A 121,163-nucleotide genomic window follows, 5' to 3' on the forward strand; every position below is an offset into this window, starting at 1 on the left:
GTTCACATCCGAACAGAATGGCGTAGAGCTCCTTTTCAATTTGAGCGTAGTTGATTTCACAGTCTGTGAGAGATTTGGAAGCGTAGCCGATGGGCTTTCCTTCTTGCAGTAGCACTGCACCTAGTCCATACTTCGACACGTCTACTTGGAGTCTGAGCTCTTTGTCGGGGTCGTGGTAGGCAAGGAATGGTCCTGGTTCTCTCGTGATCAAGAGTTTCACATTCTGGAAAGCAATGTCGTGTTGCTTGTCCCAGAGAAACTCACTGGACTGCTTTAGCAGTTGACGCAGGGGTGCATTAGCATTTTAGAGGCTGGTTGCGAACTTGGCTAAGTAGTTGACCATGCCAAGCACTGTTTCCAGCTCTGCACGGTTCTTTGGTGGCTCCATTTCTTTTATGGCTAAGTACTTCTGTGGATCTGGCTTGATTCCAGTCGCTGTAAGAAGATGTCCGAAGTAGCTGACCTCTGTAGCGCCGACTGTGCTCTTCTCGGGGTTGAGCCGGACTCCTCTCTCGCGGGACGTTTGCAGCATCGCGCGGAGGTTTCGGTCGTGCTCCTCTTTGGTTCGACCATAGACAAGGATGTCGTCCACAATTGCCACAACTCCGTCGAGGCCTTCGTACACTTCGTTGATCTTTCGCTGAAACTCGTTTTGGGCTGAGATAATCCCAAAAGGCAGGCGACGGAACCTGTAGCGTCCAAACGGTGTGTTGAACGTTGTGAGCTTAGATGACTCTTCTGTGAGCTTGATAGCCCAGTAGCCTGATCTAGCGTCCATGACACTGAAGTAGTGTGCTCCCGCTAGCTTGTGTGTGATGGCATCTAGTGTCGGTAAAGGATAATGGTGGTGTTTGATAGCCTTGTTCAAGTCTCTTGGGTCGAGATATACTCTGAGCTTGCCTGTGCGTGGTTTCTCCACCACCACTAAGGCGTTTACCCAGTCAGTCGGTTCTGTAACCTTGGTGACTATGTCAGATTGCTCCATGCTCTCAAACTCTTTCTTCAGACGGGCACGGAGAGCAAGGGGAATCTTTCTCTGTGGGTAGACCACAGGGATTGCGTCTGAGTCGAGGTGAATGGTACATTCTCCTGGGAATAATCCTATTCCTGTAAAAACATCAGCAAACTCCTCCAGTACATTGTCTGTCTCTACTAGTGCTGTCACTGATAAAACTAGCTTGAGGTCCATGTCTAAACATGCTTTAACTTCTCATGAGTCACCATCCCGGATCCGGGAGCACCCTCATCAGTAAAAAAGCTGACTAGCATAGCCTAGCGCCACAAGTAAATACTAGCATCTAAATATCATTAAATCACAAGTCCAAGACACCAGATGAAAGATACACATCTTGTGAATCCAGCCATCATTTCTGATTTTTTAAATGTTTTACAGGGAAGACACAATATGTATTTATATTAGCTAACCACGATAGCAAAAGACACAACCTTTTTTTCTCCACCATTTTTTTCCTGCATAGGTAGCTATCACAAATTCGACCAAATAAAGATATAAATAGTCACTAACCAAGAAACAACTTCATCAGATGACAGTCTGATAACATATTTATTGTATAGCATATGTTTTGTTAGAAAAATTTGCATATTTCAGGTATAAATCATAGTTTTACATTGCAGTCACCATCACAACTCTCACCAAAGCAACTAGAATAACTACAGAGACCAACGTGAATTACCTAAATACTCATCATAAAACATTTATGAAAAATACACAGCGTACAGCAAATGAAAGACAAAGATCTTGTGAATCCAGCCAATATTTCAGATTTTTTAAGTGTTTTACAGCGAAATCACAATATAGCATTATATTAGCTTACTACAATAGCCAACCACACAACAGCATTGATTCAAGCCAACAATAGCGATAACGAATAAACCAGCAAAAGATATTAATTTTTTCACTAACCTTCTCAAACTTCTTCAGATGACAGTCCTATAACATTATATTCTACAATACATATAGAGTTTGTTCGAAAATGTGCATATTTAGCGGCACAAATCGTGGTTATACAATGAGAATAGTAGCCAAGCTGCCAACAAAAAGTCGGGAGAAATCTTGGGAGAGGCACCTAATCTAATCAATAACTAATCATAAACTTGACTAAAAAATACAGGTTGGACAGCAAATGAAAGATACATTAGTTCTTAATGCAACCGCTGTGTTAGATTTTTAAAATTAACGTTACTACGACATACAGCGTGCGTTAAAGCGAGACCGCACCGAAATTAATGGCGGAATAGTAGTTTGACATTTTTCAACAGAACAACGAATTAACATCATAAATAGTTCTTACTTTTTGATGAGCTTCCATCAGAATCTTGGGCAAGTTGTCCTTTGTCCAGAAGAATCGTTGCTCGGTTGTAGATTGTCGCCTTCAACTTTGGAATTAGCAGTAAACATTAGCCATGTGGCGAAGACGTGCCCAACTCACTAAAACGCAGCACTAAGAAAATTCAGAAAATCGCAATATACTGATATAAAATGATATAACTCGGTTTAAAATAACTACATTATGACGTTAACACCTATATCGAATAAAATCAGAGCCGGATATATCTAAGGCCTATAACGAGAGCTTTCCAGAACGCCATCCTGAGGTCTGTCTTGCGTCATGGCGAATGTTGAAAAGAGTGTACCCCATGTACCAAGACCCTTTATATGGCCTCAGATCTGCCTAGCAACTCCATTCCAATTCTCACTGCTTGCTGACATCTAGGGGAAGGCGTATGCAGTGCATGTCGACCAATAGAATACATGCAAATTAATAAACTGACCCTAGAACAGAGTGCCTGATTTCAGATTTCTCCCTTCCTGACAGGAAGTTTGCTCCAACTTGAGTTCTGTTTTACTCAGATATAGTTCCAACGGTTTTAGAAACTATAGTGTTTTCTATCCAATAGTAATAATAATATGCATATTGTACGAGCAAGAATTGAGTACGAGGCAGTTAAATTTGGGAACAAATTTTTACAAAGTGAAAACAGCACCCCCTATTGAGAAAAGGTGCAGGTGCATAGCACTGCAGGTGCTCTAGTGTCAACTACATAAAAGTCCAACATGTCACTTTCCTTGTATTTGCATTTAAAAGGGCATGTGCCTTTTACTGGGAGCTGTTCACCACCATAACCAGTCAGTCTGCGCGTGGTGGGCTGTAGCTCGCACTCAGATGTCAAGCTGGGGTACTTATTCAGAGGAATAATGTTTACTTGTGCACCAGTGTCTAGTTTGAACTTTAGCTTTGTGCCTTGTGTTCCTATCTCAATGTCAGCAAAGGCTTGCTCTGTCTCTGATATTTGACTTTTGTGTCACTGAATCAATAAACAGTTCATCAGCGTTTGACTCTTTGATTGACATTTCATCTTCACTCACTGTGTGTACTGTTTTTCCACAGTAAGCTCTGCACACTTTTGCAAAGTGATTCCATTTTCCACATTTATTACATTGTTTGCCGTTAGCTGGGCAATTTCCTTGTTCGCCATGCACTTTGTATCCACATGTTTTGAGTCTGTGTCGCTCTGTTTTGGAGTTATGTCTCTCCGTTCTAAAACGTGCTCTCTGTGCACCGGAGGTGTGCTTTGATGTCTGCGTGCACTGCTTGTTCACGTGATGCGCTCGTGCTAACGCGCGAAATGGTTTTCATCTGAGCCTGTGCTAGCTCGTGAGATCTGGCTATGTCAATAGCTTTGTTCAGCATTACCTCAGACCCAACATTCAAAAGTTTCTCTCACTCGCGGTGAGTGTATTCCAAATACAATACGGTCCCTGACCATCTCATCCTTGTTTGCATAATCAGTCTTTCACAAGCAGACGCAGTTCTGTTACAAACTGTTCAAAAGACTTGCTAGCACCCTGTACTTTCTCATGGAATTTGTACCTAGCAAATATCGTATTGGTCTTCGGCACAACATATGCTTCAAAACGATCGTAGTATGTGTTCAGTACCTTTGATTCAGCCTCGGTAGGTGTCCATGTGTTTTAAATATCTCTCCCTTTTTCACCGATCCAGAGGAGTAGGTAACTGCATTTTCCCTATTCTCCTTTGTCCTTCAGAGGACCCGTGAACATCAGCTCCACATGCTGTTTGAACTTACGCCATGCATCAGGTAAGTATGTAGACTCACAGTCCATTCGAGGTGAAGGAACGCCAGAAAAATCCATCTTTTAAGACCTTTTACTCTGACACCCTGTCTAGTTTTGCCCATTTTGTACAAAATAATAAAATGCAGTACTACAGGATATTTCTTAACGTAGCTCTTTATTAGCTATCTATAACTGGCATGTTCACGTATCGCCAACCAGGATCAAACTGACCATTTGGGTGGTCTTAACCAATCATTGCACAGTATGATATGGCGGGAAAATGTATCCAATTAAGTATGTTTACACATGAATATTACACACGTTAAATGTGCAACCAGAGGGAGGGGAAAAACTCTAGACCACCATTACTCCACACAGAGACACGTACAAAGCTCTCCCTCCATTTGGCAAATCTGACCATAATGCTATCCTAGCAGGAAGCACCAGTGACTCAGTCAATAATAAAAGTGGTCAGATGAAGCAGATGCTAAGCTACAAGAATGTTTTCCTAGCACAGACTGGAATATGTTCCGTGATTCTTCTGATGACATTGAGGAGTATACCACATCAGTCACTGGCTTCATCAATAAGTGCATCGATGACATTGTCCACACAGTGACTGTATCTACATACCCCAACCAGAAGCCATGGGTTACAGGCAACATCCACAAAGCTAAATGATACAGGACTAAGATCGAATCGTACTACATCGGCTTAGACGCTCGTCGGTAGTGGCAGGGCTTGCAAACTATCACAGACTACAAAGTGAAGCACAGCCGAGAACTGTGCAGTGACACAGGCATACCAGATGAGCTAAATTACTTCTACGCTCGCGTCGAGGCAAGTAACACTGAAACATGCATGAGAGCATCAGCTGTTCCATACGACTGTGTGATCACGCTCTACGCTGCCGATGTGAGTAAGACCTTTAAATAGGTCAACATTCACAAGGCAGCAGGGCCAGCGATTACCAGGACGTGTACTCCGAGCATGCGCTGACCAACTGGCAATTGTCTTCACTGACATATAACCTCTCCCTGTCTAGTCTAATACCAACATGTTTTTTTTAAGCAGACCACCATAGTCCCTGTGCCCAAGAACACTTAAGGTAACCTGCCTAAATGACTACCGACCCGTAGCGCTCACATCTGTAGCCATGAAGTGCTTTGAAAGGCTGATCATGGCTCACAACATCATTATCCCAGAAACCCTTAGACCCACTCCAATTTGCATACCGCCCCAACAGATCCACAGCTGATGCAATCTCTGTTGCACTCCACACTGTCCTTTCACACCTGAACAAAAGGAACACCTATGTGAGAACGCTATTCATTGACTACAACTAAACATTCAACACCATAGTGCTCTCAAAGCTCATCACTAAGCTAAGGACCCTGGGGCTAAACACCTCCCTCTGCAACTGGATCCTGGACTTCCTGATGGGCTGCCCCCGGGTGGAAAAGGTAAGGAACACATCCGCCACACTGATCCTCAACACAGGGGCCCCTCGGGTGTGTGCTCAGTCCCCTCCTGTACTTTCTGTTCACTCATGACTGCACGGCCAAGAACGACTCCAACACCATTAAGTTTGCCAATGACAACAGTGGTAGACCTGATCACCGACAAGACAGCCTATAGGGAGGTCAGAGACCAGACCGTGTGGTGCGAGGACAACATCCTCTCCCTCAACGTGATCAAGACAAAGGAGATGATTGTGGACTACAGGAAAAGGAGGACCAAGCACACCCCCATTCTCATCGACGGGGCTGTAGTGGACCAGGTTGAGAACTTAAATTTCCTTGGCGTCCACATCACCAACAAACTAACATGGTCCAAGCACACCAAGACAGTCGTGAAGAGGGCACGACAAAGCCTATTCCCCCTCAGGAGACTGAAAAGATTTGGCATGGGTCCTCAAAAGGTTCTACAGCTGTACCATCGAGAGCATCCTGACAGGTTGCATCACTGCCTGGTGTGGCAACTGCTGGGCCTCTGACCGCAAGGCACTACAGAGGGTAGTACATCACTGGGGCCAAGCTTCCTGCCATCCAGGACCTCTATACCAGGTGGTGTCAGAGGAAGGCCCTAAAAATTGTCAAAGACTTCAGCCACCCTAATCATAGACGGTTCTCTATGCTGCCGCACTGCAAGCGGTACCTTGCACGCCAAGTCTAGGTCCAAGAGGCTTCTAAACAGCTTCTACCCCCAAGCCATAAGACTCCTGAACGTTATATAATATATATATATATATATATAGTACCGGTAGAGAGTCAATGTGCGGGGGCACCGCTTAGTTGAGGTAATATGTACATGTAGGTAGTGACTATGCATAGATAACAGTAGCAGCAGTGTAAAATAGGCGGGGGGGGGGGCAATGCAAATAGTCTGGGCAGCCATTTGATTAGACGTTCATATATATATAGCCTCGCTAGTTATTTTACTGCTACTCTTTAATTTAGTTACTTTAAATTTTACTTTTTTTGTAGGTATGTCGCTGTAAGGTGTTGTATTCTGCACATGTGAAAAATAACATTTGATTTGAAAACAATGACTCCAGATTGTTGTAGAAATATATATTTCCATCAAAGTAAGAAAAACAGATGAGTGACAAGATGATTACACAAAATAGAAAACGAATTGGAGTTGCTTAAGAAAGTGTAATCGAACCTTTCCATTCACTGAATAAACTGAATCAAAGCAACAAGCTTAACAAGATCAGCAACTATGTTGGACAATTACAGTATCTAACTATTGTTAAATAATTTTTCACCATTCTGCTTCAAGAGTAAGTGTGACTGTTTAAACTTGTGAAATCATCCAGCGTGATTTGTTGTTACTACAGCTCTGTGTAAGACAAACAGCACTTCATTGCAGTAATACATATTACAAGATTGTTCTATCGGTCTACAATCCTCACCTCCCCTCATCCCTAAGCACCTGGTGCTGGAGCTACTCCGGATAGTCTCCATCCCCATTGTAACGCGGTAGAAAGTAGATGTGCGTATAGCTGAGCTGCGTCCAGTGCACAACGGAATTATAGCTCATCATGAGGGATTTGCAGAGCATGGTCGCAAAGGTCTGCAGAGAAAAAAAGACAATGAGTTGTGTCATTTTGGTATTGATTTTACACTTTTCACATATTGTATTACAACTCGTTACAGCAAATACAATTTGGTAAGAGCTGCATCCCCAGTAGTAGGTTGTGTAGTCCGAAGGCTCAATCCCAATGCGCCCCCTTAGCCCTCCCCCTCAGTTTTAGGTGACCCAGTGAGCCATATGGAGTGGGAGTGGTGTCCCAATTCAACTTTGAGCAAGGCATGGTGCCTTTTCAGTCCTCTAGTTTGCACCCCAAACAAAGCAAATAGAGTTGCTAACTTCCTACCAAGTGGTACTCAGAACCCCATGGTCATTGTCTAGGAAACAAAACGTTTTTTTTCTTCTGCTGGGAGTATGTTGGAGAACTGCTTCGTAGCTGTGGAGTCCTTGAAAAAGCAAATGGAATGATTCTGAGCACCTATTTTTTTTTGCATTTTATATGGATTCTGTGAATAATAAAATTGTGTGTATAATCGATTACTAGAGATTTGATAAAGTAATACTGGGAATATAATTAGACACAATTTAAACTACCGATATGTAGACGTACATAGGTTGAGTTGGTATCTTTAATGGATAATTTGCTAAAGATTTAGTTAAAGTATAACAGACTTGTGATAAGTTTGTCTCATTTGATAGTAAAGAAATTAACCACAACACTATAGAGCCACTGGCAGAAGCTTTTAGATCTCCATCCATCTATGGTGTTCGTATAGGTGGGTGTGAACATCTAGTCTCACTATATGCGGATGACATTTTGCTTTACCTCAAACCAGAAATCTTGTACCTTTTTCAAACCTTGCCCAAAGTTTTCAAACAATAGGAAGGTTGTCACTTGTGGAAAAGGTCTCAAACCCTTTCATTAAAAATACTTTCAAATATGGTTTGAAGTCTAAACAAACACCTTTCTATAATAACCCCATGTTACCCGATGCCCAGAGAGATGCTATTACATCTCTTGGTTCAGCAAAAGGAATTAAAACATTTGGTAATCTGTGTAGAGAAGGTGAACTACCATCCTTCCAACAACTGGCATCTAATTTTCAGTTACCTCAAACTCATTTCTTCAAGTACCTACAAGTTAGGCACTATATTTCCACTCAGCAGGGAGGTAGGATTCAGCCCATGAGTAAACCTATAACTGAAACTGTGGCTGGAGAAGGGGTCAAAGGTTTAATTTCTTACATGTACTCTAAACTCTGTTGGGGAACAATGACGCTCTGAAGACTTGAATGAAGTGGCATGATGACTTGTCTCATTTGAGGATGAGAAATGGGGAAATACCTTTTTAGATGCTCAGTGTCTTTCATTTAACACAAGGCACAAGTTGATGCAATTCAATATTTTACATAGGGTCTACTTTACACCAGAGAGACTGAATAAGATCAATTATATACACTGCTCAAAAAAATAAAGGGAACACTTAAACAACACAATGTAACTCCAAGTCAATCACACTTCTGTGAAATCAAACTGTCCACTTAGGAAGCAACACTGATTGACAATAAATTTCACATGCTGTTGTGCAAATGGAATAGACAAAAGGTGGAAATTATAGGCAATTAGCAAGACACCCCCAATAAAGGAATGGTTCTGCAGGTGGTGACCACAGAGCACTTCTCAGTTCCTATGCTTCCTGGCTGATGTTTTGGTCACTTTTGAATGCTGGCGGTGCTTTCACTCGTGGTAGCATGAGACGGAGTCTACAACCCACACAAGTGGCTCAGGTAGTGCAGTTCATCCAGGATGGCACATCAATGCGAGCTGTGGCAAAAAGGTTTGCTGTGTCTGTCAGCGTAGTGTCCAGAGCATGGAGGCGCTACCAGGAGACAGGCCAGTACATCAGGAGACGTGGAGGAGGCCGTAGGAGGGCAACAACCCAGCAGCAGGACCGCTCCCTCCGCCTTTGTGCAAGGAGGTGCACTGCCAGAGCCCTGCAAAATGACCTCCAGCAGGCCACAAATGGGCATGTGTCTGCTCAAACGGTCAGAAACAGACTCCATGAGGGTGGTATGAGGGCCCGACGTCCACAGGTGGGGGTTGTGCTTACAGCCCAACACCGTGCAGGACGTTTGGCATTTGCCAGAGAACACCAAGATTGGCAAATTCGCCACTGGCGCCCTGTGCTCTTCACAGATGAAAGCAGGTTCACACTGAGCACATGTGACAGACGTGACAGAGTCTGGAGACGCCGTGGCGAACGTTCTGCTGCCTGCAACATCCTCCAGCATGACCGGTTTGGCGGTGGGTCAGTCATGGTGTGGGGTGGCATTTCTTTGTGGGGCCGCATAGCCCTCCATGTGCTCGCCAGAGGTAGCCTGACTGCCATTAGGTACCGAGATGAGATCCTCAGACCCCTTGTGAGACCATATGCTGACATGCACATTTGTGGCCTGCTGGAGGTCATTTTGCAGGGCTCTGGGAGTGCACCTCCTTGCACAAAGGCGGAGGTAGCGGTCCTGCTGCTGGGTTGTTGCCCTCCTACGGCCTCCTCCACGTCTCCTGATGTACTGGCCTGTCTCCTGGTAGCGCCTCCATGCTCTGGACACTACGCTGACAGACACAGCAAACCTTTTTGCCACAGCTCGCATTGATGTGCCATCCTGGATGAACTGCACTACCTGAGCCACTTGTGTGGGTTGTAGACTCCGTCTCATGCTACCACTAGAGTGAAAGCACCGCCAGCATTCAAAAGTGACCAAAACATCAGCCAGGAAGCATAGGAACTGAGAAGTGCTCTGTGGTCACCACCTGCAGAACCATTCCTTTATTGGGGGTGTCTTGCTAATTGCCTATAATTTCCACCTTTTGTCTATTCCATTTGCGCAACAGCATGTGAAATGTATTGTCAATCAGTGTTGCTTCCTAAGTGGACAGTTTGATTTCACAGAAGTGTGATTGACTTGGAGTTACATTGTGTTGTTTAAGTGTTCCCTTTATTTTTTTGAGCAGTGTATATTCACCATTTTGCCCAAGGTGTAAAACAGGGGTGGACACCCTTATGCATGTGTTTTTGTCCTGCCCTGAACTAAGCAATTATTGGAAAGACATTCAGATCTTATCACAGGTCACTAATATGATGGTACCACTAGAGCCATCCCTTGTATTTCTTGGAGATGACTCTGTTCTAACAGTTAATATTGGTAGCAAAACCAAATTCATTAAATTGGCAGTCATTGCAGCCAATAAATGCACAGCTTTTATATGGAAGAGTGACACTTCGCCAAACAAGCAGATGTGGCTAAGAACTAACTTCCTATATTCCATCTGAAAAAAGTATGTACAATTTACATAATAAAGCCTTTGAATTTACTGATGCCTGGAGTGACTTTCAGCAGTTTCTTGAGTCGTCACCTTAGCTGCCTCATTTTCTTTATTAATGTATCATTTGTTTTTGCGTTGAATAATTTATTTTCAACCATTGAATGTGAAGGTTATTCTGTTTATTTTTTTTGTTAATCATTGAAGCTACTACCGGTAGAGGGGAGGAAGGGGGGTGTTCATGTGATGGAGAGGGAAGGGTTTTGCACGATGTGCACCCATGTAGCATGGTGTTTTGTGTAGGTGGAAGAAATAACTGCGCATCTGTCATATTTTGCTGATTGTTAAATTGTTTTAAAAAAGCCAATATATTGTAAAAAAAAAAGTGAATGCTTATTTGCTAAGTGAGGCTTACTTGATCAAATATGTTTAGGTTGTTACCAAAGTACAACAGCCATATACCACACCTCCTCAGGCCTTAATGCTCAAGTATATTATAATTTTGATTCGATTTTAGTAATTTCAATGTCAATTGAGCTCCACATTGAACCACAGCCAGAGGATGGGTACATTACAGCCACATTGTTTTGCGGTTCTCATTTGTTACTCATATGGTATGTACATATTTGTTGCATTAGAAATAAGGACAGCTATTACTGCCGCCAGTACAGGCAATTTGAAAAACAAGGCTCTTCACCAATGAATTGCGGTGTAGGCTATCCGTTGGCGAATTCTGATGCGAGTGACATAGAAATGTTCCAATCCCTAGGGCTATTCAACTCTCCTTACCACTAGTTGCTCCGTTTGAGTGCCACTCCCCAACCGAGGGGGAGGGCTAAGGGGGGGTATTGGGATTGTGCCATAATCTCTGGTGGTCAATATGATGTACTGGATCAAGTAATAATGTGGCATACCTGTTCTCTTGCTGCAGAGTTTGTCTTTGACGTTGTCCGTTTCATGTGCAAAAAATTCGATGACCTCATCTTCATGTTGTTCAACGATGGTCTCACACTGGGGGTAAGGTGGATAAGATAATGGTTAAATAAGATGTAGTGGGACATATTTCCCTGAGTTGCAGGAGCTTGGAGCCATTGGCTTGCAATCCACAATACAAACATTTAGAAATCTTCCCCTTTACTGCATTGGTATGTTTGGGTGAAAGTTGCAATCAACTGCAGTCATTGTTGCGATTATCATTCACTATATTTATCAGACGTTCTAGAATGTCACACTGATGCGCTATAGCTTGTCATCATCCCTAGTCCCTACCCCCAACACGTGAAAATTAAAACGCTACCCACAGCATATTTCAGGCTGGATGTGACTCTGGAATCCAGTTTAGCCTCTGAAAGGTCCATGGATTTTCCGTTCCGAGACGTGACCCTTTCGTAGGTCTTCCTGCTGGTGGTGGGGTCCACACGTTCCCCATAATCCTTCATCCGCTCACACACCTCCTCCATTAGCTCTAGGAGGCTACCTTCCGAGCGGGCGAAGGGCACCTGGGGGGGACACAATGTTGGTGAGCTTAAAAAGAGAGAACGATTACAACCCGATAATATTAAACACTAATCAACTGTAGAATCCTACAAATAAATACCATTGAATGGTGTAAAATATGGCCAATGTAGGACCCAGTAGCCATCAGGTACCCTTACCTCTCGAATAGACTGGCTACCATCTGGGTTGATTCTAAAAGACCCTGTCTGGATCATTTTCTTAGGATCCACCTGGGATATCGCCCACTCCATCTCATCCACCATGGCCCTACATGCTGACGGAGATTAAGTAAATGTTAGGGTACTCAATGAAGGTATGTGGACCAAAAGTGGATGCACAACGTAGAAAATAAGGGTGTTGGGATAAAATTATGAGAATAAATGGGATCTAGTGTAGTAAATGGGTATTAAGTCCAAATACTTACCTCCACATTTGAGATCCTGTCCCTGCCTGGCTCCTTGGCAGTGGCTTACAAGGAGAACAAGTAGCACACATCGAGCAAGTGATTGCAAGGGATAAAACATCTTCATCTAAGCAAAATTGGAGGGGAAGAAAAACACAGGAAATATAAATTACACTGAAAAATAACATGTAAACATGCAAGTCCTTCTTAATGAGTTGTCATAACATTCAGTTTACAGCTATTTTTCCCCATGTTCAGGGACTATAACCAAAGACAGTGCAGTATGAAGACCCTCTGAAACTGCTTCTATTAATAGAACGATCGACGTTGACGATGTATGCTCATGCGTAGAAAAACACCGGGCGACAAACTGCGCATGTGCACGGAGTAAAATCAAAGGCACTACTTCGATATTATTTGTTTTTTGACAAATGTATATTATGCGTTTAAGACAAATGTAAAAACTTTGTTAATCACTTTCACGAGATAGCAGTAATTACATGTTCAACCACTTAAGACTGTCACGAATCTAGGTTGTACCTTTAGATTTCGAGAAAAGGTACAACTACGGGAACTATTACACTTCTCCCATTGTCTTGGTCGTTCACGGAAGTCTCGCGATGTTGCGCCTCTGGGTTTAGAAACTCTGTGCTAGATAAGTAACGTAATCAAAAATAAATGATTGGTAAAACACACTGAACATGCATGCATGCTACTGCGCTGAACAGTTTCTAACGTGTAACAAAGATGCAATTCAACTTTCAATGATTAGTAATGACCTGTTGTTTGTGAATTTCAGCCACCGCTAGAAAGATTTGAAGATTTTCATTCCACGCTGTTCCATCGCATTCGGTAGAAACTGGTGACGTAGGCAACGGGATGCTACCGGTAGTTGTCTGAATTTATGCCAGAGACAATTAGGACCCAAACCAAATGTTATCAGACAGCGAAGAACTTTCGATTTCTTGATTTCATGGCAAATATCCACGGTCTTCAATGTAAAAAGTCATATGCATCACATTTAGTGAAACAGGGGTTTTATTTAGACTATTAAGTGGATTACATTCAAATCGCTGATGAGCAATGATCTATGGCTGTCTTTCGTTTTGCCTGTTTGCATTTGGTCTGTCAAACCAAAGATAATGTATATGACGAGATGGTCTTGTCTCTGCCCTATCAATGGGGCCATTGTCTCAAAGGCTGAAACTGCCAGTTGCCTAGTTGCTTATTGGCTATCTTATTGATCTGCTTATTGGTCTGCTTCGCCTCTTCCTCTCTGTCCAAAATCAAATCTGAGTAGACACTGCTGAAGGTGCATTTGGGTGAGTGCTCACTGCTATGTCATCAACAGTATGATGTTGAACTGCTTAGGGTTCAACAACATAGTGCCCGCCAAGCTCATCACTAAGCTCAGGACCCTGGGACTGAACACCTCTCTCTCTGCAACTGGGATGGTGGCAGTGGTGGGCCGTCAGGGCCAGCAAGGCCTTCTCTGCTGGCCTAAACATCATCAGAATATAATATTTTTTTTAAATATATTTTCCCACAAATATGTATTAAATTATTCCCCAGAGTAAGAGTTATACTCTTCATTTCATAGCTTTCCTCTTGGTTGCACTGCTTCCAGCCCCAGGTTGAGATTTGGAGGGCTGGTCTTTATGTTAGATCTTTTATCCAATCATATTCAGCCATCATGTGTTGCCAGGGGTCTAAAATCTGCCCTCAGGCTTTCAGAATCAACAGTGCGGGAGCTTGTAGCTTATAGTGAATGGAAATGAAAATTTAGTGTCAACCAATCAGCTTTAGAGTTGGCTATTGTACGCCTGCTGGCTGGCTCCAGTGTTACACAGGAGCCAGCTAGCAGACGTAGTGCGTGCACGTCTTTTGATTGGATTACCAATATTGAGAGGCAGGTCCTATGGGCAGGTCTATGCAGATCTAGGAAACTGAATTTGATAAACGAATTAATTTGCGTACTACTAAGCTGTTTTTTCGACCCACAATGGCGGAAGGAGGAGAAGATATCGATTTGGTCGAGGATATAATTATAACGCCATTCTCAAGACAAACTTTTCAAGAAAAGTTAGACATTGTAAGGAGAGGTCGCCGGACGCCGACGCTACAAAGCCTGTCACAGGCGGGAAAGGGGTTCCAACTACGAGCGCTATCAATGGCTCACAGGCTCCGAGAAGCACTGCAAACTGTACTGCTGGGAATGCCTATTATTTGCAAGTGATCGATTTGGTGTTTGGAGCCACACTGGCTTTGCAAACTTGAGTTGTCTAACCAAGGCAGCAACGAGACACCAAAGTACGGCTGGGCACTTACAAGCAATGGTGCTTTTGAAAACCTTTGGGGACACCGGAGTGGATCTACAGCTCAACGAACAAGCGCGCAGGGCAACGGAGCTGCACAATGAAAAGGTGAAGGGAAATATTGAAAAGACTAATTGATTGTGTCATGTTTTTGGGTAAACACTGTTTACCCAAAAATGTCAATTTCAAGGTGACGCAACGCCTGGTTATACTGCGTTCCTGTCTAAATGTATAGTGTCTAGAGCCATGGCATCATAATGATGGTAATAAGAGGTGGATTAATTCGGGTGGGACTGTGTAGTACCTCACTGAAGGCCCAGGCCCACGGCACACCACTGGATGGTGGGAAGGGTAGGCAACCTCTTGTACTCCCTGTTCTCCCACGACTGCATTTCCGTGCATGACTCCAACACTATCGTTAAGTTTGCTGATGACACAACGGTGGTAGGCCTGATCACCGACAACGATGAGACCGCCTATAGAGAGGAAGTCAGTGACTGCCAGGACAACAAACTTCAATGTCAGCAATACAAAGGAGCTGATCTTGGACTACAGGAAACGGAAGGCCATCGACGGGGCTGTAGCGGAGCGGGTCAGGAGCATCAAGTTCCTTGTTGTCCACATCACTAAGGAATTAACATGGTCCACACACACCAACACAGTTGTGAAGAAGGTACAACAACACCTCTTCCCACTACGGAGGCTGAAAAGATTTGTCATGGGCCCTCAGATCCTAGAAAAATTATACAGCTACACCATTGAGAGCATCTTGACTGGCTGCATCACCGCCTGGTATGGCAACTGCTTCATCACCGCCTGGTTTGGCAACTGCTTGGCATCCGACCGCAAGACCTGGACAATCTGCATTGAACCTCTTTGCACTAATTCCAATGCTTCCCACAGTTGTGTCAAGTTTGCTGGATGTCCTTTGGGTGGTGTACCATTCTTCATACACACGGGAAACTGTTGAGCACGAAAAACCCAGCAGCGTTATAGTTCTTGACACACTCAAACCGGTACACTTGGCACCTACTACCATTCCCCGTTCAAAGGCACTTAAATCTTTTGTCTTGCTCATTCACCCTCTTAATGGCACACATACCTTCCTTAACCTGTCTCCTCCCTTTCATATACAGTGGTTTAACAAGTGACATCAATAAGGGATCATAGCTTTCACCTGGATCTACCTGGTCAGTCTATGTCATGGAAAGAGCAATGTTTTGTATGCTCAGTGTATGCTATTATGTTGCTTCCCAGTTGACAACAAACGCTCCCACAACTTTAGAAAACATTCCCTTAAGAGTCTCATTAGGGAAAGGGGGGGATACCTAGTCAGTTTTACAACTGAATGCTTTCAACTGAAATGTGTCTTCCGCATTTAACCCAAACCCTCTGAAACAGAGAGGTGCAGGGGACTGACTTAATCGACATCCACGTCTTCTGGGCCCGGGGAACAGACAGATTTTTACCTTGTCAGCTCGGGGATTCAATCCTTTCGGTTACTGGTCCAACGCTGTAACCACTAGGCTACCTGCCGCCCAATTAACTAACATTTTCATAAGAATGTTCCTGTGATGTGCAAGGAATGTTTCCAAGAGATCATTCCCTTGATGTCAAATACAATTTACCCAGATTAGGAATACCAGAATTTAATATATGAATGTTCCTAGACACGTTTCATGGGAACATTGTAAGAACATTCATGCGTCCAGTTTTCTGTGGGTTAGGAGAATATTCCATCAATGTCCCACAGAACATACACAGAACATGGTTGCCATGTTCTCAAAACATAAGATATTAATGTTGTAGACACGTTTCAGGGGAACGTGGCAAAAACATTGTGTCCAGTTTTTCTGTGGGATAGGAGAATATTCCATCAATGTCCCACCAGATATACACAGAAGATGTTTACTATGTTCTCAGAACATAAGATATTAATGTTGTAGACACGTTTCATGGAAACATTGCAAGAATATTTGTGTCCAAAGAAAAATGAATTACACATCACGTCTTGTTACTGTTGCCAAGACAATCATTGGTGAACAACTGATCCATTCATAGATCTTTGTCTGCTGGCATTGATACTCACACACAGTGCTTTCAACCTACAGTTGAAGTCGGAAGTTTACATACACTTAGGTTGGAGTCATTAAAACTTGTTTTTCAACCACTCCACAAATTTCTTGTTACCAAACTATAGTTTTGGCAAGTCACTTAGGACATCTACTATGTGCATGACACAAGTAATTTCCAACAATTGTTTACAGACAGATTATTTCACTTATAATTCACTATCACAATTCCAGTGGGTCAGAAGTTTACATACACTGAGTTGACTGTGCTTTTAAACAGCTTGGAAAATTCCAGAAAATTATGTCATGGCTTTAGAAGCTTCTGATAGGCTAATTGACATAATTTGAGTCAATAGGAGGTGTACTTGTGGATGTATTTCAAGGCCTACTTTCAAACTCAGTGCCTCTTTGCTTGACATCATGGGAAAATCAAAAGAAATCAGCAAAGACCTCAGAAAAAAAATATGTAGACCTCCACAAGTCGGGTTCATCCTTGGGAGCTAATTCCAAATGGCCGAAGGTGCCACGTTCATCTGTGCAAACAATAGTATGCAAGAATAAACATCATGGAACCACGCAACCGTCATACCGCTCAGGAAGGAGACGCGTTCTGTGCAAATCAACCCTAGAACAACAGCGAAGGACCTTGTGAAGATGCTGGAGGAAACAGGTACTAAAGTATCTATATCCACAGTAAACTATTCCTATATCGACATCACCTGAAAGGCCGCTCAGCAAGGAAGAAGCCACTGCTCCAAAACCGCCATATAAAAGCCAGACTACGGTTTGCAACTGTGCATGGGGACAAAGATAGTTATTTTTGGAGAAGTGTCCTCTGGTCTGATGAAACAAACAATAGAACTGTTTGGCCATAATGACCATTGTTATGTTTGGAGGAAAAAGGGGATGGCTTGCAAGCCGACGAACACAATCCCAAACGTGAAGCACGGGGTGGCAGCATCATGTTGTGGGGATGCTTTGCTGCAGGAGGCACTGGTGCACTTCACAAAAGAGATGGCATCATGAGGCAGGAAAAGTATGTGGATATATTGAAGCAACATCTCAAGACATCAGTCAGGAAGTTAAAGCTTGGTCGCAAATGGGTCTTCCAGATGGACAATGACCCCAAACATACTTCCAAAGTTGTGGCAAAATGGCTTATGGACAACAAAGTCAAGGTATTGGAGTGGCCATCACAAAGCCCTGACCTCAATCCTATAGAAAACTTGTGGTCAGAACTGAAAAAGCGTGTGCGAGCAAGGAGTCCTACGAACCTGTCTCAGTTACACCAGCTCTGTCAGGAGGAATGGGCCAATATTCACCCAATTTATTGTGGGAAGCTTGTGGAAGGCTACCCAAAACGCTTGACCCAAGTTAAACAATTTAAAGATTATGCTACTAAATACTAATTGCGTATGTGTAACCTTCTGACCCACTGGGAATGTGATGAAAGAATTAAAAGCTGAAATAAATCATTCTCTCGACTATTATTCTGACATTTCACATTCTTAAAATTAAGTGGTGATCCTAACTGACCTAAAACAGGCAATTTCTACTAGGATTAAATGTCGGGAATTGTGAAACTGAGTTTAAATGTATTTGGCTAAGGTGTATGTAAACTTCCGACTTCAACTGTGCATATTTAACATATATGATTACGTTGTGAATGTTCATTTGTACAGTAATTATTATGCAACATGTCCTTACTTGGGATTTTAACTCACAACCTCTTGGTTTGCGGTACTCTTCCTGCTACACCACCATGTCTGTGTCAGGTATCAGTAATTTGACTATTCTCGTCATTGACTCGTTTTACTTATTTCAGCAATTGAAGGGCTTTCTGTGTAGTTGTCTAATGTTGATGGGGCCTATTAAGCTGTTTTAATGATACTCCTGAATCACTTTGATAAATAAAATATTTTCTTGAGTGTGCTTTTAAGAGAGCTGAGATTTACGTCAAAGTGCATTCACCCTATTGCTTACACCTATCAAGTTGTTTTATATCTACACAAGTGCCAAGAGAAGATAGTTTATGCTTTCTTCTGAACAGGGCCTACCTGTATTAGCCCAATAAGCAAATACCCTAGAGTTATCCCTTATTGGGACTGTGGTTGGGGCATTTGATATTTGGGCTAGTGGCCTGCGTTTTTGACCTTCTAGGGGAGTCAGTCACCCTACTCTCACATTCTTAGCAATACACACTGACGTCATGACTTTACTTTCATTAATCTGATGACTGTTATTTATTTAATCAACTATGTTTGTTACCTTATTAATCATGTAGCGTTAACTCATTAGGAATTTGGGGCACCATGGAAGAGGTTGTTTATACCATTTTTAATTTAAATGTTATTGATTTAACCTTTATTTAACTAGGCAAGTCAGTTAAGAACAAATTCTTATTTACAATGGCGGCCTACCAAAAGGCAAAAGGCCTCCTGCGGGGATGGGGGCTGGGCTTAAAAATAAAGAGATTAAAAATATATACAGCGGGGCAAAAAAGTATTTAGTCAGCCACCAATTGTGCAAGTTCTCCCACTTAAAAAGATGAGAGAGGCCTGTAATTTTCATCATAGGTACACTTCAACTATGACAGACGAAATGAGGAAAAAAAATCCAGAAAATCACATTGTAGGATTTTTAATGAGTTTATTTGCAAATGATGGTGGAAAATAATTATTATCGTTTATCGTTAATTATTCCTTGTATTATTATTTTTCTCTATGCATTGTTTGGAAGTTGTACAACTGAAATGTGTCTTCTGCATTTAACCCAACCCCTCTGAATTAGAGAGGTGTGGGAGGCAGTCTTACATCCACGTCATTGGCGCCCAGGGAACGGTTGGTTAACGGCCTTGCTCAGGGGTAGAACAACAGATTTTTTACCTCAGGGTTTCATTCCAGCAACCTTTCGGTTTCTGGCCCAACGCTCCTACCCACCATGCTATCTGGAAGGGCCCATAAGTAAGCATTTCACTGTTAGTCTACACCTGTTGTTTATGAAGCATGTGACAAATAACATTTGATTTGATTTAAGCAAACTATACCACCAGATAACTTCAAACTATTTATTACCATCTCAAATGCACTTAGGAAACAAGAACAAATTCTTAAAGATCTTTGCAATAATCAGGTTCTGCAATTTGGGTCATGCTAAATACTAGATGACTAAACTCCAAGGAAGTTTAACTTCCTTCACCATGGAGTGGAGTTTAGTCAGCTATCTAAATACAAAAATGCAAACTTTACTCAACATGAGACATTTCAGAGCATACTTTCCCTTCACACTACATGCCTTTTCACATTTCCCTCATGCAAAATCCTCAAGGTCAAAAGGATGGAAGTATGATGTTTGGTGTTTTGTTGTTGGATGTAAATGTTTGGGAGGGTAGCTCTCAGTCATCCTCTTGTCCATCAGACTTTTGAGGGGGCATAGGAGCCAGACAGTCCTGGAGAAAGTTTGCTAGGGTGCACCGGAAGTGCTGAACACTGTGGCTCCGTCTCAAAACGTGGCCCTCGTCAGGGTAAATCTGCAGAGAGTAGTTGGCCTTTGCTGACACCAGACGGTCTATGAGCTCGGCAGTGTGCTGGAAGTGGACATGTGCTACAAGATGGAAGTGTTACTTCACAAATATGTGCAAGTAGATCCATTCAATATCTCATATGGGGCATGTCTTTATTTTTGTGGCCCTTCTGAAAGTGTTCCCCTAAATATTAGTTGAATAGATCATAAAGGTTCTCACCATCTGCGGTTCCATGTAAAAGGAGGAAGTTCTTGTCCCTCAGATTGGCCACATCATCCAGCAAAGAGGCAGCCTGAGGAGAAATGTTGAACTAAGACCCAGGTTTTTGGAATGCTGACTAGGTGGAATACAGCTACGACCAGAAGTGACTTTTTCGTAGCATGTTAGGAGACTTTACACAGCAGGTTAGGATAATTAACATAGCAGGTTAGGAGAATTAGGTTAAAGTTAGGAAAGGGTTAGCTAAAATTCTCTCCTAACCTGCTACGAAAAGTCACTTCTGGTCTTAGCTGTACTCCATCTAGTCACAATCTATTTTTCGTTCAAAGGAAGACTAAAGAAACAAGTTGAGTGCATGTGAGAGAGACGATGTTACACCATCTTATACTTTACAATCAATTTGAAGAACAAGATCTTGACTTACATTGTAGAAGCTCTCCTGAGTGGCTGGAAGACCCAGGTATCTCTCAGAAAAAGCAGCATCTATTATGACAGTCATTATTGTTTATAAATCGATAACAAACTCTAAAAGATAAACCAAGTAACAACCGGGGTAGGTATAGGATTGAATAATAGTGTAACAAACTGTCAGACACAGTATGTCTAATCACAAGAACAAAGATGGAAAAGCAACACAGATTACTCCTAAATGTTGGTGGACGTACTGTAGATTTTGAAGTCTGTGATTGGAGCCATCACTGCAGCACATTTAAATATGTTGGCTGCTGCCATCATCTTCATTGTCAGAAGTCCACCAAATGCCTGTTGAAAAGATAAAGGGTGGGGTACTCACATTCAGAGGTGACTACATGCAGAATACTGTTTGATCTAACATGGATGTTTTAAGCTCTTTCCCCACTTTGGCTGGGTCTGCTAGAATCAATGCAGCAATATAGTTGGAAATAGACCCTATACCTTTCCATACAGCGCAATTCTTCTGTTGTCAATGTACGGCAACTCCAACAACCACCTGTAGCAAAGAATGCATTGGGGTCTTTCCACCTCAAAAAGCACAAGAAAGACGATTTCGACACCCACAATCTCAGATTATATATTTTTTTAAGTATAATAATTTCAGGATAGTAAAATGTCTTCAGTGTAAACTTAAACCAGATATAAAGTATGTAGAAAAGATAATGAGCTATATAATTTTTCATAAGATCGTCTTTGAAAATGAACAATCACCAAAATAAAAACTAGACAGTTAGGGAGAATCTAAAGTTAAAAAAATGTCATGCCCCCATTGATTTTGTTATAATGTTTGAATCACTCAGTTAGCATAATAACACGGCATTAGCCATGGAAAAATGTGTAGAATTGCAGGAAATTAGCTGTTAAACTGCACATTTTCACTCAATTCCATTCCAAAATGTGTAGAAAACCTGAAATTTGTTTTAAAACTGCAATTTTTTCTCTCAGCCCCAATGATAAAATGTGTAGAATTGCAGAAAAGTTGCTTTGAAACAGTTTTGGATGACATGGAATGACTCATTGCTTAAATACAGTATGACTAAGAAATTATTTAGATGCTGCTGAAATCTACGCTGTACTCATCATTGATTACTCACTCTACTACGCTCAGCAGGTCTTTGACTCTCTGGGAGCTGAGTTTCCTGGGGTCAAGGTTAGGTGACCTCAGGCCGTGTGCCGCCCCACTTTTACCGTCCACCCAGGCCAGAGCTACACCGTGGATACTGAAGAGGACCTGGGGCCAGCCCAGAGAGAAACGGTCTGTGACTGCCTGAGTGTCAGGGGCTCCATCCCTGAGACACACAGACAGAGATGAGAAGAAAGGAAATGGGATCAGGAAGTCAACAAAGTTAGGTGGAGGAGAAGTGAATACACTGAGTGGCGCAGCGGTCTAAGTCACTGCATCTCAGTGCTAGAGGCGTCACTACAGGCCCTGGTTCGATTCCAGGCTGTATCACAACCGGTGATTGGGAGTCCCATAGGGCGGCGCACAATCGGCCCAGCGTCATCCGGGTTTGGCCGGTGTAGGCCGCCATTGTAAATAACAATTTGTTCTTAACTGACTTGCCTAGTTAAATAAAGGTTAAATAAAAAATGTAGGAGGTTATGGAGCTTTTGTGTTAATAATTATTCATATTTGGAGGACACCCGTGTCAAAAATATTGATCTTATCGTTATGAAATGTTAGCTTGCAAGGTCTTTGTTTCGATGCCCATTTTTTATCTCAGTGCAAAACCGTTAAAGTTTGCATTTGTGTTTCACATTTTCATGCTTTCTTCTTTTTGCAGGTCTTACACGATGATGAGGAGAGGATGCAGGCCTTCTTCATACCCCTGTGGTAGACCCAGCTTTAGATGGATATCTGCAACATGGATACCACAGTTGCTCTCAATTCATGTTAAGTCATAATAAGTTCTCTAAGAAAAAGAGTGGTTTCCTCAGTGTTTACTGTACCGTAGTGGTCAGCTGTAATGGTGCTGTAGTGTGTGATGGGGAGCCGTTTTCCCTCCAGGGCCTCAGACAGAGGCTTGTTGTCTTCCAGGACCTTGTACCCTAAGAAAACACTCAGTTTACATCCCAAATGGCACCCTATTCCCCTTACAGTGGACTACTTTTGACCAGGGCCCATAGGACTTTGGTCAAAAGGAGTGCAATGCACTATGTAGGGAATAGTGTGCTGTTTGGGGCGCATCCTCACCAGTGACTAAATACTGAACAGAAAACATCTGGCTGAACTAACAATCATTCAAGTGTTTTAGGGCTACAGCTGCCGACATTGTAAGACATCGACACATATTCGATTGTGCTCAATATCAACCTCTGCTCAGACAATATATTGTCAAATAGCTAATTCAAGTTGTGAGTTAAGGACAGGACGACGGCTATAGTCAAACAGTGTTTAATGTAATCAGCTTGAAAACGGCCACAAACACAAATACTCCCCTTAGCCTTTCCCATCCCATTTGTTTAGAGAAAATGAGTAAAGATGGAATGTGGAGCCATACATACAGGAAGCATGTATACTGTATATACTGTAGCTCAATTATGAAACTTAGTAGACATATTAAAACATGAAAAACAACTTATGTAGAACTCACTGAAATGTTCTCTGGTGCTGTGGACAGTCACTCTGGGGATGCCAGGGCCTACAACAAAGAGACATCAAGATGAAGAACAGAAAAAAGGAAAGAAAGAGAGAAAGAGATAGATGAATGGAGAGTGAGAGATTCACCCAAGCAGTGGAGGATAACGCGAGTGAGGCTGGGGTTGAACTGTGGCTTGTAGAAGCGGCAGGTCTCTGAGAGTGTGCAGGTAAGACAGTGTCTCTGAGAAAAAACCCAGAGGTTCACACTGAGAAAGAGGAACAGTGAATAGAAAACATTCAGACTGAACGATGTAAACATTTCTTATGGACCTGAGTTACTCCCGACCAAGGGACTTTACCAGGATAAAGTCTGGGCTAGTGCTTAGAGTTTTTGCTGGTCAGGTCACGTGGTCAGGAAAAACATATTGATCTATTTATGGATTATGGTATAATTATAGGGCCTTGTGCATATTTACCTGTAAAGGTGTCTGCTGTGTTTGGATGCCTCTGTGCTGATGAAGTATCTGCAAACAGACAGAAACCATATCAGGCTGATGTGCTGTGGTTACATTAATGCCAGCTGCAGTCACACCAGCAAATGCTAGGGATAAGCAAATCTCTTTACTCCTCATACAGTTTCTCTGCATCTTCATCCAGGCCACAGAGCGACATCACGTCCCAGTGCCCTGATGTCAGGAATCGTGGAGACATGGGGGTAGTCAAAGGCTGCAGGGAGAGAGAAGCTGAGTTAGAGAGAGAGACAAGCCAAAGACACAGAGATAGAGACCGTGTAAGAGGGAGGGAGCGAGGGAGTTAAAGGTAGATGAAGGGGTCATTGGATAGTGAGGAGAAAACCCTAGCCATTCAAAATAGACTAACTTGGGCCAAATAAGATAAAGCAAGGTAGATAAGGCTGAAACGCAACTCTGACCTGAGTAGGGAGGACAGCTATGTGTCGATAATCTCCGTGACCCCCTTGTGCGACAGGCAGAGTGACATAGAACACGGAGCCGTCTCTAGAGAAGAGGGGTGCCTCCTGTTGGCCAGAAAAGTAATTTCCACAGTTGTTAGTCATCATACAGTGTCTAGGGCAGAGATGGACAACTCCAGTCCTCGGGGATCAGAGTGGTGTCACACTTTTCCCCCATCCTGAGCAAACACAGCGGATTCAACTAATTGCATTCGAAACTGAAGATCATGATTAGTTGATTATTGGAGTCAGGTGTGTTAGCTGGGGCTCGGGCAAAAGTGTGACACTAATCAGGCCCCCGAGGACGGGAGTTGCCCATCCTTGATCTAGGGCCTAGAGGTTTTCCTGTCAATGTGACCTGACCAGACCCAAAGGCCACGTGGTCAGAAGAGAAACCGTGGGCCCAAATCATCTCGACTCATTCCCATTACTTAATAACACTACTCATTTTAGTATTCCATTTCTCTCCCTCCAAGTCCCACTGAAATCCATTTATCTTGTATTCATGTCTTCCTCTTGTCTTAATTTATCTTGTCTTCATGCAACCACGTTAATTTAATTGAATCGAATCACTTAATGATTAGAATAGGCAATTCCTCCCCTCGGGGCTCTAAATGCTTTAATACAGACTAAAGTTCGCTACATATAATGACGGTCTTAAAAACTGTAATGAAACACAGCAAGTTTTCCCATTTCTTATACATTTTCTGTGAATAGATTCAGCCTTTTGGTTGATCTTGGTTAAAGTGATTAGTAGGCAGAATTTACCTGTGGTTGCCCTAGCCAGACATCCATGGTCATTTTGCGTTTCTGTGAGGGTTGCAACAGAAAAAAGGCATTACACTCATACTCATACATATCATTGACAACCAATAAGCATCCACATGAATCACACGGATCACATCCAGCTGCTAGAAATGATGTATCTACTCCCTTTACAACTGACAACTGATCAGTGTATCACCTGTGAGCAGACTCCAGTAGTGGCCTCGCACACAGAGAGAACAGACTGGTTCTGGACCCGGTTCAACCAACGCACAGCCAGCCTGGTCCCACTGGTCCATTTCACCATGGAGATGTAATGGCCTCTGGACACAGGCAGGCAGACAGAAAGACAAGGGAGAAACACCGAGGTTTAGGTCTAAAAAAAACTATTTACATATGGAGAGAATAAATACACTGATTTAAATGAGTACCTACAGTACCTGTTTTTGAGTGAGACTGGAGCAGTCATCCTCAGAGTGTGAGCAGGGCTGAAGACGTTCACCACGTAAAGAGTAACTGCCGGGATATTATCTCCTGCCTGGAAGGGAAGGATGCACATCAACACATTCTGCATAGATAACATTGTTCAAAGACATTCTGTATTGACCTCAATTCATCTTATTGTAGGCTCTGCCAAGAGGGTTTATGGCAGAGGAGATGACCTTGGAATTTATCTAAGTTAAGGTGTATAAAATTAGTCTTTATTGACATTATTATTATTATTGTTATTATACATTTCACCTTAGGGTATGGATAGTAGACTCCTGTGGGGTATGGCCCTCCAGTGAAACGAGGGATCTCCACATAGGGTGTGTGTGTGTTGTTGATGGACAGGTACGCCAGTCGTACCCCATCTCCAGACCACCAGTAGGCAGGGTACGTCTGGAGGATCTCTTCTGGAAACACATGACATGACAGTCAACATGCAGTAGCAGGTGTAAATGGGCCCATCTACTGTATATAGTATACAGACTCAAGCTCACAAATTCTTAATATAGATTGATAAGAATGTTTCTACATGGGAACTTCATTTGTGATGTCAGGCACATTCAAGTACATTACATTCATATACATTACATATTATAGATCTATTATCATTTATGAGGTAAAGTATAGTATATGACAAAATATATATGTGATGTCGATGGTGTTGTTCTGTCAGGTGGACACTAACAGAAAAGCACAAACGAGGCATGCTAAAAACTACATGGCGACGATCAGTGGCGGCTGAGCTGGATGAGCTGGGTCTCTCATGGGACAGGGCGCAAGCTGTGGCCAAAGACAGACTCCAGTGGCAGAAGATTGTTGCAGCCTTATGTCCTACCCGGGAAGAAGAGGACTAAGTAAGTAAGTATGATTTTACACTACAAAGGCAGCGTCTTTCTCACCCTCATATGTCCAGTCTGACAGCCCGTTGATAACAGACCCACTGCCTGTAGTGCTGAGACGTGCAGGATCACTGTACACACCGGGCTGGTAGTAGAGGTTATTCTGAAAGATGTAGATCTGCCAAAATAACAGAGTGCCTATGTAACTCAATGTAAATATAACACACACAAATTAACATACAGTGTGTGAACATGATGGGCCAAAAAAGAGCATCTCTCGGGACGTATTTGGGCTGTGGGCTGCATGTTGTGCACTTCTGCCTTAGGGCCTCACCAAATGATTTCCATGGGGACCCCATGCGGCATATTGAAGCGCAGATGGCTTCACTCTGTGTGGGTTTAGCTCAAGAAAATCCCTGCGAGAAACAAACACAGAAATGCATGAGAATATACACACAAACACATGGATACACAACAAGTTTTTTTTTAATTCATGGTATTGGCTGAAGTAAACTGTTCAATTACCAGATGACCTGTTATGCATCATATTTCATTTGGATGTGTTGGTTTGGATTGATTCCACAATATAGGAATACATTATCATGCTATCAATAATACTTACCCTGTCCCCACACTGTAAATGACATAGGAAGCTGAAAATGATTTTGAGAACACCTATCAAGGGCAGAGGAGAGGAATATAATCAAATCAACAGTAAAGAACTTGCCTAAAATGACGACACAGTCCAAATATTTTCCAATAATAGTTACCATGGATATAATGATAACTCAGTTACACAGCTGCTGGTGCTGCAACATATTTTATATGCTTTGCATTGAGGCATTTCCAAGTCTTTAAGAACAATAAATGCCCATCCCAAAAGAGAAACTGTGCCAGATTCTGAATTGGATAAAACAAGCCCTTTGGGAGCATAACAGTGTTCTGATTTGTTTGTTTTCTCTCGATAATCTTAGCTTAGTTCCATCTTAATTAAAATATCCTGTTAAAAGATGAAAGATGTTGCTTAGAGCAGAATTAAATCAGTCTATTTAAACGGGGGTGGAGTTACGGATACAAATCAGCAGTAAGTTGCCAGTTTTATCTTGAAATATTCCTCAATAGATACACTGACTGTTAAACATTACCTACCAGATGCAAGTTGTAGGCCAGCAGAATATACTTCTGGTCTGGTGACACTTGAAACTTTGTGTCATTCAGATTCTTGTAAAACAGAAACAAATATATCAAAATGCAAATAAAAACTGCAGTGGGAGGAGTGATTATTTCTCAAATACAAGTTGACACCTGTGGGAGACTGGGGGTATGGATATGTATGCTGAAGCTCCATCAGTCTGTCAATCAACCACCTTGGAGCAGAGTTTTGTTTGTTCCGTCTGTACTCACTAGGATGCTGCCGCCCAGCAGAGAGATGGTGAGGTTCTCACTCAGGCTGTGTTTTAGGATGTGCCCTTCCCTGGTGCGAAAGGCCACCTCATCATCTACAGAGGGGAGTTAGAGTAGAAGCCATGCAGTGGTGAGACTGGCAAATAGACAGAAGACAGAGTTGTTGTTGAAACATGAAGGACTGGTTTCCCAGACCCAGATTAAGCCTAGTCGTGGACAAAAAAAAAACACTTTGGATTGAGACTTTCCAGTGAGAATTATGTTTAATCCGGAAACCGTCCTGATTCTCCTAAAGTAAAGAGAGTGTCTGCTAAACGAATAAACTGCAAAGTGTAATGTAGTATAAAGGCCATTGGATTTATGTAAAATATACATGTATTGTACATGTACTGTATGTGACATACATATGTGTATTTTGTTAATAGATTTCTTAATTCAATGAGCAACCTTTCATCAATGCCTCGGATGGTTATGTTAGGGATTGGAAACTGTTCTAATAATTCCAATTTAGGAAATTACACCTTTCTTACGTACGCCTTTCCTACGCACTTCTCAGTAGTTGGTATTCAAACTTACCTTATGAAGGTGTGTAACAGCCTTTGCAGGAGGGGGAACCGCTGAAAACCCTCCCACTTGCAGGCCGACAGATTTTCTCGTGGAGTTTTCATTCAATAGGGTTTTCAGTATATTTATCTTAATATAGCCAACCCTATAAATACAGTGTACGTTTCAGTTCGAATTCTGTCGACAGACTCAGAAGACTATATCGAGAGAACTGCTTCAGAATACAAGGGATAAATGAAAGAAAGCCATCTAAATATCTGCATATCTGTCTTTGTTTTAGCAGCAATTGGTAGATTTTAAAATACTCTGATCTTGTAGATTATTTAGGGCTAGGAAAGTATTTATGAATAAAAAAAACAGTTTTGGAGAGCCTTTACGCCTTTACGCATGAAAGAAAATGGTGGTTTGATTCATTCTGATTGCCACATTCTTCCATTGTAATGTTGGAAGATTAGTGTACATAGGATTATAATAGGGAGAATAGTGTACAATAGTAGGCTATATCCTTGTCTACTGCCTGCACTAACCATTAAACTGTGTGATGACACAGCCAAGTATTGTGCCATGCATCTGGTGAAACTGTTATGGCTTGATCTGCGCTCCGCTCCATAATGGATGCCCTCAATCTCACACAAATTATTAAGGAACCCACCAGGTACAACCCTAAATCCGTAAACATGGGCACCCTCATAGATATCATCCTAACTAACTCGCCCTCCAAATACACCTCTGCTGTTTTCAATCAGGATCTCAGCGATCACTGCCTCATTGCTTGCATCCGCTATGGATCAGCGGTCAAACGATCACCCCTCATCACTGCCAAACGTTCCCTAAAACACTTCTGCGAGCAAGCCTTTCTAATCGACCTGGCCCGGGTATCCTGGAAGGATATAGACCTCATCCCGTCAGTAGAGGATGCCTGGTCATTCTTTAAAAGTGCTTTCCTCACCATCTTAAATAAGCATGCCCCTTTCAAAAAAATTTGAACTAAGAACAGATATAGCCCATGGTCAACTCCAGACCTGACTGCCCTTGACCAGCACTAAAACATCCTGTGGCGGACTGCACTAGCATCAAATAGTCCCCGCGATATGCAACTCTTCAGGGAAGTCAGGAACCAATACACGCAGTCAGGTAGGAAAGCAAAGGCTAGCTTTTTCAAACAGAAATTTGCATCCTGTAGCTCTAACTCCAAAAAGTTTTGGGACACTGTAAAGTCCATGGAGAATAAGAGCACCTCCTCCCAGCTGCCCACTGCACTGAGGCTATGAAACACTGTCACCACCGATAAATTTCAATAAGCATTTCTCTACGGTTGGCTATGCTTTCCTCCTGGCTACCCCAACCCCGGCCAACAGCTCCGCACCTCCCGCAGCTACTTCCAGACTCATATTAAACATCTCCAATCCAAAATTATATCTAGAATCGGCTTCCTATTTCGCAACAAAGCCTCCTTCACTCACGCTGCCAAACATACCCTCGTAAAACTGACTATTCTACCGATCCTCGACTTCGGCGATGTCATTTACAAAATAGACTCCAACACTCTACTCAGCAAACTGGATGCAGTCTATCACAGTACCATCCATTTTGTCACCAAAGCCCCATATAGCACCCACCACTGTGCCCTGTATGCTCTCATCGGCTGGCCCTCGCTACATATTCGTCGCCAGACCAACTGGCTCCAGGTCATCTATAAGTCTTTGCTAGGTAAAGCCCCGCCTTATCTCAGCTCACTGGTCACCATAGCAACACCCACCCGTAGCACGCGCTCCAGAAGGTATATTTCGCTGGTCATCCCCAAAGCCAACACCTCCTTTGGCTGCCTTTCCTTCCAGTTCTCTGCTGCCAATGACTGGAACGAATTACAAAAATCGCTGAAGTTGAAGACTTATATCTCCCTCACTAACTTTAAGCATCAGCTATCTGAGCAGCTTACCGATCGCTGCAGCTGTACACAGCCCACCTGTAAATGGCCCATCCAATCTACCTACCTCATCCACATATTGTTTTTATTTACTTTTTTGCTCTTTTGCACACCAGTATTTCTACTTGCACATCATCTGCACATCTATCACTCCAGTGTTAATTTGCTAAATTGTAATTACTTCACTACTATGGCCTATTTATTGCCTTACCTCCTCACGCCATTTGCACACACTGTATATACACTTTTTTCTATTGTGTTATTGACTGTATGTTTGTTTATCCCATGTGTAACTCTGTGTTGTTGTTTTTGTCGCACTGCTTTGCTTTATCTTGGCCAGGTCGCAGTTGTAAATGAGAACTTGTTCTCAATGGGCCTACCTGGTTAAATAAAGGTGAAATAAATAAAAAAATGATTTAATTAGGCTACATGTCTTTTGTTTATATTGTCAACTGTTACTAATGATCGTCAGCAACAACCACATGGCTTTGACAGTGTTTTCAGAAGAAGCACATGAAGATAAACAAAATGATAGAAATAGGAGACAAAGAAAGTTTATGTCACACCCTGATCTGTTTCACCTGTCTTTGTGCTTGTCTCCACCCCCCTCCAGGTGTCGCCCATCTTCCTCATTATCCCCAGTGTATTTATACCTGTGTTCTCTGTTTGTCTTTTGCCAGTTTGTCTTGTCAGGTCTTACCAGCGTGTTTTCCCATCTCCCTGCTTTCTCAAGTTCTGTTTCCTAGTTTCCCCGGTTCTGACCACTCTGCCTGCCTTGACCCCGAGCCTGTCTGCCGTTCTGTACCTGTCTGACTCTGACCTGTTTACGAACCTCTGCCTGTCCTGACCCTGAGCCTGCCTGCTGTTCGGTACCTTATTGACTCTGCCCTGGATTACACACCTCTGCCTGCCTTTGATCTGTCTCTTGCCTGCCCCCTGTTTGGGTCAAGAAACATATGTGCCTCTAGCTGTCTGCATCTGGGTCTTATCCTGAGTTCTGATAGTTTGGGACATTTGAGAGTGCCCATCCCTGCAAGTTAAAAGGCAGTACAATTTAAATTCTGCATAATGGCACAGCATTTCATAAACATTACTGTGGGAAAGTTGATATGTTGATATGCTTCAGTTTGCTGCCATATGACTGGTTTCACATTTGTCTCACATTTGTTGATTATAAGGTCAAATATATCCAAAACAAGTGTAATTTATATTTACAATTCCCTTATCCAAATTGATTACTCATTTACCTAGCTCTTATCAATCACTCTTATAGAGTTGTAAATTACAGAGAATGGTGTTATTTCAGAAAAAATAAAGTAGATGCTTTTTCTTTTTGGAACTGGTAGGTTCGCTAGACCTTATTCATGGTATCCTGGCGTGTAAAGGTGGTGAAATTATAAGGGAATTAAGTCAATGTCAGAATACGGGTATCTGTAGACACCTCTGCGACACCTTCATTTATTTGAGCTCTACCCAAAACTAATAACAGGTGAATAGCACACAATTCTCATACTTAAGTTCAAGTTCGGGAATACGCATATAGAGAAAAGTGCATAAAAAGGGAATTATGTTCCATTTGAGGGAGCTTAACTAGGGTCAGGATTGGGCCATTATTGAACAGGTAGTAGGGGGTCCTTGAGGCAGAAATATAGTCAGTCCCTTCGGGGGCGGGGGGGGGGGGGGGGCTGTATTTGATTCCCTAGAGTGCAGCTACGATGCAGAACAGTCAACATCAACATGTATTAATTACAAGAGTACATTCCATAAAACATATACTGAGCTTCTCTCACATTGTAACGTTGTCCCCTACAACAAACCTGAGGACAGTTTCATGATTTGTGTTGACTTGATGAGCTGTGCTGTGCTCTGCATGTCAACAGCAGCATGAAGTGTCCCAATTGGTACCCTATGCCCTACATACTGCACTACTTTTGAACAGAGCAATATTGCAGGGCAGCCCCAAAGTGACTCTTTACACTGTTTGCAAGGATTTCCTTTGTGTTGTCTTAGGAATGCTGCATTATCTCTCCAACCCCCGTTTTGTCACACCTCTGGGTAACAGAGGTTCAGTTGTCTTTACATCCTGTATGTCTGATATCTGATTGGGCGTTAACTCAACAGCAATGCTATTAGTCAACAACTCAGATGTTGAATCCATACAACTCTTATAAAAGGGTCTTAGATTCATTGTCTCTTTCTCTTCTTTGTTCCTGACCTGCGCTAGTGAGATAAGGGCTCCCGAGTGGCGCGGTGGTCTAAGGCACTGCATCTCAGTGCAAGAGGATGCATTGAGATGAGAATAATGGCGCCAGAGAGGATGGCTGCCGTTTTATTGGCTCTTAACCAACCATGCTATTTTGTTTGTTTTTTTCGCATTGTTTGTAACTTATTTTGTACATAATGTTGCTGCTACCGTCTCCTATGACCGAAAAGAGCTTCTGGACATCAGAACAGCGATTACACACCTTGAATTGAACAAATAATTTTTCTTTAATGAGTCGGACGAGAGAGATTTACTCCAGACACCCGAACAGGCCCTCATCCCCGTCATTCACAGGAGAAGGAGACAGAGATTTCGTGGAAGGAGATTGGGGTGCCTTGTGATGTTCAAGCGACGAGTGGCTAATCTGCCTTTGCCATCCGTACTATTAGCCAATCGCTGGAAAATAAATGAGACAAACTAAAAGCACGTATATCCTACCAACGGGACATTAAAAACTGTAATATCTTATGTTTCACAGAGTCGTGGCTAAACGACGACAGGAATAACATACAGCTGGCGGGTTATACACTCTATCGGCAGAATAGAACAGCAGCCTCTGGTAAGACAAGGGGTGGCGGTCTTTGTATATTTGTAAACAATAGCTGGTGAACGATATCTAAGGAAGTCTTGAGGTAGAGTATCTCATGATAAGCTGTAGACTACACTATGTACCTAGAGAGTTTTCATCTGTATTTTTCGTACCTGTCTTACATACCACCACAGACCGATGCTGGCATAAACAAACAGGAAAACACTCATCCAGAGGTGGCACTGCTAGTGGCCGGGGAATTTAATGCAGGGAAACTTAAATCCGTTTTACCTCATTTCTATCAGCATGTTAAATGTGCAACCAGAGGGGAAAAAAACTCTAGACCACCATTACTCAACACACAGAGACACGTACAAATCTCTCCCTCGCCCTCCATTTGGCAAATCTGACCATAATTATATCCTCCCAATTCCTGCTTACAAGTAAAAATTAAAGCATGAAGCAGCAGTGACTCGGTCAATAAAAAAGTGGTCAGATGAAGCAGATGCTAAGCTACAGGACTGTTTTGCTAGTACATAATGGAAATGTTCCGGGATTCCTCCGATGGCATTGAGGAGTACACCACATCAGTCACTGGCTTCATCAAAAGCATATCTGTGACGTCGTCCCCACAGTGACTGTACGTACATACCCCAACCAGAAGCCATGGATTACAGGGATCATTCGCACTGAGCTAAAGGGTAGAGCTGCCGCTTTCAAGGTGCGGGACTCTAACCCGGGTGCTTATAAGAAATCTCGCTATGCGCTCCGATGAACCATCAAATAGTCAAAGCGTCAATACAGGACTAAGATCAAATTGTACTACACCGGCTCTGACGCTCGTCGGACGTGGCAGGGCTTGCAAACTGTTACAGACTACAAAGGGAAGCACAGCCGAGAGCTGCCCAGTGACACGAGCCTACCAGACGAGCTAAATTACTTCTATGATCGCTTTGAGGCAAGTAACACTGAAACATGATTGAGAGTATCAGCTGTTCCGGACGACCGTATAATCACACTTACATCGGCTGCAGAGATCAAGACCTTTAAACAGGTCAACATTCACAAGGTCTCAGGGCCAGATGGATTACCAGGACGTGTACTCCGAGCATGCGCTGACCAACTGACAAGTGTCTTCACTGACATTTTCAACCTCTCCCTGTCTGAGTCTGTAATACCAACATGTTTCAAGCACACCACCATAGTCCCTTTGCCCAAGAACACTAAGGTAACCTGCCGAAATGACTACCAACCCTTAGCACTCACGTCTGTAGCCATGAAGTGCTTTGAAAGGCTGGTCATGGCTCACATCAACACCTTTATCCCAGAAACCTGAGACCCACTCCAATTTGCATACCGCCCCAACAGATCCACAGATGATGCAATTTCTATTGCACTTGTCGTGGAAAATCATCTCAGAAATATAACGCTTTATCAGAACTTGTGAAATCAAAACATGCTTTTATTTACAATAGTATAACCATCTCGAATGTCCCACCGAACCCACCCCTCTCAGAAGTCCAGTCCTTTATATTTATACCCACATAGTATTGTCCGTCCCCTATGAAGTCATTCACCACCATCTGCCTTCAATCAGTTTATAATGGTGGCCGGACCCTCTATCTTAGTGTGTCAACATTCTTCATGTGCCTGTGTGTCTGACATGTATGTACATAATGGACTGGTCAGACTATATTTCTAGTGGGTCTAAGTGCCCTAAACACATATTTCTCTGACATGTGTATCTCTTTAAAGAATCAGCAGACTATGTGTCTAGTGTCCAATTTCTTTAAGCGCCTATCTGTCTGACATGTATGTTTTGTTTAGTGTAATGGGTAGACTATAAATCTAGTGTGTCCAAGTTTCCAGGCACTGACATGTCTAGTCAGTCTGTCAGCACAATGGAGAAAATACAAGAGCCAGAACGTCCCTTAGGAAATTTCCATTACCACAGTCTCATAATCAATGTAAACATGTAGTCCATTACTTTAATGTTCAGCTGTCCTATGTCTCCATATGTTATCCATGTGTCTTATTTTATTACTACACTACCACAATCCCCCCTCTGGGGCTATTTAGCCACATAAATGATACAAATAAGACTTTGGGATAGTAAATGAGAATACCTATAATAGTCAAGAAAATACAAAAAATAAAAACAAAGTGAAGCATATAAACCAACTAGACCAAACATCTCCAATGTGAAATAGGAGTAAAAGATCCAATCAGAAACATTAAAGAAAACCCAACTAGACCAAACATCTCCAATTAATAACATAAAATAGGAATGAAAGATCTAGTTAAAATAAAAAATACTAATAATCAACCATTATATTTTGATGAAGCAATGAGCATGTAGTATGAATCCCTGCCTGAGGTTACAAAGAACACAAAGCATTAGGCAAAATAGATATGCTAAAACCCCTTTACATAAGACCACAGTCCTCATCCTTACATATAAGAGAATCTCCTCTTTGACACTTTGACAGAAAAAAGGTTCTAGGTGATGATAATGACCATCCTCATGAATTTTTGTACACCACTTGCAATTGTGACGCAAATTACACTTTTTGTGGACATGTATGAGTAAACATTAATCTGAACTGGGTAATTGAACATATACATGGAAACCATGACACGCATGACCCTCCCTCCCCCACCCCCAATCACTTCATAGAGACAGTTAGAGTTACCAAAGGGGCAGTCAAGAGGTCCTCCAACCGCATTGCAAGGCTTTCCATACTTATTGGTATAATTGCCTGGGCTTCCCACTTTCTTAACGCTAGATCCAACCAAATTCATACATGAGAGTCTAAACATTTTCATTACATTTTCATCAGCATTAGCCTTTACTTCTGCTCATAATCCTTTGAGTTTGGCCATAGCAATATTGTGAATAAAGGTGCAACAGTCATCCCCAAACATGACACAAACTCCACCCTTCTCCACTAAGAGCCAATTAAGTATAGTTAATGAATCCCTGTTGGTTATAGCCAATAAAATTAATCCACTCTAAATTCTAATTTGGTGTTATCCACAAAAATATAGATTCAAATCCTGATTTAACCTCATCTCTGGCCTTGAAATCCCTAGGTAGACCTCTAAGCAGTCCAATTGCATTAAGGTATACCTAAGGATCCTTCTCATAAGCCCTTTTAACTCTAGGTTTTACATAGTCATCATGGGGTGATTTAATAATCGTAACCTATTTAATTGCTCTAAGGCACAAAGACCAATCCATCCATCAGACAATACATTCAACAGTTAGTTTTTTCCACACATCCAGAAACTATCAGCAATACCTCTTTCTTGAATTTTCAACATAGTAAGAGATGGTGCAACCTGAGTTATGTAACTACACAACCCTTTTCTATTCATAATCAACCCTTTATCATTACTTTTACGAACTCCCGCATTCTCTAACACCCAAATAGTATCACATTCTACAGTGGTGTTTCCTACATCAATTCCTTCGGTGTGGTGTCTGTAAATACATTCATATTTTAATTTAACCACGGTACCTCTGTCTAATTGAGGTACATTTAATTCAGTTCTAATATTATAGGCAACACAATCATTGTCTCCCATCATGGTCTCATTCAACATAGTTTTACCCCTAGTGCTTACCCAGAGCAATCCTACATTTTGTCACACAAGGGAATAGAATACTTTCTATTGGTACAATAGTCATTTTTCCAACTTACACAGTTTTTACATGATGCTGGTTCAGAGACTATTAAAAGATCAGACAAAGGTGATTTTCTTCACAAAATACAATTGTCCATTCTGTGTCTGTTTGCCATATACTTAGCCCATTCGTATCACTCCTTCTTCACTACTTCTTCTCGTGTGGTGTCCTTGAGTACTTCTGATTCTGATATATCTAATTCTGTTGCTTTTTCAATGTTCTTATCTTGAGGTAGATCATTAGAGTTTATCAGAAAGTTTCAAATATCAGTAAAAACTCTGACTGATGTCTCAGGTTGCTTTGTTGGCACGGTGGTCTGCTTGGTAAGGGCAGTCGATGTCATCTAGTGGTAGCTACTGTGGTCGTCACAGCAGCCGCCACCCTTGTTGTTGTCACAGGTTCTTCCTGTTCATGTGCAGGGGTAGGATCAATCTTAATGACAGTGGTGCTACTCCCTTCAGTCACTGTTGTTCTTGTTATTTCAACTATTAATTCTTCACCTTCAACTGGTTCAATCTGATTCATGATGAGCACCCTCTCGTCTTTTTCTTTGATTAATGTCAGGTCACATCCTTTCGGGTCCCAAACGACTTCTCCCTTTGTTTGGTGATATGTCCATCCACAGAGTGCCATCTCCGATAAGGGTTTGATCCTTATGATTGAGATAGACTTCAGTTCTCCTGCTTCTGTTATAAATTGAGGTGGAACATAGATTCTAACCTTGTCAGTCTTTTTGGATTGTTCGGCTGATTCCATTCTTCTCTTCCTGCTCCCACCATACATCTTGATTGTGCATTAGTCTGTTGTTTCTATACTAGCATTCACTGTTACTTCTGTTATGTCAATGTCATTATTCTTTTGTTGTTCTAACATCAATTGTCTGTAAAGGAGGCCATTCAAAAGTTTAAAAGTCAATTGTGGGGTAATCCCCATTTTCTTCAGCTTGCGGGACTTTTCCTCCTCTTTCTTCACCTGAGGCTCCCTCCTCAGGCCGGACTTAGCTTCCATCTGGAAGAGTTTCAATTTTAGGGAAGAAACGTTCTTATTCTGTTCCTTGTGAGGCCTCTCCTCCTCTTCTGGGTGCATTAGTCGGTGCACGTGTCATATTTTGGCTTTCACTTGATTTACTGTTTTCTTGGCTCCTCCCTGGCGTCTCAATCGTTTCCGCTGCTCCTGCTCCCTCCAGGCTCCCTCCTGGTGAATCAGCATCCTCTGTGTCCTCATCTCTATGTGGTTGTATCCTTCTCTCTGTTGGGACTCAGCTGCAGTGGTTCAGATGGTACCACGTCTGGCTTCTTTTCACTTGGACGGCCGTTCTTGTTGCTTTGGCCACCTCATAGGGTCCATCTCTCCTCGGTTGATCCCACTTCCTCCGGATCCCTCCAACGTGGACTAGATCTCCTGGTATCACTGGGAGAGGTCCTTCTGGTCCCCTTGGATCATCAGACGCAGAACCTCTCATCCTGGTTCAGGTTTCTGCCTACTTTCTGTGAAGCATTCATACTTAGAGACTTATGGCCTCTGTTCTATGATTGCACCATACATCCTCTTACTTCCATCACTCATCACACAACAAACAGACATTCCAGCTGAAGCTGGCGAACCCCTCTCCTTCTGGTTTCCTAAACATAAGACTTGGAAAACAACAGACAAAACATAACAGCATTGACAATGTTATGTGTTATGCATAAATATATTCATGCAAACTGAAATCTGAGACCATGACAATTCCCACTCTCTCTTTACCTGACTCTATGCCTCCAGGATACTTTTCTGCTGGACTCCACAAAAATAAAAGCCCTAAAAAGCTTCCTCATGCTTCCACCCAGTCTTCCCCTTTCGGCCCCAGGTTCTGAGAGGTGTTCCCAAATCATGTCATTTTTACTTAGTTTCCCATCTACTCCATTTCAACTGATAATCATGTGCATAACCTACAATTAACATTCTCTCTTCTTGAATTAATTCAACACTGTATATGCTTTCATATCAATCCCTTTAACATGTTTGTTTAGAGTATAATATCCTATCATCCATTCTCTTTCACATGATGTATTAAAAATAAAACAAGTAGCCTCCAAACTCAACCCAGTATGTCTATAGTGGAATCTAGTCTCTCTCTCTTTCTCTCTCTGATTCCACATCCTCTGTCATGGTGTTTTCAAGCTCACCCATTATTCAGCTGGACCTTACTTCTCGTGAGACTTATGCACCCACCAAAGAGAGACATGAAGAACTTTACCACTGCAGTGTTGTAAGAAATATACCACCAGCCTGGTGTATCTTGATGTACACTCAGTCTCCAGAATGCAGCCCAAGCCCTTCCATTTCTGGCTGTTTTTTCCTGAGGACATACACACTTACACATGGGTTATCTCCTGACAACATTAGCAAGATCACTAAATCTTAATTTTTAATAACAGCCCTATGTAACCATTCTGCCTCAAATACCTGGCCTCCTGCCACAGAAATATTCAATGATAGTCAAATGATGTTCCCTACATCAACTGCTGTACAATAACATGTAATCAGTCAAATGTCTTCCAGTTGGATTAATATCCAATCCTATCAAAACTAAGTAATAAGTTTCTTAAACTTTTGCTCTAGTGTTCAAAATGCCACCACTTATTCTTTTTACCATATCTTTAGATATGTGAATTGTTCTATTTACTTTAGAATTTTCCCTATATTTTACACAGTCAGCTGTCTTTCCTTTTCTGTGAATTATCTCTATTATTATACATAGTTTCTAGAAATAACACCCCTTCACTACCATTACCTTCATTTATGAGTCCCCCAACCCATAACAGCCATTGTTTGATACATACTTAAAACATCCTTAAGTCAATTTATATATCATTTATATCAATTTCAGTCCCTCCTCAGGAACATATACACAACCTTATGTTCCTCAAAACAAAAATAAATTGACCAAACGAGAAAAAGAGAATTTTTTTTTTTATAATAATTACACATTTGCAATAAATTTACACTATTCGTAATGTAATTAAACCTGGAGAAAACGTCCATCTGTTTCATTCTATGCCCCTGTTATTATTGGTCTCTTTCTTCTTCATTCTTGGGTATCATCGCACAACATACTATCTTTTTATTCAATTAAACATTAGATTTTATCATTCCAATTCCAATGACATTATAAAACAAAAAAAAATAAAAAATAAATAAAAAAACTTTAATCTAATATTCTGTAAGTTTTGTCAACCACCTTGTCTCAGGATTAGTTTCCAGAGCTTCCCTAGGCCTATTAACGTTAAACAGTTCTATATTCAAATAACTAAACAGTTCTTTTTTAAATACTTTTTTCAATCCAATATTCAGGATAACAGTCCTTAGTGTTTACTTTAACTCAAATTTGACCCTATCTATTCAATACAGATCATCCCTTTAATAATTAACATTTATACTAAACACTTTTATTACCAGTACCATCTATTTTCCCAATAGCCCCTTTGTCTCAGTTTCTCTCATGAATGGCCTGATAATAAAAAATCAGTACCCCAATAACTTTAAGTCATTATTCTCCCAACAAATATAATGTCATTTCAGCATGTCTTTTTTTAGATACAGTTCACAGGTCATCAGACACAGTTGTCCCTCACTGTTCAGTCGGTTAGGGTGGGTTTGAGCTCCACACCCACTTGTAGTGATATTCTCTCCCATGCCTTAAAGCATTCTGACGTCACCTTCTTATGATAACTCCCTTATTTCACCAGTGTTCTCTCAGATGAATTACAGATGATGTTTTTATCAACAAAAACCCTCACAAACCCACACTCCAATAAACCCGTTGGAATAACTTTCAACACTTTTTATATGCATAATGAACAAAACACATTTGTGTATTTACCCAAAGACCATAACCCCAAGGAACTGATAGTTTTACCTATGAACCCATGTTATATCAAAAATTAAAATAAAAATAAACCTATTCGAATAACTTATTCAATTTAAGGGTACAACTCTTCATAATTTTCCCAGAGACATAATAGATTTTCAAAGTAATTATACAGTTTGAATAGAGTCTGGTGTCTTAAACATTTTATAAGTAAATCCCACCTGTTCCAACAATTTCTAGTAAAAGGTGATCAGTCTTTCACAGGAAATTCCTAGGATTCAGGGCATTTTGACACCATTAATATGTTTCCACTCCCCCTTTCTTTAGGAGCAACTTCAATACATTTTTCAAAAACATGTTCATCCTTTTGCATACCCAATTTGAAACTGAATTGGAAAAAACCCTTCCAATATATCTACTAATGCATATTCATTCCCAGTACATGGTGTACTCACTAGTGAACCATAAGCTAATAATAGCAAACGAACTGGACTCACTCATCCAGAACTCCATGTTTTAGCCTTATCCAGATATTTTTATTTTTAAAGCGGCTGACTTTGCATTACTGTGGAAAGCAGTTAATTAGTCTCCAATGACATTGTTGACCAGAGAAGATTGAAAACCCCTTTTTTTTTTTTTTTTTTTCCCTTATTCTTTCTGGAAAAGAAAGTGTACATATCGTTAATATTCACAACGTTACCTTTTAGTCAGCAAACCAATAATTTTACTTATCCATAGATTTTATTCTAAAGCGTCTTTAACAGTTCCAGAGAATTGTGGTATAGAATGTCTAACAATTAAAATTCCATCGTTACTCTTACTAGATGTCAAGTCAAACGTGATCTAATACTTCTTCTTGACCACATATAAACTGCAATCTCTATGAAACACTCATTGTTCCCTCAGAGACTACACACCGCCAATTAAAAAATTCCATTCTCACTAACCTCAAACCAATTAGTTGTCTGTTATTTTGACAAGGATATAAACTCTTGTATAGCGGCATTTCCTGCTACCGCACTAAGTTCTAATGTCACATTACACTAATTTTCCCATACCCGATATACCTATATCCAGAACAGAGAGCTATTTTCTTATTGGTTCTTAGATCTTGTCAATAGTTCTGCCAATCACCCGCACGTCTGCGAGGACTAAAGGAACCACACACACAACCCCATCGCAATGTATTTTCTGATGATAGAATGTTGACATCAGAACGCCTGCAAATCGAGCTTCACATTTTGGTCCCATGTGACTGTTTAATTCCCTTGTCCTATTTATCCTGTTCATCAGGTAATAGTGTCCTTCTCTCCCTATTCTATGGAAACAGTCATTTTGTTGTCATGCCACTAATTATTTATTTATTTTTCCTAAATACTCCCATGTATTATACACCTTTTATTTACTATTTTTCCAAGGTAGAGCGAATCCCCTTTCCAATTAAAAATGCATTTGTCACATCACTTAATTTCTCTTCTCAAACCACGCTCTATATAGTACAGACATTATTTCTGAATACTACAGATGACTTAATGTCTTATTCTAGTACAATACTTCAAATATCACTGTGTTTTTCCCTTTACAGATATCATTATTTATTCCTTTTATAATTCTAATCAATTTTATGATTACATTTACATTACATTTAAGTCATTTAGCAAATGCTCTTATCCAGAGCGACTTACAAATTGGAAAGTTCATACATATTCATCCTGGTCCCCCGTGGGAATTTAACCCTCAACCCTGGCGTTGCAAGCACCATGCTCTACCAACTGAGTCACACCAGTCCACTGCCCGCTCCTTTAAGATCTCTATCTAACGTCTTACGTTTACCTTTATTAATTTATTTTGTCTATACTATCTTACCTCTTCTCTATATTCCTAATATTTCATTGTCTTTTATCCCATTTTACTGTTTAATTCCCGATTCACGGTTTTAGTGAAACAAACCTCTCATATTCTGGTCTCTGTCCTTCAGGCTATTTTTAGACCGCAGTCTCTGTGGGTACAGAGTGATAGACGGCCTCTTTTTTCCTCTTCCTTTGTTACACCGTTCGTGAATCCTTAATCTGTCCTGAATTTCACTATTTATCACTATTTATCTTAACTAACCTAGATTCGTTTTTAACTTTATAGTACAATTTCAATTTATCGACGATTCTACTTTCTGTCTTGTTACACACTATTTGGTTTAATCCTCTTTTATTATCTTTATGGTTATTTATTTTAACACCTTTTTAGTATTCTACTATGGTCGCTTATTACTTTATCACATCAGTGTTTTTATCCTTGATTATAACTTATTTTACTTCGATGTTCCTTAATTTCGTTCCTCTTCCCTGTGAGAGTTAAATGCACTCTCCTTCTCAAATTACACTCAGTTAACTGTCAGAGAGGCTTGCGCATGCCTCTTCCTACCAGCAGTTGGTCACAGACACACACACAACCCAACCTGTCCTTTCTTTCTTCCTAATGTTCTATCTCTACACAGATCTACTCATTTCTCACAACATTATCATTCATCCTTTTATGTTTCATCCGTTCATTCAATCCCTTTGTTTTTACCTCAAAACAACTCAGTTCTTTCTTTATTTACTCAATCCCTTTGTTCAACATAAGCCTAGGCTAATAGGATTTCTACGATATGACGCGAGACTACTGTCTAATCGGATCAGCTTGTCTTCATATCCTACCCACCCCCCAATACTGATCTTTTCTTCTTTTATTAGAGTAGTATTGTGGCGTGACCTACTGAATTACAAAACCCTGTTAGCTAGACAGAGCGGTTTTTTTATTCGCAGGATTTCTTTTGCATTTGAACGCCGCACAATCGGGCAAACGTTTCTCCTACAACCTAATATTTATAAGCTACTTTTGCAGTTGAACGCCGCACAATCGGGCAAACGTTTTTCCTACAACCTAATATTTATAAGCTACTTTTGCAGTTGAACGCCGCACAATCGGGCTAACGTTTTTCCTACAACCTAATATTTATAAGCTACTTTTGCAGTTGAACGCCGCACAATCGGGCTAACGTTTTTCCTACAACCTAATATTTATAAGCTACTTTTGCAGTTGAACGCCGCACAATCGGGCTAACGTTTTCCTACAACCTAATATTTATAAGCTACTTTTGCAGTTGAACGCCGCACAATCGGGCTAACGTTTTCCTACAACCTAATATTTATAAGCTACTTTTGCAGTTGAACGCCGCACAATCGGGCTAACGTTTTTCCTGCCTTCTAAATATTCATCCGTTCAGTCCCCCGTTCTGGGGCGGTAGCCATGAAGTATTTATTTACTAAATATCCACCCAATCAGACCTCTTTAAAAATGTTCCTTTTTTAAAGAGCGGTGGCTTTCTAACTACTTATTTATGCAGTTCTCTGTTATCTTTAGAGCCGTTATTCATAAGTAACCTGTCCAAGCATTCCTTCTACTAATTTTATTGAAGAGGTATCACAGGATTTTCTACCTATATTATCTGTTTTTACCGTATGAGCTGTCCGACATTATAGCCAGCCATCTCAGCCAGATGGCACAAACAAGCACATCATTTAAGCTACACATTCGAACGGTCTAATCAGAACGAGCGCATGCTCCACTAAACACCTAACACAAGCAAAGTTCACATCGCCTATTCACTCATTCTCTATACATGCGCATGCATTTATATTTAATACAATTCCCCAAATTACACATACATGCAAATTTATTTGAATTCAAAAGTTATTTCGTTTCTACTGGTTTCTTTTTAGGAAATTTGAAAGAGAGACTTACATGGCGCCCCTCTCGCTGAGACAGAATCTCTGAAGCAATCCATACAAACATTTCAACTATGTAAGAACAAGCTTACCTTTTTATAGTTGTGGCCATAGTGTTTGCAAGATTGTCCAAAGAAACTATCTCCAGCCCTGATCGCCATATCTCAGTCCCTGTCCCTCCTGGCAAGCTCGCCAAATCTGTCGTGGAAAATCATCTCAGAAATATAACGCTTTATCAGAACTTGTGAAATCAAAACATGCTTTTATTTACAATAGTATAACCATCTCGAATGTCCCACCGAACCCACCCCTCTCAGAAGTCCAGTCCTTTATATTTATACCCACATAGTATTGTCCGTCCCCTATGAAGTCATTCACCACCATCTGCCTTCAATCAGTTTATAATGGTGGCCGGACCCTCTATCTTAGTGTGTCAACATTCTTCATGTGCCTGTGTGTCTGACATGTATGTACATAATGGACTGGTCAGACTATATTTCTAGTGGGTCTAAGTGCCCTAAACACATATTTCTCTGACATGTGTATCTCTTTAAAGAATCAGCAGACTATGTGTCTAGTGTCCAATTTCTTTAAGCGCCTATCTGTCTGACATGTATGTTTTGTTTAGTGTAATGGGTAGACTATAAATCTAGTGTGTCCAAGTGCCCAGGCACTGACATGTCTAGTCAGTCTGTCAGCACAATGGAGAAAATACAAGAGCCAAAACGTCCCTTAGGAAATTTCCATTACCACAGTCTCATAATCAATGTAAACATGTATTCCATTACTTTAATGTTCAGCTGTCCTATGTCTCCATATGTTATCCATGTGTCTTATTTTATTACTACACTACCACACACTCCACACTGCCCTTTCACACCTGGACAAAAGGAACACCTACAGTTGAAGTCGGAAGTTTACATACACTTAGGTTGGAGTCATTAAAACTAATTTTTTAACCACTCCACAAATTTCTTGTTAACAAACTGTAGTTGTGGCAAGTCGGTTAGGACATCTACTTTGTGCATGACACAAGTAATTTTTCCAACAATTATTTACAGACAGATTATTTCACTTATAATTCACTGTATCACAATTCCAGTGGGTCAGAGGTTTACATACACTAAGTTGACTGTGCCTTTAAACGGCTTGGAAATTTTCAGAAAATTATGTCATGGCTTTAGAAGCTTCTGGTAGGCTAATTGACATCATTTGAGTCAATTGGAGGTGTACTTGTGAATGTATTTCAAGGCCTACCTTCAAACTCAGTGCCTCTTTGCTTGACATCATGAGAAAATCTAAAGAAATCAGCCAAGACCAAAAATTGTAGACTTCTACAGGTCTGGTTCATCCTTGGGAGCAATTTCCAAACGCCTGAAGGTACCACATTAATCTGTACAAACAATAGTACGCAAGTATAAACACCATGGGACCACGCAGCCATCATACCGCTCAGGAAGGACTCCTAGAGATGAACGTACTTTGGTGCGAAATGTGCAAATCAATCCCAGAACAGCAGCCAAGGACCTTGTGAAGATGCTGGAGTTAACGGGTACAAAACTGTCTATATCCACAGTAAAACAATTCCTATATCGACATCACCTGAAAGGCCGCTCAGCAAGGTAGAAGTCACTGCTCCAAAACCGCCATAATCAAGTCAGACTACGGTTTGCAACTGCACATGGGGACAAAGATCGTACTTTTTGGAGAAATGTCCTCTGGTCTCATGAAACAAATAGAACGGTTTGGCCATAATGACCATCGTTATGTTTGGAGGAGAAAGGGGATCCTTGCAAGCCGAAGAACACCATCCCAACCGTGAAGCACCGGGGTGGCAGCATCATGTTGTGGGGGTGCTTTGCTGCAGGAGGCACTGGTGCACTTCACAAAATAGATGGCATCATGAGGTAGGGAAATGATGTGGATATATTGAAACAACATCTCAAGTCATCAGTCAGGAAGTTAAAACTTGGTCGCAAATGGGTCTTCCAAATGGACAATGACCCCAAGCATACTTCCAAAGTTGTGGCAAAATGGCTTAAGGACAACGAAGTCAAGGTATTGGAGTGGCCATCACAAACCCCCTGACCTCATTCCTATAGAACATTTTTTTGGGCAGAACTGAATATGTGTGTTCGAGCAAGGAGGCCTACAAACCTGTCTCAGTTACACCAGCTCTGTTATGAGGAATGGGCCAAAATTCACCCAACTTATTGTGGGAAGCTTGTGGAAGGCTACCCGAAACATTTGATCCAAGTTAAACAATTTAAAGACAATGCTACCAAATACTAATTGAGTGCATGTAAACTTCCGACTTCAACTGTATGTGAGAATGCTATTCATTGACTACAGCTCAGTATTCAACACCACTGTGCCCTCAAAGCTCCTCACTAAGCAAAGGACCCTGGGACTAAACATCTCCCTCTGCAACTGGATCCTGGACTTCCTGATGGGCCACCCCCAAGTGGTAAGGGTAGGTAACAACACATCCGCCATGCTGATCCTCAACACGTGGGGCCCCTCAGAGGTGTGTGCTCAGTCCCCTCCTGGACTTTCTGTTCACTCTGGACTGCACGGCCAGGCATGACACCAACACCATCATTAAGTTTGCTGATGACACAACAGTGGTAGACCTGATCACCGATAAAGACGAGACAGCCTATAAGAAGGAGGTCAGAGACCTGACCGTGTGGTGCAAGGACAACAACCTCTCCCTCAATGTGATCAAGACAAAAGAGATTATTGTGAACTACAGGAAAAGAAGGACCAAGCACACCCCGTTCTCATCGACAGGGCTGTAGTGGAGCAGGTTGACAGCATCAAGTTCCTTGGCGTCCACATCACCAACAAACTAACATGGTATAAGCACACCAAGACAGTTGTGAAGAGGGCACAACAAAACATATTCCCCCTCAGGAGACTGAAAAGATTTGGCATGGGTTCTCAGATCCTCAAAAGGTTCTACAGCTTCACCATCGAGAGCATCCTGACTGGTTTTATCATTGCCTGGTATGGCAACTGCTCGGCCTCCGACCGCAAGGCACTACAAAGGGTAATGCGTACTGCCCAGTACATCACCTGGGCCAAGCTTTCTTCCATCCAGGACCTCCATACCAGGGGGTGTCAGAGGAAGGCCCTAGAAATTGTCAAAGACTCCAGTCACCCTAGTCATAGACTGTTGTCTCTACTACCGCATGGCAAGCGCCAAGTCTAGGTCCAAGAGGCTTCTAAACAGCTTCTACCCCCAAGCGATAAGACTCCTGAACATCTAATCAAATGGCTACCCAGACTATTTACATTGCCCCCCCACCCCCTTTCTATGCTGCTGCCAGTCTCTGTTATTATCTATGCATAGTCACTTTAATAACTCTACCTACATGTACATATTACCTCAACTACCTCGACTAACCGCTGCCCCTGCACATTGAGTCTGTACCGGTACCCCATGTATATAGCTTCGCTATTGTTATTTTACTGCTGCTCTTTAATTATTTGTTACTTTTATTTGTTTCTTTTTTTTAGGTATTTTCTTAAAACTGCATTGTTGGTTAAGGGCTTAAGGGCTTGCAAGTAAGCGTTTCACTGTAAGGTCTACATGTGTAGACATGTTGTATTTGCGCATGTGACAAATACAATTTGATTTGATATGAAGAGGCGTCACTACAGTCTCTGGTTCGAATCCAGGCTGTATCACATCCGGCCGGGATTGGGAGTTCCATAGGGCGGCGCACAATTGGCTCAGCGTTGTCCGGGTTTGGCCGAGGTAGGCCGTTATTGTAAATAAGAATTTGTTCTTAACTGACTTGCCTAGTTAAATTAAAAAAATACACTCTCTGTCTCTCTCTCTCTCTCTTTCTCTCTCTCTCTCTCTCTCTCCCTCTCTGATCATGTCTAGGATAATGCCTTGTAAGACTTTTTCATGCTTTGTAAATTAAGCTTATGCCTTGTATCTGAATCCATTTATTTTACAATGTTAATAAAATACACTTGGATTTAGAATTCCATTCACAGGACTTTATTGACCTTCCAATTCCTGTAACTCAACTGTAGTCTCTTGCATATTGATAAATTGTCATTATGGAGTCAGGTAAACATTTTAATAGGCTAATTGCATAGTCTTATTATGGATTGCATGTGAGGTACAGTATATATGATATAGCCTATATGATCAATATTTACCACACTACAATATCGGCCCTGGTCAAAAGTAGTACACTATATAGGGAATAGGGTGCCATTTTTTTATTTTTTATTTTTTATTTCACCTTTATTTAACCAGGTAGGCTAGTTGAGAACAAGTTCTCATTTGCAACTGCGACCTGGCCAAGATAAAGCATAGCAGTGTGAACAGACAACAACACAGAGTTACACATGGAGTAAACAATAAACAAGTCAATAACATGGTAGAAAAAAGAGAATCTATATACAATGTGTGCAAAAGGCATGAGGTAGGCAATAAATCGAATAATTACAATTTAGCAGATTAACACTGGAGTGATAAATCATCAGATGATCATGTGCAAGAAGAGATACTGGTGTGCAAAAGAGCAGAAAAGTAAATAAATAAAAGCAGTATGGGGGTGAGGTAGGTAAATTGGGTGGGTAGTTTACAGATGGACTATGTACAGCTGCAGCGATCGGTTAGCTGCTCGGATAGCAGATTTTTAAAGTTGTTGAGGGAGATAAAAGTCTCCAACTTCAGAGATTTTTGCAATTTTTGCAATTTTTGCAATTCGTTACAGTCAGAATGCTCTGTAAATCATGTCAAGTTACAGTGAAGCCACAGGGTGTACAGTATACTACACAAGGTGGGCAGCCTGTCAAAAAGTATATCAATCATTTAAGGCTTGACATGCATGTTTTGTAAATGAAATCTGTGCCATGGAAGCCTGGCTTTCCTCACCATTGAGCCAGGTCACATGGGCATCATGAACTTTGAAATCGTCTTTGTCCAGGTCCTCCAGAGTAAGACGGGAGCGCTGGAGAAGAAGAGAATGAAGAGAATGATCTGCAACAAAGATGAAGACAAAGAGGGATGAGTAGCAGGAAGAAAGGGCCAAATGGAGGAAATGGTACAAATGGCCCTAGTACTACAGTATACCACTCTGATGTGGAAGCAGATTCATGCCAAAATTAATACAAATAAACATTGCATACTGCATAATGCATGCCAAATGTATTGCTCCATTTTAACAATCAGTCCCAATATTTCGATCAGTCCCAATACACTGACAGACAGATCACAGAGATGAGTATAAGACCATGGGTGATGTTTTGTGGATATACCGGTCAATTTCATCAGTTTTCACCCAGGAAATTGCGTATTTAATACTGTAATAGACTCATGTAGTTGCTCTCACAAACTCCAAATTGAACACAAATTGAACAAGACTTTTTGAATATTAATTTCTCATTGAGCCAACATTTCCTGTAATTACATTACTCTTATAAAAAACTTTTTTTATCAGGTTTTTGTTTGGTGAATCTCATTTTTGTTGTGGCAAAAGTGAATAAAACTTATGAATGTAACTTTTTATGTCAAATAGTTTTTCATTCTACTGGTTGTCTTGAAAAGCAAATAGTAAAGCATTTCAATGTAAGGCTAAATATATAGCAGACTAAACCCGACTGATTTGGCTTGGGACTGATAGTATTAAGTAGTAGGCCTATGCTAGTGGGGGTATTGGGAGACCCAGAGACTGTAGTCTCATCTGCCTCTGAGCCTAGCTTGTTTTCCTCTTACCATGAGTGAGCATGATGATAGACAGGATGACCAGTGATATGATCATCAGGATCACCATCAAAGCTATCCCAATGCCTCTCCAGTTACGCAGAGGACCATGGTAAGCCACACCATTCTGATGGAGAAAACACACATACCGGTATGCACATGCACACGCACACACACACAAACACACACACTACAGTTCTTAGGTTATAACTTCAGACGTAGGTAGGTTGAGTTACAAAATAAAGTGAAGAAGTTGGTTTCATTGTGTCATTAGCACCATAGACGACACATGTCATCAAGAACTTGAACAAATCAGTGACACTTCATTAAGTATAGTAAAAATGTAATCACTGTTGAGTATCGCATCCATGTCAATTAATGTGATTCAAACGCTTCACTGGATAACCCTGACACCCTGCATAATAATCTCAGAATTGTGCATTGTATAATAGCAGTCAGAGTAGATAAGGAAGGACTGACATAGCCTATCAGATCCCACTGTGAAGATTTAAGCTACAGTCATTCTCGCTAATTAAAACACAGCAATATGCTACAGAGATGGAGGAGGAGAGATTTAAAGAGGAGAACAACATTAATGATAACTAAAATGAGCAAAAACAACGAACAAATAAGATAGTTTGCGACTTTCCCTTGAAAGAAAACTTTTTTCTGCAGCATGTAGTAGTCTAGAGTTGCTAAGAAACATGTAAGAGCATTTTTTGTATGCCAGAAATGCAAAAGCTGGCCAAAAGTAAAGGTCAACAGCACAACAGTATCTATGAGAGCAAAAAAGGAACAACAGCACATAGATCCTTAAATTCATTATGGTTGCCTATAGATCTATGTACATGGACAGCGTGCATACCTTTGGAGACAGATTCAAGCGGAAATGTGACTTTAACCCGAGAAACATAAGGCATGACACTCATAACAGACTTTAGAACTTCTTCTGAAGAAATCAGTTTCCCTGTATGACTTTTCAACAATGGATGCTCCCTATGTACAGTATTTCATTAACAATACAATTGAATAGAAGAATGAAAGCACATACAGTATATGTAAAGTGACTTTACCATGTCAGAGGGCATGCTTTGCTGAGTGCTGGCGATCATCTTTGCGGTAGTTGCCGATAAATCAATATATTCCTAATCTGGACTCCGATTTTTGTAATCCTGGCTCAGATAAGGAATACTGTAAATCTGACCTCTGGGACTGGAGCATCTCATCTTTCTCTCTCTATTTCTCCTTCTAGACACTCTCTTGCTCTCTTTCTCTCTCTCTCTTTGCTTTCACATTGTATCATATCAATTGCATGGTGCAGTATTAGTGGGTTATCAGCTGTATTTGATATCATTATCTGTTTTTGAAATAAATGGATTACCTAATAAAGCAGCACAAACTTAATTAATTTGTTAATTTATTGCATGTGTATGCATTTTTTGGCATTTTCATATTCATTTTTTTCTCACACTGAAATACTTTCACCTTATCACCATTAACACCTTATTTGGAATAACTGAGAACTAATTTGCATACACGTCACACCTGAATGATTAAACATGCAGCAGACATGTAAAGTGGGAACAGTATTTGAGTTCAATTGATGAAATGCAGTAAATCCCATCCCTATTTACAGTAACATGACAGTAATATGTACAGTCTTCTACATACTGCACATTTATGTACCCATGAGCATAAGATAAATACACGCACAGTCTGTGGAAAGACCTCTAGAGACAAAAAGAGGAGGAGAGCGAGAGCGATCGCTCCTTTATATTCATACTGTATCCTACCACATGCTATGAGAGAGAGAGAGAGAGAGAGAGAGAGAGAGAGAGAGAGAGAGAGAGAGAGAGAGAGAGAGAGAGAGAGCACATGTGAGGGTCAGCCCTCTCTCTTTCTTCCTTTCTCAGCATGCATATGGTATGATGCAACACTCCTGCTCTGGGAATACCTGGGGGGTCCCACTGCTTCATTTAAGACCCCTCCCACACACTCTCTTTTACGCACACACAGACACACACAAAGACACACATACTGACACTGACTGGCTGTACATCCAGGAGCCTGAGAGGTAAAGAGAGAGCAAGAATAAGAGGAGAGCGGGAAGTTGCATCTATTTTTCATGCAGCACCATCACCATCACCATCACTCTTCTGCCTTAGCTTTTCCCCCACTTTACTTCTCAAGTCCTGGATGAGAGCTAAAGACTGTGTGGGACTCAGGCTCACAGAGGAGAATGAGTTCTGCGGAGGAGAGAGAGGACCATGATATGTACTGTGAGAAGGCGGTGGCCCTCATCATTGACCTCTGTCTGGACGACAGCCCACTGTTGCAGCCCAACACCTGCCAGGACTTCATCACACTGCTAGCCACCAACCAGAGCCCAAACTCTGCAGGGTCAGGTATGCTCAACAGCCCAACAAACAGCCTCCCTCCCTCCGGCCATTACTTTTTGTGTTGTGTTGTGTTGTGTTGTGTTGTGTTGTGTTGTGTTGTGAGTGACTGTGTTAAACATGGCCACTGCTATGTTTGTGTGTTGTGACTCATATGATGTGTTGAACATACTAACATGCTATCCTTTGGTTAGTGGTCCAGTGCAGGTTATTTATCATTCCTTTCCGACAGGATATTCACCTGGGGGATACTCAGAGGTTGGCTTGGTTGGCTAATTGAGCTAAGGTACTTTGTTCGACTTAATTACTTCTATCTGCAATATGGCAGGAAAGTAAAGTTGAATCTGTCAGTTGCGAGGGTGATTTATTTAAAGAAAATGCACAGTTGTTAAAATCGAAAGATCCTTCCTTGAAAGTCTATAATCCTGGAATGAAAAAAAAAAAAATGAAATATTTTTTGACAGATAATGTATTCCCCCAGGGAAATAGATGACATGAAATTGAATTGTAGATGATGAAATATGTTTTTTCTATCATATAGTTTACTATGGGCTCCATGTCATACTGTTCCTTGATGGCAGATTAACTTTTGATGACCCCTGTAACCCTTTCCTCTAGTCTGAATGGAAAAGTGGCCATCTCAGAATCAGATATGATGGAATAGCCGGAAAAATCTCTCTGCCGGTTTGCAATGCTGGAGTCTCTTGTGATTTATAAGTTAAGACGGAGTCATGTTGATGAGAGCATGCCATACAGCAAGACTCAGAATCTGATTGTCACTGCGAATTTCGTCACTGGCGAAATCACACGAACCACTCAGTGCCAACAGCGTCCAGCACCGAACCAGAGAGGTCACCAAATGCCACCACGTTACTAGTAAACAAACAGGAATCACTCTTGTCAAACAAAGATTCCAAACCAAATCTGTTTTTCTCTATCAAATGTTCCTGTGTGTGTTTCTCAGACATGCGGGGGAGGTCATCTGGAAATCGTCACTGTGCCATAATTGTATCCTGTATCCTTGTATCATAAAATAGGATGTTTCCCTGAACTAAGCTTAGGGTCACTTTCTCCCTACAACACACTTATCCTATTCAACTCTAGGAAGCCTTTTATGACATGGGGAAACTGACTGACTAGCATTACCCCATTAGTCATCATGGGAGTTGCCTTGCCTTGCTATTCCCTTTAAACAATATTGGTGTAAATATTTCTATTCACATTGGTGTCCAGTTCCAAATGATGCCACAAACACACAGACATTCTCACTCTCTTTGCTCTCTCTGTCAGCTGTGGGCTCCCCAGTGCTGCTCTGTCTTAACCATGGGGTTTATGGGCAGGTAATTGAAGTGGCATTAGCTCACGCTGATAGTGCTCCAATTAAAGAGCTGTGCTGTGTCTGTGAAAGTGAGCGCCCGCAGCTCAGCCAGGAAGAGACCAGGGTGCACCAGTCCACAGGTAGTAATACCACATGAATAGAAGACTGCCGCTGCGTCCCCAAATGCCCCTGCAGAATGCTGTACACCGGCTGTCAAAATCCAAAGGTTACAGATTTGGAGTGGCAGTTGGGGATGTCAGAGTTGGATGTAGATGAGTTTCTCGAAACTAAACTGGCTGCTTCAGTTTGTTCTGCTTTTCACACACACACACACACACACACACACACACACACACACACACACACACACACACACACACACACACACACACACACACACACACACACACACACACACACACACACACACACACACACACACACACACAGACACACACACACACACACACACACACACACACACACACACACACACACACACACACACACACACACACACACACACACACAGACACACACACACACATACACACACACACACACACACACACACACACACACACACACTCTGTTAGCATCTGTGAGGAGAGTCTACTTGGTGTAGTGGGTTACCAAAAACCATTCAGCAATTTTATTTGACAATGGGGGAAAGTAGTTTTAGTATACTGGTATTAGTATAGGTAGTGTAGTACAAGTAGTGCTATGAAGCAGACTAGCGCTGTACAATGTCACATCTAAAAGAAAGATGGCTGTTGTCCATGTGCTTGTTCATTTTCTATTTCTGCTGTGCACCACATGCATGTTGAATGAGCAGAAGCTGTGAGGATTACAGAAATTCTATCATGGCGTTGTCTGTCCCCTCTCACCCAAAGGTCACCATGATAACCCAGGCTGTTCTCTCTCTCTCTCTCTCTCTCTCTCTCTCTCTCTCTCTCTCTCTCTCTCTCTCGCTCTCTCTCTCTCTCTCTCCCTCTTTCTGTTTCTGTCTGCGTCTCTCTCTGTCCTTGTTTTAAAAGTCTTCGATATAGAGCCAGTTTGGATGAATAGACTTTATACATCTTGGTGCAGATCAAATCCAATTCCCGCTAAAGCACGTCTTCTCAATAATTCAGATTGTTCAATAATGTAATAATTAATTAATGGTAATATGCTTTCCGGTATCTTATGAGGATCTGTATTATGTTCTATTGCATTAGCTGTTATAGCAGTGAAATTAGGTCATAGTGTTATCCAGCGTTAGGAGCATTAGATCAATCACTTCCTGTCTCTGAGGAGGGATAACCAAGAGCGGAGACTGAGGGCAATGGAGGAGAAAAGAGGCCTGGGTTTATATGAAAACTGTTATGGACGACGAGAAGGAACTAAATACAAATCCTACAGAAGGTAGGAGGAGGGATAAACAGCCGCCCTCTTATCAGAACATCTCTGCACCGCCACCTCTTTTCTTTAGTTTTCCCATTTTGGTTGTAAAACGCATCTGGAAACAGAAGATATTAAAGATGACTGGAGTCTTATGTTTCACATCTAGAGGAGTAGCTGCAGAGCTGTGCAGTGTGCTCCCTACCACTGCTACTGCTGCTGCAATATGTTACCATGAATAAATAAAGCAGCTGGGCTGAGAGTATGATAGCAGAGAAAATAGCATTCATACAGCGTGTACAGGTCGTGGGAGAGTGTTGTGGAGTAGTCTAGTCTCTGTAATGCATGGGGGATTATTAAAGCGAAGTTAGGCAGCATGCCTATTGAGCCACAAATAAATAATTCAGCTGACTGAGGCTCTGCTTGCAAGCCATGTCAATGGCATGGATTGTATGGCTCACACCTGGTTGGGCACCCTAAGCCGATAGTTAGCTACTTTTGTATTCCAGGTATGGATTTTAGAGGGGCTTTGGTTGAGGTGACACAAAAGCCCAGTGGGTAAAAGCCCACTTACAGAATGTGATTTTTTAAAAGCCTGTAGACTAAAGGATTGTGTGGAGTGTCAGTATAAATGCTTTACTGTTAATGCTGAATTATAGCTGAGCACTGGGAGAAATGAGCTGGCAGCCAAGTGGATTGTTGTTTTGCTACCCAAAATGCTAGGCTTTGATATCATACCTTGTGTTGTGAATGTGATGATCAAGGAAAAATGCTGAATGCTTACAGGAAGGGATAGGGATGTGTAATGACTTTATTGAGAAAGAATTGATTTACTATGCCTGTGATATGTGGTTGTCCCACTTAGCTATCTTAAGATGAAGGCACTAACTCGCTCTGGATAAGAGCATCTGCTAAATTACTAAAATTAAAAATCGAAAATGTAATGCTTATAGGGAAAGGGATGGGGATGTGTAATGCTGACAGGAAGGGATGTGTAATGCCGACAGGAAGGGATGTGTAATGCTGACAGTAAGGGATGGAGATGTGTAATGCTCAGAGGAAGGGATGGGGATGTGTAATGCTGACAGGAAGGGATGGGGATGTGTAATGCTCAGAGGAAGGGATGGGGATGTGTGATGCTCAGAGGAAGGGGTGGGGATGTGTAATGCTCAGAGGAAGGGATGGGGATGTGTAATGCTCAGAGGAAGGGATGGGGATGTGTAATGCTCAGAGGAAGGGGTGGGGATGTGTAATGCTCAGAGGAAGGGGTGGGGATGTGTAATGCTCAGAGGAAGGGGTGGGGATGTGTAATGCTCAGAGGAAGGGATGGGGATGTGTAATGCTCAGAGGAAGGGATGGGGATGTGTGATGCTCAGAGGAAGGGATGGGGATGTGTAATGCTCAGAGGAAGGGGTGGGGATGTGTAATGCTCAGAGGAAGGGATGGGGATGTGTAATGCTCAGAGGAAGGGGTGGGGATGTGTAATGCTCAGAGGAAGGGGTGGGGATGTGTAACGCTCAGAGGAAGGGGTGGGGATGTGTAATGCTCAGAGGAAGGGGTGGGGATGTGTAATGCTCAGAGGAAGGGATGGGGATGTGTCATGCTCAGAGGAAGGGGTGGGGATGTGTAATGCTCAGAGGAAGGGATGGGGATGTGTAATGCTCAGAGGAAGGGATGGGGATGTGTCATGCTCAGAGGAAGGGGTGGGGATGTGTAATGCTCAGAGGAAGGGATGGGGATGTGTAATGCTCAGAGGAAGGGATGGGGATGTGTAATGCTCAGAGGAAGGGATGGGGATGTGAAATGCTCAGAGGAAGGGATGTGGATGTGTCATGCTTACTTTAGCATCAAGATGAGGACTGTCATATGAGTATATCAGATATCAGATATGCCTATGCTCAGATACCCACACTGGCCCACCGTGGCCCACACTGGCTCAGATACCCACACTCAGATACCCACACCGGAGTTCTGTGTTATTGTGAGTGCATTATGTCTCACAAACAGATCTGTAATGAGAATGAGACAACAGTGCTCAGTATTCACCGACGAGACCTTTAAAGTATCTTAGCCCTGATGACCACATATTTTTTTTTACCTCGCTCCAAATGTCCAGGAAAATATTGTGCTTGCTTTGTTTTTGTTTAAATTTAATTTTTTACACCATTTAGGACCTGAGGCTATCTTTGGGAAGAAAGCAAAAGGACAATTGAAGAAAAGCCTGAGACCAGCCGGTCGGTCTCAAAGGTAAATTGAATAATAAGCCTTTCTGGTGGAAGGCGAGGGAGGGATGGAGCGAGCGAGAGAGAGAGGAAGGGAAGAAAGAGGGGAAAGACTAGGGAGGGGACAGAAGATGAGAGGAAGGGGGTGTGTGGGGTAGGGTGGAGGAGGTACAACCAAATTGACTGATACCAGAAATCTAATTTTCGGCCTAGGGCTGCCTGGCAAATGCTTCTCTGACATTTTATCCTTGATTGTGTTAAATTTCTCTTCTGCTAAACTGCAGCAGATGGAGGTTAACATGGCCCATAGACATTGTCAAACCTGTGGAGGAGATGGGGATTCTGACACTTTTATTGCCTCTCAAAAGCCAGCCAGCTCAATAAGAGAGAGAAAATATTTCCCAGAGTGTTTTCATCAACTGCTAAGTGTGTGGGGAAACGAACGGTTTAGGTTTTGCACTCATGTATGTTATACGAGAGTTACATTGTTATAATGAGGAGGGCTGTTGTAACTTTAAAATCTATTGTACAAATCTATATTTGTACATGTAAAAAACCTAAGTAGCCTATTGTTGAAAGGATTCCTGTTGTTGACATTTGAAATTGGTTGTAAATATCCTGATTTTAAATACTGTGGAATCAATATGACATTTACTGTGGTTTCCTAGCTAATCTGTAACGTTCCTGACCTGTTTTATGTTGTTTTTGTATGTGTTTATGGTCAGGGCGTGTGTTTTGGGTGGGCAGTCTATGTTTTCTGTTTCTATGTTGGTTTTGGGTTGCCTGGTATGGCTCTTAATTAGAGGCAGGTGTTTTGCGTTTTCCTCTAATTGAGAGTCATATTTAGGTAGGGTGTTCTCACTGTTTGTTTGTGGGTGATTGTCTCCTGTTTCGTATATGTCTGTACCATACGGGACTGTTTGGCTGTTCGTTCGTTCGTTTTGATGTAGTCTGTTCCTGTCCGTGAGTTTTACGTTTAGTTATGTAAGTTCATGTTCAGGTTTTCGTCTACGTCGTTTTCTTGTTTTGTAATTTTGTAAGTGTTTTGTTTTCGTGTTGCCGTCGTTACAAATAAAGAGATGGCTTATTTCCCGAATGCTGCGTATTGGTCCACTGATCCTTCTCTCCTCTCCTCGTCTGAGGAAGAGGAGAACGACAGCCCTTACAGAATCACCCACCACGCTAGGACCAAGCGGCAAGGGAAAGCTCGACAGAGCAACAAGGACTCCTGGACTTGGGACGATATTTTGGACGGGAAAGGTTGCTACACATGGGAGGAGATCCTGGCTGGTAGGGATCGCCTCCCATGGGAACAGCTGGAGGCACTGAGGAGAGCAGAGGCTACTGGAGAGAGGAACCGGAGTTATGAGGGAATGGAAGCCCAAAAAGCCCGTAAGTAACACCCAAAAATTTCTTGGGGGGGGCTAAGAGGTAGTGGGCCAAGGGCAGGTAGGAGACCTGCGCCCACTTCCCAGGCTTACCGTGGAGAGCGGGAGTACGGGCAGGCGCTGTGTTACGCAGTAGAGCGCACGGTGTCTCCTGTACGAGTGCATAGGCCAGTGCGGGTTATTCCACCTCCCCGCACTGGTAGGGCTAGATTGGGTATTGAGCCAGGTGTCATGAGGCCGGCTCAACGCGTCTGGTCTCCAGTGCGTCTCCTCGGGCCGGCATACATGGCACCTGCCTTACGCATGGTTTCCCCGGTTCGCCTACATAGGCCGGTGCGGGTTATTCCACCTCCCCGCACTGGTCGGGTGACCGGGAGCATTCAACCAGGTAAGGTTGGGCAGGCTCAATGCTCAAGAGTGCCAGTACGCCTCCACGGTCCGGTATTTCCGGCGCCACCTCCCCGCCCCAGCCTAGTACCTACAGTGCCTACACTACGCACTAGGCTACCAGTGCGTCTCCTGAGCCCTGTTCCTCCTCCACGCACTCTCCCTGTAGTGCGTGTATCTAGCCCGGTGCCTCCAGTTCCGGCACTACGCACTAAGCCTCCTGTGCGTCTCCAGAGCCTTGTACACACTGTATCTTCTCCCCCTACTAATCCTGATGTGCTTGTCCTCAGCCCGGTGTCACCAGTGCCGGTACCTCGCATCAGGTATAGAGTGGGCTTTGAGAGTATAGTGTGCCCTGTCCCTGCTCCCCGCACTAGTAGGAAGGTGCTTATCCTTAGCCCGGTGCCTCCAGTTCCGGCACCACGCACCAGGTCTACAGTGCGCCTTATCCGGCCAGAGCCATCCGTCTCCCCAGCGCCATCTGAGCCATCCGTCTCCCCAGCGCCATCTGAGCCATCCGTCTCCCCAGCGCCATCTGAGCCATCCGTCTCCCCAGCGCCATCTGAGCCATCCGTCTGCCATGAGCCTGCAAAGCCGCCCGTCTGCCATGAGCCTGCAAAGCCGCCCGTCTGCCATGAGCCTACAGAGCCGCCCGCCAGACAGGAGCCGCTAGAGCCGCCCACCAGACAGGAGCCGCTAGAGCCGCCAGCCAGACAGGATCTGCCAGAGCCGCCAACCAGACAGGATCTGCCAGAGCCGCCAACCAGACAGGATCTGCCAGAGCCGCCAACCAGACAGGATCTGCCAGAGCCGGCAGCGAGCCATGAGCGTCGAGAGCCGTCAGCCTGCCATGAGCGTCGAGAGCCGTCAGCCTGCCATGAGCGTCGAGAGCCGTCAGCCTGCCATGAGCGTCGAGAGCCGTCAGCCTGCCATGAGAGTCGAGAGCCGTCAGCCTGCCATGAGCGTCGAGAGCCGTCAGCCTGCCATGAGAGTCGAGAGCCGTCAGCCTGCCATGAGCGTCTAGAGCCGTCAGCCTGCCATGAGCGTCGAGAGCCGTCAGCCAGCCATGAGCGTCGAGAGCCGTCAGCCAGCCATGAGCGTCGAGAGCCGTCCAGCCAGGACCTGCCAGAGTCCCTTAGCCAGGATCTGCCAGAGTATCTCAGCCGGGACCTGCCCCTTGTCCCGGTGCTGCCCCTTGTCCCGGTGCTGCCCCTTATCCCGGTGCTGCCCCTTGTCCCGGTGCTGCCCCTTGTCCCGGTGCTACCCCTTGTCCCGGTGCTGCCCCTTGTCCCGGGGCTGCACCTTGTCCCGGTGCTGCCCCTTATCCCGGTGCTGTCCCTTGTCCCGGTGCCGCCCCTTGTCCCGGTGCTGCTCCTTGTCCCGGTGCTGCCCCTTGTCCCGGTGCTGCCCCTTGTCCCGGTGCTGCCCCTTGTCCCGGTGCTGCCCCTTATCCCGGTGCTGCCCCTTGTCCCGGTGCTGCCCCTTGTCCCGGTGCTGCCCCTTGTCCCGGTGCTGCCCCTTGTCCCGGTGCTGCCCCTTGTCCCGGTGCTGCCCCTTGTCCCGGTGCTGCCCCTTGTCCCGGTGCTGCCCCTTATCCCGGTGTTGGTTGTTCATTTAGGGGATGTTAGTTTGAGGGTGGTCATTGGGAGGGGAAGACAGAAGCGGGAAGTGACTATGGTGGTGTGGGGACAGCGTCCAGAGCCTGAGCCACCACCGTGGTCAACTGCCCACCCAGACCCTCCCCTGGACTTTGTGCTGGTGCGCCCGGCGTTCGCACCTTGAGGGGGGGGTTCTGTAACGTTCCTGACCTGTTTTATGTTGTTTTTGTATGTGTTTATGGTCAGGGCGTGTGTTTTGGGTGGGCAGTCTATGTTTTCTGTTTCTATGTTGGTTTTGGGTTGCCTGGTATGGCTCTTAATTAGAGGCAGGTGTTTTGCGTTTTCCTCTAATTGAGAGTCATATTTAGGTAGGGTGTTCTCACTGTTTGTTTGTGGGTGATTGTCTCCTGTTTCGTATATGTCTGTACCATACGGGACTGTTTGGCTGTTCGTTCGTTCGTTTTGATGTAGTCTGTTCCTGTCCGTGAGTTTTACGTTTAGTTATGTAAGTTCATGTTCAGGTTTTCGTCTACGTCGTTTTCTTGTTTTGTAATTTTGTAAGTGTTTTGTTTTCGTGTTGCCGTCGTTACAAATAAAGAGATGGCTTATTTCCCGAATGCTGCGTATTGGTCCACTGATCCTTCTCTCCTCTCCTCGTCTGAGGAAGAGGAGAACGACAGCCCTTACAGAATCACCCACCACGCTAGGACCAAGCGGCAAGGGAAAGCTCGACAGAGCAACAAGGACTCCTGGACTTGGGACGATATTTTGGACGGGAAAGGTTGCTACACATGGGAGGAGATCCTGGCTGGTAGGGATCGCCTCCCATGGGAACAGCTGGAGGCACTGAGGAGAGCAGAGGCTACCGGAGAGAGGAACCGGAGTTATGAGGGAATGGAAGCCCAAAAAGCCCGTAAGTAACACCCAAAAATTTCTTGGGGGGGGGCTAAGAGGTAGTGGGCCAAGGGCAGGTAGGAGACCTGCGCCCACTTCCCAGGCTTACCGTGGAGAGCGGGAGTACGGGCAGGCGCTGTGTTACGCAGTAGAGCGCACGGTGTCTCCTGTACGAGTGCATAGGCCAGTGCGGGTTATTCCACCTCCCCGCACTGGTAGGGCTAGATTGGGTATTGAGCCAGGTGTCATGAGGCCGGCTCAACGCGTCTGGTCTCCAGTGCGTCTCCTCGGGCCGGCATACATGGCACCTGCCTTACGCATGGTTTCCCCGGTTCGCCTACATAGGCCGGTGCGGGTTATTCCACCTCCCCGCACTGGTCGGGTGACCGGGAGCATTCAACCAGGTAAGGTTGGGCAGGCTCAATGCTCAAGAGTGCCAGTACGCCTCCACGGTCCGGTATTTCCGGCGCCACCTCCCCGCCCCAGCCTAGTACCTACAGTGCCTACACTACGCACTAGGCTACCAGTGCGTCTCCTGAGCCCTGTTCCTCCTCCACGCACTCTCCCTGTAGTGCGTGTATCTAGCCCGGTGCCTCCAGTTCCGGCACTACGCACTAAGCCTCCTGTGCGTCTCCAGAGCCTTGTACACACTGTATCTTCTCCCCCTACTAATCCTGATGTGCTTGTCCTCAGCCCGGTGTCACCAGTGCCGGTACCTCGCATCAGGTATAGAGTGGGCTTTGAGAGTATAGTGTGCCCTGTCCCTGCTCCCCGCACTAGTAGGAAGGTGCTTATCCTTAGCCCGGTGCCTCCAGTTCCGGCACCACGCACCAGGTCTACAGTGCGCCTTATCCGGCCAGAGCCATCCGTCTCCCCAGCGCCATCTGAGCCATCCGTCTCCCCAGCGCCATCTGAGCCATCCGTCTCCCCAGCGCCATCTGAGCCATCCGTCTGCCATGAGCCTGCAAAGCCGCCCGTCTGCCATGAGCCTGCAAAGCCGCCCGTCTGCCATGAGCCTACAGAGCCGCCCGCCAGACAGGAGCCGCTAGAGCCGCCCACCAGACAGGAGCCGCTAGAGCCGCCAGCCAGACAGGATCTGCCAGAGCCGCCAACCAGACAGGATCTGCCAGAGCCGCCAACCAGACAGGATCTGCCAGAGCCGCCAACCAGACAGGATCTGCCAGAGCCGGCAGCGAGCCATGAGCGTCGAGAGCCGTCAGCCTGCCATGAGCGTCGAGAGCCGTCAGCCTGCCATGAGCGTCGAGAGCCGTCAGCCTGCCATGAGCGTCGAGAGCCGTCAGCCTGCCATGAGAGTCGAGAGCCGTCAGCCTGCCATGAGCGTCGAGAGCCGTCAGCCTGCCATGAGAGTCGAGAGCCGTCAGCCTGCCATGAGCGTCTAGAGCCGTCAGCCTGCCATGAGCGTCGAGAGCCGTCAGCCAGCCATGAGCGTCGAGAGCCGTCAGCCAGCCATGAGCGTCGAGAGCCGTCCAGCCAGGACCTGCCAGAGTCCCTTAGCCAGGATCTGCCAGAGTATCTCAGCCGGGACCTGCCCCTTGTCCCGGTGCTGCCCCTTGTCCCGGTGCTGCCCCTTATCCCGGTGCTGCCCCTTGTCCCGGTGCTGCCCCTTGTCCCGGTGCTGCCCCTTGTCCCGGTGCTGCCCCTTGTCCCGGTGCTGCCCCTTGTCCCGGTGCTGCCCCTTATCCCGGTGCTGTCCCTTGTCCCGGTGCTGCCCCTTGTCCCGGTGCTGCCCCTTGTCCCGGTGCTGCCCCTTGTCCCGGTGCTGCCCCTTGTCCCGGTGCTGCCCCTTGTCCCGGTGCTGCCCCTTATCCCGGTGCTGCCCCTTGTCCCGGTGCTGCCCCTTGTCCCGGTGCTGCCCCTTGTCCCGGTGCTGCCCCTTGTCCCGGTGCTGCCCCTTGTCCCGGTGCTGCCCCTTATCCCGGTGTTGGTTGTTCATTTAGGGGATGTTAGTTTGAGGGTGGTCATTGGGAGGGGAAGACAGAAGCGGGAAGTGACTATGGTGGTGTGGGGACAGCGTCCAGAGCCTGAGCCACCACCGTGGTCAACTGCCCACCCAGACCCTCCCCTGGACTTTGTGCTGGTGCGCCCGGCGTTCGCACCTTGAGGGGGGGGTTCTGTAACGTTCCTGACCTGTTTTATGTTGTTTTTGTATGTGTTTATGGTCAGGGCGTGTGTTTTGGGTGGGCAGTCTATGTTTTCTGTTTCTATGTTGGTTTTGGGTTGCCTGGTATGGCTCTTAATTAGAGGCAGGTGTTTTGCGTTTTCCTCTAATTGAGAGTCATATTTAGGTAGGGTGTTCTCACTGTTTGTTTGTGGGTGATTGTCTCCTGTTTCGTATATGTCTGTACCATACGGGACTGTTTGGCTGTTCGTTCGTTCGTTTTGATGTAGTCTGTTCCTGTCCGTGAGTTTTACGTTTAGTTATGTAAGTTCATGTTCAGGTTTTCGTCTACGTCGTTTTCTTGTTTTGTAATTTTGTAAGTGTTTTGTTTTCGTGTTGCCGTCGTTACAAATAAAGAGATGGCTTATTTCCCGAATGCTGCGTATTGGTCCACTGATCCTTCTCTCCTCTCCTCGTCTGAGGAAGAGGAGAACGACAGCCCTTACAGAATCACCCACCACGCTAGGACCAAGCGGCAAGGGAAAGCTCGACAGAGCAACAAGGACTCCTGGACTTGGGACGATATTTTGGACGGGAAAGGTTGCTACACATGGGAGGAGATCCTGGCTGGTAGGGATCGCCTCCCATGGGAACAGCTGGAGGCACTGAGGAGAGCAGAGGCTACCGGAGAGAGGAACCGGAGTTATGAGGGAATGGAAGCCCAAAAAGCCCGTAAGTAACACCCAAAAATTTCTTGGGGGGGGGCTAAGAGGTAGTGGGCCAAGGGCAGGTAGGAGACCTGCGCCCACTTCCCAGGCTTACCGTGGAGAGCGGGAGTACGGGCAGGCGCTGTGTTTTGCAGTAGAGCGCACGGTGTCTCCTGTACGAGTGCATAGGCCAGTGCGGGTTATTCCACCTCCCCGCACTGGTAGGGCTAGATTGGGTATTGAGCCAGGTGTCATGAGGCCGGCTCAACGCGTCTGGTCTCCAGTGCGTCTCCTCGGGCCGGCATACATGGCACCTGCCTTACGCATGGTTTCCCCGGTTCGCCTACATAGGCCGGTGCGGGTTATTCCACCTCCCCGCACTGGTCGGGTGACCGGGAGCATTCAACCAGGTAAGGTTGGGCAGGCTCAATGCTCAAGAGTGCCAGTACGCCTCCACGGTCCGGTATTTCCGGCGCCACCTCCCCGCCCCAGCCTAGTACCTACAGTGCCTACACTACGCACTAGGCTACCAGTGCGTCTCCTGAGCCCTGTTCCTCCTCCACGCACTCTCCCTGTAGTGCGTGTATCTAGCCCGGTGCCTCCAGTTCCGGCACTACGCACTAAGCCTCCTGTGCGTCTCCAGAGCCTTGTACACACTGTATCTTCTCCCCCTACTAATCCTGATGTGCTTGTCCTCAGCCCGGTGTCACCAGTGCCGGTACCTCGCATCAGGTATAGAGTGGGCTTTGAGAGTATAGTGTGCCCTGTCCCTGCTCCCCGCACTAGTAGGAAGGTGCTTATCCTTAGCCCGGTGCCTCCAGTTCCGGCACCACGCACCAGGTCTACAGTGCGCCTTATCCGGCCAGAGCCATCCGTCTCCCCAGCGCCATCTGAGCCATCCGTCTCCCCAGCGCCATCTGAGCCATCCGTCTCCCCAGCGCCATCTGAGCCATCCGTCTCCCCAGCGCCATCTGAGCCATCCGTCTGCCATGAGCCTGCAAAGCCGCCCGTCTGCCATGAGCCTGCAAAGCCGCCCGTCTGCCATGAGCCTACAGAGCCGCCCGCCAGACAGGAGCCGCTAGAGCCGCCCACCAGACAGGAGCCGCTAGAGCCGCCAGCCAGACAGGATCTGCCAGAGCCGCCAACCAGACAGGATCTGCCAGAGCCGCCAACCAGACAGGATCTGCCAGAGCCGCCAACCAGACAGGATCTGCCAGAGCCGGCAGCGAGCCATGAGCGTCGAGAGCCGTCAGCCTGCCATGAGCGTCGAGAGCCGTCAGCCTGCCATGAGCGTCGAGAGCCGTCAGCCTGCCATGAGCGTCGAGAGCCGTCAGCCTGCCATGAGAGTCGAGAGCCGTCAGCCTGCCATGAGCGTCGAGAGCCGTCAGCCTGCCATGAGAGTCGAGAGCCGTCAGCCTGCCATGAGCGTCTAGAGCCGTCAGCCTGCCATGAGCGTCGAGAGCCGTCAGCCAGCCATGAGCGTCGAGAGCCGTCAGCCAGCCATGAGCGTCGAGAGCCGTCCAGCCAGGACCTGCCAGAGTCCCTTAGCCAGGATCTGCCAGAGTATCTCAGCCGGGACCTGCCCCTTGTCCCGGTGCTGCCCCTTGTCCCGGTGCTGCCCCTTATCCCGGTGCTGCCCCTTGTCCCGGTGCTGCCCCTTGTCCCGGTGCTGCCCCTTGTCCCGGTGCTGCCCCTTGTCCCGGTGCTGCCCCTTGTCCCGGTGCTGCCCCTTATCCCGGTGCTGTCCCTTGTCCCGGTGCTGCCCCTTGTCCCGGTGCTGCCCCTTGTCCCGGTGCTGCCCCTTGTCCCGGTGCTGCCCCTTGTCCCGGTGCTGCCCCTTGTCCCGGTGCTGCCCCTTATCCCGGTGCTGCCCCTTGTCCCGGTGCTGCCCCTTGTCCCGGTGCTGCCCCTTGTCCCGGTGCTGCCCCTTGTTCCGGTGCTGCCCCTTGTCCCGGTGCTGCCCCTTATCCCGGTGTTGGTTGTTCATTTAGGGGATGTTAGTTTGAGGGTGGTCATTGGGAGGGGAAGACAGAAGCGGGAAGTGACTATGGTGGTGTGGGGACAGCGTCCAGAGCCTGAGCCACCACCGTGGTCAACTGCCCACCCAGACCCTCCCCTGGACTTTGTGCTGGTGCGCCCGGCGTTCGCACCTTGAGGGGGGGGCTCTGTAACGTTCCTGACCTGTTTTATGTTGTTTTTGTATGTGTTTATGGTCAGGGCGTGTGTTTTGGGTGGGCAGTCTATGTTTTCTGTTTCTATGTTGGTTTTGGGTTGCCTGGTATGGCTCTTAATTAGAGGCAGGTGTTTTACGTTTTCCTCTAATTGAGAGTCATATTTAGGTAGGGTGTTCTCACTGTTTGTTTGTGGGTGATTGTCTCCTGTTTCGTATATGTCTGTACCATACGGGACTGTTTGGCTGTTCGTTCGTTCGTTTTGATGTAGTCTGTTCCTGTCCGTGAGTTTTACGTTTAGTTATGTAAGTTCATGTTCAGGTTTTCGTCTACGTCGTTTTCTTGTTTTGTAATTTTGTAAGTGTTTTGTTTTCGTGTTGCCGTCGTTACAAATAAAGAGATGGCTTATTTCCCGAATGCTGCGTATTGGTCCACTGATCCTTCTCTCCTCTCCTCGTCTGAGGAAGAGGAGAACGACAGCCCTTACATAATCGTGTTATGCGTTTCCCTGAAAAATGCAATGCTCGACATTGGAGATACCCTTCCACACAGAACTTACTAGATTTCAATTGGACATATTCCTATCAACTGACTTATTTCCTATCTATGACCATGTGCTACTGGCCAATTAGGGCTGTATTGCTGTGGGGGTGGGGATGACTTGGTAACCAAAGCATACATTCTAGTGAAGCCTGGATATTCTACTAGAAGCTGACACATGTATACTGCATCATGTTCACATTCGTTAATGCACACAGTAGAAAAAGATAACAGCAACGGAAAACGAAAACAAAACAAGAGTTTCTTATTATTGGACAATTTCAGATAGTACCTTCCTCTTTCAGTTTTATTCCGTTTTGTACCTACTGAATACAACCCAGAGGGCTCTAATAGACACGTTTCCTAGAGCCTGCTCAGCAGCGAACATGGCTCACAGATACATTAACACGATCAATACGAGCCTTGAACCTCGGGTCAACACACGTCATGATATAACACAATCTCACACTCAATACGAGCAAATACGTATATTATTGAACATAAATGTGACATATTAGGTAACTTCCCTTAGTCTCTCCCAAGGTGACCCTTAATGATGTGTGTATTATGATCCCGAAGGGAAGCATGTGTTGTATTCCCAGTAGTCATGCAACAGCCTTGTCAGTGGTTATATTATTGGAAATAATAGAGAGGAGGGGAAACGTAAGGGGATGGGGGAAAGTCCAACCCACTGACTAAAATAATAAAATTAAAGGCAGTAAAAAATAAAGAACAGTGGAAACTGAGGAGTCATGGTTGGAGAAATGAAAATAATCTTCTATGGAGGGATTTCAGTGCCAACAGAAATTGTATTTGAATTCCACCATTTTGAAAATGCACACATTTTTTCATTGAATTCATAAATTGAACTTGTATTTCATGATTTCAAACTGAATTGAATGAATATTGCATTAATTTTAAAATGCAATTTCTATTTAATTTCTATTTAAATTGAATATTTACTATATATTCAGTTTCATAGACATTGCATTATCTGTGAATCAAGTTTACAAACTATAATTTTGTAACGAGTGCGCTGAGAGTCGGGAAGCAAGTTCAGGGAGTGAGTGTTTTAATAAATAAAAGAAACAATGAACATGAAACACAAACAACGCACCAACATTGTCACATGGAATGACGCTGGAGAGACGAAGCAGGTACGGGGAGTCAAACATTTAATAAAGAACGGACATGGAACGAGACAGGAACAGCATCAGCAAACTAATAATACAGGCAAAAAACAATCAATGCAGAAGCGGAGAACAGAGCTGGGGAACTGACAAATATAGGGGAGGTAATAACAGGTGATGAGTGAGTCCAGGTGAGTCCAATATTGCTGATGCGCGTGACGAGGGAAGGCAGGTGTGCGTAATGAAGGATAGGAGTGTGTGATGCAGGGCAGCCTGGCGCTTGGGAAGAGTGGGAACAGACGTGACAATACCCCCCCCCCCTCTAGGGGCGTCCACCTGGGTGAACCGGCCGAGACATGGGCGCTGGGCAAGCCGGTTGGGGCGCGGAAGCCCAACGAACCGGCAAGAGCATGAGAGTGGGCGAGCCGGCTGAGGAATGGAAGCCCGACGATCCGGCTGAGGCAAGACGCCTGTAGATCCCACTGCAGAGAGGGAGCCCGATGATCCGGTGGAGTGTGACGTGGGATGGGAAGCCGCTGAGCCAAACCCGAGGCAAGGAAACCTCGAGCCAGCCAGGGCGTGAAAGCCCGGCGGGCTGGCTTAGGCACCCCCTGTTCCATCGGCGGCGGAATCCACCTCAACGTCACCAATAAAACAAAACAAACAACAAACAAAAAACTCCTGGACCGGCTGGGCGAACAAGAACTGACGATCCGGCTGAGGCCCGACGTGGAATGGACGCCATCTGAGCCAACCGGGGCAAGGAAACCTCTCGAGCCAGCTTGGGCGTGGAAGCCCGACAAGCTGGCTAGGCACCCCCGGTTTCATCGGTGGCGACCCAGAGCCGATGCCACCATACCAACCGGAACGCGAGTACTCCACGATGCTTTGTGTGATGGCTTCTGCATTCTGTCACATGAAATGACGCTGGAGAGATGAAAGCAGGTACGGGGAGTCAAACATTTAATAAAGAACGGACATGGAACGAGACAGGAACAGCATCAGCAAACTAATAATACAGGCAAAAAACAATAATTGCAGAAGCGGGGAACAGAGGTGGGGAACTGACAAATATAGGTAATAACAGGTGATGAGTGAGTCCAGGTGAGTCCAATATCGCTGATGCGCGTGACGAGGGAAGGCAGGTGTGCGTAATGGATGATAGGAGTGCGTGATGCAGCGCCCTCAAGCGCCAGGGGGGGAGAGCGGGAGCAGACGTGACAGACATGAAAACAGAGTCAATAACACCTGAGGAAAGAACCAAGGGGAGTGACAGATAAAGGGAAGATAATCAAGGAGGTGATTGAGTCCAGGTGAGTGTCATGAGGCGCAGGTGCGCGAGACGATGGTGACAGGTGTGCGGGATAATCAGCTGCCTGATGACCTAGAGGCCGGAGAGGGAGTACACGTGAAAAATTTCAAGTTTATATAAATGTCATATATTCAACTTCAGATTCAGTTTTCAAATTCAGTTCTCTAAATTCAGATTCAAAACCAGAGACAACATCCTTATACTTTGCCAGCAAGGCAGAGCCGCATTTGCCCCAGTAGATTGGAATCTGGTGTGGCACCACCACACCACTTTCAAAGCAGCAGCATCGAATGCGCTTGCCAGACATATTCATTAGTTCATGTCATAGAAAAATGTTTAAAAATATATAATATGTTTTGTAATGGAAAAGAAAGCAAGCGTTTCTTATTCGACAAGTTGACATAACTCCCCAAATTTCAGCCCATTTGCCTTTGTTTTGTTTTGTGAATACAACCCTGTCACTGGGATTTCAAGCGGTAAACCCCACACTCACTGCGGTGGGTTAATTTGTCAGTCACAGTGGTCTACTAGCTACAGCCTACAGAGCCTCATCAACCCTGCCTTTCAACAACTACGTTTGGTTGCACAAGCACCTCATTGTTTGACTCTGCACTTGGTTTCTTTGTTTGCTCACGCTCCTCTCCTGCCTACCTGGTTTCCTGCCTCATGAGAGAGAAAACACAAATTTAATGGAAAACAAGGTATGTCAATAAAATGCAGAACAAGAGAATTGATGTGGCACCATAACGTTCACAAATACAGAGACTGGTAGCCATTATGGCGTCAGTCTTTTTTTAACTAGCTAGTTCATTGTGACGCCTACTGATATACAGTGCCTTCAGAAAGTATTCTTACCCCTTGACTTATTCAACATTTTGTTGTGTTATAGCCTGAATTCAAAATGGTTTAAATTTAAAAAAATCATTTTTTGTTACCCATCTACACGCAATAACCCATAACGACACAGTGAAAACATGTTTTAAATGTTTTTCACAAATTTCTTGAAAATTAAATAGAGAAATATCTCATTTACATAAGTATTCACACCCTTAAGTCAATACTTGAAAATACAGTATGGATTTTACAGGCAATCTGCTCCTACAGTGAGCGTCAGGGAACCAACCTCTGGTGGGCCAGGTGAACAACAGTGGTTTTATGACTTACACATTAAAAAAAAACGTTGTTACAAAGTCTACTGTGTATAGTGTTAAATGTGAGAATTAGTAATTGCAGGAGAGCACTGTAATCAGATGAACAAATAATAGGTTTCACGCCATAAATTAAAATACTTTTTTACATTGAAACCTGTCTGTCTTTTTTGATTTTTCAAAGTCCACAGTTTAACATGTGTATAGAGTGAAATTAATATTTAAATACATTGTGACCATTCTCTGCATAACGCTCAGCCCTGCTATAGTAGTTCACTAAACTACAGAGTATGTTGTCCATTGAAGTTGTTGTCTCTGGCTCTTTTGCCACATCACTTTTGAACTTCGGGTGCCACCTCTGCATTAAAGAATGGTAGAAGAGAACAGATAGAATCAAACGCTCTCTGTGTTAAACAGGTTTCTGGCGGTTTCTGAAGCCAATGTGGCATGTTGAATTTATTTTTATTTATTTTATTTATTTTTAATTTATTTGGCTCTAGAGTTTGAACTGTTTGGGCTATAAGCTGTTATGACCCCTTTCCTGAAAGCCAAGACTCTCTGGAACGTGGTCGTGACCCCCTCTATGATGCTTACAGGACACACAGCACACGTTAAAAGGGAGTGTGACAAACACTGCAATTTGACCCCATAAGAATATACAGTAGTTGAATAGCCCTGTCATAGAATAGCTTTTCCACTCCCTATTTATGTATTGCTCTTGTGACTGACTGGGTTCAAACCAGGTCTCCTGCATGTTACAAGACAGTGTTAGCCCACTTAGCTACAGCCTATAGAGATGAGTTCAGGAAGTTAATGTGAAGGACGACACGTAGCTTGCATAGCGAGTACCGCTTCCCCCTGATTCAGCTCATACTCGAACTCAGGACCTCTGCCTCGCAAATTCACGGGACTACCCTACTGAAACGTTCCAACCAACTGCGCTATTGAAAAAAAACATTCTTCAATTGCACAAGCGGCAACACTTCAGGCTGATAAGTGAGTTTCATAGATTCCCATCTGCTACACAAGTCTTCAAGATCCAGCAAAGTTACTCATCAAAAGAGCATGGTTTGGTGAGCCATGCTTATGTGATGAGAACCTCGCCTGAGACCTGAAGACATGTTCGTTTTACGTGTGTTAGTTTGGGTTAGACATGTTACTTTCAAGTCTCTGGCAAGGGTACTCATTATAAAGGTAGCATGGTAGCACTGACTGGGTTAAGATTTTTTTAGCCTGCTGAGCTAAAGCCTAGGCATTGGTTCTGTGACTTGGAGGGGTCTCTTCGAGGATGAGGTCAAAGTGGGGTGAAGTGTAACACAGGTGGTTCGGGGATCATGCTTGCATGATGAGTAACTTCTCAGAGACCTGAACAGTTGCATTGTCTGGCGCATAGGAGACCTGGGTTAGAACCCCATCAGTCAAACTAACACGTCTTCAGGTCTCAGGTTGCTCATCACATGAATGGATCACCAAGCCACCTCTGTTGCACTCTCATTAAATGGGGTGCACAGATCCTTCTGCTTCTGTTTGCCACAGAAAGTGTTGTTGTTGTGCAGTAGGCCTGATTTAGAACCCAGTCAGTTATATTGGTGCCGTGACCTCTGAGTAAGAGGTCAAAGGGGGGTGAAATGTAACTGAGGTCCACGCTCTTTTGATGAGTAACCTTGCTGGAGACTTGAAGACGTATCCCACTGGGCGCAGACATCAGTTTAACATCTAGTTTTGATTTACATTTGGTTGAGTTGTAAACTAACTTGAATTCAACATGAAATCCACAACAACAAATCTCCATGTCATTGGATTTAGTTTAAAAGTTGGGTGAAAAAAAGATGAAATGCCCTTAAGTAAATTACTTTTTGCAAATCCAATCAGTTTCCCAAGTTGTTTCAACATCATCATATTGATTTGATTGGTTGAAATGACTTGGAAACAACGTTGATTCAACCAGTTTTTGCCCAGTGGGCTGTTAGCTTCCTGGACTCATCCCTATGGGCTTTAGCTAAGTGGGCTTATACAGTCTTGTGACATGCATGAGACCCGGTTTGATCCCAGTCAGTCACAAGAAAAAGATTAATTAGTGAGTGAAAAAGCTATCCTTAGAAGGGCTATGACAGAGCTATTCAACTCTTTTCTTATAGGGGTCAAGTTGTGGGGTTTGTCACACTCCATTCTAACGTGTCCTGTGAGCATCATGGAGGGGAACAGAAGGCACAACCATGTTCCAGAGAGTCATAGCTTTCAGGAAGGAGCAAATAGTTTATAGCCCAAACAGTTCAAACTCTAGAGACAAATTCATAGGAAGAAAATACTGTTTAAGACAGAGAGCCTTTGATTCTATCGGTTCTCTTCTACCATTCCTTGCTGGCAAAGCACCAGGAGGTTGTCTCTGGTTTTGAATCGGAATTTAGAGAACTGAATTAGAAAACTGAATCTGAATACACAGACAATGAATGCAATATCTACCATATTGAAACTGAATATATAAATATTGAATATAAAACTGAATGCAATATTCATTACATTAAATTTCAAATCATGAAATACAAGGTTAATTTATGAATTCAATTAATACAAAATATGAAATTCTATTTCAATGTCCTAATGCAAATTCAAAATGATGGAATTCAAATACAATTTCTGTTGACACTGAAATCGCTCCATAATTTCCCCTGTGGTAGTTGATGCCCTCCAAATACAGTACTGTATCTTTGCACCACCTTCCATCTCTGCGGGAAAGATTTGGTTTATAACACAGACCGCGCTGCTCGGAAACAAAGATCACAGCAACAATGCGGGTTGTCTGGGTACCAATTCAAAGACACTTCCTCCTCTCATCCGATAAATCAGTATTCTGTGGACATGCTTTGTCTGTAATCTGTGTGCTGAGCCTGAGTGAGCCACCTCCTTTCCATCCCACTCCCTCTTTGTGTTACATGAACTCTCTTTATAGTCCACTTGGCTGCATGGGAGAATGGATGGGGGTTTAACCTTTACTGAAGTGGCTGAGCCCCTTAAGCAGTGAGGCTGTGGGAAACCAGGACTTTCTTAATGAGGTGTGTTGTGTCAGTGTAGGTCTGGCTACCGAGACACTGGAGATCCATAATTACGTTCAATCATGGCAGTCATTGGCGCTGCTCAACTCAGATTAATAAATCAAGCCTTTTATTTCCACTTTCTATTTAGGTTCCATCTATGACTAGACTTTGGTTACTGGCAGTAAATTCACTAGATATTTCGCTGAGCCTAGGGGAGTGAGTGTAATGACTTGTACCTGGCCTAACAATGAGCTACAGTACAAGAGACATTAAACAGAGGCCCTCCAAAGGATCCTTATTCTGCTTATTTCAGCCATTATCATTAAACACCAAGCCCTGAGGTTATTGCAATCAGAAGTTGCCTTTTCTTCAAGTAGATTTCTGTTAACCCCTGTGTAGCCTTCTCAGGCCGAAGGCCAAGTGACACAGATTGCCAATTAAAATCCCATAGTAGTATTTTCTTCTACATTCTACTATCAGCCATCTGGATCTACCCAGCATAGGACATGTAAACGAGTATATGCATAATTACACATTGATTTACATCAAAATAAGCCTTCTCGTCCAAGATCCCCACCGGGAGGTACATCAGGTTGAAACTACGGCTCAGCACGAGCCACGACCTTCATCTGCCAGATAGCTAGATACTCGGCTTCTCTCTCTGTGAGACTGGCTTTAGGTGCAATGCATCACTTTTTCACTCTGGCAGGCATATATTAGTCACTTCACAGCAGCTACCATGTCTCACCTCCAGATCTGTGTGAGATTTAGGCTCAGGCTCGAGGTGAGAAACTAACAGCCGCAGCTGGGAAGAACATAGTGAAGCATAAGGTGAATACCTTTTTTTTTCTTCGTCAGGGTATAGGCAAACATAATCAAACAGTGTTTCATTACACTAATACACCTTTATAGGGAAATTGGACAAATACATTAAAGTAACTGTCAAGTGTTTCCAGATTTGTATTAAATATGACCTATAATTAATTACAATATGAGTGAAACATTTTTCCTTCCAAAAATTGTAATTAAGTATGTTAAAAAGCAGCTTTTCTAGATGCCGGGATTTACCAATTTCTCTTATTGGGCTGGTCAATTGTTTAAAGATGAACATATTACCAAAATCCTGTACCATTTTCAAAGTTTGCCTTTTCCTAATCTCAAAGTTTTTTTCTCCAAACAACTGAAAAGGAAGGTCTCCTCATTTCTGTGGAAATGGAAACCTTTATGCAGACCATATTCAGAAGGTGGGCTTACTCTACCTGACTTCCAGGTGTATTACTGGGCCTCTCAGTTAAAGAGTGTGGGTATGACAAGATACAGGAGGAAATTCACGCTCTAGGAGACAGAGGAATCGTGTATTTCTCCTGTTTCATTGGCATCTATACCTTGTATTAGCCCACCTAAGGCTTTGATATGTCTCACAAGCAATCCTTTAATTAAAAACACTCTAAACATATTGACTGAAGTCCTTAAACAAACAGGAGGGCATAGATCTATATATGAACAAACACATTTCTATAATAACCCCATCTTATCCAAAGCCCTGAGAGATGGTATTATATTTGTATGGTTCAGCAAAGGAATTAAAACTTTTGGCCATCTGTATAGAGATGGTTAACTTTTATCCTTCCAACAACTGATAAACTGTGGCTGGAGAGGAAAAGGGTTAGAAAGGTAGTCATTCGTAGCTCGGTTGGTAGAGCATGGCACTTGTAAAGCCAGGGTAATAGGTTCAATTCCTGTGAACACCCATATGTAAAATGTGCGCATGCATGACTGTAAGTTGCTTTGGATAAAACTGCCTGCTAAATGGCATATTATAAAAGGTTTCATTTTGTACATGTACTCTGGTCTTCAAGCTCTGATGGGGAATGACGAAGCTCTGAAGACTTGCATAAAGTGGCATGATGACCTTGGTCTCATTTTTGAGGCTGAGAAATTGGAAAATCTCTTTTTAGATGCTCAGCGTCTTTAATTTAACATAAGGCACAAGTTGATGCAATTCAATCTTTTACATCGGGTCTACTTTACACCAGAGAGAGAAATTCTATATATTCCAAATTTTGCCCAAGGAGTAAACCAGGTGTGGGCACCTGTATGCATATGTTTTTGTCCTGCCCCGAACAAGGCAAATAAGACATAATTCAGATCTTATCACAGGTCACTAATATGACGGTACCACAAGATCATTTCCTTATTCTTCTTGGAGATGACCCCATTCCAACATTTAATATTGGTAACAAAACAAGATCTATTAAATTGGCAGTCATTGCAGCCAATAAATGCACAGGTTTTATATGGAAGAGTAACACTTCGCCAAACAAACAGATGTGGCTAAAATAACTAACTTTCTATATTCCATCTGAAAAAAATAACGTATTTATGTAATAAACCCTTTAATGAGTTTTCAGAGTCTTCAGCCCCACCTGAGATGCCTCATTATTATTACCATTATAATTATTCACGATTGTATTTTTAGTATTATATTTTTGTTTTTTTGGTTGAAAAATGTATTTACTAGCATTGGATGTGAAGGACATTCTGTTTCGTTTTTGTTTTTGTTAATCATTGAAACTAATACCGGGTGAGGGGGACAGAGAGGGGTGTTCATGGGATGGGGAGGGAAGGGTTTTGTATGATGTGCTCCGATGTAGCCAGTTGTTTTGTGTATGTGTGGGGAATAACGGGGCATTATCTGATTGTTATGCTTTGCTGATGATTGTTAAATTGTAAAAATAAAATAAAAAATATACCCCAACAACAGAATGCTTGACAAATACCGGTCACTAAAAAGTAAAGTACAGATACCCCAAAAAACGACTTAGGTATTATTCTAAAGTATTTTTACTTAAGTACCTTACACCATTCCTGGACGGGTACTGTAAGAGAGAGCAGCAGATGAAGTCTTCCAACCATGTGTCTACTGCATGCTGACACAAAAAGAAGATTAAAAGCAGAAATGTCTGACAACATCAGTTCATCTGTTGTGGATCCCAATGAAGCATGACACTCTCCCACCTTCCCATCTCACTTTACTCCCTGATAACTGTTGTGGGTCATCAGCTGGCTGCCCTCAGTGTGTGAACAGTGTACATTTACATCTCCACTACACGCAGAGAAAGGCAGGCAGAGCCAGAGCAGGAAGATTGCATGGCAGTGGAACCTACTAGTGTACATAACAATAACTGCAGAAGACTAAAGAATGAAGGCTGCTGCTCAGATGCATGTTAATGCCATATTACACGCTTCACAGACCATACTATATACATGTTCCGCACGCACAGTGTCCCCATTGGTTCGTCTATCCATTGCTGATTATATAAGCATGTGTATACAATTGATACGGTCATTATCTTTCTTGCTCTCCTCCAAGTTGCTCCCTATTTCTGTGCTTGATGATTTTCTCCTCCTCCATCCAGTTTTTTTAATAGCCCTGGTGTAATATCCATGGCACCCTTTCACAGATGTGTTTGATATTCATGAGGATATTTCATTAGTGTGCATGCACTCCAACATATGCACCTTTCTCTTTTGTTAGACTCTTTCTCTTTAGGACATGAAAGGAATGAACATGTGTTTTTGCTGCTCACCACATAATAAGAAAATAACCAAATACATGCAATGCATACAACAAGGGAGCCAGTGCATATGTAATGACCACGTGGATCAGCTGTATGGGTTATTTATAAAAGGTTTGTAACTGCTCTCTAGGCTTGGCTGAAGTACCTGCCCCTGGGCAGTTCCAGTAGGCTATACAGCATTTAGGGCTGTACACTGGATGGCTGGCTGGTTGGTTGGCTGACTGTATGGCTCACAGCTCCATAGAAACGGGGTCCCAGTAGAAACAGGGTCATTCGGGTGTGGAGGCAGGGTAGGGAGAGCATCCTCTGAGAAAGAGAGAGAGAGAGAGGCAGCAAGAGAGGCAACGCGAGAGACAGTGAGAGTGAGAGAGGCAGAGAGAGAAACAAAGAGACAGAGAGAGAGAGAGAGAGAGAGAGGAACAAAGAGACAGAGAGAGAGAGAGGCAGAGTGAGAAAGAAAGAGACAGAGAGAGAGGCAAAGTGAGAGAGAGAGAGAGTCATAGCTCTTGTACAGAGATTCAAAGAGGGAGATAGAGGAGAGTGTTCATCACCGGTGAGTGCTATCACTGTAACTTTGCATGATATTAGCTGCTTGTCGATGTACTATTATACCAATGTTGATATATTAGGGGGAATTAGTAGTACGACTGGGTAAAAATGTGATTTAAAAATGGAAACATGACAATTTAGGACTTTGAAGAAACGCAGAATAAGCAGTTTTAGTCCGTCCTTTCTCACTGTTGCCCCTTGTTGTGTGTTGCCCCTGTTGTGCCCCTGTTGTTCCCCTGTTGTGCCCCTGTTGTGCCCCTGTTGTGCCCCTGCGAGAGTCAAGAAAAAAAATGGTTTTATCTTCATACTTCAAATGTGACAAAGAAACAGTAAGAAATATATTTTTCTGTGTTCCTTTTCAAACCCTTTGATGTTTTGCTTTAAAACATCTGTAAGCAAAGCATTATTGGTGTAGTGTACTGTGAGAAGTCCATATGGTATCATCTTACGTACTGTGTTTGTATTGATCTCACTGTATTGAACTGTGTCTCAATCCATTACCCTTCAAGGGCATTAAACATATTGCAGTCTGATGAGCAATTGCTACATTGCTGCTCAAGGGCTGCTTAGAGCGAGACGATTGCATTTCATGTGTGTGTGTGTCGAGTTCATTCACAATCACAGCACTGCAGTCAGTCGGCATGGGTCTGGCTCCAACCCACTCATCAATGAACCTCCAGATTAACACCTCAGCCACAGTGGGATCTATGTGCTGTGCAAACACTATCGCAAACACACAAACCCACATTCAAAATTGACATTCTCGGTGAATGCAGCAACTCTACATGCAGGAGTCTGTGAGTGTTTATCTGGCTGTCATCAGCTGTGGAGGCTCCGACCCTGCTCACTGGTGCAATCACAGCATCACAGCACTGGCAATCAGCACCACTCAGGCCACATTGTCTGATGCATAATGATGACCCTGTGACATGTTGCTGACCGGGGTCTCATGGTGGTGACCTGACTGGCTAACATGGCTGTTGGGCCGTGGTTCTGTTTAGTGTTTACACACTCGGGGTGTAGCTAGAAGCAGCTGCTGATCTGTCTTTTAGTGGAAGAACGATTATGGGATTATATATACAGATGTAGGATCTTAATTTGATCACCCTGTTGCAGGATAACTTTTCTGCAATGCAGGAAATGTAAAACTTGCAGTGTAATTGAGGTCTAAAAAGGCTTCTGAAGTTTCCAATTTCCACTTTGAAATGTCAGACTTTATTTTCCCTTAATAAAAATGTATCAATCCCTACAAAAATGTCCATTCATTATAATCCACATTTCCTGTTGCAGCAGGATTATTATCCTGCTCTAACAGTAAGTCTAAATCTTAGATAACAGTACATCTAAATGAACTGACAGTGTCGTGTTGAGTTGTGTTTTTCTTTATACTGTCAAGATTACTTTCTGTATCTGGTTGACTGTCTGCACACACCTGGTGTAGTTCACGCACCTGATGTTTTACACATTGATTAAGACACTATTATGCTGATCAAAATGTTGCTCCTTGATCAAGAACGTTTTCCGCTCAGATCAATCAATGGGAGGTTGTCAACAAATAACCAAAGTCATGACCTCCTGTCCACCTCTATCATCACTGATGGCAGAAGCCATAGATCAGTCAGGGCCATGTAATTGTCCAATAGTGTGGCTTATAATCAGCATGGTGTCTTATGATAGGTTTACGGATTAAGCCATCTAAAGGGAAGCGTGTGATGTCCGATTTATGGCAAGGTTTATGTAACACCTGTCGACTAGGGTTACATAAAATGGCTCAACTACCAGACTATGACAGTTCCCGTTTAATGAGGGGGAATACCTCAACCAGTACATAAGACATAGGTTTCTGAAAGGCCACCTATTGAGCTGGGTCATGAGCAATGCATTGGAACAGACAACACTATAAAAAATATACAATTATCTTCTTTCAGTTATAACAGTTAAAACCAATTGGCCATGTTCGGTTTTAACTTTGCCAGTATAAATAACAGTCAATGATACATACCCGGGTGGTGGCTTATGCAATACTCAAGACATTTATAATACCTAGGACTACAATCGCGTTACTGTCACTTTAAGCTTCAAGAGCTAAAATGGGTGGATATTGGTGTGAGGAGGGAGGTCAGTTCTAAGGGAAGTGTATCACTGCAATGGGAAGCTGAGGGCAGGCGGGTAGAGATAAGATGAGGGTTGGTTCAATAACTAGCATAGCTAATGCAGACTGTGTTCCCTTATTCAACCCTAAAATTGCCAGGAGCATATCGGCCTGTTGTTTCCTGGACACACATCGTGGAAGAATGGGATCTAACACAAAGAACACAGAGAGATAAACCAATACCATTTCAGGAAGTGATATAACAGTAGCCATCCTCTCAGAACAGAGAGTGCTTCATGGACAAAAGGAACACGTCAAGGAAGAGACAGACAAAAAGCATAGGGAATGGGCTATACAATCAAAATCAAATCAAATCAAATTGTATTTGTCACATGCTCCGAATACAACAGGTTGTAGACCTTACAGGGAAATGCTTACTTACAAGCCCTTAACCAACAATGCCATTTTAGGAAAAATACCCCCAAAAAAGGAAGAAACAAACGTAACAAATAATTAAGCAGCAGCAGTAAAATAACAGTAGCGAGGCTATATACATGGGGTACCGGTACAGAGTCAATGTGTGGGGGCACCGGTTAGTCGAGGTAATTGAGGTAATATGTACATGTAGGTAGAGTTATTAAAGAGACTATGCACATATAATAAACAGAGAGTAGCAGCAGCGAAAAAGATTGGGTCCTTTGTAGTCCACAATCATCTCCTTTGTCTTGATCACATTGAGGGAGAGGTTGGTGTCCTTGCAACACGCGGTCAGGTCTCTGACCTCCTCCCTATAGGCTGTCTCGTCTTTGTCGGTGATCAGGCCTACCACTGTTGTATCATCGGCAAACTTAATGACGGTGTTGGAGTCGTGCCTGGCCGTGAGTGACAGAGAGAACAGGAGGGTACTGAGCACGCACCCCTGAGGGGCCCCGGTGTTGAGGATCAGTGTGGCGGATGTGTTGTTATCTACCTTTACCACCTTGGGGTGGCCCGTCAGGAAATCCAAGATCTAGTAGCAGAGGGAGGTGTTCAGTCCCAGGGTTCCTTAGCTTAGTGATGAGCTTTGAGGGCACTATGGTATTGAACGCTGTAGTCAATGAATAGCATTCTCACATAGGTGTTCCTTTTGTCAAGGTGTGAAAGGGCAGTGTGAAGTGCAATAGAGATTGCATCATCTGTGGATCTGTTGTGGCGGTATGCAAATCGGAGTGGGTCTAGGGTTTCTGGGATAATGGTGTTGATGTGAGCCATGACCAGCCTTTCAAAGCACTTCATGGCTACAGACGTGAGTGCTACGACTCGGTAGTCGTTCAGGCAGATTACTTTAGTGTTCTTGGGCACAGGGACTATGGTGGTTTGCTTAAAACATGTTGGTATTAAAGACTCAGACAGGGAGAGGTTGAAAATATCAGTGAAGACACTTGCCAGTTGGTCAGCGCATGCTCGGAGTACACGTCCTTGTTATCCGTCTGGTCCTGCAGCCTTGTGTATGTTGACCTGTTTAAAGGTCTTACTCACATCGGCTACGGAGAGCGAGATCACACAGTCATCTGGAACAGCTGATGCTCTCTTGCATGTTTCAGTGTTACTTCCCTTGAAGCGAGCATAGAAGTAATTTAGCTTGTTTGGTAGGCTCGTGTCACTGCGCAGCTCTTGGGTGTGCTTCCCTTTGTAGTCTGTAACAGTTTGCAAGCCCTGCCACATCCGACGAGCATCGGAGCCATTGTAGTACGATTCGATCTTAGTCTCCTGTATTGACGCTTTGCCTGTTTGATGGTTTGTCGGAGGTTATAGCGGGATTTCTTATAAGCTCCCGGGTTAGAGTCCCGCTCCTCCGGATGTTGGATGTTGCCTGTAATCCATGGCTTCTGGTTGGGGTATGTACGTACAGTCACTGTGGGGGCGATGTCATCGACTCACTTATTGATGAAGCCAGTGACTGATGTGGTGTACTCCTCAATGCCATCGGAAGAATCCCGGGAACATATTCCAGTCTGTGCTAGCAAAACAGTCTTGTAGTTTAGCATCTGCTTTATCTGACCACTTTTTTTATTTTTATTTTACCCCCCTTTTCCCCCAATTTCATGGTATCCAATTGTTAGTAGTTACTATCTTGTCTCATTGCTACAACTCCCGTACGGGCTAGGGAGAGACGAAGGTCGAAAGCCATGCGTCCTCCGAAACACAACCCAACCAAGCCGCACTGCTTCTTAACACAGCGTGCATCCAACCCGGAAGCCAGCCGCACCAATGTGTCGGAAGAAACACCGTGCACCTGTCGACCTTGGTTAGCATGCACTGCGCCCGGCCCGCCACAGGAGTCGTTGGTGTGCGATGAGACAAGGATATCCCTACCAGCCAAACCCTCCCTAACCCGGGCGACGCTAGGCTAATTGTGCGTCGCTCCACGGACCTCCCGGTCACGGCCGGCTGCGACAGAGCCTGGGCGCGAACCCAGAGTCTCTGGTGGCACAGCTAGCGCTGCGATGCAGTGCCCTAGACCACTGCGCCACCCGGGAGGCCCTTATCTGACCACTTTTTATTGACCAAGTCACTGCTGCTTCCTGCTTTAATTTTTGCTTGTAAGCAGGAATCAGGAGGATAGAATTATGGTCTGATTTGCCAAATGGAGTTTGAGGAAGAGCTTTGTGCGTGTCTCTATGTGTGGAGTAAAGGTGGTATAGAGTTTTTTCCCTCTGGTTGTACATTTAACATGCTGATAGAAATGAAGTAAAACGAATTTAAGTTTCCCTGCATTAAAGTCCCCGGCCACTAGGAGTGCCGCCTCTGGATGAGCGTTTTCCTGTTTGCTTATGGGGGAATACAGCTCATTGAGTGTGGTCTTAGTGCCAGCATCAGTCTGTGGTGGTATGTAGACAGCTACGAAAAATACAGATGAAAATTCTCTCGGTAGACAGTGTAGTCTACAGCTTATCATGATACTCTTATCATGATACTCTACCTCAGGCGAGCAAAACCTCAAGACTTCCTTAGATATCATGCACCAGCTGTTGTTTACAAATATACATAGACCTCCACTCCTTGTCTTACCAGAGGCTGCTGTTCGATCCTGCCGATACAGTGTACAACCTGCCAGCTGTATGTTATTCATGTCGTCGTTCAGCCACGACTCTGTGAAACATAAGATATTACAGTTTTTAATGTCCCGTTGGTAGGATATACGTGCTTTTAGTTCATCCCATTTATTATCCAGCGATTGTACCTTGGCCAATAGTACGGATGGCAACGACAGATTAGCCACTCGTCACCTGATCCTCACAAGGCACCCCGATCTCCTTCCACGAAATCTCTGTCTCTTTCTCCTGCGAATGACGGGGATGAGGGCCTCGTCGGGTGTCTGGAGTAAATCCCTCTCATCTGACTCATTAAAGAAAATTAAAATGTCCAATTCAAGGTGAGTAATCGCTGTTCTGGTGTCCAGAAGCTCTTTTCGGTCATAAGAGATGGTAGCAGCAACATTATGTACAAAATAAGAAACAAAAAATAAGAATAAACAAAGAAAATAGAACGGTTGGTTAAGAGCCAATAAAACGGCAGCCATCCTCTCCGGCGCCATTATCTGATATTGATCGGTGCAATCCAGAAGCCCTTTCATTGCGCTTCAAGAGCTTTCATGTGCAAGGGCAAATGCTGTTACAATTGGTTAATGCACTCGCGTGCCCAATGCTTTGTAGCTTAAGACTTAAGACTTCGCAAGACTCCTCGTCATGTTTTATGCATAGCCTACTGATCTGAAGGGCCCCTGCAACTAATACCGTAACAACATATTGATATGGTCTGCAGTGACTCGTGCGTTTCCTTTGGACCTGTGTGCCTTGTGACAGCTACCACTCCAGATCAGGCCCCGGTAACATCTGATTTATTTGACATTGTGGTCAATGTAACGCGATTAGGATTATATTGGAGATTTATATTGGAGACTTTTTGATGCCGCAGGAAGCACTTTGGGTATTTACGATGGGCACGCAAATGCATTAACCAATTGTAATTGTATTTGCCCTTGCACATGAAAGCTCTTGAGGTGCAATAAAAGTGCATCTGGATTGCACCGATCAATACCAGGCAACCATTCAACCGTCAGGGCATGAAGAAAATTGGTCAGCGCAGAGGTAATATGCCTCTAGCATCCCCCAGGCACTGGGCAGGTCCACACAGAGTAAGTCTGATTCCCAAATGGCACCCTTTTCCCTACAGCCTATAGTGCACTGCTTTTGACAAGAGCCCTATGGGTGCAGAGTAAGACTGGATCTATTCTGCATTAAACCTGCCAGCCTGAGCCTTGATCAAGTGAGCCATGGTCATCTTCACATTCAAGATCCAGTCATTCAAGCATTGGGTTGGTTTATTAAAGTCAGCATTTGAGGGACAAAATCCTTTTTGACACAATAGATTGGGCATGAGTGTGACGGTCATGCAAACTCTTGCATTGTGCCGACCAGATAGAATGAGCTATGCTCTCTATCTGTCAGTCTTGTCAGGAAATTTGCCACTGTTGCTCTTTTGGGTTGTAGGATTTTGTTTAGCTTCACGTGATGAATGACTTTCTTAAAAAGAGCTACACAAATTGATTTGATTGATTGGTTCGGAAGTCACTCACCCCAATTGTCCAGGTAATGACGTATTAAATTATGATGGCTGATTAATGGATGGAGAATGGATGGAGAAACATAGAGGAGATGGAACCCCTCCAGGAGCAGGATTCGTCACGTTAGATCTCAGCAACCTAAACCAACGTTTTTATAAGAGACATGAATCTATGCTCTCGTCTAATTAACTTTATAAATCAGGTTTGGCTGTTTTGACTGCAGGGGATGATCACTCCATTTGTTATCCACTTAAACTGTCAGTCATCCAGATCCCTGAGAGAGGACATATTGAATGGTTTTCAACAAAAGGATGGCTCGCAAATCCTTCTTCTAGGGGCAAATGATACACGTACTGTATATTGAACAAAAATAGTGTTAGTCCCATGTTTCATGAGCTGAAATAAAATATCCCAGACATTTTTCATATGCACAAAAAGCGTATTTCTATCACATTTTGTGCACAAATTTGTTTATAGCCCTGTTAGTGAGCATTTCTCCTTCGGCGAGATAATCTACCCACCTGACAGGTGTGGCATATCAAGAAGCTGAATAAACAGCATGCTCATTACACAGGTGCACCTTGTGCTGGGGACAATAAAAGGCCACTAACATGTGCAGTTTTGTTACAAAACATAATGCCACAGATGTCTCAAGTTTTGAGGGAGAGTGCAATTGGCATGCTGACTGCAGGAAGGTCCACCAGAGCTTTTGCCAGAGAATTTAATGTTAATTTCTCTACCATAAGCCAATTACGTTTTTTGAGAAGATGGCAGTATGTCCAATCGGCCTCACAACCTTAGACCACGTGTAACCACGCCGGCCCAGGACCTCCACGTCAGGCTTCATCAACTGCTGGATCATCTGAGACCTGCCACCCGGACAACTGATGAAAATATGGGTTTGCACAACCAAAGAGTTTCTGCACAAACTGTCAGAAACCATCTCAGGGAAGCTCATCTGCGTGTTTGTCCTCCTCAACAGGGTATTGACCTGACTGCAGTTCAGCGTTGTAACCAACTTCAGTGGGCAAATACTCACCTTTGATGGCCACTGGCACGCTGGACAAGTGTGCTCTTCACGGATGAATCCCGGTGTCAACTGTACCTGGCAGATGTCAGACAGCGTGCATGGCGTGGTGTGGGCGAGCTGTTTGCTGATGTCAACATTGTGAATAGAGTGCCCCATGGTGGTGGTGGAGTTATGGTATGGGCAGGCATAAGCTATTGACAACAAATACAATTGCATTTATTGATGGCAATTTGAATGCACAGAGATACCTTGAAGAGATCCTGGGGCCCATTGTCATGCCATTCATCTGCCGCCATCACCTCATGTTTCAGCATGATAATGCACGGCCCCATGTCACAAGGTTCTGTACACAATCCCTGGAAGCTGAATGTGTCCCAGTTCTTCCATAATCTGGATCGACGTGTACATCAGCATGTTCTTGCTCCCGCTGATATTCAGCAACTTCGCACAGCCATTGAAGAGCGGGACAACATTCCACAGGCTACAATCAAAAGCTGGATCAACTCTGTGCGAAGAAGATGTGTTGCACTGCATGAGGCAAATGGTGGTCACACCAGATACTGAGTGGTTTTCTGATCCACGCCCCTACTTTTTTAAAGGTATCTGTGACCAACAGATGCATATCTGGATTCTCAGTCATGTGAAATCCATAGATTATTGCCTAATTTATTTATTTAAATTGACTGATTTCCTTATATGAACTGTAACTATGTTGCAGTTTCAAATCGTTGAAATTGTTACATGTTGCGTTTTATATTGTTGTTCAGTATATATTGTGTATCATTGCTTTCGTACAGTAACTCATCACTCAATATGTTATCTGTGAGTTCTGTAGCTCCTGAAAACATTTTTAGTAGCGTTTGCAAATTGCATGAGGCGCTTTAGCACTCAGGGACAAGTCTGCCGAATCACAGTGTTTCAGGCACTTGCCCGCTTGTGTCTTTAGAGGAAGATGGGTTATATCTGATTTGTTGGACAGAGCACTTTTCAGGTAGCATAGCATTCTTTGGGCTCTACTAATCTAGTAGTCTTTGCTTTCAAGCTTGGTAAGTGTGACAAGGCTAGCTAAGGTCAATGCTGCAGAGTCCATTCTTGGTTTAATTCACATGGTTTGATTCTCAAACACCCACACCCTAACTGACATCTGTGAATAACTTGACTTTTCCCCAAAGAGGATTCCTTTTGTTTCCTTTTATAACAGTCTGTGGTCAGATTTAGGGATATTTGCTCAGCCGAGCGCTCTTATTGGCTACCTCTCTGCATCTTCTTTTCAGAGTGACTGTCCATCAAAACCAGCAAGCCTGGCCTTTCTCTGTCTTATCTCCTGTCCACACTCTCCTCAGTCTCCAGCCCAACAAATTCTAATCTAACCCACTTTCACACACAGAAGAAAGAGACAGGATCCTCAAAGTGCCCACCCTTGCTGTTGTGTGTGTGCCTCAATGATCCTGTTTGTTTATGTAGCAAAGGGATTGGAGACAATGCCGTGGGCTGCTCTGGGGTTTTCACACAATAAGCTGTATTTCAAATCAAATCAAAGTTTATTTGTCATATGCGCCAAATACAACAGGTACAACCTTACAGTGAAATGCTTACTTACAGGCTCTAACCAATAGTGCAAAAAAGGTATTAGGTGAACAATAGGTAAGTAAAGAAATAAAACAACAGTAAAAGGACAGGCTATATACAGTAGCGAGGCTATAAAAGTAGCGAGGCTACACACAGACACCGGTTAGTCATGCTGATTGAGGTAATATGTACATGTAGATATGGTTCAAGTGACTATGCATATATGATGAACAGAGAGTAGCGGTAGCGTAAAAGAGAGGGTGGTGGGTGGTGGGACACAATGCAGATAGCCCGGTTAGCCCCAAAAAATACAAATAAAAAATAATGAAAACTACTGTAGCTGTTGGCAGAGGTTTTGAACTCTTATTGGTCTATTACCTAAATTACCGCCTGGTGATTTCACCAGGCAGACCTAAACTCCATCCCATCAAAACAGGCTGAAATTTCAGACAGTCTTTTCAGACAGCTCTTACACCAAAAGGGCATTATCAACATTTTTACAATTTCACAGTAATATTCCAACCTGATGGTGTGGAAATATACTGTATATTAAACACAGCAAATCACGTTTTTGACTGCACTGGGCCTTTAATATTTCCCACACCTCTTTTTAAAATTCTATTAAAATGCAGCATTCTGAGCATTGTTATTATCCTGAGTCAAATGTAAAATGAAAAGGTAATTTTCATTGGATTGCATAAAAATATACAAACAGGTGCAGTTAATACAGGTAATGAGTGGAGAACAGGAGGGATTCTTAAAGAAAAACGAACAGGTCTGTGAGAGCCGTAATTCTTACTGTTTGGTAGGTGATCAAATACTTATGTCATGCAATAAAATGCAAATTAATTACTTAAAAATCATACAATGGGATTTTCTGGATTTTTGTTTTAGATTCCGTCTCTCACAGTTGAAGTGTACCTATGATAAAAATTACAGACCTCTACATGCTTTGTAAGTAGGAAAACCTGCAAAATCGGTAGTGTATCAAATACTTGTTCTCCCCACTGTATGTATAGATACATACACACACATATACAAATATACAGTCGAAGTCGTAAGTTTACATACTCTTAGGTTGGAGTCATTAAAACTCGTTTTTCAACCACTCCACAAATTTCTTGTTATAAAACTATACTTTGTGCATGACACAAGTCATTTTCCAATAATTGTTTACAGACAGATTTCATGTATAATTCAATGTATCACAATTCCAGTGGGTCAGAAGTTTACATACACTAAGTTGACTCTGCCTTTAAAACAACTTGGAAAATTCCAGAAAATTATGTCATGGCTTTAGAAGCTTCTGATAGGCTAATTGACATAATTTTAGTCAATTGGAGGTGTACCTGTGGATGTATTTAAAGGCCTACCTTCAAACTCAGTGTCTCTTTGCTTGACATCATGGGAAAATCAAAAGAAATCAGACAAAACCTAAGAAAACAAATTGTAGACCTCCACAAGTCTGGTTCATCCTTGGGAGCAATTTTCAAACGCCTGAAGGTACCACGTTCATCTGTACAAACAATAGTATGCAAGTATAAACACCATGGGACCACGCAGCCATCATACCGCTCAGGAAGGACTCCTAGAGATGAACATACTTTGGTGCGAAAAGTGCAAATCAATCCCAGAACAGCAAAGGACCTTGTAAAGATGCTGGAGTTAACGGGTACAAAAGTATCTATATCCACAGTAAAACAAGTCCTATATCAACATAACCTGAAAGGCCGCTCAGCAAGGAAGAAGCCACTGCTCCAAAACCGCCATTAAAAAAAGCCAGACTACGGTTTGCAACTGCACATGGGGACAAAGATCGTACTTTTTTGAGAAATGTCCTATGGTCTGATGAAACAAAAATAGAACTGTTTGGCCATAATGACCATCAAGTTTGGAGGAAAAAGGGGAAGGCTTGCAAGCCGATGAACACCATCAAAACCGTGAAGCACGGGGGTGGCAGCACCATGTTGTGGGGGTGCTTTGCTGCAGGAGGGACTGGTGCACTTCACAAAATAGATGGCATCATGAGGTAGGAATATGATGTGGATATATTGAAGCAACATCTCAAAACATCAGTCGGGAAGTTAAAGCTTGGTCACAAATGGGTCTTCCAAATGGACAATGACCACAAGCATACTTCCAAAGTTGTGGCAAAATGGCTTAAGGACAACAAAGTCAAGGTATTGGAGTGGCCATCACAAAGCCCTGACCTCAATCCTATAGAACATTTGTGGGCAGAACTGAAAAAGCATGTGTGAGCAAGGAGGCCTACAAACCTGACTCAGTTACACCAGTTCTGTCAGGAGGAATGGGCCAAATTTCACCCAACTTATTGTGGGAAGCTTGTGGAAGGCTACCTGAAACATTTGACAACCAAGTCAATCAATTTAAAGGCAATGCTACCAAACACAAATTGAGTGTTTGATCCACTGGGAATGTGATGAAAATAAATCACTACTGTTATTCTGACATTTCACATTCTTAAAATAAAGTGGTGATCCTAACTGACCTAAAACAGGGAATTTTTACTGGGATTAAATGTCAGGAATTGTGAAAAACAGTATAAATGTATTTGGCTAAGGTGTATGTAAATCTCCGACTTCAACTATACACACACACACACACACACACACACACACACACACACACACACACACACACACACACACACACACACACACACACACACACACACACACACACACACACACACACACACATACATCTCAAGGCAAGACCCAAATGCAGACCCAAGAGGCAGATGGTTGGAGTCTTAGAATGTTTAATAATCCAAAGGGGTAGGCAAGAGAATGGTCGTGGACAGGCAAAAAGGTCAAAACCAGATCAGAGTCCAGGAGGTACAGAGTGGCAGACAGGCTCATGGTCAAGGCAGGCAGAATGGTCAGGCAGGTGGGTACAAAGTCCAGAAACAGCAAGGGTCAAAACCAGGAGGACTAGAAAAAGGAGAATGCAAAAAAAGCAGGTGAACGGGAAAACCGCTAGTTGACTTGGAAACATATAAGAGAAACAGGAAACACAGGGATAAATACACTGGGGAAAATAAGCGACACCTGGAGGGGGTGGAGACAATCACAAGGACAGGTGAAACAGATCAGGGCGTGACAATACAATAATGTTATTTTAATATAATCTCTCTTCTATAATGATGATACGTTTTGTTTTTGTACCAGAGGTTTCATGACATGACTAAATCAATAGGCAGATATAACATTTCTCTCTCAGATACATAGGCCTTGAACATTTTCTACCTCGTCATTTTGTAGAGTCCTCTCAAAATTAATGAGTCATTGAAAAGGATTCATGTTCTCTTGTATCATGGTGTAGTCCTTTCATTTGTGATACATTTAAAAACAACATGACATTGAAAACTATAGAATTCACAAGCACGTACTTGGCCCTCACTTGTCTGTAACAATACAACTTGTTATACCATGTACACATCCATTCCTGTGACTAAACGTTGAAGTGGAGCTCTTTCTCTCTCTCTCTCTCAATTCAATTCAATGCAATGGCTTTATTGGCATGGGAAACATATGTTAACATTGCCAAAGCAAATTAAATAGATAATTAACAAAGGTGAAATAAATAATAAAAATTAACAGTAAACAATACACTCACAGAAGTTCCAAAGGAATAAAGATATTTCAAATGCCATATTATGTCTATATACAGTGTTGTAGCGATGTGCAAATAGTTAAAGTACAAAAGGGAAAATAAATAAACATCAATTTGGGTTGGATTTGCAATGGTGTTTGTTCTTCACTGCTTGCCCTTTTCTTGTGGCAACAGGTCACAAATTTTGCTGCTGGGATGGCACACTGTGGAATTTCACCCAGTAGATATGGGAGTTACCAAAATTGGGTTTGTTTTCGAATTCTTTGTGGATCTGTGGAATCTGAGGGAAAAATGTGTCTCTATTATGGTCATACATTTGGCAGGAGGTTAGGAAGTGCAGCTCAGTTTCCACCTCATTTTGTGGGCAGTGTGCACATAGCCTTCTTCTCTTGAGAGCCAGGTCTAACTACGGTGGCCTTTCTCAATAGTATTGCTCACTGAGTCTGTACATAGTCAAAGCTTTCCTTAAGTTTGGGTCAGTCACAGTGGCCAGGTATTCTGCCGCTGTTTACTCTCTGTTTAGGGCCAAATAGCATTGTAGTTTGCGCTGTTTTTTTTTTGTTAATTCTTTCCAATGTGTCAAGTAATTCTATTTTTGTTTTCTCATGATTTGGTTGGTTCTAATTGTGTTGCTGTCCTGGAGCTCTGTGGGGTCTGTTTGTGTTTGTGAACAGAACCCCAGGACCAGCTTGCTTAGGGGACTCTTCTCCAGGTTCATCTCTCTGTAGGTGATGGCTTTGTTATGGAAGGTTTGGGAGTCGCTTCCTTTTAGGTGGTTGTAGAATTTAACGTCTCTTTTCTGGATTTTGATAATTAGCGGGTATCGGCCTAATTCTGCTCTGCATGCATTACTTGGTGTTTTATGTTGTACAGGGAGGATATTTTTGCAGAATTCTTCATGCAGAGTCTCAATTTGGTGTTTGTCTAAATTTTGTGAATTCTTAGTTGGTAAGCGGACCCCAGACCTCACAACCATAAAGGGCAATGGGTTCTATAACTGATTCAAGTATTTTTAGCCAGATCCTAATTGGTATGTCAAATTTTATGTTCCTTTTGATGGCATAGAAGGCCCTTCTTGCCTTGTCTCTCAGCTCGTTCACAGCTTTGTTGAAGTTACCTTTGGCGCTGATGTTTAGGCGGAGGTATGTATAGTTTTTTTGTGTGCTCTATGGTAATGGTGTCTAGATGGAATTTGTATTTGTGGTCCTGGCGACTGGACGTTTTTTGGAGCGCCATTATTTTTGTCTTACTGAAATTTACTCTCTCTTTCTCTCGCTCTCTCTGTATCTGTCTCTCTCGCTCTCTGTCTCTCTCTCTCTCCTCATTGCCATGATAGCTGTGGTGGGAATGGACATTGGCCTAATGAATGATATCATAACTGACTTCAGGAAATAGAGAAGGGATGGGCAATTTCTTTTAAAGACAATAAACTGATATAACACTCATAATTACCCATTATACTCAACCAATTTAACCAAGATATTTGATGGACTTTGTTTACAATATGGCTATTTAAATGTTTTTATTTTGGCAACAGTTAAATAAAATAATAGCCCCTTTAAAGAAGGGGGTTGTGGTAGGTAGGCCTATAGGAACACCAGCACATACAGCAGGGGTTGTTGTGGTGAGTTTCCACATGGCAATCCCAGTAATTGCTTGTTTGTAAATATCGTCACACTGGAGAGAGAAGTGTACCTTCCCCCATACTATACTGTACACAGGGTCGCCGGGGCTGCAGCCCCGGGAAAATGTTGTCTGCAATTATACTGATGCCCTTCATCTAAATGTCAGTTTGTGTGGATGCTGTGGTAAAGAGTTGGGAGGGGATATAGGATGGAGATTGTACTATAAGAGTAAAAAATATGTATTTCGTTTTTACCCTTTACTTGGGAAAATACATGGGAAGATAATGTTTCGGTGCTCTTTTAATGGGAACAATGGGGTTGGACCAGCATTTCTTTCCTCCAACACAACCACTTTAACCAGCTGGAAATTATTATTTTTTAAATTATTTTCAGACTGGTAGCCTATTTCCTGTGTATTGTCAGTCCTAACCATGTGGCCACTGTGGATGAAGGGATGATCCCAGACCCATTATTTTTCTCTGACATCTTTTATGGTTAATAAGTGGCCCATTCCTCATGAGTGTCATCTATGTGAGTAAATCCCAGGTGTAAAGGATTGAGTGGGGAGGATGATAAAGTGGCTGAGGTGTGAGGCAACTGAGGCCTATAAACAGCCAAGGAGGCTGCTATAGTAATTGCTTAAAGATTCTCTAAGAGGAGCCATGATGAGACACGATAATTCATCCCAGTCAAGGGTGATTACAGGGGGTTTCGCTTTTTATTGCACATCCTCCACCAAGACGTAGAGAATTAGTGTAAGAACGAATGACGAGGATCGTGTAATATATACTGTACTTGACATGTTGTGTTTGTGACTGCAGCCCTCAAAATTAGGGGCTGGGGATAGTGGTGGGGGCAGTGGGAGTGGGAGTGAAAATGTCCATTGGACAGGTTACTATAGAGACCAGGTTGTATACGAGGGCACTTGACGAGGAGAAAAAACCCTGGGGCTTTGGTTGCTCTCTGTGTCTGCTACAAAACAAGGTTTAATCAGATTTATGGGTCCCTAAAAAAAAATGCTCTACAAGTCTGGTCTCACTGCAGCTTATTTCTGTGAGAGCAATGCAGCAGATACAGTAAATGAGGTTTGGACTGCAATTTCTCCCATTTTGCAGACACTAAGATCCAATTGTAGGATGATGTCATGCCTTTGTGTCCAGTCATTTTCACAATTTACATTTGTTCCTATTTTTTTTACAAAGAAAAAATCACAAAAGATTGAACGATTTATGATGAGTAAACACTGCAAATACAGTATCATGAAAACAGTGGGCATAGCACCTGACATCTATTGAATTAAAAAGACATTCTAGATTCAATTTCTGTTTGAACACTGAATCAGAATACCATGTATTATCCAGGGCATGCTCTTGGCTTTGGGTCTTGCATGGACAATTAGGCTGAGATGTTAAAGGTGTGAGATGTGTTATAATTGTACAAGCTTGCATCGCTCTCACATCAATATTTAATGCGACGAAGATGTGAGTGTGTGAGTGTGTGCGTGTGAGAGCCTGTGAGAGCAATAAACGCACATCTCAATAAACTGCTGATCCTTGAAATTGCACAAACTCCGTATTACAGCAATAGAACACTAAACACTCAGAGGGCAAATTTTCTCAGATGGATTCTGTTTAGGGTATTGAGCACCATGTTAGACATTCGGCGACGGGAGATACTTAGAAGCTATATCACTCATTGAAGGTACATTAAACTTTATAGTGGGTTAGTCACCAAACCGCCCACTAAAATAAGTCCAATATCCAAAAAGTTAATTACGGTGCAAGTAAGGCACGGAATTTTGATTGACTGTGAAATTCCAGCATCTTATTTTAAAGTATGCAGGGATAACCATATGTCCTAAATTCTCTCCACCACGAGGATGTGCTGACTGGTATGTTGGGGGGGAAATTGTCTCCCAAATCCAGGCTCTCATCCCAAACAGCACACTATTCTCTATCTAGTACACTACTTTTAACCAGGGCCCAAGAAGCGCACTATATAGAGAATAGGGTGCCATTTTGGACGCAGGCCAGGTTATGTGCCACAGCAGCAGGCTCAGCACCGTCCCTTATGAAAACAGAGCTTATTAGAACAAGATTCAGCCTTACATCACCCTTTGTGCTACTTGCTTTATCTCTGCTGCAGGAAAGAGATTCAAGTATGTGTGAGAGAGGGAAAAAAATCTTAATCTAACTTCTGAGATTAAGGGCAAACAATAATTAGAGATATCATTTGTTCAGCTGGGTTTATAGAAAAATAGTCTGGTTATGAGTGGAAGCAATGCTCCCCTGTGGTTCAAATGTAATTTCTGCCCCATTTAATCAGTATCTGGGTCCTCAATAACCCTTTATACTCCTGGGAATTGGTCGATATGGATAGGGCTAAATTGAAATATTTCTTATAGAAGAAAAATGAAAAGCATATGCATAACCATGGTAGCAAATGAAAGGGAACAGTTTTGAGATTAAGGGAATTTCTTTTTATACCGAAGGTGAGGTCACAACAGTTCACCTGACACAGTGCTGAATCCAAACATTACACAGTTGATTTTATGTGCATTTTACATTTACTGTTCTACTTGCCAAATTTGTTGATAACTAAATCTGAAAATAAACTGGATACATTCAGCAACATGATAAGAATATTCCTGGAAAATGTGTTGTAGGTGCAACATAAGACAAAAAACTACAAGGGTTTGAATGAGAGGACTAACTGGTGTCTCCAAGTGGACACACACCTCTCCAAAGTGTGCACAGTTCCTAAGTCATTTCAATGCACTTTTATGACTCAAAGATGAAACTATAAGGTGCTTTTTTGAGCTCTCCTAGCTGTGCCGTTGAGGAACTATAGCAAGCACACTTGTAGTTGTTTTGTTCGGAACACAATCCTGCATTCCTACCATCACACAATTACTGTTGTTGGTAATGCAAGCCAAAAACGGTCCATTATAAATCACAATCTGGGTTAAGTGGGCATTATTTGAAAGCTTGTTATATTGCCAACATGACTAGCTAAGTTATAAAATACAATATTACAGTGTTAGGGTTTTACAATGCAATTAAGGGAAACAGATTGTAATTTTGGTGCGCATAGAAAGGAGTCATGAGTGCATTCAGGTGCGTGTGCCATGGCAACTTTTCTTCACAGTAGACAAACATAGGCTCATTCTGTTCAGAACAACCCAGGATATGTCATCTTGTAACTGTACTTCAAACATAGGGATCATAAACGTTGACACTGTAAATTACATGAGTTTAATGATTTGGAAATGTGAAGTGCACATTTGGATTTATGGATGTTTGACTTGTTTGTATGACATCAAAGCAGTATTTATAATCCTCTTAATTAAACTTTTTTTTTCACTTTCATTTTTTTTTCTAACTCGGTAAACAAAATATTTGAACAAGTTTCCCAATTAGCGGGAGAGATGTGGGAACTTCTTGTCGCGCGTGGTGCTCAAGTTCAGAACAACTGTCAGTCAATACCCATACAGCGCTGTGAAGGACAGAGCCTGAGGTCTGAGGTCATTTTTAGCATGTTACTGTACAGCCACTGCGTTCCAATTTAGGCATTTATCAGTACCCAAATCTGCCATTTTCAACCTTCAGGGGGTTGAAAAAAGGGTTACACTGGAAATGTTCAATTAAAGGTATATCAGCGATATGACGTAGATGCAGAAAGTAAACAGCATAGTGCGTACATTTTTGCAACAACTAAGAGCGTTGAAGCGAGAGGCTCAACGTCTCCGCTGTCACACTGTGAACAGCGTGAAGCGAACCCGTGCACATGCGCAGATTCTGCGTGTGACCGTGTGAGAGCAGTCTTGCATCTTGCTCATCTCAACATCTGCGGTGCTGCTCGTGACAACTCATCTCGCTGAGTCTACCTTTAAATATATAATATATTAATTATCACCTCCATTAGGAAACAAAAACGTTGGCCTACTATTTTATTTGCACACCCGTCTATGTTGCTCCAGAGTAGCTATTTTCTACAGGCTTCCATTTTTATTTAGGGAACTGTAGCTACAGCTTGTGAATTTCCCAACTTTACTAGAAACCTCATGTATAATTAATGTATTTTATCATGTTTAATTAATTAGACTGGACAGCTGTTTTAAGGAGATAGTAATCTACATTTTAATGCCCCCCCCCCCCCCCCTCCCCCCCCCATTCTCCAAACAACTGTTTGTGATGCTCCACTCATTAACCCTACTGGAAATGCAGATAGAGTCTGAAACAGTTCTTGTTCATTTTCCATCCTGGCCTCTCTCCAATATGTGTGGCCCACACCCAGTGCAATTCTTATGCAAACGCATTTGTAATAATCATAGAAAACAGAGAGCTCCGCATTTTGCATTCCAGTGATTTATAACCGTCCTAGACTAGGGCCACAGACAGACAGGGGAGCAGTTATTCTACCTGTGTGGCTCTCTTGGTTTGTGGGGCTGTTTTCTTTATCTGGAATAAGACTGTAATTACATTTGCAAGTCAAACAGTGAACACTTGCACTCTACATGCATGCGCGTGTGTCTTTGTGTGTGTGTGTGTTTTTGTGTATGTGAGAGATAGAGAGAGAGAGAGAGAGAGAGAGAGATTCTATGGTTTCCATTAGGAAAACGTATTACGCAGCAGCAGCTGGCTTTAAAAAAAAAAACTTTATTGTACCAGTAGGAGAGGAGAGGAGAGAAGGAGGTTTACGGGAATCAGGGGTCATATTCCCCATGGTGCTTTTTATTTTAACATGGAACCACGCTTAAACACTCCCAGCTGGCCGCCAGGCCAAACTACGTTGATTAAGCCATGGATAAAACAAAAGAGAAAAGAGGAAGAGGAGGAGTGGAGGAAGAATGGAGTGCGGTGGAGGAGGGTTGAGAAACACGCTAACAGTGTGCTCAACAGCTAAAAACAAAATAGTAGAAGAAGTCCATTGCCTGTCATTGGAACTGATAAACAGAAACTCTGACCGAGGAAGTCAAAAACTTTTTTCCCCCTTCGTTCCTCTCTCCCACTCTCCTCCCACCTCTCTCCTCTCCTCTTCCTCCATGTATCATGTGTAATAAAACACATGTAACTCATTACAGGCTTTTATTATTCAGGGATCAAGCTGAATCGTGCCAGTCCAGAGCATGATACCTCTGGACTGGCACGGTTAGCCCCATTTTAGGCTTCTCTCCTTTATGTGAGGACAGACTTGCCAAAACAAATAGCGCCTTAGACTAGGCATTGACCCACAGAATAAGCATTTGATCATTAAGATACATTTGATCTAGAGGCACATTGCTTACAGCACCCATTTACAGTGCAATAGGTTCTAAAAAGAGATCAACTCATTTGTGAAAATAAGGTCCTGGTGAAGTTCTCTGTTAAACCACCAGGAGGCAGGCTGACAGATTGTTTATGAGAGACACATTTTTTAAAATGTATTTTATTTCACCTTTGTTTAACCAGGTAGGCCAGTTGAGAACAAGTTCTCATTTACATCTGCGACTTGGCCAAGATAAAGCATAGCAGTGCGACAAAAACAACATCACAGATTTACACATAAACAAACGTACATATCTATGTACAGTGTGTGCAAATGTAGAAGAGTAGGGAGGTAGGCAATAAATAGGCCATAGAGGCGAAAATAATTACAATTTAGCATTAATACTGGAGTGATATATGTGCAGGTGATGATGTGCAAGTAGAGATACTGGGGTGCAAAAGAGCAAGAGGGTAAGTAATAATATGGTGATGAGGTAGTCGGGTGTGCTATTTACAGATTGGCTGTGTACAGGTACAGTGATCATTAAGCTGATCTGACAACTGATGCTTAAAGTTAGAGAGGGAGATATCAGACTCCAGCTTCAGAGATTTTTGCAATTCGTTCCAGTCATTGGCAGCAGAGAACTGGAAGGAAAGGCGGCCAAAGGAAGTATTGGCTTTGGGGATGACCAGTGCAATATACCTGCTGGAGCGCGTGCTACGAGTGGGTGTTGCTATGGTGACCAGTGAGCTGATTGATGACTATACATCATGTACCATGCTTACCGACACCCGTCATGATTGTATTTCTCAATAATCCATTGAAATGAATGCTTTGACATGCCTTAGTTGGTGGTGGCAGCTCAGTTGCTCTCGATTTTGAGGATTTCAAAACACTTTGCTTAGCAGTGCGATGTCTGTAAATGAAACCTTTGTTTTTATCGGATCTCACTCATGCATACTGTATATATCTGCTGTTCCATTCTAATCCACCGCCCTTCCTCTCCTCTACTCCTCGACCCATCCCTCCATCCCTTCCCCTTCTCCATGGGCCATGCAGAATGACTGCCCCCTGCTCCAACCTCTTCACCCTTCGTGTGCACGTATATGTGTCTTTCAGAGGGGTTGGGATAAAGCGGAAGTCACATTTTTCGTTGGATCTTGTGTACAATTGAACAATAAAGTAATGTTCTTCTTCCATCTTCTTCTTCCTCTCCCCTCCACCACCCTCCCATCTCGCCATCCTTCCCCCTCCAGATCTCTCCTTCAGCCTCCTGCTCCTGGTGTTCGTGGCCTGTGGCCTGGGCCTGCTGAGCGTCATCGTCTTTGCCTCCTGGAAGCTGTGCAGGGTGCACTGGCGCACCAAGGACCTCTCCTCCAGTGCCACTGCCCTCGCCCCCCCCTCCTCTGCCTCTGACAGACCCTACGACAGAGCCTTGCCCGCACACGGCCACAGGCCTACGCTCGTACACGCACACACGCACACACACGCCATGGCGTCGGACAAGCTGAATCCTTTGGACCCGGCGAGTTTTCTAGAGGCAGCAGTGAAGATCAGCCACACATCGCCTGACATCCCTGCCGAGGTGCAGCTGTCCATGAAGGACCACTTCCTGCGCCGCACGCGTATGTCCAGGCAGACCACCGAGCCCAACTCCTCCAATAGGTCAGGCTTCGGGAGGAAGTTGCCTTGAGACACAGACTTAGGCTACGTACTAAATGGCACCCTATTCCCCACATAGTGCACTCCTTTTGACCAGAACCCTATTGGCCCTAGTCAAAAGTAGTGCATTATAGGGAATAGGGCGCCACTTGAAATGCCTCCCTGGTATCAGCTTATCAGTGCTTCCTCAAAACTGACCATAGATCAGTTTGTAAGGGCCTCCTACAATAGGTTGCACCAGGGCTCCACTGAGCCTCAGTGTTTATGTCCAGGACATGTATTAGTATTGAGGTAATAGTATGTGATATGTCAGGAAGGGGCTATTTATGGTGTGTCATAGTGGTAAAGATCATTATGCATATCTACACCTGTAACATATTCATTTGTGACCTTTAAGATGAGATACATAGAACATCAATGAGATTGTCAGTTTACTGCCCCTATTGCCATGGAGCTCCTATTGAGCTAAATAAGAAAACTCAAAATCATCTAATATCAGAGAGAAAATGCAATTCCATTTTCTCTAAATTGGAAACTGACAACAATATTCAGCAGGGGGTATAGATTTCCCAGGCATGCAATATGGTGCTGGAATTATTCCACTGCTGAAATTGTTCTACAGTGTGTAAATTGTCCAAGAAAATGATTAAACTGGCAAAAATGTCTCCTTGTCTCTAGGCACAGCTCCTTCAAGAAGCACCTCCCCCGACAAATGCACCATGTCACCAGCCTTGACCGAGGCAGCGACTTCCCCTATGCAGAGGACCAATCCACCAGCCTGGCCAGTTTGGGCCGCATCCAGCCAGAGCTCTACAAACAGAGCCCACTGGAGGCCGACGAGTCCTCCAAGAACTGCGCCGCCGCCAAGACCTGTGGTAAGATCAACTTCTCCCTCAAATACGACTACGAGTCCGAGGCTCTCCTCGTCAACATCCTCAAGGCCTTCGACCTGCCCGCCAAGGACTTATGTGGCAGCTCCGACCCCTACGTCAAAATCTATCTCCTGCCTGACCGCAAGCGCAAGTTCCAGACCCGCGTCCATCGCAAGACACTCAACCCCATGTTTGATGAGTCCTTCCAGTTCACCGTGCCCTACGAGGAGCTGGGCAGCAGGAAGCTGCACCTAAGCGTATTTGACTTTGACCGCTTCTCCCGCCACGACATGATCGGCGAGGTCATTCTGGAGAATCTGTTTGAGGTGTCGGACCTCTCCCGTGAGATGGCCATCTGGAAGGATATTCAGTACGCCACCTCTGTAAGTCAATCAACGAATCAAACACATGTATTTTATGAAGCTCTGGCCTATACCCCAAAGAGCAGGCAAAGCAGAAGTGAAAGCACAATGTAAGTCCAGATAGCCTTTTGGAGCTGTCATTGGATTCTTTAAAAGTTTGAATGAGCTTGCCTGTTGGAAGTGCTATATTATCTGGTTTGTATTTTTGGGACTATTCCATTGGTTCCATTGTGCCAGGCAAGCTCTCAAGTATTTTAAAGAGATGGTCCTAATAAGCTGTAGCAAGGAATCACCTCAATGGTGCTCTGATGAGCTACTGTAATGATTTGATCCCATGTGTGAGTCACAAGTGTTCAAGAATAGGAGACCAGGCAGGGGATGTGGGGTCAATGCCCTCTTGTACTGACTAACTTCCATCCTCATTCACTTTGTAGACTAAATTGGAATTAGGTTGTACACTTGCTACAGTATAGTACTACAAAGGTATAGTTCAGCAATTTAACATATTTAGATATTTGTTTCCTTACCTTGAATGCAGTCTATGGATAAGGAGTGACACCAATCAACACTTTGGTTTTGTACAGAGAATGCTTTCAAGGTAATGAAACAAATATCTAAATATGTAAAATCATTCAACTATCCCTTTAACAATATTAGTGGCATTGTAATGTGTGATAACTGATAACACCCTCTCCGTTTCCTTCTGTTCTGATGTGCTTTTCTGTGGTCCTGAACACAGGAGAGTGTAGACCTGGGGGAGATCATGTTCTCTCTCTGTTATCTGCCGACCGCAGGCCGACTCACCATGACCGTCATCAAGTGCAGGAACCTCAAGGCCATGGACATCACCGGATACTCAGGTACAATTCAGTCAATGGGTTCACGTTTAAAGGTGTTGTGCTTGTTTCACCTTAAACGCTGTTGCCTACTCTTCTAACCATTGACCAGGCTATACCTCTGGTAAAAGATTTACAAGAAAAAAAACATAATCTGGTTTGGTAATGCATCTCGCAAAAGCCGGACTTAGCTAAATTACATATTACATAATGTACAGTCAAATCAGCTTGATCCATTTTAAGTAGCTAAGCACTTTGTCATTTTTAAATAAATCAAATACTATTTTATCTTGTTTATTGGCAGACCCATATGTCAAGGTCTCCCTGGAGTGTGACGGACGGCGCTTGAAAAAGAAGAAAACCACCATCAAGAGGAACACTTTGAACCCCACCTATAACGAAGCTATCATCTTTGACATCCCCCCTGAGAACATGGACCAAGTCAGCCTGCACATATCCGTCATGGACTATGACTTGTATGCTATACTCAATATCATTTGTGACGCAGTGCATGTCAATATTATCAATAATAATTTCTAAGGTCTTGTTACTGATATGTTTGTTCATGCTACAACCATCCGCTAACTCTGAGAGTCCTACTAATACTGTCAATTCTGCTAATTGTAGAAGCGAAAATGTGAAGTTACATTATACCAGATGTGGCTAAAGAGTTAATGGGTGCATTTTGCCTTTTTTCTCCTTAGGGTGGGACACAATGAGATCATAGGTGTAAACAGAGTGGGCAGTCATGCAGAGGGACTGGGCAGAGACCACTGGAACGAGATGTTGGCCTATCCACGCAAGCCCATCGCTCACTGGCACTCTCTACTGGAGGCAAGCAAGTCTCAGAAAGAGGTATTATTACTCACAAAGACACAAAGAAAAACACCCTGCTGACTTTCAATTCTGTGTGTTTCGCTGATAGCTGCTTTCTTGAGGAAAGTTTTACTTGCAATGACTGAGATATGGTTGATGTGGTTGTCTTGCCTACCTTTGTTGAATGCATTGACTTTAAGTCATTCTGGATAAAAGCATATGCTAAATGGCCAAAATATAAATGTATGTACCCCCTTTAATCTATGTAGGATTTCTGATGGTAGGTACACTCCTAACAGTGACAGCAATGTTCATGCTGGTGCACTTCAGAATGACTAATCTTTCCATGTGAAATGTCTCCTACAGTGGAAAACCCGCACTGCAAGCTTTGACAGCCAAGGCTCTTGCCCTTCTCCAAGACTCCTGTCTAGTCCATGAGGGAGGAGCTAGAGTTCATACTCCACGACTCTACAAAGCCTGCCCTGTAGCAAGGCCTGAAGTATGGAGTGTCCCAGACCCAGACCCACATATGGTGTGCCTCAGAATAAGTAAAGTGCAGTAAATTGCTCTGGAATGACATTATCTCGCCATCACACACCCACACACATACACAAACACATTTCTCTTGTGCCCTCTTGGACAGCCACTTTGTCATGGTACGTATAGCCTAGTGTATACTGGGTCTGGTGGGATCATTGTTATTGCAACAATAGTTTTGCAGTTGAGCTCAGCCTGGTTTGGTTATACACCTGAGGCTAACATATTTGTATATGTATTTATGTAATGCCCTTTGATACTGACATCAATAATAGCACTGTATTTAGAATCACATATTTATGATATTATCAACATGACTATCCCCCTGAATTTACTTTTCTGTTTCAATTGTTACCTGTGAAGTGTTTGCCAATAGTCTCTTGTTCAGGCAATGTCATGTACTTTGTTGAGGGAGTTGGCTTGACCTTTGACCCCTTTGCCTCATTAGCCTTGTGATAAGTGCTTGAAACAATGACTCTACTCTGTTTTTTCCAAGCAATTTAGAGTATCTTTCCACTTTTGTATTGAACATGTGTATTTGTAACATAACTGTTTCCATGCGTCCCTTGTATTTTAAAGAAGTGAGAATAAAGTTGTCGATTCTGGTTCTAACAATCCAAATAGAGTGTCGATATACTGTATGTTCCTCTTTTACTGTAACAACATAGAAGAAAAATAAGCTACACACTTTAATGCAAGTATTTTTTTTATTCAACAGAAAGGCATAGCCAGGATAAAGGTAAAAAATGTCTGGTTTTCAGAAGTGCTAAACTGAGAGATATTCAGAAAACATACATATCATACAGCTGCATGTATTTACTTCAGATTCTCCATTCCACACCCTCCTAGATCTTTCTTGATGATCCTAGAAATGTTTCACAACAAGCAATACCTACAGTAAATGGATGCTTTTATATCACTGAACTGTTTTGCTGTCAGTAATCAACACAGGAAATACAATATTACCTTCAGAACAGTGCTGCAAAATCTTGTGCCGTAGTTGAACAAACCATGTTAGTAATTTTCATACCTTTGGACATATCTATGTTATTGATCTTTGCTCCAGGGAAGATAAAAGATTAAAACATTCCACTGAATATGACAGTCTGAAATATGTTTTATTTTTCGTCTACACAGACATTTCTGGGCTTTTACTCGGGTATAGATGAGCGAAATCTCAAACCCACCTCAACACTAGACGGCCCTGCTGAGCTCATACCTCCAGTTTCTTCTTCATGGCCAGTTTGTAGAGGATCTGGTAGCCGTCATCCCAGGCGTAGATCAGCTGCTCCAGTGGGTTGTACTTGAGGCTGGAGTGAGAGCCGTAGCGCTTGGGAAAGTACACTAGAGGTGCATCGTCATTGGTTACCATATCACTGACGTCAAAGACGCACTGCACGCGTGAGCGGCTGGGCAGCGCGGTGTTGTAGACCACATACACCGTGCCGCAGATGATGAAGGCAGCCTCTGCGTTCTCTCGCAGGCACGGCGTGTCCCACATCTGCTCGATGTCCAGCGTGTTGGCATCCATCTTGGCCAGAGAGATGTGCCTCTCAGTCTCCTTGGTGGCGTAGATGGCCCAGAGGCCCTCCTCATCTGCGGCCAGGTCAATGACCGTCTCCGGAGTCAGGCTGTACACGGGGACATGGTCCTGGACGGGGAACACAGCGCTGTCTGCCACCGAGCCATTCTGCAGGTTGTACTTGATCAGCCGAAGCTCCTTGCCTTCCTTCACGTAGTAGGCGTGGTTGTTGTAGACAGTGTGGCCGCTGCCTCGCCAAGGGGACGGAAGCTTCACAGTCTTGGCCATGGACGTGCCCTGGGAGATGGTGAAGTCCCGGACGGAGCCAAACTCATAGATGGTATCCTCGTCTGTGCCGTTGAAGATGTAGACTTTGCCCGAACTACTGCCCACATCTTTGGTCCACATGCCCTTTGGGCCTCCGACTCGCTTCAAAATCTTCATGGCTTTGATGCTAGAGATCATATCCCTGCAGTCTGGAAGAGAAATTATAGATTCATGAGTTGGGCTAAAACCATGTTCTTTACATGGTAGTCAACATTACACAGCAGGTTCAGTGTAATTGCAATGTACACATTGTTGCACTCCTTACAACTGTGATACCTGTAATACCAATGTCGTAAAACATACTACACCATACCATATTGATAAAGTTCAACCAAAAGTAATACTGAGGGACTAGGTAAAGTTTAAAGGATAGTTCCATTTTATATAGTACATTTTTTGTGAAGTTTTAGCTTTTACGTGATCTGAAGTGTATTTCAGATGTTCAACCTGATTTTGTCAGAACATGCACCCCGAGTAGGCAACAGCACTCAGCTGTGTGTGGCAACAAGGATCACAGGCAATTAAACTTGATGAGTCACTGGCTATTCATCCGGATGGAGTGCAACTAAGAGAAAATATTACAATTAAAATGGTGCATAATTTAGAGCAGGGGTGTCAAACTCATTCCACGGAGGGCCTAGTGTCTGCAGGTTTTTGGTTTTTCCTTTCAATAAAGCCCTAGACAACCAGGTGTGGGGAGTTCCTAACTAATTAGTGATGTTAATTCATCAATCAAGTACAAGGGAGGAGCGAAAACCCGCAGACACTCGGCCCCCCGTGGAATGAGTTTGACACCTGTGATTTAGAGTATGCTGTTTGAATAAGCATTGCATCTTCAGTCAGTCCTTCATCTACATATTTCATCAGCATGCATTCACATCTCAGTACATACTGTACCTCCCATTTCCTAAACCTCAACAACCAAGTGTAAACAAACTATTTCCTGAATTAACTGCATTCAGATTGCTTTCTCTATGCAAATAAAACGAACCATACTGTTTTAGAGCAGAACAAAAAGTGTTAAGCACAACATTGATTGAAATCTACTTAAACTCTTTAATAATGGCCTCTGAGAGAAGAATAATGATATGAGGGAATATACACTGCTCAAAAAAATAAAGGGAACACTTAAACAACACAATGTAACTCCAAGTCAATCACACTTCTGTGAAATCAAACTGTCCACTTAGGAAGCAACACTGATTGACAATACATTTCACATGCTGTTGTGCAAATGGAATAGACAAAAGGTGGAAATTATAGACAATTAGCAAGACACCCCCCAAAACAGGAGTGATTCTGCAGGTGGTGACCACAGACCACTTCTCAGTTCCTATGCTTCCTGGCTGATGATTTGGTCACTTTTGAATGCTGGCGGTGCTCTCACTCTAGTGGTAGCATGAGACGGAGTCTACAACCCACACAAGTGGCTCAGGTAGTGCAGTTCATCCAGGATAGCACATCAATGCGAACTGTGGCAAAAAGGTTTGCTATGTCTGTCAGCGTAGTGTCCAGAGCATGCAGGCGCTACCAGGAGACAGGCCAGTACATCAGGAGACGTGGAGGAGGCCGTAGGAGGGCAACAACCCAGCAGCAGGACCGCTACCTCCGCCTTTGTGCAAGGAGGTACACTGCCAGAGCCCTGCAAAATGACCTCCAGCAGGCCACAAATGTGCATGTGTCAGCATATGGTCTCACAAGGGGTCTGAGGATCTCATCTCGGTACCTAATGGCAGTCAGGCTACCTCTGGCGAGCACATGGAGGGCTGTGCGGCCCCACAAAGAAATGCCACCCCACACCATGACTGACCCATCGCCAAACCGGTCATGCTGGAGGATGTTGCAGGCAGCAGAACGTTCTCCACGGCGTCTCCAGACTCTGTCACGTCTGTCATATGTGCTCATGTGCTCAGTGTGAACCTGCTTTCATCTGTGAAGAGCACAGGGCGCCAGTGGCGAATTTGCCAATCTTGGTGTTCTCTGGCAAATGCGAAACGTCCTGCACGGTGTTGGGCTGTAAGCACAACCCCCACCCGTGGACGTCGGGCCCTCATACCACCCTCATGGAGTCTGTTTCTGACCGTTTGAGCAGACACATGCACATTTGTGGCCTGCTGGGGGTCATTTTGCAGGGCTCTGGCAGTGCACCTCCTTGCACAAAGGCGGAGGTAGCGGTCCTGCTGCTGGGTTGTTGCCCTCCTACGGCCTTCTCCACGTCTCCTGATGTACTGGCCTGTCTCCTGGTAGCGCCTGCATGCTCTGGACACTACGCTGACAGACACAGCAAACCTTTTTGCCACAGTTCGCATTGATGTGCCATCCTGAATGAACTGCACTACCTGAGCCACTTGTGTGGGTTGTAGACTCCGTCTCATGCTACCACTAGAGTGAGAGCACCGCCAGCATTCAAAAGTGACCAAAACATCAGCCAGGAAGCATAGGAACTGAGAAGTGGTCTGTGGTCACCACCTGTAGAATCACTCCTGTTTTGGGGGGTGTCTTACTAATTGCCTATAATTTCCACCTTTTGTCTATTCCATTTGCACAACAGCATGTGAAATTTATTGTCAATCAGTGTTGCTTCCTAAGTGGACAGTTTGATTTCACAGAAGTGTGATTGACTTGGAGTTACATTGTGTTGTTTAAGTGTTCCCTTTATTTTTTTGAGCAGTGTATATTTTCTAACCTACTTACATAACAGTACAATGGCTAAGACATTATGGCCTTCTCTATCTTTGCTCATCATGTAGAAGATCTGTTCAGGAACCAAGGCCTCACATTACCCCTACTGAGTTTACTTCATTTGTCCTCTCCGTTGGCCTACGCTATGATCTTCTTAGTAAGTAATCATGTGTACTACATGTGCGTCTGTCCTCCCAATATGTCATCATGTCTACAGTACATGTCACGGAAGGGCTATGTAACTAACCCCTGCTCTATTCTGCCTCTTCGCAGCAGGCCTTTACTATAATCCTCACAGGAAGTAACCACCATGTGAACTACTTTTGTCTCTATCTCCCCCAGTATGTCACCACGTCTGCCACATCTCACCTGTGGCCTTGGCGTACTTGGCCTTGTTCTTCTCCTTCACCACAGTCACCTGCTGCTCCACCAGCTTGTCGTCCACGTCCACGCAGGGCTGCGCCCCGTTCTGTGTCTCCAGGTAGTCCATCTCGCGCTCCACGCGGTCCACGCGCGTCCCCACGCTGTCTAGATCCGTCCTCAGCGTCTCCTTGTCCTTATCAAGGGTCTCAATCTGGGTAACCATCTGCTGCTTGAACTCCCGCAGCTCTGTGGTATAGCGGTTTGTCTGCTCGTGCCATAGCGAGATACGGTCCTGGTGGGAGAGGTGAGAAGAAGACAGTTAGAGCAGGTAGTGTAGAAGTAGTCCTGAAGGCATATGGGTTCTGTCCCTATTTCACAGGATGAATTAAAACCCTGTTCTCTGGGGCCACTGCCACAGTCATCACCAGTGTGGCGTCAGGCTCCACAGGGATGTCTCCTCTCTCCCTTACTGTTCCTTCTAAGTCTGGAACCTTTGGCCGTCACATTAAAGGAAGACAGAGACTTTAAGTTAAGTGCAGGTTGAGGATCAGCTTTTCTGAGTGACTTGACTGGATTTGCACTCCAGTAATTGCAAGGAATGTATCAGCATGCAGGGGGTAATCTCAGCTAGGAGGGATTGAGAGTGCAGAAAGGTCAGGATTCGAGTTGTATTCAAGAGCTATTAGTGTGGCTAGGAACTAGGAAAAGACAGCTACAAATGCCACAGAAAGGGACAATATAACACACTATGTGACAGGTTTGAAGTGGTATGCAGCAATATTTTTCATTAAAAAAAAATTCAAAGTCCACAGTAGACTGAATTATGACCTGATAAATTATTTCAAGCAGACAGCTGCAGGACTGATTAAGGAGTCTCACTGAGGGAGATCCAACGCCAATATGAACTGAGTAATGACATTTCTAGACACTAGCCTACAGTACACTCTTAGAAATAAAGGTCCCCATAGGAGAACCCTTTTTGGTTCCAGGTAGAACCCTTTTGGGTTCCAAGTAGAACCCTCTGTGGAAAGGGTTCTTTATAGAACCCAAAAGGGTTCTACCTGGAAACAAAAAGGGTTCATCAACTGGTTCTCCTATACCTATGGGGACAGACGAAGAACCATTTTAGGTTCTAGATAGCACCTTTTTTTCTAAGAGTGTATATTCCACAACCCAGCCTTCCTTCCTGCTACTATGTCCCAAGGATTTAGGGAATGGGAAGAGAGAGGGCTTTGTAGAGTCTCTCAACTTTTTCAAAGTATCAATTCTTAAATAATTTCAAGAAATCCACAAGGAATTAATTATATTCTAAACTAATTGTTATTGGTACTTTTATTAAGTAAGGCAATTCATTGTCAAAAAAGGATTGTTCCAAAAAATGACAGAGCCAGTTACTCCTATAGATAAGATGATTGAATTACTTTATCAAGAGGAAAACATTGAGACCGTTTCAAACTTTTATCACAATATCATTTACATGCAAACAGTATCTTTAGATAATCTTAGCAACCCATGGCAGGTTGAATTACAGGTGCAGATATCAGAGGAGAGTTGGGGGAATATATGGAAAACACTATATAAAGCCACTACATGTCACCGAACAAGGGAGTTTCAATTCAAAGGACTATATTGTTTTTTATGAGCCCTGATAAACTTAATAAAATGAACAAAGGGAATATGGGAAATATCCACCCTTTGGGACTGCAGGTAGCCTGGTGGTTAGAGCATTGGGCCAGAAACCGAAAGGTTGCTCAATCAAATCTCTGAGCTGACAAGGTATAAATCTGTCATTCTGCCCCTGAACAAGGCAGTTAACCCACTGTTCCTAGGCTGTCATTGTAAATAAGAATTTGTTCTTAATTGACTTGCCTGGTTAAATAAATACAACATTTAAAAATACATACTGTATCTGCAACGTGTTGGAGGCAGTGTGGACAAATAGGTACTTCCTCACATATATTTAGGAAAATCCAGTCTATTTGGTCCGAAATTCTCCATGTTATACAGGACATCATAGGGGTTATTATTCAACCAGACCCATGTCATCTCCTACTAGGTATTGTTTCTGTGGATACACTCCCCTCCTCTCCACTTAAATTGATAGATTATCTTTTATCAGCAGCAAGGAAATGCGTAAGAAAATGCAACACCCTAAAAAAAAGATATGTGGTTAGGTCTATGCGGGAACTTGTTGACATGGAGATCAATCTTGCAACAAGTTCCTGACATATCTTATTCTGTAATTTTTTGGGTTTTGTTTGCTTGTTTCTATTATTTTTCTGATGTAGCTTTATCCAAATTGTATTCTTATTCTCTTGAAATGTTTGCTCTATACAACCAAAAACGTACACTTAACATGTGAATCTCATTACGCTTCTTTGTGAAGACCGCAAATATATGTTGTGTATGTATTGTACATGTTCTTGATGTGCTCTTGAATAAAAATGAATGTATATATAAAAAAAAGGATTCTCACTAAAACCACATTAACACTTGCACCATAAACCTGATTTGGAAAGTATTGAATGCTCTTTCTCAGAACGACTCACTGGCTGGAAATGATCCGAGAGGTTTCTCTGAGTACAGTCGCTCAAAAAATAACTTGTTAGGAAGGTATTTATGCAGGTATTTATTTATGCAGAGTCAGAACACATATAGAGAGAAGCCAACTACTTTCCATGTGAATAAGAATATTAGAAAGCAAGATGGAGAATGGGATATGGGTACATATAGCAGTGGAGCTGTTTTATTACAACAACAACTTGAAGCGAGCCAGCTGGTCAGTCTTTTGCAGAGACCAACGTTCTAATAACTCCAGGTACAAGGCTAATATATTATTTTTAAATATAAATCAGATGACTACAGAAGTTACCTGCATACAAGATCTTCAAACTTCTATTCCCATTTGCTTCTATTTTGGGCGGAAACAAATTTATTGAAAGCATGAAATCTAGACTTTCTGGGTGCAGCAGCGGAAACAGTCAGTCAATCTTTTTTCCTCAGAATCCCCACATCTGCATCCCATTGAAGGTTTCCCAGATCCCCAGAGAGTTTCCTTTCAGACTTATTCTGGAGCCCAGGGTCTGACTGGGAGCAGAAGAACAGTCTCTTACCTCAATGGCTAGCAGACGCCGCTCCAGGTAGTCCATCAGGGCTTGATGCTGGGCATCAGCCAGGCAGGTCAAAGTGACAAGGATGAGAAAAACCCTCATTTTGTGGGAGGACAGGTCACCCTTTTCCTTGTGTGCGTGTCGACGGGAGGAGAGTGTGTGAGGAGGGGCCAACTTACGGTGTCCCTAACTTGACTGGAATGTTTTAATAAACACTCAGGGAGGGAGGGGTTTTGAACATCTGGTACTGCTGAAAACACACAGACTCTTTCGCCATTTCCTTTTTTCTTTCTCCCAACATAATCATTGTTGTCCAATGATTGCTAAATACCACATTAGTGATGTTTATAGGTCATTTTAGGTTGGGAGGTACTTTGTCTTTTGCTTTTGTTCATTTTCTATGTTTTATAGAGATTGAAATACATTGAAATGTATGATTGTTGACTCGTATCACACTAAAATGCAATATTAAGAAGACAAGTTAAGGCAAAAATTATGTTTGCACAGCTGTCACTTGATTAGAATAAAATATTGTAGTTTTTCACTCCTATTCGTATTTTATTTAGTTTTAAGAAAACTGTTCAGCATTGATGGGAAGAAAATTCTGATGCAACGCCGAGAATGGAGGAAAATCTTTTTGTCAAATAGAAGATACTTTCTCCCCTCTTATTTTTATTGGAACGCTAACCTTCTCTTAAATAACCAACATTCAACTAGCTCAGGTCAGGCTTAACATTTTGTCATTTTTTCCCCCTTTCCTTTAAAACAGTATTATATAAATAGTTTCACTATGTTCTATAACTGTTCATATGATGATTTGCATTTCTGACAAAGAGACAATTGTTCATAATTGTTCAACGACTATTGTCAGTCAAAAGGAAACGTGGTTGTTAAATCAAGCCGTGATTTCAGTTATGGTTTTCACAGCCTATGAGCACATTAAGTTCCCATCAACTTCACATTACAGTAAGTTTTATCGTCAAGTATATTATGACTCATCTGATGAGAAGTCTGATTTATTCATGTGCACGGTCATTGGGTTTGGCAAGTACCATTTTGATTTCCTAATGCAAGTATTTTCTCATAATGAAAGTACAACAGTTTAGTGTTTGCTGTTTTCACACGTGACACACGAGAGACTGTGTGACTAGTCTAAAGTTGATGTTCAATGTCATGTCTAGGTTCAATTTAATGATTGAAATGACTAATTCACTCAGTTGATTTGTTTTGTAATATGTACAAGATCATAATTCCAGCAGGCCTACATCAGCCCCTTGCATACCATAACCACATCCTGCCTCTGTAAAATGTTTTTATTGTTTAATCTGCTACTAGAAGTCAGTCTTAAGCTGTTTTTGAACATTTTGTTCAAGTGCATTACCCAGATTGTATAGGTACTTTTTCTTTTGATATGTTTTTATGTTTCTTCTTGCTGTACTTTTTGCCTGCATGTCTAAAGTGTTTCTATTTGAACTGATATGCAAATATACTATATTATAAAAATTATCATTAGAAATAGTTGTAGTAATTTCTGTCAGAATATGCCAGATAGAGAGGTAGAAAACATGCCAATGGTGCTAGAGATAACAGATAACAGTGATAGAAAATAGGACCTGGCAGTTTGTCTGTGGTTTTTAAGAATGTGACGCAAGATAGTATGTCTAGAAGTATTGAGCTTGCCAGCCAGACACACAAAGAGCAAGCAGCTGAGAGACTTACCTTTGATCACAAAATGGAGACGTATGACAGTGACAAGTACTTCTACAGCGATGACATGCTGTACAATGTCAGCTACGATCTAACCTACCTTGGGGAGCGCTCCAGCTCCAGTCTTCCCTATTCTCACATCTACCTGCCACTGCTTTATTTCCTCATGTTTTTCACAGGCTTCCTGGGCAACCTCTTTGTGATCACAGTCATGGGCAGCCGGAGGAAGAGAGGCGGCCGTCTGGTGGATACGTTTGTGGTTAACCTGGCACTTGCGGACCTGGTGTTTGTCCTCACCCTCCCTCTGTGGGCCGTCTCGTCCAGTCAGGAGGGACACTGGCCTTTCGGCAACCTTCTCTGCAAGCTGAGCAGCTACATTGTCGCCGTCAACCGCTTCTCCAACATCTTCTTCCTGACCTGCATGAGCGTGGACCGCCACCTGGCCGTGGTGGGCCTCATGGACTCACGCTTTCTCCGCAGCAGCCAGTGTGTGCGTCTCAACTGCGCCGTGGTCTGGCTGCTATCCCTGGCTCTAGGTACCCCCTCCCTGGTGTACCGTAGCACGTATACTCCCAACGGCAAACTCTTCTGTCTGGAGGATGAAGAGTCATCCTTCTTCCTGGGTCTGAGCCTGACCATGGTCTTCCTGACCTTTGCCCTGCCGGTGCTCATCATCATCCTCTGCTACGGTTCTATCCTGGCCCACCTGCGCCAACACTGTGTTGCTGCTGGCAACCCTCGCGCAGAAGCCCGACGCCGCCACTCTCTCAAGATGGTCTTCACCATAATCGTGGCCTTTGTGGTGTCTTGGCTTCCCTTCAACATCTTCAAGACCATCCTCATTGGTTTCAGGCTGTCTAGAGCCGATCTGAGCCTTGAGACCCAGTCTGTCTTGAGTCAGGGCCTCACCCTCTCCTGCTGCTTGGCCTTCCTCAACAGCTGCATGAACCCAGCCATCTACCTGTTCCTGGACCACCACTTCAGAGGGCAGGCGGAGAACCAGTTCCTGAGCTGCGTGGGAAAGCTTGGGCTGCACCAAGGCTATGCCTCATCCACTGACTTCTACAACGGTACCTCAGAGAGCTGCGGCACAACAGCCTCCAGAACTCGTCTCCAGCCACTTGACCAGGATGTCTGATAGCAGGGTTCTGCACCTTTAACAGCCTCTTTGCGGTCCGAAACGCTAAAGGTTGAGGTGAATCATTTTGTGTTATGATTTTAGGTGTTATGTAATTCAAGCTCAGTGAAAGCATTCTCTGAAATATATTTTGTGTATATTATAGCTTCTCAAAATAAGTTATATTTTACATATCTTAATTGTATATTTGATTATCATTGATAGTTTGAATTTAGGTTTTAGGTTTTATTTATTCACACCAAAGAAAATATTTGAAAGACAAAACAGTACAGATAAAAAACTGGTAAAAACAGTGTGCAAGTGAGGTTGATTTATTTAGCTTTCTTTTTTTTTTACGACCAGATGAAATAGGAGAGTATTTTTATGTCTAAATATTATTTTGATTAATAATTCATGAGTAGCCTGGTTATTATGATTGTTGACATTCTTAAATTCATAGTAATAATAAATTGCAATTTGTTAAGAGTAACATTAATTTGTTAATGGTTCCTTTTTGCTGTGTGAAATTCATTACAACAATATTCAAAATGGTTGTCCATGTTCATGGCATTAGTAAGATTATATTTAATGTATTATAAAACATTTATAATAAACAGTTTTTTGTAATAAATGAAGAGTTCATATAATTGGCAATTATTGCAGATACTTTTCTCCAAACAATGTCATAGTTTACTAAGTCTTTTTGCAGTTTAACAATGGGCATTTAACTGTGTGTACTTTTTACATTAAAGGAACACAAGAATTAAAATAAAGTTGAAAGATTTTAGGTATATATTAGGCCTATTGAAATAAGGCATAATAAGTAAGTAATGTATAACATTTCCTCATAAGTAGTTCCAATAATTATAGTATTGAAATGGTTATTTTTAACATAACTTCATAATTCATAGCTTTTATAGGCATAAAATGTTCACACTACTTACTGACATATTGAGAAGGAGAAACACTTCTCAGTTTATTTCTCATGTCACTGTAACTTAATAAAAACAGACTTACCAATCAAAATTGATCTAGAAGCTCAACAATGTTTTTATCTGCTTCCTCAAAATGATTGGACTTTCATTCAAAACAGTAGCTAAATGTTATCTGCAACAAGATAACATCCTCTGCAATTGACAAAACAGATACTCCCATGAATGATACAAAATAAAACTTTATTAAGATAAGTGTTTTTCATATGGGAATTTGTTGGCTGATTACATGACTTGAAAGTTCAAATGTTCATTCATGCCCACATGTTTTTCAATTTCTTTTTCACTATGAATCATCCAGTTACAAAAGGGCTTGAGAAACTTGGATTAGATACCAGTCTGTGGGAACCGATAGCACAACTGTACTTCAGCCAACTAGTTCCTTTTAGTGTGGAAAACCCTGACCTGACTTTCTGTTCTGCTTACTCAGAAAGATGGCAGCCTGTTGAAATGGACAATGAACTTCACAGTTTAATGCTTGAAGTCATGTCATTTTTCAAGTCACTGAAATCTAAAGTGTTACAAAGTATCAAGTCACTGAAAACTAAGTTATTTCAATTACATTAATTGGAACATGCAAGGTAAATCAAAACGCTTTACATTGCCAAAATAACAAGATCTCAAAATGAATCTCACCTCTAATGATTTTGCCTAGCAGATTCCTTATCTTTCGATGAACATGTCTCTATTACAAGGATGAGGCTTCGATATCAATTGTTTCTTTTAGAAAACTCATCTCACATTATAGTGACAGTTGTTTTATCTGCAGGGGAGAAACTGAGGGCCTCACCACGGACATGCTGAGGGCCCCACTGTTGGGACTTTATATTCTCTGTCAATCATGGCACCGAAATAAGAGGCATGATCCGTGACCCTTTAATCTCACTGCCAGGCACCGCTTTAGGTGACAGGGTGAGCGGCATCAGTCAGTTTCCGTTTGTGCTCTACGCGAGCAGTGATGAGAACAAACATTGTGTCGTTTTCTCATAGCCTTCTCTGTGACCCGTTGGCACCTGGTGTACACTCAGTTGCTCACAACGAGAATGGTTGTGAAACCTGTGAGTTAACCTTACTGGAGGTTGACGTTTGATGCGTAATCATCAGGCCTAGGTAGTCCTTCAATAAGACCATTGCAAACTGAACATCTGATGATTGATAGATGATATCCAGATAGACGTTTTAGCCTATACTCAATGGTAGTAGTGCATAGGATGTGTTAACTTAAATTCTGTGGGCAGAGAAAATCAAAAGATGAGAAAATAAACTTGACCTAGCTTACCCTCTAAAGGGAGAGTGCAGATAGTGAGAAAACAGCCAGCACCTCAAAACAGTGATCACATGGCAGTGGCAGCCTGTGGTTTTGTAGCATTTCCTTCACTGTAATTTGCATTTATTTTATTTCACCTTTATTTAACCAGGTAGGCCAGTTGAGAACAAGTTCTCATTTACAACTGCGACCTGGCCAAGACAAAGCAAAGCAGTGCGACAAAAACAACAACACAGAGTTACACAGAAACAAATGTACCGTCAATAACACAATAGAAAAATCTATGTACAGTGTGTGCAAATGTAGAAGAGGAGAGAGGTAAGGCAATAAAAAGCCATAGAGGCAAAATAATTACAATTTAGCATTAACACTGGAGTGATAGATGTGCAGATGATGATGTGCAAGTAGAGATACTGGGGTGCAAAATAGCAAGAGGATAAATAACAAAATGGGGATTTATTTAAATTTTTTAAATTTCACCTGTATTTAACCAGGTAGGCTAGTTGAGAACAAGTTCTCATTTGCAACTGCGACCTGGCCAAGATAAAGCATAGCAATTCGACACATACAACAACACAGAGTTACACATGGAATAAACAAAACATACAGGGATGAGGTAGTCGGGTGGGCTATTTACAGATTGGCTGTGTACAGGTACAGTGATCGGTAAACTGCTCTGACAGCTGATGCTTAAAGTTAGAGAGGAACAGTACAGTTAGTCAGTCATCGCAGATACGGAATATCAACACCAAGATCAGACATTTACATGAATTGGGTGGATATTGGATATTTGGAAGCACATTACATGATGATATAAAGTATTCAATGTGCTTTACCAAACTGCAAAAAGTAATAAGCAATGCACTCCTGACACCTAGCGTTTGTAGGCTACAGTAGGCATTCTGGTTTAATGCACTCACTCATTCCCTCACTCACTCCCTCACTCACTCCCTCCCTCACTCACTCACTCACTCACTCACTCACTCACTCACTCACTCACTCACTCACTCACTCACTGGGGCTTCAAGCAGTCCACACTCCACACACAGTCAGTCACCGTACATTTGTGGGTATAACTTTACCACGTAGTCGCCACTCTATTATATAATGTAATGACCCGGCTGGGTCATAAAGGGAAAAGAGACGGACTCTAGGTGTGCAGGTCAGAACACAGGTTTATTCATAAACTGGGCTATTGTTCCGGCCACAACCCACGCCGCTAAATGCCGAACGTACACAATGTTACCCTGTCGGGTCAAGAGTCACTCTCATAGGAACAGATCAAGGCACGAACAGAAGAGAGAGAACAATGAGACAGTAATCCCTATTTATGCATTTCCAAATCCCGCGGTATTACCCATCATACCCCCCCAACCTTTCCATCTGTCCTGACATATTCAACCCCTGCTAGTAGCCATGAGAACAATAACACACCCACAAACACAGAACACAATACCGGGTCGTTACATAGCCCCCCCCTTTCTAAACCCTAGCCCCTAGGGTTACACAACAAAATCCTTAAAACGACCCGGAGGTCGCATCAGTCTCTTGGGCCTCCCCGTGACTCTCAGCGGTGGCCCCCCAGAACGCTCCTCTGCCCCAATGTCATTTCCAGCGCCCTCCGAAGAAGCAGCCCCCTCCCCAGGCTCAGGTTGTGCTAGAGTCTCCTCGTTAGACTGTTCCCGTGGGCTCACATCAGAGCCCTCACTCCCATTCCCTACCGTTTTCCTCCCTCTGTAGGGTGCCAATCGATCCCGGTGGACCACCACCTTCCTGCTCCGTGGGGGAACCTCCACCCGGTACGTCACCTCCCCCACTCTCTCTATCACCAGACACGGCCCCACCCATGCACTGTCCAGCTTTGGGCACCGCCCCTTCTTGCGCGTGGGGTTGTGAAGCCACACACATTCTCCCGCTCCAAAGCGCCTCCCCCTAGCGCGCGAGTCGTAGTGGCGCTTTTGGCGCACCCCTGCGTTTTCGAGTTGCTCTCTTGCGAAGGTGTGAGCCGCTTCTAACCGGTTCTGCAGACGACACACATAGTTCGGGCCAGGCAAAACCCCGTCGTCATTATCAGGAGGGTGGCCAAACGTTAGTTCGGCTGGGGTGCGCAACTCACGACCTAACATTAGTAGTGCTGGGGAGCACGCAGTCGATTCTTGAACAGCCGACCTACACGCCATAAGAATAAACGGTAAGTGGGTGTCCCAATCTCTCTGGTGTTTTGAGGTAACGATGGCCAGCTGCTGTGCTAATGTTCTGTTAAATCTTTCCACCAACCCATCGCTCTGCGGGTGAAGCGGAGTAGTGCGCGTCTTCTCCGCGCCCAACCGTCTACACAACTCTGAGAACACCCGTGACTCGAAGTTTCTTCCCTGGTCGCTGTGAATAGACTGTGGCACCCCAAACCGACTGATTATTCCCCCCACCAACGCATCAGCTATTGTCCCCGCCTCCTGGTCTGGGAGAGCGTAAGCCTCCGGCCACTTGGTGAAGTAGTCCATGGCGGTTAGAATCCACCTGTTACCGCTGTCTGTGATTGGAAACGGCCCTACTATGTCTACCCCCAGTCTCTCCATGGGCTCCCCTACTGGGAATTGTTGTAGGAGGGCGTGTGACTGACCTGGAGGTCCTTTTTTAGCAGCACACTCGTCGCACTGCCTACAAAAGTCCTCAACATCCCTCCTGTGCCTTGCCCAATAGAAGCCTTTACGCATGCGCTTTAACGTTTTGGAGACCCCAAAATGCCCTGCGCCTACTCCCCCATGAAGCTGCTGTAACACGCTCCCCTGCAGCCTTTTGGGCACCACTACCTGCCACGTAATTTCTCCAGTCGCTGGCTTTTTCCACCCCCTCTGGAGCACTCCCTCAGCCACTCTAAGGACTGTGAATTTAGCCCACAGTCCTTTGGTGACTGGTGATAGAGGGGCTACTTCCCCCCACGGCGGTCGTCTTCTCTCTTCCACCCACCGCAGCACAGGACGCAGCTCTGCGTCCTCCTCCTGGCGACGCCTCCACTCCCCAACGTCCACAGCCTCAAGCTCCCGGCACTCTGTCACACTCAGCTGACTCACCGTGGCGGTGACTCCCTCCTCCCTGCACAGTTCTCTCTCTCGCTCCACCCGTTTGGCGCAGTACCCACAGCCATCCTCAGCACACGGGCGGCGGGACAAGGCGTCTGCATTGCTGTGGCGAAGGCCGGCTCTGTGCTCCACCTGGAAGTCGTAGGGTTGTAGCTCCTCCAGCCAGCGGGCAATCTGACCCTCTGGCTCTTTGAAGGAGAGAAGCCACTGCAGGGCGGAGTGATCCGTCCGGACCACAAACGGCAGGCCCCCCAGGTAGTACTTGAAATGGCGTACTGCTGCCACGACAGCCAAAAGCTCTCTCCTTGTCACGCAGTAGCGTTTTTCAGCCTTATCAAAAGTCCTGCTGTAATAAGCTACTACGTGTTCCCCATCAGGACCCCGCTGAGCCAGCACAGCCCCCAACCCCTCATTGCTTGCGTCGGTGTCCAGGATGAACGGACGGTTCGGGTCTGGTGAGGCCAGGACAGGGGCCTCCATCAGGGCCCGTTTGAGGGCCTCAAACGCCCGCTGGTGCTCTTCGGTCCACTGAAAAACAGTGTCCTCCTTGAGTAGCTGGTTCAAAGGAGCCGCTATCCCCGCAAACCCCTTCACAAACCTACGATAGTAGGATGCCAGTCCCAGGAAGCTCTTAACCTCTTTTTTTCCCCCTGGAACTGGCCACCCCCTCACAGCCTCTACTTTGTCTGGCATCGTGCTGATGCCCTCACCACCCAGCTGATGCCCCAGGAACGCCACCTCCCTTTGCATGAAATGGCACTTTCCCGGATGTAATTTTAGCCCCGCCCCCGAGATTCTCTCCAACACTCGCCTAATTGCCCCCAGTGCCCCCTCAAACGATGTGCCGTGCACCAATATGTCGTCTAGGTACACAACACACTCGTCTCCCGGAACCCCCGCCAGCACTCTGTCCATGAGCCTCTCAAAGGTGGCAGGAGCATTACAGAGCCCGAAGCACAGCACCTTGAACTGCCAATGGCCCCTATCTGTGGAGAAGGCCGTTTTTTCACGTGCCCCTGGCGAGAGGGGCACCTGCCAGTAGCCACTGCGCAGATCAAGGGAGGAGAACCACGAGGACCCTCTCACGTGGTCTAGCGACTCATCAATCCTCGGTAGGGGATAAGAGTCTTTAGTGGTGACAGAATTTAGGCCCCTGTAGTCAACACAAAACCTAAGTTTACCCCCTTTCTTAGGCACCATGACGACCGGCGCGGACCATGGGCTATCTGATGGCTCAATGAAATCAGCCCGCAACATGTCAACAATAGCTGTGTCTGCTGCTTCCCTCCTGGCAAGGGGAATACGACGGGGCCGAATTTTAATGGGTCGGGCGTCCCCAGTGTCTATTTCGTGCTGAACTAGGTGCGTTTGTCCTACCTCATCTTCCCCCCAAGCGAAGCTATCTTTAAAGTCCAACAGCAGCTGCTTTAACTGTCTCTGTTGTCCCTCATCCAGACCCTGACAGTTCTTCAGCCACACAGCCTCGACGGCGTCGATAGCTTCCTCCTTCCCCCCGTCGGGCTGATGGGTTGAAGGGGCCAGTGTGTTTTGGGCTACTGGGCTGCCTGTGCTTGCACCATGATGGGGAGTGAAGGCCGTCGCCGCCGGAGACAGCTGCTGGGATGGCACAACGACCAAGGGAGCAGCCGGGATGACCGGTGGAGTTTCTGCAAGCTTGGAGGAAGACGGAGGAACAGCCCTGCCCCCTGCTGGCCCTCCCGAAGGCGACATTCCCACTGTGGGCCCCCCCGACAGCCTCAAAGTACCTGACGCTAAGTCCAACTGAGCCCCACAGTTTTTCAAAAAGTCCATTCCCAGTATACAGGGGTCCTGCACCGCTGCTACCCACACCGGACACCCCACAGTTCTCCCCCCCACAGTCACAGATAGCTGACACTTCCCTAA

At 43.7% G+C, this 121,163-nt stretch overlaps 5 protein-coding genes across 6 annotated transcripts; 2 read left to right on the forward strand and 3 right to left on the reverse strand.

Moving 5' to 3' along the window:
- Window positions 1-6,657: 6,657 nt before the first annotated feature.
- LOC129845666 (protein canopy homolog 2-like) lies at window positions 6,658-13,245 on the reverse strand. Its single transcript, XM_055913541.1, has 6 exons — window positions 13,136-13,245; window positions 12,378-12,483; window positions 12,112-12,227; window positions 11,758-11,955; window positions 11,371-11,467; window positions 6,658-7,177 (listed from the first exon to the last, which is right to left on the reverse strand). The coding sequence occupies exons 2-6, from the start codon at window positions 12,481-12,483 to the stop codon at window positions 7,134-7,136; spliced, it is 561 nt and encodes a 186-aa protein (XP_055769516.1). The 5' UTR covers window positions 13,136-13,245; the 3' UTR covers window positions 6,658-7,133.
- A 6,551-nt stretch (window positions 13,246-19,796) lies between these two features.
- Window positions 19,797-51,438, reverse strand: LOC129851537 (inactive dipeptidyl peptidase 10-like). Its single transcript, XM_055918161.1, has 25 exons — window positions 51,400-51,438; window positions 50,339-50,453; window positions 49,499-49,603; window positions 28,008-28,111; window positions 27,753-27,824; window positions 27,226-27,278; window positions 26,938-27,019; window positions 26,664-26,781; window positions 26,017-26,171; window positions 25,716-25,813; window positions 25,475-25,598; window positions 25,279-25,320; window positions 24,472-24,576; window positions 24,166-24,266; window positions 24,017-24,064; window positions 23,688-23,806; window positions 23,554-23,601; window positions 22,910-23,008; window positions 22,751-22,817; window positions 22,054-22,248; window positions 21,401-21,455; window positions 21,151-21,247; window positions 20,910-20,968; window positions 20,486-20,558; window positions 19,797-20,346 (listed from the first exon to the last, which is right to left on the reverse strand). The coding sequence occupies exons 1-25, from the start codon at window positions 51,436-51,438 to the stop codon at window positions 20,138-20,140; spliced, it is 2,382 nt and encodes a 793-aa protein (XP_055774136.1). The 3' UTR covers window positions 19,797-20,137.
- An 857-nt stretch (window positions 51,439-52,295) lies between these two features.
- On the forward strand, window positions 52,296-104,188 carry LOC129845681 (synaptotagmin-6-like). The gene is made up of 7 exons (XM_055913557.1): window positions 52,296-52,731; window positions 99,263-99,671; window positions 100,347-100,923; window positions 101,642-101,762; window positions 102,043-102,214; window positions 102,443-102,593; window positions 102,921-104,188. Exons 1-7 carry the CDS (start codon window positions 52,566-52,568, stop codon window positions 102,990-102,992), a joined length of 1,668 nt encoding a protein of 555 aa, XP_055769532.1. The 5' UTR covers window positions 52,296-52,565; the 3' UTR covers window positions 102,993-104,188.
- On the reverse strand, window positions 103,780-111,285 carry olfml3b (olfactomedin-like 3b). 2 transcript variants are annotated; one of them, XM_055913582.1, is made up of 3 exons: window positions 111,099-111,285; window positions 107,992-108,277; window positions 103,780-105,089 (listed from the first exon to the last, which is right to left on the reverse strand). In XM_055913582.1, exons 1-3 carry the CDS (start codon window positions 111,195-111,197, stop codon window positions 104,305-104,307), a joined length of 1,170 nt encoding a protein of 389 aa, XP_055769557.1. In that variant the 5' UTR covers window positions 111,198-111,285; the 3' UTR covers window positions 103,780-104,304. The 2 variants fall into 2 exon arrangements, with proteins under 2 accessions (XP_055769557.1, XP_055769564.1); XM_055913589.1 differs by lacking the exon at window positions 111,099-111,285 and adding an exon at window positions 110,858-111,089.
- A 76-nt stretch (window positions 111,286-111,361) lies between these two features.
- LOC129845688 (probable G-protein coupled receptor 25) lies at window positions 111,362-114,378 on the forward strand. Its single transcript, XM_055913570.1, has one exon. It carries the CDS (start codon window positions 112,753-112,755, stop codon window positions 113,938-113,940), a length of 1,188 nt encoding a protein of 395 aa, XP_055769545.1. The 5' UTR covers window positions 111,362-112,752; the 3' UTR covers window positions 113,941-114,378.
- The last annotated feature ends 6,785 nt before the right edge of the window (window positions 114,379-121,163 follow it).

This window comes from Salvelinus fontinalis, chromosome 3, assembly GCF_029448725.1.
Source record: "Salvelinus fontinalis isolate EN_2023a chromosome 3, ASM2944872v1, whole genome shotgun sequence".
NCBI lineage: Eukaryota > Metazoa > Chordata > Actinopteri > Salmoniformes > Salmonidae > Salvelinus > Salvelinus fontinalis.

What these genes read in the sequence shown, in the direction of transcription:
- LOC129845666 (XM_055913541.1), bottom strand. Translation starts at nt 12,483, where the DNA reads ATGAAGATGTTTTATCCCTTGCAATCACTTGCTCGATGTGTGCTACTT. An exon ending in CATCCAGCCTGAAATATGCT is followed by an intron (nt 11,468 to 11,757) that starts GTGGGTAGCGTT and finishes CCTTACCCCCAG; the next exon opens with TGTGAGACCATCGTTGAACA. An exon ending in ACTCTGCAGCAAGAGAACAG is followed by an intron (nt 7,178 to 11,370) that starts GTATGCCACATT and finishes TTTTCTCTGCAG; the next exon opens with ACCTTTGCGACCATGCTCTG.
- LOC129851537 (XM_055918161.1), bottom strand. Translation starts at nt 51,438, where the DNA reads ATGATCGCCAGCACTCAGCAAAGCATGCCCTCTGACATG. An exon ending in TATCATCATGCTCACTCATG is followed by an intron (nt 49,604 to 50,338) that starts GTAAGAGGAAAA and finishes TCTTTGTTGCAG; the next exon opens with ATCATTCTCTTCATTCTCTT. An exon ending in CCATGTGACCTGGCTCAATG is followed by an intron (nt 28,112 to 49,498) that starts GTGAGGAAAGCC and finishes TACTCTAACTCC; the next exon opens with CCTCTGTAGATGATGAGGTG.
- LOC129845681 (XM_055913557.1), top strand. Translation starts at nt 52,566, where the DNA reads ATGAGTTCTGCGGAGGAGAGAGAGGACCATGATATGTACTGTGAGAAG. An exon ending in TCCGTCATGGACTATGACTT is followed by an intron (nt 102,215 to 102,442) that starts GTATGCTATACT and finishes TTTTCTCCTTAG; the next exon opens with GGTGGGACACAATGAGATCA. An exon ending in CAAGCAAGTCTCAGAAAGAG is followed by an intron (nt 102,594 to 102,920) that starts GTATTATTACTC and finishes TGTCTCCTACAG; the next exon opens with TGGAAAACCCGCACTGCAAG.
- olfml3b (XM_055913582.1), bottom strand. Translation starts at nt 111,197, where the DNA reads ATGAGGGTTTTTCTCATCCTTGTCACTTTGACCTGCCTGGCTGATGCC. An exon ending in GGCGTCTGCTAGCCATTGAG is followed by an intron (nt 108,278 to 111,098) that starts GTAAGAGACTGT and finishes CTCTCCCACCAG; the next exon opens with GACCGTATCTCGCTATGGCA. An exon ending in CAAGTACGCCAAGGCCACAG is followed by an intron (nt 105,090 to 107,991) that starts GTGAGATGTGGC and finishes TTTCTCTTCCAG; the next exon opens with ACTGCAGGGATATGATCTCT.
- LOC129845688 (XM_055913570.1), top strand. Translation starts at nt 112,753, where the DNA reads ATGTCTAGAAGTATTGAGCTTGCCAGCCAGACACACAAAGAGCAAGCA.